This window comes from Hesperophylax consimilis, chromosome 4, assembly GCF_061612785.1.
Source record: "Hesperophylax consimilis isolate HC1 chromosome 4, BYU_Hcon_1.0, whole genome shotgun sequence".
In the NCBI taxonomy this organism is placed as follows: domain Eukaryota; kingdom Metazoa; phylum Arthropoda; class Insecta; order Trichoptera; family Limnephilidae; genus Hesperophylax; species Hesperophylax consimilis.
Window position 1 is genome coordinate 15,281,293 of NC_142839.1, and position 144,179 is coordinate 15,425,471.

The following is a 144,179-nucleotide window of genomic DNA, read 5'->3' on the forward strand; positions in this document are numbered from 1 at the left end:
TACTATCTCCACCCATCTTTTTTTCATAAGCCCCAAATATCAGTCGGTTCTCAACCACGCTATGAGAGATAATTTACATTTGTCAAGTTGCTCCCTGGTAGAGGAGCCTTGGCAATTGAGTGTACAAAAAATACTGATTCAAATACTAAACATTGGGCCATGACGCTGTAATATTAAATGTTAGATAGCTGTTTCTATGTTTTTACGTCGGCAACATTAGTCCCGCGCAAATTTTTTGTGGTTTCATAATCTGTAGTCGTGGTGTTTTTGGATTTACCATCATGTAATATGTTTGTTCTACATCGATGTCCATTATTAAATGACAAAATTGTTTAAAAATTCTATACATAATTATTTTGATTGCTTGACCTGAAAAACCATTTTGCATTTTCAATGCATTTTGAAAATAGGTATTTTGCATTTTGGATTTGAAATGCTTTTCTAAAAACCATTTTGCATTTTCAAATGGAAAAGTTTTGACCCATTTCCATTTTGAATTTCAAATGGTTTTGGGTACCCATATTCACATCTCTGGTTGTAGGTATACATTTTTCCTGGATATTGTGTTTAGGAATCGTCTTATTGATATTAATCGACATTTTAAAAGACATGTTAAAATTACATTTGATTGTGTTTTGGGAAAAGTCAGCAAATTCATTCAAATTCATCTTCAATTTATATGAATAATTTCATTGACAGTTTTAATGTGCTTTAATAACAACCACTATAAGGTGAGTTGGGGTAAGAGCACTGTATAAAATGAATAGATGAAGTTTAAAGTAATCCCATACGTCACAGCATTATCCCATCGCATTCAAATTTTTACACAAGGAATAGTAACTATTCCTTAATCAAATTGTTTTATCGCAAGAAGTTAATCTGCTGTTTTTATTAGATTTTTAAGTATTCAAAACAAAAAGGTCTTGATAGATCCACTTACCCCGCCTCCGGGGTAAGTGGATCTAACCTCAATATTTTGATTTTTGGCTAAATGAATAAAAATGTTTAATTGCAAATCCAATCAAACGCACTAAACACACAATTTCGCCATTTAAAAATATTGAATATAGTGGAATATACATCATAAATCAAACATTATTTGGCAGATTGGGGTAAGTGCAACATTTTATGACTAGTGATGGGGCAACGAAAATAAACTTTTTTTTTATGTATTAGTATTATTTTTCACAATATTTACTAACAATGTTATTATAATAATATATATTTACTACTAATAACTGAACTTAATATGTTTTTATAGGAACTAATATTTTGGTTACTAGATTTTAAAAAATTACACAATATATGGAAATAATAACGCCTTTGCGGAACCTGTTGTTTCCGACATTAAAATGATAAAAAATAAAAAAAGAACATTTCTTTTACAGGTAAGAATTTATCTCATACAAAATCCCTTATTGAATATTAAAACCATTAAAAGACATTTTTAAAACGAATTCTCCTCTTCTCCCAGTTAAGGGGTTTGGCAAACAGATATAATATCTGCGTTATAAATATCGGATACGTCATCAACTTTCGGGAATGAAAAAACGTTACGATTTTCTCTGGTAAATGTGAAACCCTTCGTACATATTTGACTGTCTTCTTATATTCATCATGTTTTATAATATTTCCTATGTAATGTTTGGGGCTCTTCTTCGCTATAAATTTTGTAAGTATCAATCACCAACTTTTGTCTCAACGTTTAAATTTTGTTGTACATCCAGTTCTTGCAAAATGCCATTAATTTCAATAGACAGAACATCATCTAAAGGTACGTTATTTGTATTGTCTTCCACGTCTTCCATTAATAGATTTTGGAAATAGTCGCATTCATCTTCAGAACTAGACTTCCAATCAGGTTCGATGACAGACGTTTCGGACGCCAGGCTAGGTTAGACTTCTTGCTTGAACTAATTTTCTTCTCCGAATCATTTAGTTTATTTTTTAAACGCTCTACGACATCATCGTATGTTATGACCTCCGCACCAGGTGCAACTTTCGTCTTTTTTACTTTAGCAGGTTCGTTTTTTGTATAGATCTCAGCATAAGCTCTTCAAATGATTGTTTGACTTTTACAGAACACAGAAAATCTGAATTAGCTATTTTAATTATTCGGTCTTCTAAAATTGTAATCTTCTTCAACGGGTTAAGGGAGTGATTTTTGATAGTATAAGTAGAAGACTCGGATTACTGAATTGGGTCATTTCCAACATGTGATACAAATCGTTCTATAAAAGGTTTGACTTCTTTAGATGTGGAAGGTATGGCATAAAAATTTTCAATATTTTCTATTGATGATAGTGGATTTTCAGGTAATGTTTTTGTTGGTTGCGCATTCCAAATGTGACTTGGTTTATCTATTTTTATGTTTTCCTCATCAATACACATTTCAAAATCAGTAATAGTAATTATTTCTATGTCTGATACTATGTTTCGTTTTTTTAAAGTAGTATGCACATCACTAGTAACATTTGCGTCCATACAAAAATATCAGGGGGAAGTGGATCTACAGTTTAGTAGCACTTACCCCAGCATGATAATTTATGGGGGAAGTGAATCTAGTCTCATAAATCACAATTCTTTAAGATATTCATAATGCAAATATATACACATCGAACCTCAATTCAATTATAGAGTACTCACCAATTTGTAACTTCCTAGCACAAGTTTTTGTCAAGTTATAGATAAATGAAGGCAGCGCTCACAACTCGCACGCAGACTAAAACCAACTGCCAAAATTTGAAGCTCTCTAACAACTCTCTGTGTTTATGAAGCAGCTCCATCTATATGCCAGAATGAGGATTTGGCTAATTATATTACATTCTCATAGATAGCAGCGCTTGAATATTGTATTCAAAGAAGGTAGAAGGACTGGATGAACTTCCCCCAAAAATTCACTTACCCCAACTCACCTTACAAAAGGTTGTTGTAAATAAAAAGTGAATTAAGTTCAGATTAATTAATAAAACGTGCTAAATAGAGTGCTTTGATAAAAAAATTAGTTAGATAGCAATAAAGATGTTTTTTTATAAGCTTTAGACTTCAGATAATATATTTAGTAGCGGCTCTCAATCCGTGGGCTATATTCGTATATAGGCCATGAATGTATCCTGATAAACTTTAAGTAAAATACCAATTTTTTACCACAACGTCTGAACACGTGTTCATAAAAAACCTAACATTTTTGCATTTCGTCATGATATATTATGAAGACAAACGCAGGTGCATGAACGCGTGTTCCGATATTATCATGAATTTACCAACAATTTATCAGGAAGCGGTTTGCAATCCCGTTTTTGACAGGCTTACTAATAAATTGAAGATATTTTTTAATAAATTAGCATTGTACTGGATGGATTAAATGGTGATTTTATTAATAATAATTTGTTTTTTTTTGTTAGGAAGCTGAAGAATGAAACAAAAAAGAACTTTGTAAGAACGGATGTTCCTTGTGTTTCGGGTGTTCCAAACTACATAGTTGGTAAAACTTTTTTTAAACTTTCCATACTATCAGTGTACATTCAAACCGGTCATTTTTAATATTTCCCTGATGTACGCTTGTACGCACAACTTTCTTAACAGTGCGACTCATATTCAATATTGAATAATTTCTAGGAAATAACGGTTGAGAACCGCTGGCAAGGTTACAAACAAACTCATAATATTATAATATCTAATCAACGAGCCAAAAAGTGTACTTGACAACTGAGCGAAATTCGAAGCAGATGGCATTCATAATATACTCGTCATTCATTTCGAAGCCAATGGAGAAGGGGAAGGGAAAGCATGCGGAGGGGAAAGTGTATGATCCGATGTTTAGGGATGCTCTGTGCATAATCCTAAAAAATACTTAACCACACCAAAAAAAGATTAGACCGGTCAAAGGGTTGACACTGGACAGACAGATGGGAAAAAAAAATAATTACCTTGTGCATACAATCATACGAGTGTACTTTTTAAAATTAATTATGCAAATAATTTATAAATAAAAATCCAGAAAAGCGAACTATATTAATATATATTAATAATAATTATATTAATTTTATATTAATTATATTAATTAATTAATTAATAATAATTATATTAATATTAATTAATTAATAAATATTAATATATATATAAAAAATATAAAAATATTAATATTATATTAATATATATAATAATTAATATTAATAATTAATATTAATAATATATAAATTGATAATATATATATATTAATATATAAATAATATAATAATATATTATATTAATATATTAATAATAATTACATTAATTAATATTAATTAATATATTAATTATTATTAATATTAATATAAATTTTATTTACAGGAGAATTATTATTTTTATTCTCTAATTTAAAAAATAATTAAAAAAGTTGAATCAATTTCTACTTTCGTTCTATGAAATAGACTATATAATAGCTAAGGTGTGGAGCTTAGTATTTCTTTTTCAGGCCATTGTTCAGAGTGGAATTAATGAAATAAATAATTGAAAAATGATTATAAAATTTGTTTATCTGGGGGGAGGGGGGAGATATTATGACAGCGAAATTCACAAATCTAAAATGAAAAATGCAAACACATGTAATAATATTGTGTAATCCAATGTCAAGTTAAGATATTAGTTCAAATAATTGAAGTGATTTTTCACGAAAACGGCCCTATATAAATCAGCCAAAATTGAATACGTATTTAAAACACATTGTGTAGTCTTCAATCCTTAATACAATTAATTTTATTATGTTAATTTTATTATCTAAATATTATTGTTTATCAACACGTTCTTTCAAAATTTTTAGAATCAATTTTATGACTTGTAATAATAATAAATACATGAAATGTAATTTGTAATAATTATAATATAAGAAACAGTACATGAGAGATTAGGTTTCCAGAAAAGCTATAAATGATAACATGATAATTGACTGAGCGAAGTCGTGTTTTAACTCGACCACTTTGTAGTTTTTATTTCTTAGTTGGTATGGTAACCGTGTTGGATAGTACCTTTTAATTCCGCCCGAGAGCCATGAGCGTTGAGGCCGTTGTGAGTTGTCAAATCGAAATCAACATTACGCGATGTCTACTGTTTACAGAACTACTAGTATTATTAATTACTATATTCTGTAAAAAAATTATTTTATTCAACGTTCTTAAAAATTCGTATATATGATGGTATTTTTCTATTTGTCAAAAGTTTTACGAACACAGTTACGCGTTATGTCAGCCCTGAGTGGGCGCGTGAGATTCATAATAAAAATATATAAATACACCCTGCTGAAGTAGAATCACGATTCATGTCCAGTTTCAGAACGCTCCGCTGGGAGTCGCACGTGTTGGTTCCGCGCAAATGTCAAATAAAACACTTTGACACATTTAGTAATAATATCGTTGTGATTTTGTCTATTTACTTCGCGATTCAGTTTTCTTTTGATAAGTTTCAAAGATGGCGGTACCAGAAGTAACACTGAATGGCGGGAAACTGCGGGGAACAACGTTTAAAACTCCCACCGGATTTTCATACAATGCGTTCTCGGGAATTCGCTACGCCCAGCCTCCTTTGGGCAATCTGAGATTTAAGGTTTGATTATTGATAATAATTTCTTACTTTTAACTCAACATAAAAATTTATTGTATGGACGTTACGTATAATTATATACCACTACAGTTAAAATTTGATAATCAATCTGGTTTTATTCAAGCTTCCCGACCGTGTGAGCCAGACATAGCAACGAAGTCATAACATTCAACAGTATGGTCACCGTTCTACAAAGTCCATTCGCCTTAGAAAAGATAGAAAATAAATTTCTTCGGTACATCAATTTTTAAATCAATATTTCCATCGAATTTATAAATTATAATAACTTACGTACCGAAACCAGACTTCTCAAACTATCAGAGAGAAGAGCTCTAACTGATATATTATTTTTATTCAAAATTGTCAAATCTCTCATTGACAGCCCTGAATTATTGGAATTAATTTATATGAATGTACCTGCCAGACAAACTCGAAGCAAAGACACTTTTAAATGTAACAATAACCTCAATACTAACTACTCTATGTATTCACCAATTCCAAAAATTCATTACCTTGCAAACAAATACTGTGAACTTATTGATATATTTGGTGTTAATAACTTTGTGATTTTCTAAAGGCAACTAATTTCATTAATTTTCTCCTATTCCGCTTCACTCTTAATACGCAATATTTCACTTTCAAATAAATGGATTTAGCTTTATTAATTCAAAACATGATTTATTATGTCGGGGGAGACGGTAATGTACGCACTTTTAATTTTAATTTCGTTTATTAAGTCACTTACGCGATATGTCAATTAGTATGCGGCGCCGCCGAAAGCGACTATGTTCATATCAAGAGTTGGATTATATTCATAATATCGTAATTCATTCCTACAAAATATTTCATAGATATTGCTGCCAACCAAAAAAATTAGTATTGCCATATTAAATAAATAATATCATCGTGTATAATTAATCCATATTAATATGTAAGTCAATGTATTATTTATAACAAATAATCAACAGATAATTAAATAAAATAACCCGAATAACAAACAAATAGAATAAAATGTGATTAAACGTATTCCGTTTAGGTTAGGTTAGGTTAGAACATGGAAAATAGGTATTAGAATTAAATCACAAACCAGTCTATACAAACCTAGCGTAGCCCACATACTATTTGAAAACTGGGATGTAACTCTAAAGGGGACGCGAGCAGGCGTTATTAAAGGGGCATTTTTGCTATAGAAAATCACAGTTAGATTAGGTTAGGTTATATATATATATATTAATTTAATATTTTCAAGATTTTATTTTCTTTAACTGAATTAGTTAGTAGGTAGGTACTGTACCTAACCCGCGCACTGGCTAGGTAAATAACTAGTTGTGGTATTTCCGGCAAATGTCACATTATTTTGTTTCTTTGAAATCTCGTGTGACATATCGCGTAAGTGACTTAATAAACGAAATTAAAATTAAAAGTGCTTATTTTTCCGTCTCCCCCGACATAATAAATCATGTTTTGAATTAATAAAGCTAAATCCATTTATTTGAAAGTGAAATATTGCGTATTAAGAGTGAAGCGGAATTCGTAACCTTTACCCTAATTTCAGACCTATTTGCTAGTTATTAACTTGTATTATTTATTAGCTTTAAAAAAAGTCTTGTCTCTATACCTTCCAACGTTTAACTCACATACTCCTTAGTTTATTTGTTATTTATTTTTTTGGACGCATATTAATGGTATGCATGTACGGTCATACTTGATATGTATATTATACTTTGATTTACTTTACCATTTCAAGTACTATTATTTAAATTCAATATTAATTACGGCGTTGGTATTTTGCCATTACTTATTAGTTTTTCCTCTATAGATACAACAGACATTATTCTTCTTTTTTTTAAACATTTGTTTTATAATACATATCAGTATATTACATAAATTTATTTTCTAATTACCTTATGAGTAAATTATATTTAGCTATTTTATCCATGTATTATGTTACACTTACATACATATACTGTCAATTTACTATGTTAAATTCCGATAGGGCGTTACGTTAATAAATAATAAAATAAAATTTAAAAAATAAATATTTACTTCCATTTCGAGTTTACTCGGTGCCACAGCCAAACCGTGTAACGGGGGATATTTATCATTTTTTCAGGAAGAGTATAAAGTATAGCAAAAATAAAAAATAAAAACTAACTGTTATCTTTACTGATAATACGAAGTTGTTATTTTTTAACAGAAATAGTAAAAATGACATCATCGTAGGTAGAAACTAGGAACAAAACACCAAAGATAAATTATTATTGCTATTACATAATTTTTCCTATCATTGACGCCATATCCCAAAAATTAAATATATCGCGTTTTACCATGTTTTGAAGGATAAAAAACATATGCCTTTTATTGAGAACCTTTTTTCTACATTAGTTCCACACAGGAGGCCCCGAGGAAAATAATTCCACTCGGGGCCTATTTTATCTTTGTGGATGCTGTGTGGAGCGTCTTTTTAGGAAAGGAAGGGGAAGAAGTTTTGTGAAGGAAAAAGGTATGAGGGGTGAGTAGGAATCTGAGGATCAGTATGTCCAAGATTGATGAACATTTGAATCCATCCCTCACTGCAAGGCGACGTTTTGAGAGAGTCCTGCTGGACAGGTCAAAGGATCTCCTTCAACCAGTCGCTCCCGATCCGGCCTGCCACGCAGTTGGTGGGCAGCAGTGTTGCCAATTTAGCATATTATATGCTAAATTTGGCATAATTACTCCATGTTTAGCATAACTTTTATGCTTTTAGCATATAGCATATTTATTTGGCTTATTTTTACAGAAACATGAAAATAAAAAAACCAATTTTTTAACTAACAAAAATGATATCGATTGAAAAACTAGTGTCTCAATGGAGAAACATAGTTCACATTAAATGGGAATCCTTGACTTCCACTGTAGAGTGTTGGAATGAAGTCATGCAATATAAAGATGCAGCTAATAATAACCCCTTCGGTGATTTATGTCAGTTTGCAATGTCTATTTTAACATTGCCGCATTCAAATGCGGACATTGAACGTGTATTTAGCCAAATGAGTCTGGTCAAAACAAAACTCCGAAATCTTTTGGCGGTGAGAACCTTGAATGCCATTTTGTACGTGAGATTTGGCCTAAAGAGAGCAGGAAAGTGCTGTTATTCTTACACTCTTCCTGACAAAGTACTACGCTGCATTGGGACCAAAGAAAGTTACGACTCCGTCTCTCAGCCTTCCACATCAGCTGCTGTTGATGATGAAGAAGAAGATGAAGATATAGATATTTTATTTCACTGATTTTATTTCTAAGTTAAATTTATGTTAGCTTTTTTTGGCATTTTTTAAAGTAATTTATCATTTTTCTGGCATATTTTTCCCATCACTATATTTCTCAATAAATACTAAGTAAAATTTATGTTGGCTTTTTTTTTTGGCATTTTTTAAAGAAATTTAGCATATTTCTGGCATATTTTTCCCATCACTCTAGCATATTTTGTAGTAGTTGAGTTGGCAACACTGGTGGGCAGACGAATCTGTCGTCAAGACCCGGATAAACCTCTCCCATGAACCCGGCCACCCCTTATATATACCCCTTAAGTCATTAAACGTAACGAGCCACTTGGGTTGACCATGGCAGAGGGGTTGGTTATCCAATAAATGATTCCCGGGGCGGCAGTACCAATAACCGCCTCCCAAATTAATGGACCCCTCATAAAATACGCAGACCGGCGCGTTGCTGTGATTCAGTCCGTCTGATAGACAAGATAGACTGCAGATAGTGCAGGTAGACAAACAAAAACGCGTGTTGCTTTTAAGTTTTCACAAAAGGCATTATTTTACCTGTCACAGATGACATCTGTATAATTTGGGTATATAAAACCACGCGCGTATTCAAATGCAACTTTGTGTCAAAATTTCAAAGCAATCGGTGAAAAACTTTCGCCGATTAAGGATTTTGAACGATCGATCATTTACATTTTTATAGATAAGATAAAATTTAAGTAGGAAAACAACTGTAGCTAAGTAAATTATCAATAATGCATTATAAACAATAATTTTATAATAATATTTTTGATATTTTTTCTGATTTTTAATTTAATTTTTAGGCCTCCGTTTAAAATTAAATAATAATATTCGTATACGAGTAACATAAAAAATATATTTTTCAGATCCATGAGATAAGGGAAAAGAAATTCTCCTTGAACTCCAATAATTTAGCTTTGTACCATAGACATATGAATATTAGTAGACCTGCCCTAAGTGATTAAAAGCGTATTATCCCCACTCCCCATACCGGTTCCATTGGAGCCGGCTGTGCTCGCGTATGGCCTCAAGTGAAATTTGAAAACGTGACGTCATCATTCTTGTGCGAACTATGGTCGAGGCATCATCGGTTCATTTTACGAAATAACACGGCAAAATGTTGACTTGTACTATGAAAACTTGTAAAAATAGATTTGAAAAAGAGAATAAACCCAATTGTCGTATTACATTCCATATATAAGCATTATTTTACTTTATTTTAAGCATATTCACATCGTATAATATAGATCAGTTTTAGAAACATATACATACTATCACATCGAGAAACGTCTGGACGCGAAACACAAAGCTGGTTGGTTGCTGGGAAGTAAATTATGAACATTTATAAAAGTGTCTTAACTAAATACTTAAACGAAATATTCGACTCTGAAAATAGAACTGAATTTTTTTGCCGAATTTGGACTTCGCAAATTTGTTCATAACGTGGCGAGTAATTTGCGCTCCCATGTAAAAATGTCTATTCATTCAAAAGCAGATTTTACTTTTAAGAAGTAAATGGTGATATTATAATGCGAGATGCCTATTTACTGTTAGATTGATTTATTGACGAATCACAGTCAGCCTTACTCCCTTCGTTCTTAAACAGTTGATTTTACCCCTCGCCATTATCTTCTCGTCTATTAATTCCTATGCCTGTGTTTTGTACCTATTACAGTACTTAATGTAGGTCCCTTATTAAAGTTATGTGATATATTCATTTAAATATTTTTAAATGTATTCATATTATTTATTGACAAAGACAATAATTAGAAAAAGAGACATTGTGAACCCCGTATTGTTGAAGAAATACATTGCGAATTCAAGATTTTCCTCATGCAACACATTTTAACTATTCAACACATTGCAACTATTTTAATTGTATTTTTATATTTTTAATGCAACTACTGAGAATGACTTACTTTGCATTCTGTCAATCCATAATCCAATATGGTATAATAGGATGGGGGGCGCCTATAAAACGCACACACAACGTCTTTACATTGCGCAAAAAATAATAATTAAAATAATATTAAAGAAATCATTTTTATATTCATCTGAACTCATTTTCAAAGAATTTAAAGTCAGAAAAATAAATACTCTTTTTCTGTATCACGCAACCTTACAAGTTGTGTTGACTCGACCTCCTAATTGTCCTAACTCGCTTGGATGAGGTTTTTATACCTCTTTATCCCCAGCGTTCAGTTCGCTTTTGCAAAATGATATCGTGCTGAGCCTAGCTAACTCTGAACATCCCCCGCCCCTGCGATATTGCACACAGTAAAGTAAGGCCTTCGCTTTGGGGTTGATCTACAATAAATCCCTTAACTTCACGTTGTGTGATTTGTTAATTCGAAGCCCACCGTTATAGGGTGGTAGGTATTTAATGTCTCCTTTCCATGGTAACTCCCGGTTCTTTTTAGCCAAAGTGTGGGGAAAACGTCCATCGACCCTCAGCGAGTACTACAAGAAACGAGTACGTGTCTCACCTAACTTTCGAATACTGGACCCTATTGCTAATTGACCTAGTAGTTTCTATCATATCTCTACAATTTCCTTGTATCCCCGCCCTTACCTAATGTCCCCATGTTTATAAATTCTAGATTGTGACATAGAACCGTACCCCCCCCCCCCTCCCTTTGTGTACGTGCTACTAAACCCTTCGTTGAGTGGGGTGTTGTTTCCGCATAAGTATTGGGACTCTCTCGTCGACCTCTGTAATGGTGTACTGAAACTAGATAGATGGATTTAGCTGTGGTTAGTAAACTTTGGGTGTTGCGAATGGAAAGTGGAAACGAGAGAGAAAAGGAGATGGGAACGGATTGAATGACGAGAAAAGGTTTTTTTTTTGCAAACTTGGTCGGCACCTCACTGCCCCAAATGAAATGGTCGCTATTCTTCCAAATGCACAACCCCAAGAACCAATACGTGTCTGGCTTTCCCCGAGGTCTGGTCTAACTTCTTCTTATAGTCGCCTTGACACCTCCGGACCGCTCACGTCAGAGGGAGAGGTAATGCACCTGTTGGAATATCCCAAATCACCCCGCCCCGCTTCCTCCGACGGACTATTTTACTGACTGTAAAAGGGGAATTTTCATTGCTTCCCTTGTCATGATGCTAAACGCGTGCATGTTTCAAATAGGTTTGTTCTGGTGAGGCTTTCAACGTCCACTAGCCGCCAGGCCTACTATCCACCTCACGAAGGTTGCTGCAAAGGATCTCGAGGGTTTTCCAGTCGAGTTGCATCAACCTCCGTGTAAACCCCGCTTTAGTATGTGTTCGTCCTCCGATTTTGAACCCTCGTTCATCACGCCGACGTCCCCTCCACGCGATTTTGAAAGACTTGGAGCCCGTTCAATTAAACGCCTTCGCAGCGAACCAAGGCCCAAACATTCCAACTTGACATTAATTTTCATACTGCCTCTCGTGTCCTCTCATCCGACCCGGCTCCGCGAAAAGGGATGACCTCCCGAACTCTTCGTGATTCTCCATACAACGTTGACGCCCCGAAATCGCGTGATGAGGAAAGTAGAAAATCTTCTGAGCTGAGGAAGTTGTGTGCTTTCCCAAGACAGCTTACGGACAACATACTCCAACGGCGAGTTCTAAGCCGAGGCCAAAGGTATTTGGGAATTTGTTAGTGAACATATAAGGTTATACAAATATTATTAATTTGATTTTTTTTATTTGTTTTGAGCATGAGTTGGTTGCAGCTAGTCGCTTCCATGTTGATTTGGGGTGCCCCTGCGCGGCTGCCAACTCGGTAGAGTGTACGACTTTAGTCGTCAGACACAGACGTCAAGTGATTTATGGGGGTCCCTTTTCTTCCTTTTGGGCCGTGCGTCGACCCTAACTGCTTACAAATAAGTAGGTCATTGGCCTCGTGCTAAACACAGCTGTTAGAAGCAAGCAAACAGTTCTAAATGTGATACTATTTTACCAGTATCGCAGCCCTGTCCGAGCTGCTGGTTGCAGCCCCATCTTCGTCGCAATTTTAATGTTCTGGAAATATATATACATGCAATTTCACTTACCCCAAAAGCGTAACATTACCAATCCAGTCGGGATATCGACGACATGTACATTAATCCGCGTCCAGGGACTGTAGGTATGAGTAGAAGCCCCTAAGCCGTTAAGGGTTCGTATTAAATTCGAAATCGATTCTCTATGTCACCCGTCTACTCGCCAGTAGAGACTATAACCATATTGGATCTAATTTTTCTAGCTAAATTTCTACTTTCATACGCCGCCCCGTAGATAGCACATAAATTACCGGATACTAGAATTCGGAATGTTTAAGCGGATCATTTCTTTCAATAGAAGATCTCTTCCTCCCTAACCGTAAGTTGATAGTTGACATGCATAGGTATTTGTTGGCCTCCACTGTACCTAGTCTAGATATCTCTCCCTATCTGTATTTCAGAGTATCTAAGTAAGTATTTGCCGAGATCTATCCTGTCTTTATTTCCCGTAAGCAACTCTCGAAGGTTATTAGCTAGCCTTTCATTACCCCTTTGAGTATGAGCGTGTAAAACACGGGAGTAGCTTCAGCCGTGTTTTATTGCGAACTATCGGTAATCTATATAGCGCCGTTCTCCTATGGAGAGTCACCGACCCCCTCCCCCTCCCTAGAACCTTTCATATATTATTTGCCACGTTCACTTCGATTTTTTCACTAAATTATTATATCGTGTAAACCGTTAAAATCCCTTCCCGTGCTCGCAAGGAGAACACTGTCTCTTCAATTTCACAATAAATTTGGAACTCTGACTTAGCCGTTTTCGTCTGGTCATTTGATAATTATTATGGTTCTCTATTTTTTCCTCCTCTAATGGCACACGCGTTATTATTAAACATTACCGCAGTCGAGTTTCATCGTTTTATATTAGTCTGAACCAAGAGACTCCAACCCGTGAATTTAGTATCGTCTAATTATGAGTTTACCCTTTTTTTTGGTTGAATCTAATTAAATTTTAAAACACTTCAATTATTTCAATTAATATTAAAACCACAACTTCACTATATTTAAAACTCTATCAGTTTAGTTTAAAGATAGCACACCAAACTGTCGCGACGTTAAGTTCTCGAAGACCGACTCCAACCAAGTTAAAACGAAAAGGCCCCGATTTTCTCCAAACAACGCTATTTAATCATGTTTTTTTCGAATAAATCGACTTAAAATTTGTGCGACTTTCGCCTTTATGAATTCGAGGTTTCACCTCCTGTTAAGTTTAGAATTGCATAATCCCGTTTCAGGGTTTTTTTGTTCCCGCCTCCCGATTTGAGATAGACACCTAACAACCTGTCGAGGCGGGTGCAGGCCCGCACTCGGTGTCCTGACCTCCGAGCGCCCCCTCGTAAATGATATACGGCGATGTAGATTATTGCGTAAAATTATTAGATTATTTTTCCTCGTACACGTGTTGTGCCCGTAATATTGGTTGATTTCCGGCCTTTAGACTAGGTGTAGCTCATTTCTATATCGTTGTTTTTGAAATCTTTCCGAGAAATTCGCTATTGATATGGATAATATAATCAATAAATTATCCCAACTAACGGAAGCTTTTCACCTATTATGTCCAGCGCTTGCGCAATACAGTATCCTTCCTTGTGTGCTGCCTTCTAGCATTTGATTGGTGTCTACACGATCCGTGGGTGATCCCAGGACACATATACCTTCCTCTCGGTGATGACATACGTAGGCATTCGTTCCGAAATTCGACTCGACACGTTTTTGTAATTTCGCCTACCTGTTTTGACTCTTTTCGTGATATCCGCCGCATATCTTCTGGTAATCTTTCGTAACCCATCGCTGTCCACTACCCGAGTCGTTGAAACCTCTTCCATCATGAGCTAAACTACTTTTCGGGTTTCTTTTCGATTTCCGGTCCTTTCTTTTCAGCGATCTACGCCCAGTACATCCCTGTTTTTACAGTTTTTTGCGTCTTGTTTTAGCCCAACCCATATACTCTTTTCTCGCTTCATCCAGGAATTTCAATATATTATCCTCGTAACTTTGTTTACGCGCAAAAAAGGTCGTAAAATTTTGATCGTTAATCAAAGACTTCGTGACCCATTAACTTTTATGTCTTTTCTTAATTACCCAACTTGCATCTCCCCCGTGTTAATATAATTAGGCAATTTCGGCCAAACGTCCTATCTTAAGTTAAAATTTGTGTTCACTGTGGCCACTTGAAAGAGCACTCAGAAGTTCAGCGAACGTAAACAATTCTCTCTACGAGGATCAACTTGTAATATGTCTTCTGGACCAAAACATTCTAAAAACCCCCTCTTCTCCCACCAAACCGTCACCCCCCTTTTTCGTTATCGATGGTTGGGTATCGCTTCGTTTCTGCCCTAGAATGCAAATTTATCGTCGAATTCCAAGTGCCTTTACACGCATCGTGAGACCGGATCCCAAGGTTAGCTCAACAGTAAATCAACCTAGAGTGTTTCGTGTCTTTAGACCGCCCTTAGTCTCCGTGATTGGCGAAAAATTATTTAATTGATTTTGGGAATGGTCTGATTCGTTGAAACCCAACGCGCCCCTTTTCAATTATTACGTGGTTAACACCTATTACCGACGTAGGTTTCTATAATAAAGCTTCTAGGATGTCCCAAAGATGTCCATAGTCTGTTCGTTTCTCCCTATTCTCTGAACGTATTTTAATTTATATAAAAAAAAATTCTTTACGTTCTTTTACCCCAAACAGGTCCATTACAAAGTTTACAAAGATGATATCCTAAACAAAACCGTACCATTCAAAAACACAGCAAATCTCAGGCAAAAATACATGTTACCAATTTCGATTTGTAAAAAAACTCGGGTCAGCAAAACTACAAATACTTAGGAACAAATTTCTTCAATAAATTGCCAGAAAATATAAGATCACTAAATGATAGTTTCAAAGAATTCAAAACACAATTAAAAAAATATACTGAAAACCTAAACTAAATAAAAAAATTAAATAAATAAAAGAAAAACAAACAAAAAAAGTTAAAAAAATAAAATAAATCTAAGAAAGTAAACAAATAATACCTACCTCATCCCATACACAAAAGCAATTGCTTATTATGGGAGAACATTGAAAAATAATAAATTTTAATCATATCATAATATCTTTTATCTTATTACTAGTGAAAATATATATATGTATATCACACATTGTAAATTTTTTTCTTGAATAAATATAATAAAAAAATAACCGCTGTGTTATTAAAAAGATTAAGAAGGTTTTGGAATTTTTCATACATTTTCCACCGGATTTAAATTTATCTTGAATAGTCCGTCCAGTGCTTATTAGGTCCATGGTACAAATCATGCATCTGGCAACATTGTATCCTATGGAACAAGAATTCTGGGACGAGACAACCCTATAATAAAATAAAATCGGTGGATAAAAATGATCGGGAACTTTATATCATTCGTTTTGTAGCTACTCTAACTAACTAACCATCATGTCGTTTCCTCGCAGGGGTAGGCAGAGAGGACGGACCGCCAAACAACTCGGTATTGGCACACACTCCTTGCCTCATTCACATTCATACATCGTAGCTACTCGCTAGTAAAAATATAATATAATCAAGCAATTCGCAAAAAGCTTATAGATATTATTTACGGTGACCGGATAAATCATCAAAATGATAATTCATCAAATCTTTAAAAAGTTATATAAAGTCATGGAAAGTGATGAAACAAAAACTTTATTAACTGGGTTAATTAGGTTAGGTTAGGTTAGGTTAAAAATTATTATTTTTTCATCGCTTTTAATGACTTTATATCACTTTTTAAAAGTATGTTGAATAGTCACTGTGTTGAGCTAGCATGGAACCATTATTTACAGATCAACCATAAATCGCACTCTCGAAACTATACTGCCGATATAAATAAAAAAAGTCAATCTGGGATAATGAAATTTAAAGTTTTATTTGTGTACGGCACAGAATACATCAATGGTGTACGGTAATAATATAAAAACGAATCAAGATTTTTTATGTGTATTTGATTGTCTGAATTATGTATGAATATTAATTTTATCATATTTTTTTAAATGTGAACTCTTCTATCCCCGATTGGTGTATATTTTGAGGCTAATGAGAGTGGAGGGGGAAAGATGAAGATTAGGAAGTACCTCATTATTCAGATCTAATCACCAAACACATCTAAATCAATTCAAGTTACATTTTGGTTCTGCATGGTGGTCTTTCAGAGCGATACTTAGTATTGTACCCACATATTCATTAAAACATTATTTTTTAAACACATGGAATGAATAAATGAATGACGGCAAATCTTGGAAGCCCATTCCCAATATCCGAGATTCGTTGTCGATGACAATGTACATTAGCTTTTGGTAGCAATCAGGTATACGTATACGTGGACATATACGCATTTCTCTGAAATCGAATGATATCACAGCAGAAATATCAGTCCTACCCGACCGGCATTTGACAAGGTTGGTATAGTTGTCGACTCCAGTTCCTGGGTAGAATGGTTCAATACTAAGTCAAACCAAACATTAACAAAAAGTGTTCTAAAATACATTTTTGAATAGATGTACAGATATACTGTACTAGGTTTTGCAGGATACTAGAATATAATGATATCAATACGTTAAAAGAATGGTTTGATAAAAACTTATTAACATTAAATATATATATATATATATATATATATATTATTTTTTTTTAAGTATATTAATTCAATAAAAAAATTTACAATGTGTGATTTACATATACATATTTCACTAGTAATAAGATAAAAGATATTATGATATGATTAATATTTATTATTTTTCAATGTTCTCCCATAATAAGCAATTGCTTGTGTGTATGGGATGAGGTATTATTTGTTTAGTTTCTTAGATTTTTATTTTATTTTTAAAATTTTTGTTTTTGATTTTCTTTTATTTATTTACGTTTTTTTTGTTTAGTTTAGGTTTTCAATATATTTTTTTAATTGTGTTTTGAATTCTTTGAAACTATCATTTAGGGATCTCATATTTTCTGGCAATTTATTGAAGAAAATTGTTCCTAAGTATTTGTAGTTTTGCTGACCCAAAGTTTTTTTACAAATCGGAAAAACATATTATATAATTTTTAGTATAAACAAAAAAAAAACCCTTTATTACTTTAAATATTAAAATACATTAAAGAAAATGCACATCAAAAAAATCTACTTGCCAAAATAATGACTGTTTATGCAAAGGAAATAAAAATTAAATTATATATTTAGGTGTAATAATAGATAGTAACCTTAAGTGGAAAACTCACATAAACAATATCATAAATAGATTAAGAAAACTCATTTACATATTTAAAAGTCTAAGAAATATACTTAACTTCAAAATTCTTAAAAATATTTACTACGCTCTAGCACATTCAATAATACAGTATGGTATCGTTGCATGGGGGGGAGCTTACAAATCATCACTTTTGCCGCTGGAAATCACTCAAAGGCTTTTAATAAAAATTGTAATAAAAAAACCATCAGACTACCCAACCTCACAACTTTGCCAAGATTTTCAAGTCCCACCACTAAAAATACATATACAAAAAATATGCTGCTTCAAATCCACAAAGATCTCTATAAGAAGTCACACCATTCCATGGTTCGTGTTGAGAGCAATAGGCAAAATACAATGGGTCGCTTATGCACTCCATTAATGCACACCAGTTTTGCCCAACACTATTTCACGTACACTGGAGTGGTGTGGTTTAATCAACTAACGACAGAGATGAGATTAGAACCGGACTATAATTAATTTAAAAATAAAATAAACTTCACTACCTTAAATGATTTAACGAATTAGAATGACGATGATATCTCACTATATTATTTTATAAATTATTGTATAAAAAAACTAAAATCTCTTCACTTTATGTGTTTATATGATTCTTTTTTTCTTCTATTTACACATGTATGTTAAGTTTTTATTTTTTCCCTTTACACACGAATTTTTATTGAAATATGTTCTTACTATGTAAATTTAAATATTTATAAAATAAATAAAAATATATTTTTTTTAAATCCATAGGGTGAATAATAAATCTATTCTCTTGTCTCATGAGATTTTAAGAGATGTTATGTGAACGTTTATGAAGTTAGTTTTAATGCTATTGGTTTTATCGAGTGCAATATGTGATAACAATTTGTAATCAGCGAAAAAAATTGTATCTGACCAAAGTAATATGCGTTGAAACTTGGTTACGTAACACAAACGTTGAGTTATAATTCAAAAATAATATAAACATTGGTATGCGATAGAATTTCGCATTGGGATAGCAATTCAAACATAATATTCTTTGATAACACGGTCTTATCACCTGTTTTGTGTATAAAAGATTGCCAACTCGTTCAAACTTTTTCAAAACATTTGATGGCAGTTACGAAATCTGTAATAAACATTCTTGTGGTGCGAAGTACAACCAGTGTGTTAGCACAAATGCTTCAATATCAAAATAGACTGACGCCTCTCATTAAATTCAGTATAATAATAACGTTGGCTGGAAATAGTGCCACTTGGACAGTCGGTCGATCGACGATGTAGCGCTGATGAGCTGGACCGATAGTCCTCGTACGCAGCGCGTGGCACTACATCTCTTAATTCATTCGCTTACATATAACCATACGCAACCGATGTACGCGTGGCTTCAGCCACGTTTTCAGCCTTATATTACTATTAATATTTTTATATTACTCTTATTGACTACTGATTTCTAGGTTATTGACAATAACTCATCGGTCTTCTAAGCTTTTTTTCTTTGACTGACACTCTTCGTAACATAACCTAACAGTTTTTCTCTTCTTTTAATAATAACCTTATTTGCCTAATCCCACGAATGTTATATCTTTGGGTTAGGTTGGGTTAAGGAATTCCACAGAATTTTTTTTGCAAAATTATGATTTCATAGTTAAAATAATTTTGTATTTTCAAAGCCAGCCAAAACGATCGAAATCTGATGGGGTACGCGTGACGTCATACGTACATCAGATTTTTCGATTACCTGTAAGGCCAATCCCACTCGGGTCGGCATGACAAACTTTTAACAAGATTTTCAAAAAACATGAATTCTATTTTAAATAATTTATAAACGACAGTGGTAACCGTGTCCGAGTTTACGCAGCGTAACTTTGCACAAAATTGTCCTCATTTTAATATTATGTCAGAACCTGCCGACCAATCACAGGCTGTGACTCTAATGTTTCTCATCGTTCTTAAATTATGACTGATTGATTCTACTTATAATTAATTATACGTAATAAAACTTGAATATTCAGAATCGGCGTTTGTTGGTCTATACTAGTGATGCAACAGAGCTCTGCTTCCGCTTCCGCATCGGCAGAAGTTCCGCAAGTTTTTCACATCCGTTTCCGTTTCTGGTTCCGCAAACTTTATAACAGAACTAAGGCCCAGGCTACACGAGCGGTTCTCCCGCCGCGGGAGAACCGCAGTGTAGCCAGTGAGCAATTATTTAGTGCAGCTGGTTTAATATATGAAGAACACCGAAACAGACTCAAAGGTAAAAAAGCAGCCAAATTAATTTTTATAAAATATAATTTACCACTGTTTAATTTCGAGTACTAAAAGTACAAAATACAAATTTAATTAAACAAATCTTAAAAAATAAAATTGTGCTTTTTCTTCATAGTATTAACACTTCCGCTTCCGCTTCCGTTTCCGCTTCCGCTTCCGCTAAGATTTACTTTTGACATCTGTTTCCGCGTTAAGACACTTCCGTTGCATCACTAGTCTATACTCTATACGAATATATGTTTTTTAAGTCATAATATTTTTCACTCAAGGTCCTTATTAATGCAAATAAAATACTATCATTGTATATTGCACATCACTTTCCAACATGAAATTTGCGTCTCTACCAAAGATATTAGAAGAACGAGATGTGCTATGAGCAGTTCATACTGTGTGGAATTGTTTTGCCCAGTGTCGCTGGTTTTGTTCACCAATACGACTGCACACCTTCGCTTACGCTAAGGTATCCGCACTAATACATAGAACAGATTTCTGTGCGTACACGTCCCGATAGTATTCAAAGTACCCTAATTAGGTAGTACTCCGCCTACGGTCCGGCGGCCAACATAGCATATCTCGTTCTTCTAATATCTTTGGTCTCTACCCTCTATAACTGGTTTTCAAGTATAGAAATTGTGTTTTTTTTTATTTTTATTTAAGACCGTGGTTGTGTTTTGTATTTTCCTGTGGCAAATGAATTAATTAAATTTTAAAAACTAAAGTACTTGTGCATATTACTAAATAAATCGACTACGTATACACAAGTATGAAATGTAGGTACGAACCCATTTATTCAATAAAACAAAAAACTTTCGCCTCAGCACGTGGATTTGTCACAGTCTTCTACATATTCATTTAAAAACTCACGTTTCTCTACAGTGAAATACCGGAACGATGAAAAGAATTAACAATTCACCAAATAAAAAGAAATCAGAATGTATATCTGCGATAACATTAAAAGAATTATAGTATTTTTCTATGATTGCGTATTTAAATAAGTTTTAGTATTTTAGAGCGAGCAAACAGCGTTTTTATCAAAATTTAAAAAACTTGTCTACATGACAAGAAAACATGAAAATAATCCTTGACTCTGTGCAGAAACGGATTGCAATCTTTGGAGCACAGGCGTCAGATGAGAATGCTGTCCTTGTTCTGCCGGTATTTCATTGGAAGATGCTTCGAGCAACTAGCGTCACACCACTGCGATAGTCGATAATTACGCCAAACGCGTGACCAATATTTGTACACGAATGAAATCACATGTCACATGAGAACAGGTTGTTTTTGATGATGATTTGCCGGCTATGATTACTTCTTCTTACAATATGGGTCTCTTCAAGACCCATTTTCACTTCTTCTTCTCCCAAAAAAGACTCTCTACAGAGTCCCCCAAAGAAGACATAGGCTCTGGGGGAAATTATCTACCCCCCTATGTGGATTTAATGTAAATTAAACAAAAATAATTAGATACGATCATACAGTGGGTTGCCATATTAATAGGGACAGTTCCAATATTTCCTGATTTTTATGTTTACGTTGTCTCTACTTCTAAATAACTTGGATATGATGGCTATTCCTTCGTTGTTTTTGTTTACGTTGTCTCTACTTCTAAATAACTTGGATATGATGGCTATTCCTTCGTTATTTTTGTTTACGTTGTCTCTACTTCTAAATAACTTGGATATGATGGCTATTCCTTCGTTATTTTTGTTGCTGGTATCACCACTGACACTTTTAAGAAGTGGCAACACTCGCAAAGTGCCACGTCCCTCGAAAATTTAAGGTTTTTTCCACGTGGCCAGCATTTTTGTGAAAATGCGTGATCGAAGTTCTGGTAAATAAATATACATAATAATTATATTTACGAGTTTTAACAGTTTAGCTGTACAAAAATGTAAGTAATTATTAATTATCTATTAATTTTGTAATTTTTTTTTCATTTCTTATTTCAGTGAATAGTTTTTTCCATATTGAGTCCAATGTTCTGTTTTTTCAGTATGGCTAGGTCTTCAGGCACGTCCCCAAGAAAATATCCGGAAGTAAAGGCACTATTGTTAAACAATCAACATTTCCAAAGGGAAATAGCAGCCAATACAGGTATTTTAAAGTGTATGATTAACAGGATAATTAAGAAAATCAATCAAAACCTGCCCCTTGAATTGGATCACAATGGAAATGTGGCAGAAAACGAATCACTACACCTCGTACTGACCGCAAAATCAAAGACGTCTGTCTCCAAAACCGCAAAAAGGGTGTGGCTCGTCTGACCTTGATGATCAACAAAGAAGATATCGAAGTCTCCCAAAGGAGAGTCCAGAGGAGATTGGTTGAGGAGAACCTCATTGGTCATCGGCCAGCTAAAAAACCTCGCCTCACAGTAGATATGAGGAAAAAACTACTGGAATGGGCCAACGCACACCAAAACATGACTATAGAGACCTGGAATATGTTAATTAACATTTTTGTGCTTTTCAAGCTTTAAAAAAATTCCATTAGTCTGATTATGGCCTTTTTTAGGTGTGCTTCTCTGACGAGTCCATATTCCAAATTTTGTTGGACAAATCATCGTTCGTCCGACGAAGCCCGGGAGAGAAATTTCATCCGGACTGCCTTATAGAGACGATCAAACACCCTACCAGTATCATGGTGTGGTCAGTCATCTCTTCCAATGGGATGGGGCGCCTCCACATCGTGCAAGGGACTATGAGGCAGGATCAGTACAGACAAATACTGGAAAATCGATTACTGCCTCAAGTCGGAGAATGGTTCCCTGGTGACCAGGAATATGTCTTTATGCACAACTCCGCACCCTGTCATAAAGCCAGGACTGTCTCTGCATTCCTGGCTGAAAAAAAATGTGCAGGTTTTACCTTGGCCGGGAAATTCCCCTCAACCTTATTGTAAACCTGTAGGAGCTCACCAAGAGGAAGATTGCCAAGGAGGTGATCACAACGAAGCAGCAGCTCATCGATACCCTCATCCGGGTGTGGCATCATTGTCCTGACCTAAATATTACAGAAAAATTGTGCATTGAGAGTATTCCACGGCGTGTACAAGCTGTTATTGCGGCCAAAGGCGAAATTACGAAATATTAACTTTTTGTTCGATAATGTTTAAAAATAATACAAAAAATAAAATAATCGCAGATTAAGGACAAAAACGGTTTTTAAATTTTCAAAGTTCAATATCCTTGTTAATAAATAATAATAACCGCACCTAAAATCATAAACATCTGTGTTTTATGAACACAAAGTGTGAAAAACACATTTTCCGTAGGTGTTCCTATTAATATGGCAACCCACTGTGTTTGCGGTGCGGTAAGAAAAACGATACTCCCACCTCCCTCTGCATTATCTCTGGCTGCACTTACCACAATAAGACGAAGTTATTTCATAGTCGCGGTGTACCATTTCAGTTGGCAACTGGATACATAAAGCATTCCCAACATCTAACGACCGATCTCATGTTCCCTTTAACTCTTTAAGTTTAAGTTCCAAAAAAAAAGATCATTTTTTAAGATAATATCTGTACATTTGTAATGCCGAAACGGTAATTATATGAAATTCGCTCGATAGAAAAAAATCACAAAATAAGCTTCGAAAATTATTAAAACACGTTTTGTTCTGTTATTTAATATGTTATAGGTGTGAGCAGATTCAAGGTGTATCTTTAAATGCAACAAAAACATTTGTCGAGAGATTTTACTCTATTTCAAACGAGTCGTGTTTTATTAAATATTTTCACCATTTTCGCTTGATTTTTATCGTGTTTTAATATTAGCGCGCTCCCTCTAACATTCGTATTTACATCTCTCCCTTTCAAACCATCTTTGAACGCTTACTGCGGGGCCTTAAGTGAGAATGTACCGTGTTTTTAAGTAAATAAGACTACAGAGATCAAATTTCAAACACTGATACCAACTTAGTCAAAATAATAATCTTGAAAAAAATTCTGGCCTCTGTGTTTCCTCACTCCTATAATATGGGTCTCTTTCCTTTCTTAAAAACTCCCACACAGCATCCCCAAATATGACATGAGCCCTGAAGTATAGAAGAAACCCGGAAGTTAAATTGAAAATGATTTATTTTTCTCTAGTGCAATCCTCAATTATGTACGGTATATTAGGATGGGGTGGCGCACTAGATACATTTATAAAACCACTACAAATAGTACAAAATCATATTATCAAGGTTATATATAATAAAAAGAGGACATTTTCGACTGATCAATTTTTTAAAATAAATTTAGCTTCCTTTTACAAAAAAAAAATTAGAGTCCTGACGTGTGCGGCTAAGAAGGTTAAACAATCAGTTTCCTCACACAGCCGTCGGGAAAGGGTGGGTCCCCTCCAATGATCAATTGTACAAGGAATCTCAACTATTCAATCTCCGTAAACTATTTTTACTTCAAAGCCTGAAATATGTCTTGAAAAACCAAAACAAATTTCAAAAATATGCACCCAAAATCAACTTTAGATGAAATCATGTATTTTATACCCCACAAACCAATACAAAACTAATGCAAACTCACAGTAGCTTTATTGGACCTCGCACTTTTAATCTACCAAAAAAAAATCAAGTAATAACTAAACTAGCGCAATACCAAAAATAATTAAAGTTGTTGCTGTACAATGCAATTGTTGAAGCATTATTCATTTAATTTTTACTTTTTTCTCTTTTTCTATTTGTTTCTGTATATTTATTATTATTTTATTTTGTGTTCTTTACTTCAAATATATTATCTTACAATCTTTATTTTTACTTTGATTTATTTTTAATATGCACCTCTTGCACAATCTTTTAAACTAACTTTAATTATAATCCTACCGTTTTTCTTTATACGCTTACTGTTATTTTTAGGTACAAAAATATAATGTATATACTTCTATTACCCACGCACAGGCTGCGCCTTAGTGGGTTCCCTTTCTTATTATTATAAAACTGTAATGTCAAATGTATAAATAAAGGAAATAAAAAAAGTAAAATAAAATAAAATAAAATAAATCCAATTTTTAAATCAAAACTAGCTTACCTGCAATGTATCACAAATTCGTTAGCTTCATGTATTTGATGATTTCTTTTTATTCTCTTCATCTCTCCTCACAATCTCTTCCTAATTAAAACCTTTTACTTCATCTCTCCACACACTTTCTTCCTATTTATATTTTTTTTTATTATTACTCATACCTACATCATTCAGAGGAAATTATCAAAAACATTTTAAGTACCTACGTAATTGTAATAAATTTAATATTTAGTACCTTATAACTTACTTACTTGTATTCAAATGTAAATGTGAATTTCCCAATAGAAAAATACTACTTGATAAAATTTTTTACATAACCTTACAATAATATATTGCTAACCATTCGTTGACGGTACTGTATACTGATTTGACACATTGATCATTTCTCTGTAAACATCCTAAACATGGTTCATATTTTAAGCGTTCCTCTGCATTACTCTGCATTCATTTTGTGTCGAATAAAATATATATTTATCTGTAATATTAATAAAATGATTAACGTAAATTTTAAATGTAAACTATTCATTTCTATCCAACTCAAAATGACGTAAATTCTAAATGTGTGCCCTTTGTACTCAGTAAACAGCACCTGAACTCAAAGATTTTTTTAGAACGAAAGGGGTGGAAAACAACATGTAGGTATATCAATTTGTAAATCTCCCCTATAACTTACCTCAGAACATGATTTATTTACCTGACTATTATATGTTGGCATTAAATATTATTACAACACAATTTTTATAACACCCTTTCGCAAAAAATATCACCTCAAGAGCGAAATATTTCAAGAAACATTGTTGACACCGTCAATCACAATCCGTAGGGTTAAAAGTAGTTCACTTTTTGTGAAAACAATTACACTTGTGTACTGTCGAAATGTATGAAACTGTTAAAATATTCTTTGAATGAATTATAGACACGTCAAACCTGGGTTTTTTTGACCTTGTATATTTAATATAGCTTTAAAATTTGACGTTTTATTTCTAGTATATACCTATTGTAAAACTACCAAAATAATATTATATTATGTAGGTACTAATATTTGGACACAACACACGAAAAGCTGCAAGACTTTTAGCTTCCCTGACATTTACGTGGTGTTCATTGAACATTTTTAAACCTTTATAATAAATATTTTTTTGTGTTGCCGATTAATTTATCTTCGGGAAACCTTAAATCGTTGCAGCTTCTCGTAGGAAAGCCATAGACTGCACTATAAACACTGAAACTTTTTTATTAATTTATTAAGTATTCTGGGCAATGAGGAATACTATGATAGTTAGTACCAGAATTTCTGCACTGAAATAAATCCCGACTTTAACATATAATCCGGTAACATTTTATTTTTAACTTATATATGAATATAGGGTATTATAGACTAAACGTTGCCACACACTTTGAAGATTGAGTTGGTGGTGCTTTGTTTTTATCCTAGTATATCTGCTACAGCACAATATAGACTTAATGCCTCTTTTCTGAATTATTTCCAATTTTTTTTTGTGTTTTATTGCTAAGAAAAATGACACTTGTGCAGTAATTTAGGTGGGATGCCACAGTAATATTGCAGACCAATTTCCTTGTTTTGATGTCTAATTTTCTCTTTATCCTGCTTAAAAAGTTAATTTTTTTTGCATTTTTTTAGTTATCATTTCAAAGTTAGTGTTAATTTTTATTTTTTTATCTATTATATTGCCATCAAAAATACTACTTTCGGCTGTGTGTCAGTCCGTGTAACTCTGGTTCAATGAACCTAAAATTGTTTTGAACTTATACGTAATTTTCAAAAATTGGAACTGATTGTAGAATTGTATTTTATAAGTAAAAATAAAATTAATTGTGTTAAGAATTCAGACAAGCGATAAAGTCTGTCTTATAGTATACTAGTGGACCCCGTAATGCTTCGCTATGGCTAATGTCTTTCTCGGGCGTCTCCGACCTGTATACCACAAAGTTACCGTTAAAAAACTACATTACATCAACTTTAATTCAACTCCTCCTCGGGCATCCCCGACTTATTCTACCATTCAAACCACCCTCTTAACACTACTGGCATTAATAAGAACAAACATTGAAATTTTCATAGATGTTGGTGGACTGCTGTTTGGGTTTTGCGAACACAAACATATACATGCTGAATTTTCATATTGTTAATTGTTGCCGACGATATGAAAATATACAAAGATATAAGAAATATTTAATGAGTGTCAAACATTATTAAGTAACTCTTTAAACTTTTTGTTTGGTGCCAGGATAACAGTTTACAATTAAATGTAAGCAAATGTCTAATTGTGAGAGTTCATAGAACATAAAAAAAGTATGATTACTCAAAATATGAAGATTTAAAATTGAAAATGATTTGTCGAGAAATCAGACTAACCCGTGATTTTCACGGGTCTACGATGGTGTTGTATATGTATGTTTACTTGTAAACACAAACACAGGCATATTAATACGTAATTTTATTGAAATCAGCCTCACAGTTGGTTTTACTGCCATTTCTATGATTATTTTATTTTATAAAGCATCGTTTAGTGATCAAATCTCACCAAGTGATCCATTCCCCACCTTCCTCTTCCACATCTTGATCCCACTCTCCTTCCTGTCACCACTACCTTCAGCCTCATAACATACACCAATTGGGGATGCCATAGTCTCGCTTTCTACAGATGGTTGGGAGCAGTTGGGATTCTATTCACATAAACAGCTTAGCAGATATAGTGATTTGTTTTTGGGGTATTATGCCGTGTTGCGCTACCTTCTTCTCTAGCCAACTTTTCGGACAACATTGCAGTTTCCATATCAGGGCAGATGTGTAATCTGGATACTGCAATGTTGTCTTAAACGCTGGCTAAAGAAGGAGGTAGCGCAACACGGCATAATACACCAAAAACAAATCACTATAATACTTTCGGCCATGAAAATCTCAAATCATACGAGTTGAGCAGTTATTTAAGTAACACGCAATTGGCTTTTAAAATTGATGACTTTACTTCATATAAATTCATCGCTACCAACGGTGTTCCACAAGGGTCGTATTTGGGACCAATTTTATTTTTTCTATTTGTGAATGATGTTCTTACTATTTTCAACGAATTCCAAGTGTTAATTGTTGCATAAGTCATAAGAAATATTAATGAGTATCAAACATTATTAAGTAACTTTTTAAACTTTTTGTTTGGTGCCAGGATAACAGTTTACAATTAAATGTAAGCAAATGTCTAATTGTGAGAATTCATAGAACAAAAAAAATATTTATGATTACTCAATCGATGATATAGTGCTAACAACTGTAACTGATGTAAATGATTTGGGTAATGATTATAAGGATGTTGTTGGCGTATTTGATATGTATGCATGAATCACTAAATCTAACAGGTCTTCGGCAAGCCGAACAACAAATCTAATGGAACAAACTGCCAAGCTCTACTTCGACTTATTTCATATATTTTTATTGTAATATTCCTAATCTACCATTTTTCCATCTTACTTTAAAAAGTATTTTTTTATGTTATTTTTATCATTTAGATAAAATTTATCTTAAAAACAAACATATAAACTCCCAGATGGGTGGAAAAACAGCTTTTAACTAAGACTTCATTTATTTTCCAAGGGAAGCTATTAGAGATTTTTTAATTGTTTGTCAGTACACAAAAATTCAAACATGATTATTATTTGACTCGTGACGAGTCGTTACTTTTGTTGTGAACGTGAACATCTTGCTTCAGTACTCCATGACCATGACCTAATTAAAGTTTTGTATTTTCAGGATCCTCAACCTCTAAGCAACTGTTTACAAGAAGACGCTACCGTTGAAGGGAATGCGTGCTCTCAATTCGAAGTTTTCTTCAAGAAGGCGTTCTTGGGAGAAGAGGACTGCCTGTTCCTGAACGTATACGTACCCGAGGATACAACTGATGCTTCAGAATTACCAGTAATGTTCTGGATCCACGGTGGCGCATTCTGTTCCGGATCGGGTACTAAAGCAATATACGGACCAGACTATTTTGTTGAAAAGAATGTGATCCTCGTCACCATCAACTACAGACTTGGTCCTCTGGGATTTCTTTGTTTAAACACCCCCGAAGTCCCTGGAAACGCTGGGCTGAAAGATCAAGTGATGGCCTTGAAATGGGTGAATGAAAATATTAAACAGTTTGGTGGGGATTCTAATAATATCACCATCTTTGGAGAAAGCGCAGGAGCAGCATCAGTGCACTACCTCCTACTGTCTCCATTAGCCAAGGGTCTATTCACAAAGGCCATTTTAGAATCCGGATCGAGTATCAACGAGTGGAGCAATCAGTCCGATCCTGTTGGGACGGCATTTAAACTAGGAGAGTTATTACAATTAAAAACTGACAATAAGGATGAATTGCATAATTTTTTCTTAGATATTGACGCAAAAACCTTGGTTATGGCTGCTGTAAATCCAGTTTTGAATGTTGGCAATGAGATCGCTTTTAGCCCAGTGGTAGAACAAGTCTTTGCTGAGGGGAACGCTTTTCTCACTGAACATCCCAAAGATGTCTTCACAGCTGGTAAATTTGAGAAAGTTCCAACTATTACGGGATTCACATCCTGTGAGGGAATTCTATTTGCAATGAAACTGGAAGGCTTGGATATGAGCACTCTATCTTTGGATAAACTGATTACAGACTTTACCGAATATATCCCGAAAGATTTGAAACCCAAACTCAATCCTGAAACAACTCAACTTGTTGTAAATAAAATAAAAGATTTTTATTTTGCGAGTGAAGAAAACTTAGTTGGAAAATTCTTCACGTTCATGACCGACTACGCTTTCCTAAAAGATGTTGATTTCTCTGTAAAGCTTCTATCGCAGTTTGTTCCATCGACTTACTACTATCGGTTTTCCTTCAATGGCTCTTTAAATATTATTAAAGTGTTATGGAAAATGCAATATGAAGGAGCGGCCCATGCTGACGACTTGGGATATTTGTTCAAAATATCTCCTGAAGAACTTGGTGTACAGAATATAACCATAGATCCTAAGGAGAGGGATTTTAAAGTGATTAAACAGATGACGGAGATGTGGACAAACTTTGCTAAAACCAGGTATGATTAAATACTTTATATCTAAGTATTTAACTTTTAATAACTTCTTAGCATACGTTAAATATTCAACTAAAAAAATTGTTCCCTAATTGCTTTTATTTTCTTCTAGTAACCCGACTCCGCGCCTCACAGAAAATATTAAATGCATTTGGGAACCAATTCAAGGAAATGTGATAAACTGCCTCAACATAGACGAAGAGTGTACCATGATTCAGGATCCATTCCAAGAGAGAATCCGATTCTGGGTTGATCTATACAATATTTAAGAATAAAAAATAAAACTATTGTATCTCCTTTGATGTGAGATCCCCCATTATGCTTTATATAAATATGATAATGCAGTGCCACACGACCAATTAAAACAATAAATATTGAATAATGTATTTTTGTATCACACACAATAAATTATCCTGAAAAATTATAATTTTAGCTTTTTTATTTCTCGAATTTCCTTAAACACCCATAGAACAAAATGTAATCAACAAGCAAGTAGCTATTTTTACAGAAGCAATCGAGAAAATGCAACGGGATAAACTGAGATAATCTAACCAACGCGGCAGAATTTAACTTTTGCCCAGCAGATTAAAGTATAGTTAATTGCTGTTCAGTGATGTCCACATATATTGTTGGCAGTGATTGCAAATCCCTTACTTTTTTTTAAATACCTCGGGATTACGGGTTAGAATTTAGAAATCCGGTGGTATTATGGATTTTTATTAAACGGTATTAAATTCGTATAATGCCAACATTTTTTTATTATTTGATATCAATTATCTTTGATTTCATTATATTACAAAAAAATACATTTAAAGGGGTAACATGGTAAGTGATAAAGGGACTTATGTATAGAAAACGTATCAGTCATCTTTGTTACTTACTAGTATAATATTACTATATTATAAAAAGATATTGAAAAGGTAACATAATCATACATTGACTACAGTATACATTGGTAACATTGTCTTAATATGAATAAGCACCAAAACATAAATGCTTTTCCTAATTTTCATGGTGGATTTATTTACTCTTTATAATTTTCCTACAAATTTCAGTTATTATTAACATTGCAGGCAGCATTCTGCTGATATTAAGTTAAACGTTCTTTCCCTCCAAATACGAATTCAATCGAGCATTAAATTAACTTTACGATGTCGGATCGATAGGTGATCACCGATATCATCTACCGATGATCTTTTACCGATCCAAATGTCTATAAACGATATTGACGAAATCCGTCATCTATGGTCAGTTAGCGATGTTCGCGAACACGGTCAAAATATGATTCCGACAGTCAGTAGAAAAAAGCCGCTGCTTTTAGCGAGGCCTCCAAGGTATCAGAGCTGTCAATATGCACGACTTTTGTATAATGTCGTCCGTTAGCAAAATAACTGGCTAATAAATGAATGGAGGTAAACTAACTAAGATCTAAGAGTTGCAAGAAATCGCATATAAATCAGTTATTGTGCGCTTTAATGATAAGTCGGTCAAGTTTAGTAAGTCCATTAAAAAGGTGTAATTAGGATCTTCAATTGGAATTCCTAATTAATAATCAATAAATCTCACAAACTTATGCTGCACTCTCTCAATTCTTAGTTGGTGAATCTTATAAAATAGAGCCCAGACTCTAGATTGCTTCTCACCAACCTAGGAAATATTAATTTAAATTAATTCATTAATTTAAAATCTTTCACCGTCCTCAAAATAAACCCGAAACATTTCATGGCCTTATTTGTTGTTTCTTTTAAATGAGGAACACAAGTTAATTTACCGTCAAAAATAATACCAATGTCCTTGATTTGAACGATTCTTTTTAAAAAAATGCTATTGATGGTATATTGATGCATAATGGGAATGATTTGATTCGGGCAAAAGTTATCGTTTGACATTTTTCAATATTTAGGAATAGTTCATTACGGGTGCACCACTCTTGTACCTCACAAGAATCAATTGTAATACATAACAGTCATTGATATTAGTAATATTTTTGTAAATTTTAAAATCATCAGCGAATAGTATCATAACTCAATCAAAAACGGTAGTTATGCCATTAATAAACAAGGAGATCAATGGTCCCTAATGAGACGCCTGTGGAACGCCGCGGAGGATTTCAAACTGGCATAACTTTCAAACCATCTCAAAATATTCATATTAATATCAATTATGTTTTAGAATTTTTTGTGAGACTTTTACAAAGCCTTACTAAAGTCGGTGTACACACTACTGTTTGAAGACGTTTGTTCATAGTGTCAAATAAATATTCCTGTTAAATTATTAAGTTTGTTAGAGTAGATCTATTTATATGATTATATGTTGTTGATGCGAAATTAAAAAAATATATAAATACACCCGGCAAAGTGAATAGTGAGTATTTTAAGATACTTCGATAAAAAATAAATTTAAAATTTGATAAAAAATAAGATCGTTAAATATACATATAAAGGTATAACTGTCACCGAAAGAAGGACTCTCTATAGTCATTTGAGATCATATAAAATACATTAAAAAAACCAAATGCGATAAGTATTTTAAGAAGACTTAAAAAATAGAGTCCTTTCACCCATACGTGAACGGACATTTGTGCACAGCGACGGAAAACGCTGTCTACTGCCACGCGAGTTGGTAGGACTGTCATCAAGAAGGTGTGTGTTAACTGAAGGTACCTTTAATACCTCCGTTCTGAAAAATGGACATCTCTTTCTTCAAAATCGATTCCAGGTCTTGAAGTTTACGAGGTTGAGATGCGGCTCCAACCAGGGCCAGTCCTGAGCCGAACGGCGCTACTAACATTTTAAGGCCCCTTGTCAAAAGCAATAGACTCCTAGGTAAGTGATCACTGTAATCAATTATACTTGGATGATTTGTATTTTGTGTAGCGCCATTTTGAGAAAAATAAACTCAAGGGCGATGTGTTAGGACCGTTAGGTGTTAGATTTTATCAACTCCTTGACAATTTGGCGCCCGGAGTGGACTGTTCCAATTGCGCGCGTCTAGAGCCAGCCCTGGATCTATCCTCCATTCCTTTCAGTTCCTCTTTCATTGTCAAAGATTGGCCACCGCTTATTTCATTCAACGTCCCGTAAATCGTAAGCACGTGCAAATCAAAACAGAATGTTGTTTGTGTAAATTTAGTATATTTTCAATTCCGCAATATCGCAAATCCGCGGGATCAAACATTGCTGAAATCCGATTTCGGGATTCCAAACCCTAATAATTGTAAAGATGGCTGCATATAATAATCACTTTGTTTACAAAATATCCACCTTTTACATACGTATTTCCTATTTTTGCATGTAAAGCCGTACATGTTAAATGCAAAGCTAGATTATCTGACTTGTGCATCAGATAAGAGAAATATCAGCTTCAAAAATGATTAAAGGCTCACACCTAACCAAAGTTCGCGTAGATAATAGGTACGTAGGTCGCCACATTTTTTATCAACCACAAAAACAGTTTTATAACATCGTGTGCGATATCCTTTTTTCATGATGTTTCACCCCAAATAAGTGTTCTAGAGTTCACCCTTAAGAGGAACGACTGCGCAGCCTTTTTCGTACAAAACTTAACCAAAATACCCAACCAAACTAAATATTTTTTTATTCAAAAGGTATAGCAAATATCTAGTACGGATATGTGCTATTTGTGTTTTAAATTATGATATGCAAGGATTGACTAATTACAACTACGTCAATGTATGCAAGCCATGTTTTGCGGACGCTATTGTGCGTTGTGTCAGCCCTGAGTGGACGCGATATATTCATAATAAAAATATAAATACACCCTACAAAAAAAGAATCGCACCCATTTTAAACGCTCCGCTTGGAGTGTCGGTTCCGCGCAAATGTCAAACGCTTAGATATCTTTCTTAATTATTATTATTACTTCGTGATAACTTTATCTATTTACTTCTTGTTTCAGTACAAAGTTATAAAGATGGCGTTACCGGAAGTGATTCTTAAAAGCGGGAATCTGCGAGGAACAACATTTAAAACTCGCACCGGATTTTCATACAATGCGTTCTCGGGAATTCGCTACGCCCAGCCTCCTTTGGGCAATCTGAGATTTAAGGTTTGTTTATTATATATAATAATATCTTACTTTTACCTCAAAATAAAAATTCATTAGACGGGCGTTACATAAAAATAAATAATAAATCATTCCAGTCTAACATTAACAACTCTATCAAAATTTTCCAACCTTGTGAGCCAGGCAGAGTGCGTGAGCAACAATGTCATAATATTTACTTCAATTACGATTTCTATATATGTAAATATACACGGTACCACGATTAAACCACGTAATAGCATTTTTGGTATTTGTTTTTGGGGTGTTATGCCGTGTTGCGCTAACTCGTTTTTAGCCAACGTTTCGTACAACGTTAGAGTGTCCATAATCAGGGCAGATATGTGATGTGGCATACATCAGGGCAGAATATTATTTTTGTTATTTGTTTTTGGGGTGTTATGCCGTGTTGCGTTAAATCCTTCTTCAACCAAAGTTTTGGACAACGTTACAGTTTACATCATCAGGGCAGATGTGGTCCGAGACAAAGACACTACCAATACCATGCTATAAAAGCATTCAACAGTTTAAAACTTGAAATTAAAATTGAGGAAAACAAAAATCATTTCACAGACAAAATTACAAAATGGATTAAAGAACAAAAAAGACAGTATTACCAAAATTTCATAGCATAAAATAAAAAAAATATTTTTTTGGTAAACTAATGTTTTAAGACAAGATTTTTTATGCATAGCACAAAGGGTAACAATTATTTTTATAAGCAATAATTATTAGCCTGAAACACTCATCCACATTGAAAAATCTCCTGATAAAAGATACATGACGCCAACGAGACTTGAACCCAAAGGACACGGGTTCAAGTCCCGTTGGCGTCATGTATCTTTTATCAGGAGATTTTTCTATGTGGATGAGTGTTTCAGGCTAATAATTATTGCTTATAAAATAATTAAATAAAAAAACCTACACGTAACACACAAAACCAATATAAAACACACATCACTCACAAACACACAAGATTATATTTTAAATGTATTATTTTCTTTTTAAATGTATTATGTAGATTATATTTTTACATTATAAAATGAAGGCCTAAGCACGGGCAAGCCACCCAGTGAGGCCAATATTACTGGACAATTTTGAAATGTAAAAAATATTGCACCAAAATAAAAATATTTTAAAAAAACGTAGTCCGAAACGTTGGCTAAAGAAGGAGTTAGCGCAACACGGCATAACACACCAAAAACAAATAACAAAAATACTTTTGGCCGTGAAAATCTTAAATCATATTTCACGTAATAGCATATACTGGGCAAGCCACCCAGTGAGGCCAACATTACTGGAAAATTTTGAAATGTAAAAAAATATTGTACCAAATAAAAAAAAATATATATTATTCGTTATTCAGGAAGAGGATAAAGTATTGCAAAAAGTTTTTAAAAAACTAACCCGTTATCTACTGTGTACACGGTGAAAGTAAAGGGTTAAAAACGAGACTTAGACAAATAGAACAACCTCCACTGTCATTTACCTCAGAACAAGTTATATTTATCTGTCGAACTATGTAACGTCAATAAGAAAATTGTACCGTAGTCTGAGGCGACTAATATAAACTAGCAGAGTGAAAATCTTAAATCTATTTATCTAATAAATTTGAACCTTAAGATATCTGAATTATATTTATTTATATGTATAACCATAGTAATTTGTTTTTAAATAAGCATAGATATTGTCCCTGTCACCACTTTTTAATTATTTTTTTTTATTTACTAAAAGATTATACATTATTTAAGAAATGTTTTGACTGCCCAACTAGGAGGATTCCCGTTTTAGGACAGTCAAATTAGGATGAGTATTAACATTTTGATAAGTTGTTTGATAAGTATAGTATTAAAATAATAATGAAAAAATAGGTATATGTACTTTTAACTGGTGCCTAAGCCTACTAACATATTTTGTATAAATATGCATAACAAAGAGAATAAATAAAATAAAATAAAATATCCAATTAAACATAAGATTAACTGCTGCTTGGGTAGCATTCTAATTTAAAAGTACTAAGTGGATACATAATATATACTAGTGATATAGATAATGATAAAGATTAGAACATAAAGGTATCTTTTACATGGTTTATTTTTTGTTGGAGTTTTTGTTGTTGTTTTTGGTTTGTGTTTGATTTCATTTTTTGTGTAGTAAAAGTTCACTCTCCTTTCTATCTAATTGATAAAACCAATTAGTGGTCAATTTATGAAGAATAGCTGTGTTTTCCTTTTTCCTAGCATCAGGTATGAAGTTGTATAGTTTTGGACCTAAGAATGAGAAGTTTCTTTGAGCGAGAGATGTAAAGAACATTTTCAACGGATGAGTTATACAAAGAATCTAAACTATTCTGTCTCCGTAAACTATTTATTTTGCAAACTATGAAATACGTCTTTAAAAACAAAAATAAATTCGAAATAAATGAAAACAGAACCAACATTAGAAATAATAATGTATTCTATACCCCCCAAACGAACACAAAACAAATGCAAACACACTGCAGATTCATTGGACCTCGTACTTTCAATCTTTTACCGAAAAATATTTAAGTGATAACTAAACTTCCTCAATATTTAAAAGAATTAACATTATGGCTTTTCGATACAGCAGTTGAAACTTTTTTTATTTAACTTGTATCAATTTATGTTTCTCATAAAATCTTCACCATATATTACACTAAACACTTATAACTTCACTATACACTATTATAAACACTTTTTATACAAAACGCTTAGACAAAATGTAATCTTATTTTATTTTATATGCCCACAATTTGTTTATTTCTAGGTACAATAAAACAATAACTTAAATATATTACCCACGCACAGGCTGAGCCTTAGGGGGTTCCCATTATTCGTATTGATTTATATACTATTGTATGTAATTAATGTAAAAATTGGGAAAAATAAAGGAAATAAAAAAAAATATTAAAAAAATAAAAAATAAATAGAGACATCTTTTTAAAGTAAAACACTGAAAGTTTCATCGTAAAATATCAAATAGATCATAAGATATGAATATTTTGCGGAAAGTCTAATTTTGGCGCTAAAATTTAAAAAAACACCCGCGCTTCGCCCCCAATTTTGCAAAATGCCCGATTATATAGTGTTAAGAATCTAGTAATATCAATGTTTTACAATAAAAATAATATATACATGAATCGAGTTATATCCTGACCCTTACTGCAGTCTCACGTCAACTTTTGTAATTCGGGTATAGATTTTAAGATAACTTTTATAAAAAAATATTAATTTTCTTTTTAACTTATGTCTTTTAACTATGTATATTTTTAAATGTAAAGCCATAGATAGTAAATGCAAAGCAAGATTATTTGACTTGTGCAACAGATAAGAGAAACATCAGCTTCAAAAATGATTAAAGGCTAGTACCTAAGCAAATTTCGCGTAAGTAGTGGGTATGTAGGTAGGTACATTTTCACTAACGGCAAAAACAATTTATAACATTGTTCGCACCGCAGTACTACTATATAGTAAAGACGTTTAAACGTGGGCGATATTCCTTTGTATGATAATTCACTCCAAACAAATGTTCTAGCCAGTGTAACGAGGTTCTAGGAATATTCACCACCGACCACAATTCACCGCGGGAGAGTTTTTCAAACCTAACCCAACTGTTATTTTTGTCATTTATAATATTTTTCGCACCGCAGTATTACTATACAGTAAAGAGGTTTACACGTGGGCGATATTCCTTTGTATGATATTTCACTCCAAACAAATAAATAAACAGGCTTAGTAGAACTTATGGTGCTGCCACACGCAAAGCTCACATCAACAGATAATATAAAGCACAATAGCGCTCGCCATACAGATATCCCATACAGACCCGACACACGTAAAAAGATAACGCGCTATAAGTGTGGTTCTGAACTTCGCTAACCGAATTTATTTTACATAACCGCTCCCGACGCGATATTTGAAAAGTTATGCGTCCCCCTCTCCGCCGTAAAAAGGAGAGGGGGTCATTTTAATTGCGGAGCTACCGACTAAGTTCCGTGTTCCCTTTGACAGCCATGACATAAGCAGCCTAATAATGCATTTCTTATTTATTATGTTAGCTCATATCGTCATGTGTGCTAGTAAATTTAGAAACATAAAAAAAAAACTTTATTTGCCAAACATACTTAACATATATTTAAAATATAAATATAATCAATATTTGAATTTGAACTTTCAAAATTAATCATATTTTTAACTCAGTATGTTTATATGGTAATATCATTCGGTTTTTTGATAAAGTTGGACGGCCTGATACCTACATAGAGAAGCTTCTAGTTTGTTCGTTTGTTGATTGCTCTCGTCAGCTCTCGTGCTCTCTTCTCGTTCCCTGCCCTGGTGTTGGTCCTTGCCGCCTTTGCCTTCGACATTTTTGGAAATCGACTTGAGCTTATTTTATAATAATTTATTATATGTCGCTTTCGTCGATCGGCGTGCGAACTGCGAATTTCCTGATTCGACGGAGAGGTTATGTCAGGTTATGTGAAAATGCGCTATTTACGCGCAGATTGTTTAAAATCTAAAAAGTTTATAAATAGCATTTATAATTATATAGTTGGCGGCATCATCATCTGAGGATGAGCTGTCCAACAGATCCAGCAATAGGCGACAAGTATCATCCATTTCGAAAACGTGCTCAAGCTGTCAGTAAGTAAAGTTGTCACTTTGACAGATGAAATTATGTTCCTCGGCCGCTCTCGAATTCAACTGACCCCCTCTCCTACCATAGGAAGAAATATTTGATAGCGTCGTGTGTCGGTAGAAAAGATGATGCGCTGTACATTAACTTTTGATGTGAGCTTTGCGTGTGGCAGCAGCCTTATATCGGAAAGCAGAACTAAAATCTAATTAAATAAAGTGTTCGGCTCTGCTTCGACTTATTTCATCTGTTTATTGTACTGAGTATTCCCAATCCACTATTTTCCCATCTTGTATGGTGGAGTATTTTGCATTTGTGATCTTATGCTAATTTAGATGTTCTTTGTGTTAAAAAAATAATAAACATGTAAAAGCACAGCTGGTCGTGAATTCTATATAAATAAAAATGTAAATTCAGGAAAATTCCGTTTCATGTATGCTTTAGATTTATTAGTATTATTAATAATTAGAATAATTATTCTTCTATAAAAATGTTAATGTTAGTTTGTTCAAAAATCTTAAAATCTCTGAAAAGTTCTTCATCGATTGCTTTTATTATTTATTCCTTATTTTCACACAACGCAACGTTGCATTCGAATACGCGTATGTTTTATATACCTTTATTATAGTATAGATGTCGTCTGTGACAGGTAAAAATATGTTCCTTTTTTAAAAAATACAGCGCCACCTGTTGGACGTAAAAGCGACAAACTGAGCCACAACGCGCGGCGGATTGCAACCAGAGATGTGCAAAATGGGTACCCAAAACCATTTGAAATGCAAAATGGAAATGGGTCAAAACTTTTCCATTTGAAAATGCAAAATGGTTTTTAGAAAAGCATTTCAAATGCAAAATACCTATTTTCCAAATGCATTGAAAATGCAAAATGGTTTCTCAGGTCAAACAATTAAAATAATTATAGAATTTTTAAACAATTTTGTCATTTAATAATGGACATCAATGTAGAACAAACATATTACATGATGGTAAATCCTTAAACAAAACGATTACAGATTATGAAACCACAAAAAATTTGCGCGGGACTAATGTTGCCAACGTAAAAACATAGAAACTATATCTAACATTTAATTTTATTGCGTCATGGCCCCATGTTCAGTATTTTTTGTAATGGTTTCACTCAATTGCCAGGGCTCCTACCAGGGAGCAACTTGACAAATGGAAATTATCTCTCATAGCGAGGTTGAGGACCGACTGATATTTGGGGATTATGAAAAAAAGATGAGTAGAGATAGTAGGAAGAATGTTGCAAAAAGCATTTAAAATGGAAAATGCATTGAGAAAAGCATTTAAAATGCAAAATGGTTTTTAGAAAAGCATTTAAAATGCAAAATGGAAAATACCCATTTTGCATTTTGCATTTCCATTTTAAATGGATTTATTTGAAATAAAGCACATCTCTGATTGCAACTAGTCGAAATAAATAAATAAACACAGTTTATGCATTTATTTTTTACAGATTTACTTACGTACCTACGTGTTCCCAACTGCCATATTGCCACTAATATTATTTGAATCAGCACACATAGTTTGACTGAAAGCATTTTTTATTGATTCATTGCAAGTGTTTTTTCTATTCCCCTCCACACCCCACCATGGGTGCGCTACTGCTGAGAGATGTTCGCAAAACAGAAGAATATTATGTAGTTATAGTAAGTATGCTGCAGCAATACAAATAAAGAAAAATGTATTTTTCTCTTCCCGAGTTTATCAAGTATTTCAACATACCGAGTATTTACCTTGACTACGAGATAAGAAAACAAGTTTATAATTATGACATGTTTATCCTTAGTAAGTTGTAACATTTGACGTAAAATAAAGATGATTATTGGAACAATGACAGTAAATAAGCCTACTTATCATTTTTACTGCGCGGTTTGATATATTATATTCTCTATGGCCTCAATACGAATCGTAAAAAATAACCTGAAACATCTGCTATGCATATCTGATCTACAACAAATAAAACAAGCCAATATATTACATATTATCTGATCTCCAACAAATAAAACAAGCCAATATATTAGATATTATCTGATCTGCAACAAATAAAACAAGCCAATATATTACATATTATCTGATCTGCAACAAATAAAACAAGCCAATATATTACATATTATCTGATCTCCAACAAATAAAACAAGCCAATATATTAGATATTATCTGATCTGCAACAAATAAAACAAGCCAATATATTATATATTATCTGATTTCCAACAAATAAAACAAGCCAATATATTACATATTATCTGATCTCCAACAAATAAAACAAGCCAATATATTAGATATTATCTGATCTGCAACAAATAAAACAAGCCAATATATTACATATTATCTGATCTGCAACAAATAAAACAAGCCAATATATTATATATTATCTGATTTCCAACAAATAAAACAAGCCAATATATTACATATTATCTGATCTCCAACAAATAAAACAAGCCAATATATTAGATATTATCTGATCTGCAACAAATAAAACAAGCCAATATATTACATATTATCTGATCTGCAACAAATAAAACAAGCCAATATATTACATATTATCTGATTTCCAACAAATAAAACAAGCCAATATATTACATATTATCTGATCTCCAACAAATAAAACAAGCCAATATATTAGATATTATCTGATCTGCAACAAATAAAACAAGCCAATATATTACATATTATCTGATCTGCAACAAATAAAACAAGCCAATAAATTACATATTATCTGATCTCCAACAAATAAAAATGCACACATCTCATTTTGTTGGACGATGTTTTTTTTCAATTTAAAACGAGGGTTAAAATCCTCAAGTATATGTTATTACACTCTCCGTATATATATAATATAATTATGTTCATATCAGAGTGTGCGGGCGGGCGGCCTGGCTTTGTTTTATGTACAAATATACAATTTTACTCCGAGATAGATAAAATTTTGAAACAATTCAAAACAAGAGGAAGATCAGGGTCAACGTGACATTTTTAAAAACCACCCCATCCCCTTTTCCCACCCCTTGAAGCAGAAGTTTGATGCTGCTTGATGAAAGTTTGTACACTTCACATTCAAAATAAGAGGATAGTTAATGTTTAAATCTACGTAAGCCCTGGACAACAATGGCGATTTCATGAATAAATTATTGATACTGGTTAGTTTTTAACCTTAAATGTAATCCCTGGAGGGTATGTCACAGCTGTGATGGCCGATAAAAGGTCATTTCTTGCAGTAAAAAGTTTACGTACGTATTACGTTCCTTTGGGAGGAACATACAGATGTAACCTGTTTCCTCAGTGAACCATCAAGGGGCTTTTAATTAGAGATGTTCCGACTAGTCGGCGACTAGTCGGTAAAGCCGACTATCCGGCCACTATTGTAGACGTCGATTAGTCGGCGACTAATCGGCAAAGAGCGCCGACTATCCGGCTTCTTACGTTGTATGTATTTCTCAATAATATGAATGCGGGGGAACTACATGAAATAAAAACCTTGATTATATATATATATATTTTTTTTATAATCAGTCTTATACATTAAAAAATGTAAAGCAATCTTTCCTTTGGTAATCAGTTTTTAAAATTACTTGCTTGTAAAGAAAACATAATTATGACATTTATTGAACAAAATTAGTACCTATCCTAATTAACATAAAAAACAACATAATATCTTCTTATCTTCAATGAACATTTATAAGTATTTCTTATTATTAAAATAAAAAGTAGATTTTTAAAATTAACAAACTCAGTTATATGTATTAAAGCAAGATTGTATGTACAAGATGCACAGTAATATATGTATATATATATCCAAAAATTCTAAACATGAACCGTTTGATAAAAACAAAAAAAAATGAAAAAAACATATTTCTTATAACCATACCTACATAATCTAATCAAATCAAAGTCACAATTGTGACAGCCAAAAATATCATAATCTCCTTATATTTTTTATAACTTACTTATATTTTTTAATTAAGGGTAAATTATGATGTAAGAAGACTAAAGCTTCTGCCCTTTCTGGTAGCAATCGATTTCTTTTTGTTTCATATATGTTTCCGGCCTCTGAGAACAGCTTCTAACTGTAAACAGAACTTGCGGGACAGCAGAGGTACACACACTTGGCCATGCGCGACATTTCAGGGTACCTAGAACTATCCCCGAAACCGTAATCGGCTTAGCCGACTAGTCGGCCGACTAGTCGGTCTTATTACAACCGACTAATCGGCTAGTCGGCTAGTCGGCGAAAGTCATAATCGGCACATCTCTACTTTTAATGTTTATTACACTGTCTTGCTGTTGATGTATTTTTATTGATATAAATACGTGTCATACTTGCAAATTGATTGTACCCAATTAAATAAATACTAATTGTGTTCACCGTTAAAATTGGGTATTTATTTAATAACTCCGAAAAAAAATATTTGTTGACACCTGTGAAACAAAATTTTTCGCTATCCACATAACCGTAGCGCAACAAATAAACCAAATATTATTATAATTCCAATTTTGAAAAAGCATAGAAAAATAATTTGTATTCAAATATTATATTAATAGGTATGTATCTAATTTATCCCCGGTCTGAACTCTTCACAGAACTGATAAGCAAATTTGAGTTAATTTCATTTGCTCTATAATATACACGAAATTAATGGATAAGTTATTTTTATTTCGAGGGGTTATTAAATATATTTTTGAATTTCTCCGCGCAATTCGATATTCCTTTGAAAAGTGACATCTATCGAAAAGGTGTAAAAGCAAAGTTTTGCTAGTGCTGCCATCTAGTCATTCAAATAAAAAAACAACTAATCCATTACTAAATAAACGCTTATCTACGTGTATTCTGTAGTATGGTGTATAGGTACATATTATAAATAAATATTATAATCATTACATTGCTGTAAAAAAAGATAAACAATACCGAGTTACACAACATTATCAAGATTATTATCAGTGTCGGTGAGTTCGTTACTACGCTATCCTGTTAAATCGCCACCAGCTTATTATAATAATTGATCATTTCTGGTACGTAATTTCTACTATGTTTAAATTTTTTTATTCTAATATTAAGTACACTTACGTCACCATTTTTCATCAATAATCATCCACGCTCATTGTCTCGTAAAAATCCTCAGTAAGTCCATAATGTCAATCATGTCAATTAACAATATTACTATTTCTAAGTAGATTGTTTTGATTCCATGATTTGACAGTTGACAGTTTCGCGAGATCGCGAGTGTTGCCAGCTTTCATTTTATAATGGTTAGTAATTAGTGGGTACCTACTTGAAATGATAAAACTAGCTTATTCTCATTTGTTACTAGAATAATATCAACACATCGATAATATTATTTTAAGTTCTGTTTTATCCACACGAAATACATTAGTCGATCTCCAGACACTAACTTTCAAATAATTATTGTCAGAATGGCCGCTTTTTGTGAGTTCCATAAATAAATAATACATGTATAATCATTGAAGAAAAAAATAATAAGGTCGGGATCGCTGGCCACGGCAATTTTTTTTTTAAATAAAACCTTAATTCACATACCATAAAAGGAAACTGATTGCATTTGGGAAATTTTAATTTTAGCATTTTAATTTTTAATTACGTAAAATGAAAATTCGCATTTGTTTATGGGATGACAGCCATTTAAAATAAATTCTGATTCTATACAAGTGGCTAAAAAACGAACGGCTCTCTCCATTGAATAATGTAAAATAAAAATATATATATTTTGCAATTTAATATTCCGGCAAAATAGTGCCTACCTAAAAACTATAAATTATTTATTTAGGTACTATTATTATAATTTTATTTAACCTAACCTATCCTAACCTATTCTTACCTAACCTAACCTCTTCTTACCTAACCTAACCTAAGATATCCTAACCTATCCTAACCTATTCTTACCTAACCTAACCTAACCTAACCTAATCTAACATATCCCATCCTAACCTAACATATCCTATCCTATCCTATCCTAACCTAATCTAACATATCCTAACCTAATCTAACCTAACCTATAATATCCTAACCTATCCTAACCTATTCTTACCTAACCTAACCAAACCTAACCTAACCTAACCTAATCTAACATAACCCCATCCTAAGCTAACATATCCTATCCTATCCTAACCTAATCTAACATAACATATCCTTACCTAATCTAACCTAACCTATAATAATATATTTTTTGAATATTTATTTATTAACATGGTAATGTTTTATAAATAAATAAATATTACATAGTACCATGGCTCAATCGGGCGGTTATTCTTATTCTCATAGATTGACAGACCTCAAAATAAATCATTTTCAGGTGTTGTAAGTCGAGCAAGTTGTAAATAGTCTAAAGTGTCAGCTACACTACTCGCTTCGACGCTTCGACAAAGTCCTCGACGAAGTTAGCCGAAGTTCGAAGTGCGTGCCCACACACTCGTGCAACTTCGCGAGTAACTCAGTCCAACCAGTCAGTGATTGGTTTATTTATGCCGTGACGCTTCGAGTCCTTTGACTCGGGCACATTTACCGACAACAATCGGAAGTCGGACGAAGTTGCCCGAAGCGAAGCGAAGTTCGTGCCCACACTATCGTATTCGGTCAACTTCGATCAACTTCGCGAGTAGTGTAGCTGGGCTATAATAGTAGTTTTTGTTTGAAATTATTTGAATGTGAAGATTCTGTTTAAATTAAGGATCAGTGGTAATACCAAGGTACTTCATCTGAGAACTGCGCTGACAACGTATTCTAATAGAGGCATCGTCATGTGGTTGGCTTGTAATGTTTATGCTTGTTATTGTTATTACATATATAGTTTCCTCGGTGTTCAGTATGAGCGTATTTGTATCCAATTAATCACCTTTTGTCCGTTGCAGCATTTTTGTACACAGCTAGCCAAGTGTCAGCTTCAAACAGGAAGATTTCATCATCGGCAAAGTTAATGATTGTCCCACTAATATTAATGTTGAATAAGTCGTTAATATACAACAGGAACATTAACCGGTCCTAATATGCTTCCTTGTGGTATACTGTAGTTAGCTGAGCGCTGGTTGCTAAGTATGTTATTTATTTTTGCTTGTTGTTTGCGTCTATAAGTTAGCTTTTAAAAAAGTTAGGTTCGTTGCCAGCAATAGATACCGATTTTTTAAAGGTTTTTTATCATTAATTTACTGTATCAAAGTATTTAGAAAGGTCTAAGATATACATTTTTTGCAATCAGTGACAGAAACCTCCAAATAATAAAACAAACCAAGTTCCTTTTTTGGCCTTCTGCAAAGTCAGTCACCTCCCAATCAGTTATTATTTTAATATGCGTTCGAAAGTGTTAATTTTTATCTTGTTTTAATTAGTTTTATTGTAATCATTGTTTTTGTATCATTCTGTCTGTTTAGTAATGTCGGAACCAAGGGTAAAGCTGCCACAGGGGGACCTGGAAGGAAAGACGGATACGACAAGGGTTGGTTTTCGATACAACAGGTTCCATGGAATCCCTTACGGCCAACCTCCGGTAGGAGATTTGCGGTTCAAAGTAAGTGTCAACGTTCATGTTTGAGTAGATACTAATAATTCATTTTAAATCAGACAAGTGCGGAGGACTCCCGAAGCTCCTTGCCATGGCGGGTTTGTGCGAAACAGTTCCAACTGTCATGCCAGGAGACAGTTAAACCAAAGCTTTCCTCATTTGGGGTATGTTGTCATGTGTTGGTTGATAAAATGATTTGTATCTCGTAAAACTGCTGGGGAAACATTTAGTTAAAAACCCGTTGTTGCGGAAATGAGATGACACAGAGCTTGTGAAACAAAAATTCAAAACATAAATATATTAATACGACGAATTTCAACACCATATAACTATGAGCCCAAATATTTTACTACCAAGCCACGGTCTTTATTTATCAAGAATATTGATACTTGTACAGATTTATTGTAGATAGATGACTTTACTTATATAGGTACTTAACGTATGTTTTGAAATTACACAATATAATTGAACATTGTCATTCCCATAACAATCTGTATTTAAATATTTACATGGGTATATATGTATATTGTATACCTATATACAGGGACGTCGCCAACTTCCAAGCTAGGGGGGGCAGCTTAAAGTTTTTATGGAGTTTACAGGGAAGTAACAAGGAAGTAGTCGGCCGGCATAGTCCAGTGGTAACGCATTGGACTGCCATTCCGAAGGTCGCGGGTTCGAACCCGGCGTGCCCAAATAAATTTTATTTGATTAATTTGTGTTATTTCACAATTAATTAATTAAAATAATATATAGTATATTTGCGGCACGTTCCAGAGTGGAAGATACTACCAGTATCGCCCTGGTGTAAGACCACCATTCAGAATTGAAACGTTGCTCCAAATGGCTTTAGCCGTGTTTAGTGACTAGATCTGAATAGCCAGGTACTTCCTCACCTTCCTCTTTCCCTTCCCCACTTACCTTCAGCCTCACAACATCCCCCAATTGGGGATGCCATAGTCTCACTGGCTCCAGACGGGAGCAGTTGGGACTCTTGTGAGGTATTCACTATAAAAAATAAAAAAAAGTCAGAATAAGTAAATATTTACATACAAGCTGGCGTGTACCAAAAAGGGTGTGAAGGGTCCAAAATGGTGCCATGACACCTAATCGTAATTTGGAAATAATATATATATATATATATATATAGGTCCCACAACATTTATTGCGTCCGTGCGTAAATCCGTCTTTGGGCGTCCAGCACTTCTAGTTCTTTTTTTTAGATTGTTTTTGTGAATATTGCACTATGTTTTACTCACGATAATCGCTAGTATCATATTTTTTTAATATTCATAATAATGCAGGTTTTGATGTTTATTACACTTTCATACATTTCTAGCGTCACGTACATACTCACGTCCGTGTGTATATTTTTTGTATATTGAAGGTTCCTTTTAATATAGGTTTCACGTCCGTTCACTCTAATTCAATTGTTACGTCTTCCGTATATTGCTGACTATTCTGATACAGGTTTCACGTCCATACTGTATAATTTATTCTTGCGTCCGAGTGTATATTATTTGTTTGTTACATGGCATTTGAAGGTCGATTTCATTTTTACGTCTTGCGTATATAAGGCCCTTAAGACTCTTGGATTTGTTTTGAGAGTTTCAAAAGGTATACTTAGGCCGTTGTTATGCCCCTTATATTATAAAACCCCTTAGGATTACATGACTTATTCTGATATGAGGGATATATTTCATCTTAAAAATAATCAATATAAATATCGTTTATTTTAATTATTTTATATATCGAGACAAATAAACATCTATAATTTTTGCAATCTCTTGTTTATTTTGAATATCTACTTATGTGAGACTTCTTATCATTTTTACCAATGTATCTTATTTTATTATACGCTTTTGTTGTAACATTTTATTTTTTTTCATTGTACTTTGTTTTCTCTATTGTTTTAATTTTGAAGAATTTATAATAACTGCGATACTCAACTATTAAACTAGAATGTAAACGTCTATTAGGTGTAATAAATAAATTAACAAATAAATAAACAACACAAAATATTTCTTACTTTTCTAGTGAAGTTTTCACGTTCATAGTGAATTAATTAATTAATTACAGCATCTGTGGTTGAGAGGTAATACTCTCGACTCGCAATAAGCCCGAAGCCTCGAAGCTTCGAAGCCCGTAATCTGACAGTCAAACCCGGCGTGCGTAAATAAATTTTTATTTGTTTGTGTTATTTCACAATTAATACATTAAACATAATATAAAGTGTTTTTGCATCACGTTCCAGAGTGAAATATACTCTCAGTATCGCCCTGGTGTGAGACCACCATTCCGAATGGAAACGTTATTTCTAAGCGTTTGCCGTGTTTTGTGACCAGATATATAAATAGCCAGGTACTTTTCTACATTTATCTTTCCCATCTTCTTCCCCTCCCCAATACCTTTACCCTTGTACTCAGATTGGGGATGCCACAGTCTCGCTGTTCCAGACGGGAGCGGTTGAGACTCTTCTGCGGTATATAAAAAATATATGTACATATATATGTTTTATTTTTTTGACATCCAGAAACACACCAGACCTGACAACAAACTGTCTATTGATAGTGAGAAGTTTGAATGAATATCTTATTGCATCTTGTATACAAACTTACCTACTGGGCGCAGGCGTGCGACAATTTTTTTTACCTATATATCCTTAGTAAAAATGTATAATTTCATAACGCGCCAGTTCGCTCCGTTGCAGAGGGCGGTCGGACATTTTTAGGACGGGATATCAATTTACCGTCCACTGTAAACCATCTTACAAAAATGTCCACCCGCGCAAGGCGCTTTTTAGTTCTTAGTGCTAAGTGGCAACGTTGTAAATGAACTGAATGTTGCCAAATCTGGCGTTTTGCTTCACCAAGGACTCAAACAATACATAAAAATGTACAAATTCGCCAACGGCCATGGGGACGCAATACTATCGACGAAATGCGTGGACGCAGCACGGCCGTCGTTATGTATACAAAATAATATCTACTCGTGATTGGTCACGAGGATACAATACCATCGACGCAGCACTTCTGTCGTTACGTATTCAATATAATAATATCTGTTTTTATATTTAACTTAATTAGTTCAACCTCAAATTGCAATATTTTAATTAATGAGTTAAACTTATTAATACCATTAAGTTAAAAATAAAAATATTTTTTTTTCTTAACATCTTTAGTGTTACAATATTTACAACATAATATTAAATAATATTCCAATCACTTTTCTGATAAATAAGATGCTTGTGCTTAGGAGAGGACAAAAATATATTTTTACATATTTATATTGCAAATATTATTACAAAAACTATTAATAACCTTACAAGAAAATACAATAAAAGTAATAAAAACAGGTTAGTTATAAATAATACCAAGGAATGATAAGCAGAAACATAATATGTGGAGTTTATTAAGCAGAATTGATTTGAAAGTACCTACACGGCACACACGCTCATGTATAATCTAGTTAAATAAAAATGCTTGTCTTAGAAGAATATGTTCAACATATGTATAATAACATTCTCTCTGATTCTATCTTCAATGCACTCAAAATAAATATAAAAACTATATTAAAAATGTATTAAACGTGTTCCAAACTGCATAAAATGTAATTATATTATGTAATGACATATATTATGTAGTATTACGTTATAATAATCTTCTGTTTTAATAATCTCCTGTTATAATAATCTCCAGTTAAAATAATCTCATGTTATAATAATCTCCCTCTTGAATAACGTTATAATTTTTACAAAATGAAACATTACTATGTTTTAAACCACTTTATATTTATTTTATACAATATTTGGGTTCAATCCAAACCGGTCGACGAAATATAAATTAAAATAAAGTGGTTTAAAACAAAGTATTTGTTTCATTTTGTATAATGTCAAGCCACTAAGTGTTTGCTTTCTTCGATAAATTTAATATTTTTTAGTTCTTGTAAGTATAGTTTTTAAATTTTTACACACATAATAGAATAGAATATTGCGGAAATCTGTAATTGGTTTCTCAGTTAGGTAAATTACACGTGTATAAATGAACCACATTGTAAACTGTTGATTTCCCTGAAATAAAATAAATAAATAAATAATTTCAAACAATAAGAAAATTTATGAGGTGGTATTAGAGAATTTTAAATTGTTTTTTTTTGTAACTGTCATCATTTTTCTCAGATATATCCAGGAGTAATTTATTGAAAAATTTTATACCGTTAAATAAATAATGATGTTTTGCTGTTGTAGTTCGAACTAGTGGTACGGTTAGTCCTCCAATATGAATAATTATTTGGCTTAAAATTAATTGTGGAATATTATTTTTATCAAAGAAATCTTTATGTAATTGAAGTACTTAATGTACGAGTATTTTTGTCATAAATTTTTGTGAGAAGGGGAACCGGGAAACCTTGGAAAACATTTATTTTTGGATAGTTATATGGCTTTTTAAAGATGATTTTTATTAATATTTTTTGAATCGTCACAAGTGGACGTAGGTATGATTTATACGCACCCCCCCCCCCCTCCCCCCCGCGCAAGTATTTTTAATGATACTGTATTTCTAAGTCTAAAAATATAAAGATGAGTTTTCTCATTCTGTCTACTGTGGAGTTTATTTGACTTTTCCATTTGATGTTATTATCGATAATTATTCCAAGATGTTCACACCCTAAGCATCCTGATCAAGTTTCTGAAGGAATCGCTTAGGTACCCACTCTACACCTCCTTCCTTGACTGGACTATATGGGTATATTCGAGCTATGTATTCGATTATATTAAATGGCTTATTATTTAGATTCATTAATTGACAAACAGTTTGCGTTACATATTGGTATTTCGTTAAAATTGATATCAGTAAATTTTTCTTTAGCATAGTCTACAATTCCACTACTTTTATTTTTTTATTTTTGTGATATATTTGTGACATATTGTTTGTAGTTTGGAAAACTTTATGTTTTGCATGTGAGTGTGCCTCGGATAGTATTAAAAAATCTGGTTGTGGTTATGTTAAATACAAAGGTATACCAGAAGTTCGTCCATGTTTCAAATTATACTCCTTATGTTTAAGTGCAAGATTGTTAGTAGATTTATTATATTGTTCTAGATTTTAGTGCATTTGCTGTATGTTTCACATACGTATTCTTCTATATTTAGATTTTTTGTTGATTTCATTTAAGTTAAAGTTTTCATTGCATTTATGAAGGTGATAATTCTATAAATATATTTATAATAATCCTCACAATTTGTGTTACGATATTCTTGCTCGATTTCAATTCATATCTAGAGGTTTTTATTTTATTCTATAAGATTTATTTTATATTCAGATAATATTCGGGAACTTATCAATTGTTTGTTTAATTGACAGCAATATTTAATTTAAAATAAAACAATAACTTAGTAAACACCACTTTTATTTTTTATACTTTGTGCCGACCGGGTTTGGATTACCAAAAAAAACCGCTTTTTCTTTAAAAAAAAACAACAACGGACGCAATACTACCAACGTTATACGTAAACGCATCACGATCGTCGTTATGCATTAAAAACTACGCAGGATGCTTCTTAGTTCTTAGTGTCAAGCGGCATCGTTGTAAATTAACCCAACGTTGCCAAATCTGATGATTTACTCAACCAAACGCTCAAATAATTTATAAAAATGTACTCGTGAATAGCCACGGGGACGCAGTACTATCGAAGTAATGCGTGGACGCAGCAAAATCGTCAATATGCATTAAAAACCATGCAGGACGCTTCTTAGTTCTGAGTGTCAAGCGGCATCGTTGTAAATTAACCAAATGCTGCCAAATCTGATGATTTACTCAACCAAACGCTCAAATAATATATAACAATGTACTCCGAATGGCCACGGGGACGCAGTACTATCGACGTGATGCGTAGACGCAGCAAGACCGTCGTTATGTATTCATAATAAAATTACAGCGTGATCGGCCAGGGGGACGCAATACTATCAAAGTAATGCGTAGATGCAGCATGACCGTCGTTGTATATTCAAAATAATATCTACTCGTGATCGTTCACTAGGACGCAATACTATCGACGTGATGTATGGAAGCACCATGATTGTCATTATGAGTTAAAAATAGTATATTTTCATGAGCGGCTACGGGGACGCAGTACTATCGACGTAATGCATGGACGCAGCACGACCGTCGTTATGTATATAAAACAATATCTACTCGTAATCGGTCTCGAGGACGCAATACTATCGACGTAATGCGTAGACGCAGCACGATCGTCGTTATGTATCGAAAATTATATTACTTCGTGGACGCGGCAAGATCGTAGAAATGAATAAAAACATACACTGCTCGATATATACATCGTGTAGCGAACCTGTCGGCAAAATGTCAAACGTTCAATATTCGTTTCCAGACATTCTGAGAGATTTTTTGCTTCCACAAAAATTTTTGCCATACGATTCTACATGGGGTAAGCATCGTTCTGGCAAATTTTGACGTCAAAATATTGTAGCGTCCGTATATCGGACGCTGTAAGTCGGTGGACGCTACAATGCTATGGAGTTTTTAGGGGTCGGACGCAACAAATGTAGCGGGATATATATATATATATATATATATATATATATATATATATGAGCATTTAAAAGTTTTAAATAATTGGAAAATTCTTAATACCGCTATTTTTCATTTTGGGAGGCGGGTATGGGTACCGCCGCACCATTTATTGGATAACCAATATCTCTGCCACAGGTCACCCCAAGTGGTTCGCTACGTTTGGTGACCTACTTTGGGTGAAGTGTTCAGGTATTGGCGGCGGATGCTCCTGCCCAACTGTTACGTGGCCGGCAGGTTTAGGGAGACCCTTTCACCCCTCCAGCTGGTCTCTCTCGACCCATCGCCTTGCACCTCAGCTAGGGGGATGGATTCGTTCGTCCGTCACTCCTGAACACACTGACCCCTAGATTCCTACCCATACACCTTTCCTTCCCATAATTTCATCTGCTTCCTTTTCTTAAAAAGACCCACCATCCAGCATCCCCAATTATGACATAGGAACTAATTTTTTTGCAGGACCTCCTATGTGGGGTTAATGTAAAAATTAAAAAATAATTATGTATTACACAATTTGTGCATGAAAATATTCCTTTGCATTTAGAAAAGTCACATAAAGATGAATATTATATTTTTAAACGTGTTCTTTGTAGAAATAATAAGTCCCAATTTTTCAATAACCTCGAAACAGGTGGAACCACACAATCCCTAACTAAAGTAAGTGACGAGGGCAAAGGGAGCGGAAAATTAGTTATAATTCTGACAGAGGTACTGAAAACCGCCGCAGGCGAATTTTTTTCTATGGTTTCGCCAATTGGGGTAGATGCCTATGCGGTGTGGGTGAAGGGAGTGAAATGTGAATTATTACCTTCACAATCATATGGTAAAAGCTCAGGAAGCGATAAAATTTTATAGGTCGAAGAACAAACCAATAAATTCTTTCGATTGTTATTTTTCGGTGAGTCAGTAGGTAATACAACAATATTTAGAACAAAATCCTTTAGTATTTTCTTAAACGGAAATATTTGTGTATTTTTTAATACGGAAACCTTTAAAATATATAGGTTTGACCGGCTAGTAGCCGAGTGGACAAATGTGTCGGATTCTCACTCAGGGGACGTGAGTTAAAGTTTATTTAGCTAAGTACTCCAGCAATGCACAATGGTTTAAATAAAATGTGATTTTTTTCCGACTCCTGTGTCCTCAATGTGTATCATTTTGGAACCTAGCCGGGGCCCCTCTGACGTTTAAGTCCTGTGGAAAATCTGATATATTATTAATTAATTTGATATGGTATGTCGGCAATGTGTACCATTTTAAAGCATCCTCAAAGATGACATGTTATGCCATTAAGGACTTATTTCCTATCGGGGCCTCCTGTAAGCCGGGGCCTCTCGGGCCTAGGCGGAAGTCCGGCCCTGACAGACGACGCGTTACGTCTGCATTTGGCACTAGGTATAAAATAACTGATTTTTAATTTTGACGTCAGTTATATAAGTTTTTTTATTCACCATTTTTTCTAGGGAAGGGGCAGCTGCCTCCCCTCCCCCTGCTTATGCCCATGACTCAATATGTTCGTGTATTTATGTAAATACTTATATGTTATCGGTAATCTGCAGTGCATTTTTATATCTAAAATACATTTGAAATTTTGGTAGAAGATTTTTTGCGTAAAATATTAATAGTTTTGTCCAACAAAAATAACTTTTGAGGGGTTGAAGAACATCCGTCAAAAGTCCTACATCTACTATCTACCCCTCGAGTTTATCTACAAGTAATTATTTTTATTTTAGGATCCACAACCTGCAGACAAGTGGACCGGTGTGAGGGATGGAACTAAAGAAGGAAACGTCTGTCCACAAATCGACCCCTTCCAAGGAGGAGCGATGGCAGGAGCAGAAGACTGTCTTTACTTAAATGTTTACTCTCCCGAGCAAGTAAACCCGAGCAGCCTTTTACCAGTCATGGTCTGGGTTCATGGAGGAGGCTTTTACAAAGGCTGTGGAAATTATGCCCACTACGGACCCGATTTTATCATTGAAAAAAATGTCGTGTTCGTGAGCATAAACTACAGATTTGGAGTTCTTGGATTTCTGTGCGCCAATACACCGGGAGTTCCTGGCAACGCCGGGATGAAAGATCAAGTATTGGCATTGAGATGGATTCAAAACAACATCAAGTACTTTGGAGGTGATCCCAATAACGTGACCATCTTTGGCGAAAGCGCGGGAGCTGTGTCCATTCATTATCTGTCATTGTCACCAATTGCCCGAGGACTGTTTCACAAAGCTATTATCCAATCAGGATCATCATTGTGTTCGTGGGCAATCCAGTCAGACCCTTTATCTTACGTCTTCAAGCTCGCTTCGAGTCTTGGTTGTGACGATACAAATATAAACAACGTTGTAACATTTTTACGAAGTGCGCCACTTCACGACTTACTAAAAGCAGCTTCGACTGTGATCAGCGAGGACGACTCTAAAAAATATTTACCTTGTGCATTTTTACCAGTTGTGGAAGATAAGTTTGAAGCTATTGAATCCATAATAAATGATAAACCAGAAAATATTATTGAATCTGGAAAATTGAAGAGCATCCCACTGATGGCGGGGTATTCGTCTAACGAATCAGTGTTTATATTTGAAAAAATTGCATGTGACCCGAAACGAGTCTTTGAATTCATAAGCGATTTTAAATATTTTGTACCTTCCAAGCTAAATGTTACCGAAGGATCTAAAGAGGCTCTAGCAGTAGCAAAGTCGATTGAAGACTTTTATTTCAAAGGCAAAGAAATAGGCTGTGAAACAGTGCACAATGTTATCGATATGATATCAGACTTCTTGTTTCGTTATGCGATGGACTTGACAGTTAAACTTACGGCTAAACAATCCAATGACCCCGTTTACTATTATCAGTTTTCGTACTTGGGTAATTTGAACAGATACAAGAAGAACTTAAAGAAGCTGGGCGTCAAGGGGGCAGCGCATTCAGAGGAGAATGATTATATATTTCGCAAACAAAGTCTGGATGAAATTGAGATGGAACCAGCCGACACCATGGTTCGCCAAAGACTTGTACAAATGTGGACGAATTTCGCCAAATTTGGGTCAGTATGAACTCACTTTCCTACTGCACTAGGGTTATAAAAATACAAACATGAATTAATTAACTTATCTTTGCAGGTACAGTCAATGGAGAAACTAACAATTTTTTCGCTGCATCCATATTATCCACTATGTACTTATATTTATCTACTTCCCGGCTTTAAAATTGTTTTTTTTATTGAAGAATTGAAAAATATTGAGCATTAAGGCCTCTTGTTTGAATTTTTTACCGTTGTAGTAAAATGAATATTTTCAAACACTACTGTTTGTGATAAAAATTACGATGCGGATGTAAATAGTTGAGTTGGTCTGAAAAATGTGTAGGTACAAATATCATGACGCGAAAACTCCCAGGGCGTTTTTGGTGCTTATCACGTAAACAGATTTTCTGCAACTCGTACATTGTTAAGATAATAAGTTCAATTTTTCCTTAATTTATTTATTTATTTACACTCACAGATATTTTAAAGAAAATATAAATAAAAATTAAATTAAAAAGGTAAGATTAAAATACATCAAGGCAAAAGTATCCGAATTATTTGACGTAAAAAATATACTCGGGTTAATCTTGCAAATATATCTCGAAGAGTCACATTTGAATTTAAGGATACGAAAAAAAATTTAAATGACGGATTAATTTTCTTTTAAACAGTGTAAGTGTTCGTCGCCTTTCAATTATCCAATGTTGAACTCGGATAGTAAAAAGGGATATATAATTATTTGATTTTATATCGGTGCTCGGTACTGTATATTTTAGGAGCGATTAACCAGAATTGTCGTTCGGCGACAATTCTGGTTCTAGTGTTATGGAGCACGCATCTCAGGTTTGATGAAAAGCGGGTGTGTGCTCGATGTTTTGGAGACACCAGCAGGTTATTTTTCCGTATGTGACATAAGCTTGTCTTAGTAAATAACTGGCGAATATCTTAGATTAATGGATGATTGGTTTGGAGAAATTACCGGAAGCATTGTGTTTATGTATGGAAAATGTTTAGCGTGAGAAGATGTGTGTCTAGCCAATGCTTTACTTTTATTAGGCCTTTATTAGTTTTATGAGATACTGATTGCCATGATTCATCTTCAAATCTTAAGACTATCATCTGCATATGATAATATCTTACCTCCATAATTCTTAGTGAATAGTGTGTTGGTGTATACAATAAATAAATGTGGGTCTAGGACATGGATAATTTTTTGCTTTTATTAATTTCATCAGTGTGGATAAGAGTTCCTGCGTTCGGCTCGTTAGATAGTTTTCAAACCATGTACCTATAGGCTACCCTTGTTATTCCAACTAAATAATAATATTAATATTCCAAATTCCTGTAATATTCGAAAGATACGTCGAAACTGCATCCTTCACTTTTTCATCACTTGAAAACTTTTTCCCACAAAGTTCATTTTTCAAGTTTGGAAAAAGGTAATAATCACTGGGACCCAGGTCAGGACTGTAGGGTGGATGTGGCAATATTTCGAAGCCCATCTTCTGCAGGGCAGCTATCGCAACACGGCTCTTGTGAACAGGCGCGTTGTCGTGCAGAAGGAGGACACCTTTGGTCAATTTTCCCCTTCGTTTCTCCTTGATGGTTTCCTTTAATTACTCTAGAATTGAAGCGTAGTAAACTCCGGTTATGGAAACACCTTTATCTTTGTAATCGATCAACAGGATTCCCAAAAGACTGTCGCCATGATTTTCCTAGCCGATTGTGACATCTTAAACTTCTTGGGTGGTGGTGTGCCTTTCTTGTGCCACTTCATAGAGTCCTGTTTAGACTCGGGTTCATAATTATGAACCCAAGTTTCATCACCAGTAACAATTTGAGCCAACACTTCATCTTTGTATTCCCTACAGAGGTCCAAAAATGCACGAGAACACACCACGCGCTGTTGTTTTTGAGGCGGCGTGAGCATTCTCGGCACCCATCTTGCACTGACTTTAGTCATGCCAAGATTGTCGTAAAGAATTTTGAAAATGGTTGTATCTGATATTCCAACAATTTCTGCGAGCTGTTTCTTCTTTATTCGGGCATCTTCTATTATTAATATTTCGACTTTTTGAATAATTTCCGGAGTGGTCACCTCGATAAGCCTTCCTGGCCGTGGGTCGTCTTCAAGCGACTCCCTGCCTTGTTTAAAGAGGGTATGCCACTTATAAACCATAGTTTTATTAGGTCCCCGTAAACGGATGACATCTCTTTCAGTATAATCTGAACTGATTTTCCTTGGTTGGTAAGGGATTTTATAACAGCGCGGAACTCGATTTTCTCCAAATTCTCAATTCTCCCCTTGATTTACTTGTTTGTTCGACGATAGCTCAAAGACTAATGACCTAATTACGATAAAACCCGGTATTTATACTAATATTGAGATTCTCAATTAGTACCTAATTCAGAGAAACCCCCACTAATCACCTACCTACCCATTCCGCGAACTTAATTACGCTCACGTATAAAAATATTACAATTTGATATTTCGGCTACTGGCATTATACCTAGCTCTCTCATTCAAAATCTAGGCGTATTAGATCTGGCAAAGAATATGCAAAAATCAGTCATTTTAAATACATGTAGGATTACGAAAGATTTTTTCAAATATTTATATTGAGGGATCAGTAGGATTTATAGGTCCAGTTAGGAGTTCTACCGAGCCGAACCCTCTGATATGAAAATATCTGGAGTCGGTGAATTATTTTCCCATTTGATCTCTGGTGAGTTAACGTGTTGTTCTTGTGTTGTTTTGTATTTATTATGCTTATATAATGCACTTGCATAATGTGGATTGACTAGATGATCATTTGTGGAAAACTGTGTGGAAGGTTTTAGTTTTTCCTGTTGGGAAGATTTAACCCGGACAAAGTCGGAAAAGTAATATGGAGCCTCTTTATTCCTAAAGGTTTTCTTTCGATCTTCGCTTTGATCGTCAGTCATAATAGCGTAGGTTGTTACTTTAAAACCTAAGTTTAATACTTATTTTGAACTTAGTTTTTAACATTACCTACTTTTATTGTTTCAGCAATCCAACTCCAGAGAAAAACGATTATATTGATGCTATTTGGAAACCGATTGCTTCTGATAGCATAAATTATATGGAAATCGATGAAAATCTCACCCCAGGAAATAATCCCAATTCAGAAAATGTTAACTTTTGGATTAATCTGCGGGAAGGAAAGCTGTGAAAAACTATTATAACCACTTCCAATTAAATTCCATATCATAATTACTACTTTATATGTATTATTTCTATCTTGTGAATATTGGAAGAAATTAAGTATTATCCAAAATAACGTAATGTCACTTATTAATAATAACACATTCTGAGGATGCGTGATGTGGTTTCCTAATAATAGTAGATATTAAAGTATTTTTCTAATATTTGTATTGTTTTATATAAATGTGGTGTATGGTGTTTTGAATACGTATATAATTTATTTTGTACAATGCAATAGGCATAGTTATGGCAAGAGATTATTAATAGGGTGCATTGCAAACACATACCTACACTTGGCATTTGGCTAATTAAATAAATAAAATATAACTATCGTCTTCTTTTTTTCAATCAATGTTGATGAAGTGTTGGTACATAACAAGAAAATCTCATAAAGAAATACACAATATTGATGTGTTTTATAATGCATGGGTTTAGTTAATCGATGGCAGTTATCGTAATAATACAAACAAAATATTGCAAAAAATTGCAAGAGCGATATAAAAAAAACACCTATACAAAGACACAACTCTCGTATTCGATTATCACCCATATATTGTTTGTATGATTTTTTTAATAATTGAACTAAAATTCCCTCACCAAACACAAGAGCCTTGGCTCTTTATGTTGAGGAATTGCTATTTTTTGTTTTACATTATAATACTGTATGACATGCAAATATTGTATATTTATTGTAAAAAATACAAGTAATAATACAACTTGGCTGCATAGGAAAGTTATTTGAGTCAATAATATATGACTGTGTATTAGCTCACGTAGATAAATATATTATTATTCTACTCGGCGCTCTCCCAATTCATCCGCGATAACATTGAAAAGCGTTTACAAGTGGATGCCATCTACACGAATTTTTGCAAATCACTCACTACTCACCAAGAAGCTGGAAAAGTTTATGTGAAATGGTTTGAGACTTACTGAAAGAAAACGGCAAGTAGTTAAAGGAGGGTACTCCGCGGATCTTTTGACTGTTACGTCGAGAATTCCGCAGGGCTCGCACCTTGGACTCCTGTATTTTTTAATCTTTATTAACGACATAGTATTAAGAATAAAAAAAACAAAATATTTGCTGTTTGTTGAATGTTGTACAAAAATATTAAATCATTAGAAGATTTGCAAAAAGGACTTCATAAATGGTGCAAACTAAATCATTTATATTTCAATGAAAACAAATGTGCTGTAATTTCCTTCACAAAGAAAATAAATAATTTTTCCAACACATATCACATTAAAAATGTCAAATTAATATTAAACACAACTTCAAATAAAGACTCGGGCGTGACATTTGACTCGTCACTTAGCTAATAAACACTTAGACACAATTTCAAAAAGTGCATCACAAATATTATGATTAACACTAAGAATAACAAGTTTTAAAAGTACAGAATTAACATTAACACTATTTGGTCTCCCAATTATGAGATTCATAATTATGGCATCGAATCCACACAAAGAAAATTAACCCGCTTATCCTGAAGGTTTATTTTTTTAAATTTTTTTTTATAGTGAATACCTCACAAGAGTCCCAACTGCTCCCGTCTGGAGCCAGTGAGACTATGGCATCCCCAATTGGGGGATGTTGTGAAACTGAAGGTAAGTGGGGAAGGGAAAGAGGAAGGTGGGGAAGTACCTGGCTATTCAGATCTAGTCACTAAACACGGCTAAAGCCATTTGGAGCAACTTTTCAATTCTGAATGGTGGTCTTACACCAGGGCGATACTGGTAGTATCTTCCACTCTGGAACGTGCCGCAAATATACTATATATTATTTTAATTAATTAATTGTGAAATAACACAAATCAATCAAATAAAATTTATTTGCGCACGCCGGGTTCGAACCCGCGACCTTCGGAATGGCAGTCCAATGCGTTACCACTGGACTATGCCGGCCGTCAAGTCATATTTATTTGATCAATTTGGAACGTATAATGACCTAATTTTGTACTATAGACTACACTCTCTGACATCTAGACTAAACTTTCTGATTTACTCTTCTACATAAAATTATACACGCATCAGTCGATACACCGAACTTTTTATCCCAAATCATCAAGAAAAAGAAGGAGGATGAAGGACATTTGTATATACGATAATTCTACCCTTTACAGCGAACATTAAGAAATTATTATACACTATTTTAAAAATGAAATAGACTAATTAAAACACATTTAAAAAGTTTTAGCATTAATCATATCAAGCTGATATTGTAATGAAGCATTTTATATAAAGGCAATATTGTACTTACCAAATCAGGGGCTCATCAGTAGGTACAGGTGACAATAATAAATTGTTTATGGACATATGTATTTGTATTCTACCTTTAACCAGTGGCGGTGAGTGGTTTATTTATGCAGTGTCGGCTAGCTATAAGGAACGTCGGAGCAACGCACCCTCAAAATTTCAGTCAATCTAAAAATAATAATTAAGTATCAACCTTTTAGAGAATTTCTGAGACAGGTAACTCGACTGGGGACAGAAAGTAATAAATACTCAGTCCCAGTATAAAATACTTGTGATTACTTTTTAACCCCTGTGATATTTACAAATACTTGGGAACCAGGTATTTTGGAGATTTGTAACAAGTACCTAAATACGGGGTACGATAAATACGCCTCTCCTCTATCACGCATGTTTCATGTACTAAAATATATGGATTTATGACGTGCAACAGATCAACTGAAAGAAGGTTATGATGGTAAATTCATTCGCAATTCTAAGCATTGCCTTTGTAAAATTGGAACAGATATTAAACATCGAAGACAGATTTTTATCAAATTCAGCCTAAAAACTTCCAACTTCTTGATTTACTTACTCGATAACTCAAATTAAAAAACAATATCTCACAAGATGTATTAAAAATTAATTTCTGAACACATATTGTATAGAATAGAAAACTCTTTTCCGCGATTTTTTTCATTTTACCGTCGAAACAAACTGTAGATGCGACGTAGCAATTTCAGATTACGCATCGCCTTGAACAAACACGGTAAACGCATCATTGTTATTTATTTACATAACTTCCAAACGTTAGCAGGATAATTACTCAAAGTTTTTAAACAATTTTTTTTATTATTGTAGAAAGCAATCACTTTGTGGTTTGACATATTTAATAAAATAAAATACTTTTTGTTTTAAAACCACGAGTTTTTAATATTTTTTAGAACCGACCGGTTCCGCTTTACTCAAGCATCTTCAGGGTACAAATTATTACTAAACAAGAAGTACAAAGTGTGAGCTTATACATAACAAAATGTTTAGAGGGAGACAACATTATATAAATATAGCAAACAAAGAGAAAGCCTACAATATATTTACACAAGTACAAAAGACATGGGAGAAACCGAAAGATAATTATGTATAGATATAATAATAGAATAATATAATAATTATAATATAAAAACGGATTATAAAAATAATAATCTCACACTTTGTACTTCTTGTTTAGTAAAAATTTGTACCCTGAAGATGGTTCTAAAAAGTATTAAAAACTCGTGGTTTTAAAACAAAAAGTATTTTTTTATTATTATTATTATTTATACGTAGATAACGCTACTACGATTAACAAACGTATTGAGAGCTATAAATAGTATTAATTTATATTACTTTTAGTCCGAGGTGCAAATGCGACGCACGGTACCATTCGTCTGTTTCGGAGCTCATTTGCTAGCCGTTTTCTTTGACCTATCCGCCTTGTGGACCGACTGTAGCCATGACTTCGCGTTGGAGTGTAGAACTACTCCATTCAATCCAGACAGTAGATAGACTTCTGTAGAGTAAAATATAGTATTCCCGCCAGCCACGTGGAAAGCGTCGGACGTAATTTAAAAAAAAACTGCAGTCAGTGGTCTCAATCGGGAAATACTTCTCTATCTATTAGTTTTGAGTGTGATCTTACGATCTTGAAGTGTTTATCAATCAGCGCCAGCATGAGTGGTGCACCCAGCACCTTATCATTGCGCTCGAAGTTATTGACAGTGACAGTAAACAGACGAGACTGACTTAATCCGCACACTAAATATGGTGATTAAATTGATGAAAGATGATATTTTCATCGTGTTGTGTTGTGTTGTTCTGGGCGTGTTTTCCTCGGCGGCCGCCGACGATATGAGCAATTTGACCGGTGGCGATCCCAAAATAGTCCATGGCATAGATTTGCCACCTGATAAGTTTTTCTTGGATAAAATATTTAACAAGTATGGGGACGAAGGATTCATCTCGTTTGAGGTAAGTGGATAAACGTACCTGTACATTGGAAGATTATATTGTATTATAAATCATTAAAGATAATATTAGCGATTCTCAAACGAAAATTTAAAAGATAAAAATCGGAGATAACTAGGATTCGTAGTGGTTAATATTGTCTTCAATAATTAAAATATTACAATTTGAGGTTCTACTCATTAGGTTATTCGTAATACAAATATTTTTTAAATTATATTAGTTTTGGAAAAGCAGGTAAAAGATTAAATAAGAGTAAAAGGTTAAATAAGCATGTAATAATGTCAGAAACAATGCAACAATAATAATAATCAGATTAATTATACCTATTATACAACATATTATAAACGGTGATCGAATAAATCATCACAATGATAATTCATCACATCTTCAAAAAGTTATAAAAAGTCATGGAAAGTGATGAAACAAAAACTTTATTAACTGGGTTAAGTAGGTTAGGTTGGGTTTTTTTTTCAACGTTTCTAATCACTTTTTAAAAGTGTGTTGAATTGTCACTGTGTTGAGTTATCATGGAACATAACTAATTACATTTATTAAATGTTAAATAACCTATGACTATTATATAAATATAACATCTTGTACATAATATTTTCACACAGTTCTTGGAATTGGAGATAATTATTGTTTTTCACAATGTAAAGTATTTCAGTCTTCAAAATACCGACGCAATAATAAATTCACTATGAAATTTAATTGAATTAAAATTGTGAAACAGTTTTTTTCCACAGATTAATAAAATCATTAAAACGGATTTACTTACCTACTTACTTATTCATACTTATTGTTACCCCCATTGATCGATGGTTGCCTCTTTCTGACAGCTAACCTCGTCAATCGGCAATTTAATTAAAAAGTTCAGTGTTTTTTTGTTCTATGGAAGAAATAGATTTACTTGAGCTTTCAAAGCTTTTTAAAATATTGATAAACTTGTCGAATTCCGCTGCACTCTTAATACGCAAAAATATATAAATAGTAATTGGTTTCAACTAAGGACGGGTTGTTTCGGAGAATTTGAACAATTCATCAAATTTCAACGTTCATTTTCGGGTTCTGTGAAAGTCCTATTCAAGTTCTGTTTTTATATCATTATAGGCTAGTTGCTTGACAGAACTGAAATAAAAACAGAACTTGAAAAAATCTTTCACAGAACTTTAAAATGAACGTTGAAATTTGATGAATTGTTCAAATTCTCCGAAACAACCCGTCCTTAATTACCACAAGAAATAAATATTTATGTGGTGGGTGACGGTAAAAGATGCATTTGCAAGTTCAATTTATTCGTTGGAAGGTTAGGAAATACTTATAAATTATTAAAATAACCCAAACTAAACCCTTAAAACAACCCCGACTCAAATAGTTGTCTCCATTAGATATTTAAATTAAAATCAACTGTTGTTTTTGTAAGAATCTTTGAACGCGGCGGAATTCGACAAGTTTACTAAAATATTATCTAACTTTCATTTGGTTTTAAAAGCAAAATAATTGTTGACACAATTTTAATGCACAAGGAAATACAATATAGCATAAGATCTACGTATTATAACAAATGAGAGTGCGTTAAAAAGAATTTTTTTACGCAGTTCAATAAAGAGTTATACAATAATGAAGTAAAACAGTGAGTAGGTACTTACAATTCTCTTTATCAATCGGTTCAATAACTATTTGTAAAGGTGATTACAACCTTCTGTTAATCATTCGACTTTATTGACAGCAGAAGTTAACCAACTTAATTCAATATATTTACTTTATTGATAACATTAATTGTATTTCCTGATTATTTTAATTATTATTATTTACCAGACAGTCAATAATACAACAGTACACATTAATGATAATATAATAACAAATTAATTCGGTTTGTCGTTCATAGAAATCTTAAGGTACTAAAGATATTTCTGTGTGTACAGTTATAATGGGATTAACTTTTTATAATATATATATTTACTGCAAAATAATACAAGATTTTAAATTATAACAGTATTCAATACTTATATTTTTTCCTAATTATTCTACTACTACTACTAAATTCGTCTCGCATGTTTCATGCAGTTATATAATCGAAATAGACACGATTCAACGCGATCATAAATTCGATGTTTGTAAACAATTCCTCGAAATTCGGAGAATGAAATAAATTTATATATCTATATTGGAAAAAGTAGAATATGGGAATATTTGTTATTTCAATGCTATTTGCAGAATAGTAATCTACGAAATACATAAATTTGCGTTATCTACAAAGCACTTTAAATTGAAATCTAAAATGAGTCTCAAATGATTTAGAAATGCATTTTCGAATGGTTTAGAAAATAATATCACGTGATAAGATTTTTCTACTGACAATACAGAAATGCAACTAAAATTAACGTAAATATTTAAATATAATAATTTAAAAAATACGTGTTTTCAGCCTATTTACGAAATGTTATGAAAGAGGTATTTTAGCTCGTAAACGAAATGATGTATAACACTATTTTTAACTCATATACGAAATGATGTATTTTAATTGATGATTTTAGCTAGCGCACATTGTTTAGAAATTGTTATAAAATGAATGTAACAAGAAATAATCATAAAAAATTATCAAAACTTAGTATTAACCATTTTTATTATTTAAACACAACCGATAAGTTTCCTAAAATACAAAAAAAAATGCAAGATGGAGAAAGGAAAACAGGAAAAAACTTTTACGTTGTGGATAAATATAAATAACATTAAAAATGCTCTTAACAGATAAATGGAAATAATATTAAAAATGCTCTCAATAGATAAATGGAAAAAAATTTAAAAATGCTTTTAATCATAGACATATGAATATTAGTAGACCTGCCCTAAGTGATTAAAAGCGTATTATTCCCCACTCCCCATACCGGTTCCATTGGAGCCGGCTGGGCTCGCGTATGGCTTCCCGTGAATCTTGAGAATGTGACGTCATCATTCTTGTTCGAACTAGCGTCGAACTATGGTCTAGGCATTTTATGAAATAACACGGCAAAATAGTGGCTTGTGTTATGAAAACTTGTAAAAATAGTTGTGAAAAAGGGAATAAACCCAATTGTCGTATTACATTCCATATGTAAGCATCATTTTAAGCTTATTCACGTCGTATAATATGAATCAGCTGTAGAAACATATACTATCACATCGAGATACATCTGGACGCAAAATACAAAGCCGTTTGCATAAGAATCAGGGATGTGCCTTCGCCTTTTGCGCTTTAGGTACCACGTGTTAGGTACGCGCTTGTTTCGTATGTACGGTACTGCTGGAACGAGAAGGAGTGCATATCACGTAATGCGCTAGGTTATACCGAGTGGCGATGTATGATAGAAAATCATGTTTTTTGTTTTTAATTGAAAAAGTGTCATCGGAAGGCAAAATGATGTCCAAATTTTTACTCCAAATACTCTTAGGAATCGCTGGTAAAAACTGTGTGTATATAATTTCATTTGTTTTTTTAGTTGTTTTACTTTTCTATTATCTTTTTAAAAGTGAAATGTTATATATTTTCTTAAAGATTTCAATATTTTATTATTAATAGGAACAGAACGGTTGTGACAACCCTCCAACATTGGTCGAATGTAGCGATTCTCAAGTGTGCGCATCGTTGTTACTGGGAAGTAAATTATGAACACTTATAAAAGTGTCTTAACTAAATACGTAAACAAAATATTCGACTCTAAAAATAGAAATTTTTTTTTGCCGAATTTGGACTTCGCAAATTTGTTCATAACGTGGCGAGTAATTTGCACTCCCATGTAAAAATGTCTATTCATTCAAAAGCAGATTTTACTTTTAAGAACTAAATGGTGATATATAATGCGAGATGCCTATATACTGTCAGATTGATTTATTGACGAATCACAGTCAGCTTTACCCCATTCGTTCTTCAACAGTTGATTTTACCCCTCACCTTTAATTTCTAGTCTATATATTCATATGTCTGTGCTTTTAATAGACAAATGGAAATAAAATTAAAAATGCTCTTAATAGACGAATTGAAATAATATTTTTTTATTATTCTTTATTTTGGCTTTCACCCGCTAGGGGTAATCTTGGCCATACACAATTAAGAATTTTTCTCATTAACAAATACAAAAAATATAATTGATTAAACATCATCGTTACTTGAGCAGAGATTTTTGTAGAACTACGAAATTGGCAATCTTATAAACAAATACAGCAAATGGGAGTAAATAAATGTGATTATAAAACATAAAGATAAACATAACACAAACATAAAGATAAACATTACATAAACATATCATAAAATAAACATAACATATCACTGAAATAATATTAAAAATGCTCTTAAGGCGTATTAACCAGCGACCGAGAATTCGAATTTCGTCAAAAGACAGTCTCGCGATCGGACGTTTTTTAGAACGAGACAGAAATACCATATTCATTCCACTGCCAGCCGTACACTCCGCACGGCGGTCGAAACCTACAGCATGGTTCCGATGAAATAACAATTATTGTGTTCGAATTTTCGGTTGTAGCTTTCTTCCTGATAAGTAGTTACATACATATTTGTAAATTATACGTCGGAGGGTGTAAACATAAATAAATACAAATGCAGTGCGTTGACATAGTAGGTACAAAATAGGTAGGTATTTGAATAAACATTTTTTTTAAATTTTTTTATTCACTTGTTTTTTTTTAAATTTTATTTTACATAGGTTTTACAAAAGTGATTAACATTAAGTTTGATTGTAAAAATCTCTCGTCTTACATATTTATCCGTTTGTAAGATAGGTATTACCAGTAAGTTTTATTTCTAATACTGAAAGTAAGTATATCAAAATAACCTCGTTTTTTTCTTCTAAAACAAGAAGCTCAATTCACAATATGACATTATGAAACTGACAAAAAGTAACACTAAAAATACTAAATATGTTGAATTATACCAATGTAATAGGGAATTGGACAATAAAATAGAAATTATTAACAAAAACATGATTTGAATCGCACATCACGAATCAAAACCGTTATTTTGACGGGAATCATATACGCATAGACTAAAATGCGGCATTTCCTGCTCTTTTGTAGCCAGTTAAATATATTTATATGAGGAAGATTTCGAAACAGAAATTGTACAGCTTAATGTGTAACTAAGAAAATTTTATTACAAATAAGTTTACATGGAAATGGAATTAATCTCCTTCGAAGTACTGTGCTTGACTAGAGATATACTTATCCCAACGTTGAATCCATGACTGGAAACATTTTACCATGAGTTACCCGACACCGTGTGTACAAGGTACCTACTGTTGCATACGTGTTGCTCGCGCAACGCCGGGTAGTAAATTATGGTTTATGATTATCGCGGTAATTACAGTTGAATCGGTCACCGTAATATACCATGCATTTCCCGACACCATAATAATAATAATAATAATAATTGGATGACTTGTATAGCGCCGTTTTTGTGCAAAATCACCTCAAGGGCGCTGAAATCACCTCAAGGGCGCTGGTATACAAGGGTATGGTTTTGTGCGTGTAACTCGCTCCGCTCGCCGCCCTGTCGCAGCGGGGAATGATAAAATTTCGGCTTGCGCCGAGGTAATCAGAAACAACGAAGAAACAATAAACGCGAATCGAAATTAATTACTATTATATACTTTAAGAATATATTTCTTGGTCATAAATTATTTTTAATGTTTCAATAATATCATAGTAAATTATTTTTGTAAAAAAATCTCAACTATACCAATTTGTAAGGTCATAAATAAATAGTCAAATTGAGGGATTTTCGTCACAAAACGCGTCCTCGGATTTATTTATTAGTAATTTTATTTGAAATAAAAACAAAATTCTTATACATACATATGATAGATAATTTATTGATTGTTTATACTGAATTATTATATGATTTGAAATATTTGTTGTATAATACAACTTCGCCTTTGAAAATGCAACAAATCTGCGCATCGTCCAACGGTAACACTTTATTATGGTATGAAAATAATATTATTTTTCAAAATTTAACATCTTACTTTAATAGATAAAATAACGATCTTTCGAAATCAATTTGTGTTTTTCTCTAGAAAAGTGTTCATACGTCTAAAACTGGCCTCAAAAATGCCAAATTTCAGGTCAAGTCTACCTATTTCACCTTAATAGATAAATGGAAATAATTTTTAAAATGCTCTTAATAGATAAACGGAAATAATTTTAAAAATACTAATAATATTAATCTTTTAAATTACTATTAATATTAATCTTTTACATGTAGGATAACGAAAGACTTTTTAAAAATTTATGTTGAGGGATCAGTAGGATTTATAGGCCCTGTTAGGAGTTCTACCGAGCCGAACCCTCTGATATGAAAATATCTGGAGTCGGTGAATTATTTTCCCATTTGATCTCTGGTGAGTTGACGTGTTGTTCTTGTATTGTTTTGTATTTATTTTGCTTATATATTGCACTTGCATAATGTTGATTGACTAGATCAGAGGTTCCCAAACTTTTTTGCCCCGTAGACCACTTACCAAATATATTTTTTTCCATAGACCCCCTGCCGAATATTGAATTTTCCTAAAACTATTAACGTCCCATGTGATAATCATTTCTCTTTTTCGTAAGAAGATTTCCTTCCCTTACCTGTCCAACAACCGGGTGACGGTATAGTTCCTCCGTCTTTACATTGTGCAGACAGGGGCACCCTTGTGAGGTATTACACCAAATTAAAATGGAGCAGGATAAGCAACGGGAATTTCTTTCTGTAGCTGGCCCTACTGAACTGCCCATCAAGTACCGTTTTAGCGCTTATTCCAATCAGTTCTTCTTGTTATATGATATCCGATTCTTCAACATTCCATTTCCACAGTCAAAATGTCCTCAAACTTAGTTTTGAAGTATGTATGAAGTACATTTAAATGTTGAACTTCATTATTACCCTGGACATTTTTCAAAAAGAAGTTGGGAATCTAGGAAAATTCGCGGCTTCCAATGTGCAATGTTTTGCTTAAATATATGAATACTGACGAGAAAAGGAACGTATAATTTTATTTATATACCTCAATAAACAACTTAACGAAATATAAAAATACAAAAATCAAATAAGTAATTTCTCAGTCTATTAATAGTATTAAGTAAACTGTGTTATTTGTGTTAGGTGTATTGTGTCATTTACGGAACTCTTAAATGTTGAGGTAGGTAAATGGGGGTCCGCTCGTATGTACCCCCATTTGAATCTCGTGGAACCCCAAATTTTTTCTCGCTGATATAGACCCCCAGCAAGCCGATATCGACCCTGGGGGTCTATATAGACCACTTTGGGAACCTCTGGACTAGATGAACATTTGTGGAAAAGTGTGTGGAAGGGTTTAGTTTTTCCTATGGGGAAGATTTAACCCGGACATAAAATCGGAAATAGAAATTAAAATATCATTTAGATATTTTAGGTAGAATTATATTGAATATATCGATATTTGAGGTGAATTTGTTTCCTAGCGAATGAAGGCGAGAAATGGGTGCATGTATATTATTGTATATGGTTAGCGCCAGAATGATTTAAAAAATATATTATGGAACTTATAAAAATATTATAACTTATAAATTGGCAAATATTATTTTTCAGGGTTTCGAGCATTTGATGCACAACCTGGGTCTCGGTGGGGAAGTGTTCCAAGCGCCCCATGATTTGGCCCTCCACAGGGTCAACAATGGCTCCTTCATCCAAATCCACGATCCCGACCACAGGCACAAACGGCACGCCAGTGAAGGTAGGTCCAAGTATTATAAAATATGATTCAAGTATCTGATTTACTTGATCGTGCCATGTCTTCATCGAACGTCCCGACTTCTTCTATCGTTCACATTTGCGTTATATATTCTCCTTTCATTCCGTACTCTGTTAATTCGTTCCACATGCCCAAACCATCTAAGTACGCTAGCATCAGCCGTGCATTCTTTGCGGATCTCCACATTTCTCACACGATCATACATACGAGTAGTTACGTAATACACATTATATGGTAGCTCTTCCCAACCTTCTTCTCCCCATCACCCTTCCCCACTCCCTTCAGCCTCATAACATACTCACAACATACTCACACCATGCTCACAACACACTCACAACATACGCACAACATACGCACAACATACTCACACCATGCACACAACACACTTACAACATACGCACAACATACTCACAACATACTCACACCATGCTCACAACACACTCACAACATACGCACAACATACTCACACCATGCTCACAACACACTCACAACATACGCACAACATACTCACAACTTCACCCCGCAGGGGAATACGATGGTCCCAAAGTCGCTAATATTATTATGCGGTTTTCGTATTTGGTTTAAAAAAAATGAAGACGTAATTTGGGTAACCGAAAAATGAAAGATTTCCGAAAACCGTGTTTGCCTATTCGTTCTAGTTCGTCATCTTATTATTCTGTTTCTATCTTTTACTTATTGATGTTTTGTTTTTGTTGCAAGAACTGATTTTCTTTTCTGATAAAAATAACAAAATTGTTTTACGCTTAATCTCATCAACAGGATTTATTTTATATCTAATCTTAAATCAGTCATCAAGTGATGTTTTTTCAGTAGAAGTGAGTACTTCAAAGTACCTGTATAATTTTATGTAGGTCGGTAATATGGGCTTACTCGTATGTCGTACTAACGAGGGTAAATGAACACTTCCTGCTTCGACACGAAAGGGAACGAATTGAAAATAATGACGAGGTTGTATCTACAGATTCAACTACCAAAGTCACAAACGTGATTGTTGTCTTAGTTCGTAGTAATCTCTAATCAAATAGGTACCCAGGGACTAATATTTTTTTTTATTGTTTTCGAAACAATAATTATTATAGGTCAAGTGTTGATTGGTTTGTATTGTTCATTTGAAGACATGATTAGAGATGATGTTTGTCAAGTGTATTTTTGCAACTTTTTTTTACATTAACCCCACACAAGAGTGAGGTTGATGTGAAAAAAAGAGGTGATGAATCTTTTGGGATGCTGTGTGGAGGGTTAAGGAGAGGAAGTTCTAGGAAGGTAAAGGGTATTAGGGTTGGGTAAGAATCTAGCGATCAGTATGTCCGTATCAGTATATCAGTATGTGTGACGGACATAAGAATAAATCCCTCATAAAACCAGCCTCTCCCGATCTGGCACGCCAAGCACTCGACGAACCCGGGCAACCCTACTAAATCACCAAACGCAGCAAACCACTTGGGGTGACCTATGGCAGAGGTGCTGGTTATCCAATATATGGTTTCCAGGGCGGCGGTACCCATACCGGCCTCCCAAATTACACATTTATCATTTTTTTTAAGATTGACAGAAGGAGTTTGAACTGACTCAATTACACTATCGACGCATTTATTCCACATTATATTAACGTACGTTATAATCCACGCTATTCATAGATGCAGTAAATTTGTAAATTTATGCTTGACTTATTTGAATTACGAATCATTTGTTTGCCCTCGTAGATACGCAATATAAATATAAATAAATAGTTTCGTCCGTAAATAAATCTTTTTTTTCGGAAAAAGTTTTTTTTTACAATATTCTATTCTATAAATTATTTTATAAATAGAATATCGTATCGATGATTCAATCCAATATTGTATTTGTATGCCTTTCTTGAAAGAATTGAGTTTGAATACGGACAAAACTATTTATTTATTTATTTAACGCCCAGAGGGCTTTTACATGGTTGGTAGTATAATTTTAATTTGACAGATACTTTGAAACATAAAAAATAAGAATAAAATTACATTTGATAAAAGTTATGCAACAAGTCATACAAACACAAGAACCAAAAAAACAGAAAATTACAGCTATTTGTAGGTTTACATGATGTGTTTAGGAGTATTATTGAAATAAATGTTTTAAATGATCCACAAAACTTGTTAAGTTGGCATTGAATATGTCAACATCACCCAAGTAATGATTTCCCATGGTGTGAAGTCGTTGTATCGGAGAGTGGGCAATGTAGTTACGCTTATGTGTGCTGCTGTAGAATATTGTATTTTTTCGTGTTGTTACTGTTTGTGTATGTATGTTTATAAGTTGCAGGAGGATTCATATTCAGATTTCGTACGTACGGGTGCCCACAAAAAATTATTCTATTTTGAAGTATAACTTGCAAAAAATAATTAAATTAAATTGACGCAATCTATGAACGCGTAGATTATAACGTACGTTACGTTTGCCCTTAACATCATTAAACATAATTTGTCAAAGTATTATTTTTTCAATTATATATGTACATCCAAGTAATAGTTTTTCAAAGTGATTTACCAGACTATCATAACATAATAAAAATAATCAATAATATAACTTGATTGGTAGCATATTATTATTATGAATCGCATAGAAGCATTGTTGTAATGCAAAGGCAATCTCTATGTGCATATGAGCTATTGTATATAATATATAATCTTATAGGAGCATTGCTGTAATGCATAGGCAATCTCTAAGTGCATAGGCGCTATTGTATATAATATATAACCACAAAGGAGTATTGCTGTAATGCATAGACAATCTCTGTGTGCATAGGAGCTATTGTATATAATATATAATCTCATAGGAGCATTGCTGTAATGCATAGGCAATCTCTAAGTGCATAGGCGCTATTGTATATAATATATAACCGCAAAGGAGTATTGTTGTAATGCATAGGCAATCTCTATGTGCATAGGCGCTATTGTGTATATATAATCGCATATGAGCATTTTTGTAACGCATAGGCAATCTCTATGTACATAGGCGCTATTGTATATTGTTTATAATCACATAGGAGCATTGTTTTAATTCATAGGTAATCTCTGTATGCATATGCGCTATTGTATATAATATATAATCGCATAGGAGCATTGTTGTAATGCATAGGTAATGTGCATAGGAGTTATTGTATTGTATTGAACTGTAAGTGTTTTAAAAAAAGCATTATTTTAAAACTGGAGCATTCACATTTATACGAATAGATTATTTGAAATATTCACGTTGAACCGGTTTACTTACTAATTAATGAACTGATAAAATCTTTTTTTTAGATTGCCAACATTTCGTCGCTGTGAAATCAAACCGGCATATCTGCAAAATGCTTGTTTTTCACCAGAGCGCTTTAAAGATTTCGCATATGATATTTTCCTTTTAACGTCCGTTTGGTTCACCTCAATGCCACCTTATGAATGAATAAAATTTAGACGAATACTGCTTATTGAAGTAGTAGTTGCAAATAAATCGAAAATTGCTTAAATTAAGAGTAAAATGCAGATATGCCAGTATGGCTTTAAAAGCAGTGTAATATTTGCATTTGTGTCACAGTGGCTTCTTCTTTTGGAACCTGTTTAAGGTATAAAAAAAAATAATGTTGTCAATGAAAAAAGAATTTATTGCTTCACAATTTTTTTTATAAACAATTAACATAATACTGCTCTTTCCTTTGCTGGTAACTTCAAAGTTTCCCAATCGTTTATGGAAATCTGAATAAATTGACGGTATTATCCCGGCGGTAACTAACTTTAGGATACCATTTTTCTTCTTCTCATCAATGGTCTCTTGGAATAAGCGTGCATCAGAACAGGATTCACGCTCCCATCGCCCCGTTTATTCCTTTTCTTTGCCTCCTCCCAGGCATGTGATCCGTAGGAGGTTTTGAAGTAAAAGTTGCCGTCGTAAATGAGACAAACATCACACTGATCTTTCTTCGGTGTGAAAGTTTGTATGACTTGAAAAAACCTCTGTACTGGTAGTAGCTGATTCCTGCAAGGTTTGACTCCTTTCTTTCTTTTAGATAATCTCTGTGATCGGCGATGGATTTTCCACCATCGATATACTCCCGAGAACTTTGAAATCTGTAGTAATGACTAGGAACACTTGAGTTTACAGTTGTGGCAAGGAGGCTTCATGCTTCGTTGGATCACTCTTCCACGGGTTTTAGACTCGTATTCCTCACCGCAGTTTCGCATCTTTCAGTTTGCTAAAGTTTTTTTATTAAATTTGCCTATTTTAATTTATTTTTTTAACCGGGAGAAATTTTACCCGGGTCAGACATTTTGGCATATATGCCGGTTTGTTTTAGTTGAGGCTGCTATAAACGCTTTTGTTAAGTGCAAACCGGATTATCTGCCAATAAGTCATACAATATCTGGGTAGTAATAAAAATGTACTATTGTGAGATAATCCAGTTTTACTTACATGATGGACGCATTTCCCCCTTGAAAGTTTTGAAGCAACTGGCGTATTGCGGAATAGGTCTGTCTTCTGCTAAAAAAAATGGCGATTCACGCGTAAATGCATACCGGCCCAACGCCATCTGACAGATTTTTATTCAACTATACGACATGCCGGTTCGACATAAAAATAGAAGGGAAAAAAAGAAATTTTTTGACACCAATAACTCAAAATCTCCATTTTTGCATATATGCCGGTTTGATTTAACAGCGACGATTTTAAGAAATTGGACACTGTCGCTTTAGTTTTTAGAAACCTCATATTCTTTCTATTTATCGACAACCTAAAACCTTTTCCTATTTTTTTCTTTTTATGTTTCGTGCGCTTTGCTGTGTAGGTATTATTCACTTGTGTAATAATTATGATAACTATGAACAATTTACATTGTATTCTTATTTTATACTAGCGCCGACCCTCAACAAAAAATACGGGATATTATAATTCCAATTTTTAAAAATACAATAAAAATAATTTACTTTTAAAATGATATAATTTAGACTTGTACCTACTTTATGGCTTGTCTGAATTTGTTCAACAAACTGTTTCAATTTTGAAAATGATTCTTAAATTCAAAGCAAATCTGATTATTATCTAGAATTCATTGAACCAGAGTTACAAACATACTGTAGATTCCTAGTTATGTTTTTATGCTATCTGCAACTTAAAAAATAGTTACTGTTTTTTTTCTCTGTTTACCTTATATATTATTATACTACGTACTAATTTGCACCTTTTTACCATTATGTCATTTTTTTATTAAATCTTTTTTTTAGTTTTATCTCCTCTATCTATCATGCACTAAATCACGTAAACTATAAAAATCATGTAAATAAATAATTTATTCATTATTTCAGACAGCCCCAAAGCAAAATCATGGGAGTGCATGTCCCCTAACGAGATCCTGGAGGTTTACGGACTGGAGAAGCACCTTGGAGTCATCATGATCGAACCCAACACCTTCATGAACCTTTGCCCCGCGCTCGTCTACCAGCTCGACCAGAAATCCTGCTACCAGGACATACACGTGGACGTTGAGAAGACAGACAAATACTTCGGTTAGTCTCAAACTTCAATAGTTTCAAAGTTTTTTTGTGGTTTCATTTTCGCAGATATTCGAAAGACAATTTTTATAAACCATTCGATATTTTGTTGCCCTTTTGTACAAAGTACATCGATAGCAGTAGGTAGAGTATTATTATTTACTTAACGGCACAGAAGGAATCGTAAAACTTGTTCTATCTATGGCTGAGTTGACATCGCGTTTGGTTCCCACCCAAACGTCGTGAGTTCAATTCCTCGACCGGTTAAATCCTCCATCACGACACAATCAACATTTTCCGCTTATTGTGATGGTAGAAGGATATTTTCAAATATTTTGACTTGTTTGACTTTCTTTAAAAAATAACTCAATGCAAATTACGGAATGTTAAAAAGAGTCAACACCATACTTTGTATTTGAATTTTTAAAAATTGCCAGAGACAATTCCAAATAATTGTAATATACTTTTAAAAAATCGTCATTGCTTGCCTGTAGCGAAAGATTTGTTACAGTTCGTGATTTTCTTACAAATTATTTTTATATGAAACGAAGCAATTCGAAGTACAAATAAACTTTATAATACGTTTGTGTAATGAAATATGTTGTTTCATTTAAAATTGCATTTTTACGTTTCACAAGAAAAAAACAATCGGTAACCGACAAAACAAACATAGAAAATGTTTTCTATTTATGAAATCAAAATTTTAATATTTTTAATTACATATTTTTGTGTGCTGAGTATCAAAATCTTAAAGAGTCTCTCATCTGCTTTCAAAATCAAATTTAATTTTGAGATAAGTTCAAAAACAACGAATCTGTTTGAAAATTATTGTCAACCGGGAATATTTCTCATAAAAGTTACTTAACAACAAAATCTCTAAATACCCCAGGAATTTGCCTGTTCTACGCTCCCGGTGAGAGTTTACCAATGCAGCCGAGGGGACCCGGGTGCAACTCTCTTTACTCTCGTAACGCGCAATTTGCCCCTTGTTTAATCTTGCCGTGTGTGAAGGACGAATAAGATATATTTTGTATTTACTAACGTCATTTTAAAATCAAATTCTTTAATTATCGGTATCGCACAACTAAAAGCGAAATATTAATAATAATAATTATCTATAATAATTCCCTAAAATCTAACGCATGATAATCTAAAATGCACAACAGTACAAAGACTTGCCACGCGTCTACCTACAAGACAACATAATAAATGACCGGTCAGTGGTTGAGTGGGCATAGCGCTTGGGTCTCACCCGAGCGTCGCGTGTTCGATTCCTCGGCTGGCTAAGTCCTCCATCACAACACAAGCAACATTTTCGGCTTTCTGTGGTGGTAGTAGGAGATTTTCAAACATTGTTGGGTTATTCGTGACCCGGGAATGTTTGTCTTTCTTTATTAAAAAAAAAAAAAAAAAATGGTACACTAATACAGTAAATACTGAAAGTAGTAAGAGAAGCATAGGCCACGAGGGTATCATTAATGGTTCCGCTTTAATGGTTCGGTAAAGATTCTGTTTTCAAATGTGAAGTCGACGTGTTTATTTGGCCTTTCATATACACATTTATTTCAATATTATGGTATTTACATGCCTAAAGAAGAAATGAAAAAGAATTGTCATTGAGATATCGAAGTTTTATAGGACAAATTGTACTATTCCTTATTTGATTTTTTTAATGTACATAATACTATGTATATGGTTTATAATTAACTAGGAAGGTATTTAAGTAACCACCTATTTACAAATCTTATGGTTTCAGAGGAAAATTTGGTTCCGATCTATTAAATGAGATAAATTAAGAAACATAATTTTTCAGACAAGACGTCTGCTATTTATTTACGGTCTCTTGGATTAGTGACCCGATTTTATAAATGGAGTGTTAAATTAAACGTTTCGTTTTACAGCTTGGCTTTATGCGGGTCTTACAGTGCTCCTCATCAGCGCTACAGGCCTTCTCGGTGTTGCCATCATGCCAATGATACACTCGGTTATATTCAATCAAATCCTCCACTTCTTGGTGTCCCTGGCTATTGGTACATTGTGTGGAGATGCCCTTCTCCACCTGCTACCCCACGCTCTCATACACGACGGAATGGCCCACGAAGATCACACCATACCCATCTTCAAATGTGGCCTGACCCTTATGACAATTTTATTATTTTATTCAGTGGAAACAATAATGAGAATAGCCACTGGTAAATCGGCCCATGGACATAGTCACTCGAGGAGAAGTGTCGATGTTAGGCATGATATGGATGAGCTAGAATTGCACGTGATGATGCCAAAGCCAAAGAAGCCCAAACCTCCCATGACTCCCGTGGCTCTCATGGTAATCATAGGTGACGGACTTCATAATTTGACTGACGGTCTGGCGATAGGAGCAGCATTCAGCACTGACCCAGTGACTGGTTTTGCTACAGCTCTTGCAGTATTCTGCCACGAACTTCCGCACGAGTTGGGAGACTTTGCGGTTCTGATTAAATCAGGCATGACTATCAGAAAGGCTTTGTGCTACAACGTCCTGTCATCAATCCTGAGCTTTATTGGAGTTGTTATCGGACTTTGGCTTGCGGAAGATCACACATCAGCTTCCCAATGGATCTATGCAGCTACCGCTGGTAGCTTCCTCTACATTGCATTGGCTGATTTAACTCCAGAAATCAGCGGACATGGTAGTGGCAATATCCTGGAGTTCTGTTTAGCTTTCTTGGGTATTATTTTGGGTGGAATTTTAATGTTAAGTATTGCTTTATATGAACACAAATTAGTATATTTATTCGAATCATGAATGTGATAGTAATTTTAGAAATGTATATTTTGATGGTAATGGATAATGGCCATGGCATAAATGTAAATAGGGCAGTAAGGAAGTGAAATGTGTTTTTTTTATTTTTTTTTATTTATATAAAAATTACATACAATGTTATTTATAGCCGCTAAGCTACTTCAAGTAGCTTGTCAGCAGGAGATTAGTTGCACATATAATAATAGTATAATACATAAATGAAATAATCATCAACGCTTTAGCGTAGTAATACATACATATCTACTAAAACCAAAAAAAAAATTGTGTATTACTTTAAAGTTGAAAATACAGAAACAGTGTTATGTGGAAAAACAGTGTATCACAGTCTTAATACATGAGGTTACTCCTTAGTAGCCATGATTTTAATATTAAAGAGAATTTACTAATGGAGCAATTTTCTTTTAATTCATATGGCAATTTGTTAAAAATTAAAGGTATTATGTATTCAAGAGTTCTTTGACCATATTTGTTTTGGAACACAGGTACTTTCATTCCTTTATTTTGTATGAAACGTGTATTGTGTACATGATCCACCATTGTTTTATACAGACTGTCAGATATATGCTGTAATACAATTTTTTTCCACATAAGGGCACGAATCGGTAATAAATTTATTGATTTATACATGACACTAATGTCTCGCCTCTGGTTAAAAACGGTTTTGCTTACTAACAACTTTACCATGGCGTTTTGAATCATTTGTACATGTTTTATGTTGGTTTTGCACGATTGACCCCATGAAATTATCCCATATCTTACGGTAGATTCTGCAAAAGACAAATAAATCAATTTCATAGTTTTTAAAGGCACATAATATTTTATTTTATACAGTCTACCTACGACCGAAGGCGCTTACACAGTTTTGAAATGTGTACATCCCATTTCATGTTACAATCTACTGTAACTCCTAGATACACATAGAGGTTAACCAGTTCGATATTTGTACACGCACAGGGCTGTGTGATATTGTTGTGAATGCAGTCAAAAGAGTGAGATATGATTACAGGTGCCTCGCTATACTTGGCATGTGGTGATCTTATATGCATCAGTTTTTTTTTTTTAGAATTAATTAGTAAACCATAATCATGTGACCACATTAATAAAGAAATAAAGTCTTGCTGCAACAATTTCATTGCAATAGATAAATTTTCATGGGATATGACAAGTGCAGTATCATCAGCGTATACATAATATTTAACAAACGAAAAAAATTTTGTCATAAGAGATACAAAGATAATATAAAATGTTGGTCCCAAAATTGACCCCTGTGGAACTCCAGTTTTAACTAAATTTATCTGATATTTTTACATTGATTTGGCGATTGGTTAAAAGTTTTTGAATAGTTTGAATATATTTCCTCTTACCCCTATTGCCTCCAAAATATTTAACAATTACGTCGTATCTATAGTATCAAATGCCTTAGAATTATCTATGAACAGTACCACAACATGTCTTTTGTTATTCAATTCATTTTTTATATAGTTAGAAAAATCCTGTAGTAACATTTCGGTACTTTTTTTTGGAAACCATATTGATTGGGATCTAAAAGAAAAGCAGTCCAAGTATTTAGTTAGTTTTAAAGATAAGTATTTCTCGAGAATCTTTTCTATAGCTGGTAGTATACTAATCGGTCTATAGTTTCCTATATCAGTATGTTTTCCACTTTTGTAAATAGGTCTGACAATACTACACTTCAGTTCATCCGGTATTACAGCCTGAGTTAAAATTGTGTTAGTCAGATGTGTTAAGATAGGGCCTAGGATATCTATGTGTCTTTTTATGTCAAACATTCGTATGTTGTCTATGCCAGGAGACTTTGAATTTTTGAGAAGCTTCACTATGCTCATTATGCGAGTGACGCTCGTGGTATATATAAGCTATGTTGCAATTCTAGCGGGACGATATTTGACGCTCTAAAATCACATTTATGAAGAAATGCTGTCTGAAAAATAGTTTACAAATTGGTTAGTCACAATTTCCACGGATTGATCTTTTAGCGATCTAGATATTACATCATCACAGTTACTCTTTGTGCTACGTCCTAGAATTTTATTTATTTCATTCCAGGTTTTTTTGCTGTCTGTAAAATGATGCTTAAATCTATCATTATAAAATGCAGTTTTATTTTTGATTATTAATTTGGTGACATAATTACGAAATGATTTATATTGTTTTTCATAAATTGTATTTGTGGGTGAATTTTTCCGTCTTTTAAATAAAAAATCTTTTTTTTTAATATGTGATACAATATCTTCGGTCATCCATTATTTTATTATCCAAGGTCGATCTTTAGGTTTGACATCTATAATTAATCTACTATTCATATAATTCGTTAAATTTGGATTTTATTTGGTTATATAAATTAGTGCAATCGTTTGTATGTAGTAAAGCACTCCAGTTATAATTTCTAATAGAGCAATCTATACGTTTTTGGGTTAAAATTGAGACCTTCCGTACTTCATTTACAATACGTTTATTCATTTTATAATATGGAATGCTCACACCTGTTGTAAAGTGATCAGCAATGATAAAGTCACATACACAAGCACGTAGCATGTCCGTGTCTTTGTATACCTAACAAATATATGATCCAGGCACGTACGTGTCACTTTACCTTTAGCTATGGCTTCCCTCGCAACGTCACTGATACATTTTGTAAAATAATTATTTGAAAGGGTGTTTTCATAGTTGATCGTTATAGCGTCAATATAATATAGCAAATCAATATTTATATCACCAAATATTAACATATTTTCATTACGGTTCGAATGTTTGGTTATTAATGAAGAAAGCTGTATAATTGATGATAATGATTAATAATAATGACTTAGAGATTTGTATTATATTAAATTTATTATTTATTTGAGTAGAAAATATGTTTTCAGATACATGATGAATAACTTACTATTTAATATTAGTTTTAAATTATTTTGTAATCTATTGAATTTTTTTTTTAATATTTTGTAATTAATGTTAATTTACATACATGTAGGTATACGCCTAAGTAAATAAATTTCAGTAAGACTATGTGTTTTTCTTTCAGTGTTGAAAAATTTTCCTCTGTTGAAAGGTATAATCAAGTCGTTGGTAAGGTAAGCAAAATACTTCACAGGTAAGTAAATATTTAAATAATTTATGTTGTAGATTCAGTCACGAATGAAGTCAGAATTCATTCGTGACTGATTTGTATTTGCATTCAACGTTTTTTGTAAATGCCTGTTAGTTATTCTGCAGGCATGATTTTTTCTTGTAAGAAGAAACAATAAAATTAGGTAATTTACATATCGTCCCCGAGTCTAGTTCCAACTCAAGCATGGAGAGTATCTTGGACGATAAAAAAATGTCTCAGCTGTGTGAAATAAATTACAAGTTCAAACTTAAAGAAATTAAAGTAGAATTTGAATGGGATTCCAATTTTTTTAAGAAACCATGCAAAAAACTTATAAACAAAAATAACATACTTTTAAGACTCAATGATTATTATAAAGTTTTCGAGGAACGCGTTAGTTAATTCACCCACCTTATCATATGACATTTTGTTATAAACTGAATGATGGTTAAATGCTGATACCGGCTCGTCAGAGTTAGACCTATATCAATACACTACCTATCGCCTTGATCGATATCCTGATTGGAGCAAAAATTCAAACGGAGTATATTTGATGTTGCGCGAATAATTCCTGTTGATTATAATCTGCCGAACTGGACCAGCTATGATGATATCGTGCAGTGCGCATCCAGTAAAATTCGTGATGTGTCCATATTCTTGGGACTAACTCAATAAAACAATGTGTTAACAATCGAATGTTAGGATGGGTTGTTTCACAGAATTTGAACAATTAATCATATTTCAACGTTAATTTTCGGGTCTGTGAAGGTCCTATTCAAGTTCTGTTATGATGTCATAATAGACTAGTTGCTTGACAGAACTTGAACTTGAAGAATTGGTAAAATTAAAATTTCATTATCTAGTTCTGTAAAGATGCTGAAATTTCATGAATTGATCAAATTCTGTGAAACAACACATTCTTAGTAATTTTTTTTTTTCGAAGAAAACTTCTTCTAACTGCTTTTCACTTTGTGATGGCATTATTTATTTTTTATTAAAACACAAATAACTTTGTTGTTTTTTAGAGTTTTCAAGTGTTTCAAAAATAGTAGTTGAGAAATCTGATGAATTATTATTACCTCTCGGTAAGCACCATCCACCATTAGATATTATCATAGCAAATATGTCTGGAAGATCTCCAAACCTAACTACCACAACTACATCGTATAACTTTTCCAAAGCTGAATACCATAATATTATAGAGTACCTTACCTTGGTAGATTGGTCATTTTTAGACGAGGAAAATAATTTAAGTAATCAATTATAACGATTTTACTCAATTGTAAATACCTCGATAGAACGCTTTGTTTCCAGGGTCAACTTCACACCATCTAACTATCCCAAATGGTTTAAGGGAATTAAAAATAAAAATCAATCACAATAAATATATCCACAGAATACATAAATATACCAGAAATCTTAACGATTACATAACTTTTATTAAATTACGAAAACAGTGTAAATAATTGTCAATTTTTTTTTTTTTTTTTTTTTTTTTTATTTAATATCAAAATAATATACAAAAATCAAAAAGTCCCAATAAACTACTTTAAAGTAGTTTGTCATTGGGTGCTTTTAACTTAAACAGATTATATCAAATGTATACATTCATATCATGAGAGGTGTAATACAATAAAAATAAAAACAAAAAACAATTAAAGCGTATGCAGTTAGAAATAGTTTGTATTAGAGTCTAGTACAAACTATTTCTTTCAGCTAGCCAATTTTTCAACAAAAAAATTCTTTTTATATTTGTACATTTTTTGATTTCTGCAGGTAACATATTTAAACAATTTGGTATCATGTAGTCTAGCGTTCTTTTTCCATATTTGTTTACATGCTTTGGTACGATTAGTCCTTCATTTAATGTAAATCGAGTATTGTAAGTGTGTTCCAGTCTATTTATGTACATAGGGCTATTTATGTGCTGAAAAATTATTTTATACCACATAATTGCTCTTACCGAGAGGATTTTCAGATTTTGATAAAGGTGTGGAACATTATGCCTTTGTTCATATAAACTTTTATGAGCTAATAATTTAACAAGAGAATTTTGAACTGCTTGAACATGATTTATATTTGTTTTAGAGGAAAATCCCCAAGCTGTAATTCCATACCTTATGATAGATTCAGCTAGTGATAAATAAATTATTCGAAGTGTGCATATTGGAACATAAAATTTTAATTTATATAATCTACTAATAATAGATCTCAGTCGTTCACAGACTTTATTTATCTGTAAATCCCATTTGAAAAAACAATCAATAATAACACCTAAATAAACATATTTTTTAACCAGTTCAATATTTTCACATGTACACAACGCAGGGATACCAACATGTAGGCAATCTGAATTGTGTGTTTTAATTTCGGGTATAATAGTATTAACCTTGGCATTGGGTGATCTAATGTGTATCAATTTAGTTTTTTTTTGCATTTATGATTAGGCCAGAGTCGTGAGACCATTTTAAAAGTTCAATGTAATCTTTTTGTAAAAGTTCAATACATAATTGCAAATCACTGCAAGAAAACACCAATGCAGTATCATCCGCGTACACAAAGTGTTTTACATGTTTAAAAATAAATTTAATAAAAGATACATAAATTATATATAAAATAGGACCTAATATGGAACCTTGAGGAACACCTGCTAAGATAGTGATTATGTTATCCTAATAGAAAAATAGGTACACCAAAATGTTAAAAGATTATGTGTTTCTCTAAATCTCAACAAAAACACGATTGTGGATTTCCCAATAACACGTACTTAAAAGAAAAATGTGTCGATAGTATCGAAGGTATAGCTGATTCGTTTATGTGTTTACGACACAAATATTCCTGCCAATACCGATATTTCAGTGGAAGAGTCATTAAATTTAAGCCAATGTTTCATCAAAATAGAAGCCATTGAAAAGAGCATAAAGGCATTAGAAAGCAATAAATCTGCTGGACTGGATTGTATTGCTGGACTGATACATCCTTTATACAGGGTGTATCGGCATTAACCCGACAAACTTTAACCAGCTATTCCTTAGCACATTTGGAGTAAAAAATGTTATATGCACTTTGCTGTCCGGTAACGCTTTTTTTTAATAAAAAATTAATTAAACATATTTTCACCGCATGTCACCACTGTTTTATCGTTTGTCAAAGTTTGAAAGCAACGTCGCAACTCAGCTCGCGTGTCCCGTATTACACAATCCAGTACCAGAAAATAAATATTTTATTTAACAATAATGATTATTCACATTTTTCGTATGCGAATCACTGATTGTCTTCTTGTATTGTACACATCAGTTTTATTTTTGTATCGAAATTGTTTCACCTCTGGAATGCTCTGGTTTCACCTCTTACGCGTTTCACGTATTAAATAGTCTAATTTTGAAACTAAGAAACTAATTAGTAGGTTTCCTGAATTTATAATCGAAGACCATCGAAGTCCAATAATTCTGAGCACTTTAAAAAACAATTTTCCTCACTTAGGTACTTATCAATAATAATAATTGGATTATTTGAACAGTGCCGTTGTTTTTTAAATCACCGTAAGTGCTCTGTCAAAATGTTACTTGCTAGGCTATCCTACAACGTATATTTTTTAATAAATTTAGTTATTTACAACTTCGCGGACTGTGATTTATGAATATTATTTCTTATGTTAAAAGCCTTCTAGAATTACCGGAACATAACGAGCAGCTTGACACACTTAAGTTTATTTCCACTAATTTGAAGGTACAAAGAATGTATAGTTTTAAAAACAATCCTGATGAATCAAAAAACGGTTCATATAATACCGCTCAACAGCGAACAGAAAGCACTCACACAAAGGAAAACACGTCAAGACTACATGTGATTGACCATCTGGCAAATGAATGCTGCCAGATTGCTAAGTTATTTACATAATAATTAATAAATTTTATTTAAAACATCGCAAATTTTTTAAAAACTCGACAATAAATTACAACTATAATTTAAAAACATATTCGTAACCCCACGCTTTTTTGTAATTGATTAATTAATTCAGAATTTAAACGTTGCTTGAAATGACTAGCCGTATTTGGTGACCAGATCTGATTATCCAGGTTTCGAATTTAAACGTTGCTTGAAATGACTAGCCGTATTTGGTGACCAGATCTGAATATCCAGGTTCAGAATTTAAACGTTGCTTGAAATGACTAGCCGTATTTGGTGACCAGATCTGAATATTCAGGTACTTCCTCACCTTCCACTCCTTCCCTTAGCCATAAAACTTACCCCAATTCAACATAAAAATTGTGTAGATTATCGGATGTAATAAAATGCATAATAATTAGACCCCAAAATACTTAATTATTCAGGGAAATAAACCCCTGATTCATCAGTTGGAAATACCAACGACATTAAGTGAAATTTTAAACAATGCAATAATAGGGATTAACAAATAATAATTTACGACAATTTACTCGGAAATCAATAAAGCCAGGATAATAAAAATAGAAAGTTATCACTTACGTCGTCTGTAAGTGGCTTTACCAAAGTTTGATAATGCCGTCAGAAGGTGAAACAGCTGTACGCGTAATAATAATTACAACTAGCAGAACTTGTTTATAAACACACTGTTTTTATAAATTGTTTAATAATACTGTAAAAATAAAAATAAAATCCCTAAATTGAAATGGAGTTCTACAAACTAAACTTAAAATCAAATAAATTTATTGCGAAGGTTCAAAGTACTGTACTGTGATATTATATTTAATAATACTTGGAAATATTTTAATAAATGTTTACGTGTTTATTTATTGTTTGAAGTCAGATTAAAGCGATTAAAAAACCCACCTGGCAATTCTTATTCGAGTTTCGTTGTATACTTACGTATTGGCGCGCTTTTACAATCACAATGGTATGGCATCATTCGTCTCATTTTTAACTATTATTATTTAGTGTGTAGGAAAGAGCGAAGATGGTTTTCGACACACTTGCTTATAACAGCCCACACGGGACTTGAGACAGAATACGTGTGAAAGAGATGACAGTAGCGCGGCGTTGCCAAGTACTTTACCCCTATACTGGGGGCAGTAACGGAGTGTGGAAATTTTATTTATTTTTTGTTTTTAAAAGAAAAAAAATGTTACCGGACAGCAAAGTGTCTATAACATTTTTTACTGCATATGTGCTAAGGAATAGCTGGTTAAAGTTTGTCGGGTACGTGCCGATACACCCTGTATAAACTCTTTAACAAGTCTTTATCTTCTGTGTTTTTTTCCGGCTCAGTGAAAAAATAGTCATTTAACACCTATTCATAAAGAAGGCCATGAAAGCGATATATCAAACTAAAGACCAATTTGTATAATGTCTACTATACCGAAATTTTGAGAAATTAGTGCTAGATAACAACAACACCTACTAAAGTTTAACAGTTGATAAGCATTAGTCTCTGTAATTACTGTGATTATCAATAAAAATAAGTATCTGAATCTAAGACTCCGGTACTAAATCAAAACAGTTTATCTCAATCTACAAAGTGATAATATTTATCTGATCTACAAACGCTCATAAACATCAGTAACCAAATAAATTTCCAAAAAATTCTTGCTAACATTCTGTGCTAAATAATAACATTGAAGTAAGAAAATAGTGTCGTCACCGCGGAGATCTCTCATTGGTCATCAAAATAGTGCCTTCACTGCGGAGATCCCTCATTGGTTATTAAATCTCCACCCGTTCTGTTATTAGCTAAGTGTTCGAAATTAAACTAATCACGTTGATAATTATTATTTCTCAATTTAACAAGTGATATTCCAATTTAAACAACAAAATGAAAAATAATACGAGGGCAAACAAACAAAGTACTGACGATAATCCTATAAATTTTAATGAAATCCTTAACCAGTTCTCAAAAACCCTCGATGACAGGCTTAAGGGATGGAAAAAAACATAGTTTGTAAACTAGACGCAAGATTCAAGGCCTTTACAGATCAATTGAAACCTATTACAAAATGAGTGGAATTTTTATCTTCACAAATTGAAACTTTAAACATCAAAATGTTAGCTTTGAGTAATAAAACCGCAAAAATTGATTCTCTGAAATGCAAAGTTATTCATTTAAAGGAAGTTGTAAAGGACATAAATATGAAAACTAAACAACGAGAACAATGCGATAGACTATCTAATGTGGAAATTTACGGAGTTCCGATGTCAAGAAGTGAAAACCTTCAGGATTTTATAATGAATACATCCCAGAAAGTTGGGTACCAACTACAAAAAAGGGACATTGACTTCATTCATAGAGTGCGACCATGGCCAACGGCAGCTTCTAAAATGACATCCACACCCACATCTACATCAAATATAATCGTACGTCTTCTTCGTCGAGATTGCAAGGACGCTTTGTTAGGAGCTGATCGTCGCCACCGGACCTTGACTTCAGCAGATATCGGCCTTCCAGGAGTAGCAAGCCGTATTTTCCTCAATGATCACCTCACGCCTTCTAACAAATTACTTATGAAGAAAGCCAGGGAACTTAAAACTGACAAAAATTGCATATACCTGTGGACAAAAAAATGTTACATATTGATGAGAAAAAATGACGGTTCTCCTGTTTTACGAATTTCCTCTGAGGAGAGGATAAACAAAATAGCATTACTCCTTTCAAATACTCCAATGATTTCACTTGCACTATTTAATCATAATCTTTTTTCTTCTCATTTATTTTCGCATTTAGTATTTTTAAGTAGCATATACAATTTAAATTTATTTTTATTTATGTATTTATTTATTTAGTACAGGTGATGATACAATGACACATGTAGATAAAAAATACTTTGACTGCCCAACTAGGAGGAATTCCCGTTTTAGGACAGTCAAATGTACTCATTGATCTTATAACTTCCATTAAACAAATTACTTTTAATCAAGTTATGGCAAATCATACGTCTCGTAAGAGGTTAAATTTACATCGCACACTTTTTGTCTTCACAAATCAAACTCGCATTACTACTTTACTTTACCATTATTTTTATTATTATTATGAAAATGGAATTTTTGTGATATCTTATTTATGTTTTACAATATGGCTTCTTTAACTGTATATTATCAAAACATACGTGGATTGCGTACAAAAACGCATGACTTTCTTAGGGCTGTTCTAAATAATGACTTTGATGTTATCTGTATTTCAGAAACTTGGCTTCTCGACAATATTCGTGATCGCGAGATATTTGATGACAGATATAATGTTTTTAGACGTGATAGAATCTCACAGGTCAAACATTGGGAGTGGGTGTTCTTATTGCCGTCTAGTCCAAATATAATAATTATTATTATTTATTGTATGATTTATATAGCGCCGCTTTTGTGAGATATCACCTCAGAGACGCTTTACAGTTAATGCAGATATGACAAAAAAATATAAATATTACAAATTGAAATTAAGTTAAATAAAATGAAGTACAGAAACAGGCGACACGAAGATGGAGAATCTGCTGCAAGAATCCTAGGTGGTGAGGAAACTGGACCAGCTGCTGCAGCGAGAGCGTGCACTACGTCCACCAACAGTGCCAGCACGAGGTTCGTCATCCATCCAGGTATGTGTCTGCTGCTAATAGAGCGCTGACACAATGTCCTCTCATGGATTCCAGACCTTGGCAGCACCGCTGTGACATTCGACGAAGATAGAGGATGGAGACTCTGCAGCAAAAATCCTAGGTGGTGAGGAAACTGGACCAGCTGCTGCAGCGAAAGAGTGCACCGCGCCCACCAACTGTGCCAGCACGAGGTTCGTCATCCGTCCAGGTATGTGTCTGCTGCTAATTAAGCGCTGTCACAGTATCCTCACATAGATAACAAACCTTAGCAGCACACTTGTTCCTTGTAAACTTGTTCCTGGTGATAATGTAAGTGGTGCATTGTCCAAGACCTAAATCGTCTTTTTGCATACTGTAAATTAAACAAATTAATCATAAACATTTCTAAGTGCAACAAATTATCTTTTACGCGTAAAAAAATAAAATTTATTTTAATTATAACTTTCATGATACACATATCAATGAAATATAATCAATCCGTGACCTTGGGGTAGTACTAGATGTAAAACTAAATTTTATCAAACACATTAACGAAGTAATCAACAAAGCCAATAAAATGTTGGGATTTATAATTCTCATATCTAAACCTTTTCGCAATATTAAAACCATGTATTCCATTTACACCACGTATATCCGCCCCCACTTAGAATACTGCACACTAATTTGGGCACCGTTCTAACAATGCCATATTGACAGAATTGAAAGTGTGCAAAACAAATTTTTTAAACACATAAATTATAAATTCATATTACTCTTTGCAAATAACAACGAATCCTTAAAATTTCACAACTTTACTCCACTTCAAACACGTAGATTAATATCTGATCAAATATTTTTATGCAAAATTCTGAATAACGGCCTGGACTCTCCTGAACTCGTAAATTATTTAAGAATTCACATACCTACAAGGCCAACCAGACAAAACCATTTTTTTCATTTGCCCGCGTGCAGAACCAACCTTAGAAAAAAATCTCCAATCCCCCGTATGCGCGCAATATAACATCCAATTTAACAATATCGATATTCTTGATAATACTCTTGTGAAATACCGAAACGAAGTCAAGCGTACGACCACAAATGTTAATTAAATTAATGCACAGTTATAGAAAAGGTACAACATGAGCATCTCCTGTCCCCATCCCATCTTCCTCTGCCTCTTGCCCTTTCCTATTCCTTCTTCCTTCTAATATATTTTATGATTTTTTTTTCTTTCTCTTTTGTTAATTTCATTTTCAGTTATAACCAATTTTAATTTAGTATTATATCATATTAACCAACATTAGCATAAGAAACTATTTTGGCTTACCTCATATTTAACCTCTTGTATAACTTATCCTGTATAAAATTGCTGTTTGTTTCTTACAATAAATAAATAAATTTTATAATTTGAAAATATAATCTACATAATACATAAAGAGAAAATAATACATTTAAAATATAATATTGTATGTTTGTGAGTGATGTGTCTTTTATATTGGTTTTGTGTGTTACGTGTAGGTTTTTTTTTTATTTTATGCTATGAAATTTTGGTAATATTGTCTGTTTGTTTGTTAATCCATTTCGTAATTTTATTAGATAAATTATTTTTGTAAAAAAATCTGAACTATACCAATTTGTAAGACCATGAATAAATAGTCAAATTGAGGGATTTTCGTCACAAAACGAGTGTTCGGATTTATTTATTAGTAATTTTATTTGAAATAAAAACAAAATTCTTATACATACTTTTGGTAGATAATTTATTGATTGTTTATACTGTATTATTATATGATTTGAACATAAGGAGCTAAATACATTAGAACATAAGGATCATATCTAAACCTGACGATTTCCTAAATTTTCTCTGTCAATTTATTACCTCAATCTATGTTATAATTTTATCTGAATGCTGGATAATAATAGATTTTAATTTTAATAATATGTTATTGGTACACTGTTCGCTATTACACATATATCTAACCTTTAATTATGAATCCAAAACTTAAAATGTGAAAATAAAAATCATTTTGGTGACGGCTTTGTATTCAAATTACAACAACAACTCGGTAACAAAATGAACGCTGTTCCTTGGTTTCGCTTACGAGTTTGAACGCTTGTACAATTAGTTTAAACAGAGTTGGGTTGTTAAGTTCATCTCCATATTTGTGACGTACGCTATGTGGTGTCATTTTTAAAATGGATTTAACTAGACAGGGCTAATCTAGTATAATAAATCAATGAGTGGAATGAATTCGGTATTTCTGTATCGTTCTAAAAAAAGTCCGCTCGCGAGACCGTCTTTTAACGAAATTTGAATTCTCGTCCGCTGGTTAAGACGCCTTATGTTCTTATGTATAATTCTCAGAGTGTAAGAGCCCCAATTATAGTTTTTATTTTATTTTATTCAGATCATTAATAATATTCATGTTACAGAAAATACCTGAATGGTTACCAATATCACAGGGTAACTCAAACATAATTAAAGGTTAGATATATGTGTAATAGCGAACAGTGTACCAATAACATATTATAAAAATTAAAATCTATTATTTTCCAGCATTCAGATTAAATTATGACATAGATTGAGATTGAGGTAATAAATTGATAGAGAAAATTTAGGAAATCGTCAGGTTTAGATATGCTCCTTATGTTCTGATGTATCATTCTTAGACTGTAAGAGCCCCAAATATAGTTTTTTTTTAAATTCTATACCGATCATCAATGGTATTTATCATACAGAAAATACAAGAATGGTTACCAATATCACAAGTTAACTGAAATATAATTAAATGTTAGATTAATGTGGAATAGCTAACAGTGTACCAATAACCTATTATTAAAATTAAAAACTATTCCGAAAGTAGTTGCATAGATATGTGTATGTAAATAAATTGACAGTGATTTGATAATATATTGCTGACTGTTTAAAGTCGTTGAAACATCGTAATAACAATTTATTATATGTAAATGGTAACAAAATACTAAATATAAATGAGCGATACGGGGAGTGCTCGTACCTACTTTGTGTAGTGAAATATTTAATTAACGCTAATCGTTTTAAAACTTGATTAATAATATAAAGGAGACTGATTAATTCGATGCCTTACCAAGTTATTGATTTATTGCATATACCCGGAAACGAGCGAGACGGAACATACCTCGGTAGTGTTATTATGTCAATAATAGTATCACAAAGCTGCAAACTTGTCTTCATAAGATATCCAGATTGCATTAGTACCCGTATTTCGTCTAATGTACACCAGACCGGCCTTCGACCACGTGAATCGAAAACCTTTGGTTTTCGCTGCTTGCCTCGTTTTCAAAAATAATTGTTTGCCACGAAATGTTAGTTGCTCGTCCAGCAATTCCAATGTTTGCGGTATTTAGTTTGTCTTCTATATTCGGGTTGTTTTGATTTCACATCCTCTATCAGCTGTTCTTTAGCTATATTCGATTTGGGTTTGACTATAATTTCTCTCTGATGAATATTATTTTGTTTCCTGCACGATGAATAGTGTCTATGTCTTTGATTTGGATATTAGACTTGGCAATTGTTAAAAATTTCGTCTTGAAGTATTTCTCCTTTGTTTTCCGGGTGCCTCTGATTTCTAAGTTGTTGGCCTTTAGAGCCCGCTCCTGGATTTCAAGACAGTTCTCCAGCACATTAATCCCGGCTTCCAAATCGATGTTCTTTTTTGTAAGAACCTCATTCCTTGCTTTAATTTCACGGATCTTGCCTAAGAAGTCCTCGTATTGCGCACTCATGAATTTAATGCTTTCTAGGATTTTCTTGTTTTGTTACAAAATGTCATTTTGTTTACATTCGAGATTAGACGTCTTATCCAAGACTAGCCCTTGCAGATCTTCTGGAATTTGGAACTTATAATGACTTAATTTTGTACTATAGACTACACTCTCTGACATCTAGACGTAAATTATACACGCATCAGTTGATACACCAAACTTTTTATCACAAATTAACATCAACACATCATCAAGAAAAACAAAGAGGGTGGAGGACTTTTTTATATACGATATTTCTACCCTTTACAGCGAACATTAAGAAATTATAACACCAAGAAATTAACTAACATTAAGAAAGTATACACGTATATAAGTATGACATTGACTAATTAAAACACTTTATCATATGAAGCTGATATTGTAATGAAGCCCTTTATTTAAAGACAGGCAATATTGTACCAAATCAGTGGCTCATCAGTACAGGTGACAATAATAAATTGTTTATGGACATATGTATTTGTAGGTTTCATGATAACTCAACACAGTGACAAATCAACACACTTTTAAAAAGTGATATAAAGTCATTAGAAACGATGAAAAAAAATGTAATCTAACCTACTTAACACAGTTAATAAAGTTTTTGTTTCATCACTTTCCATGACTTTATATAACTTTTTAAAGATATGATAAATTATCATTGTGATGATTTATCCGGTCACCGTATTTGTATTCTACCTTTAATCAGTGGCGGTGAGTGGTTTATGTATGCAGTGGCGGCTAGCTCTAAGGAACGTCGGAGCAACGCAACCTCAAAATTTCAGTCAATCTAAAATTAATAATTATCAACCTTTTAGAGAATTTCTGAGACAAGTAATTCCCCACAAAATTTTAAATCCATTGGGGGAATAGCTAGAAAAGTCCCTGTCAAAAAATTCCCCACATTTTTTTCGTGTTCTCTGGTGCATTTGCTTTAATAATTTTGGTAATCCGTATTTGGGTTGGAGGAACACTCTTCTCAGTGACTTGCGACTGCCGAGTATTGCATATTAGAGGTGAGTTCTGTGGATACTTTTCGTTACTAGGTACAGTGAGCACAGGTACAAAAAATACCTGTTAAAAATACCACAAGTACTTTATACCTACCTGGAGATTATAGTATCTGGGGACTGGGGACAGAAAGTAATAAATACTCAGTCCCAGTATAAAATACTAGTGATTTTTTAACCCCTTTGATATTTACAAATACTTGGGAACCAGGTTACGTAAGTGACGTAAGTTACGTAAGTGCAATCATAACAATTTTACGGTGACAGGTGTTGAAGAATGACGAGTTTTAAGAATAATTAGTAAGATTGTTTAGCCCAAGAGATAGTGTAAATGTAATGTTAGTGAGCCCGAGGCCGGAATTTTTACCAGATGTGGACATCTCATCGGCGCACAGTGGGCTGAAAATCGCCTTTCATAGACATAGAGACTTGAATTTTCAAGGGTATTTTTTTTGGCTAGAAATGGATTCTGCTGATTATTACTATGCTATAAAATTTCGTACGAAGCAATTGCGTGTACAAATGAAGGAGTTATCATTTTTTCAAGAAAAATTTGTATGGCACTGACATTAAAAATGAGGCTATCTCTGGAATCATAAGGTTGGCCATTCTATCCTTACACACAGATATACTACTATTTATTTGTATTTTTTTGACATACTTCTTGTGATTTTTTTTTCTTACTTCGTATTGTGGCGCAACTTGCGATTTTTTTGATGATTCATTTTAATGCTTAAATGCTTTTAGGCTTGCAGTGTAAATAAAATATTGTAAACTAGACAAAGCATACTCATATGTAAAGCATTTAAACATTAAAATGAATCATCAACATTCAAAGGTGTTTTTTTCAACTTTGAGGATTTAAAAAAAAAATTTAGGATTAAAGAAAAAAAAGATTAAAGCACTGGTCTCAGAGAAGAAAAAAGCATGGTTATATCTGATTGCGGCTGGCAGTGCCTCCAGCAAAGAGAAGGATCGAGCGAAAGAAGTATATAAGGAATGTAAGAAAAAAGTAAGAGTTGGAGTGAAAGATCGAAAGAAGCGCCTGGAAGAGGAAGAAGGAATGAAAATGACAAACCATTTCCAAGAAAACATTAAGTTGTTTTGGAAGGAAGTCAAAAGGTCCCGGTGTGGCCCAGAAACCGGAAGCATGAAAGTGATAAAATCGAAAGATGGAAAAATGTTGACGAATGAGGAAAAAATAAAAGAGAGATGGATGAAGTATTTCGAGGAAGTCTTTGAAAGCAAAGTGAGTGACAGTGATTCTAGCGGCGAATCAGATATGAACGAAGATGGACTGAATGTTACCGAAATTAGCAAGGATGAGATAGAAAAATCAATTAAGTGTATGAAGAATGGTAAGGCTGTCGGTTTCGACAATATTGCTGCTGAATATTTTAAAGGAGGTAGCCGTATAATTCTCACATGGTTGTGCAATATTTTTAACCAATGTTTAAAGGAAGGTTACACGCCTTTAGATTGGAGAAGGGCAGTGATCATACCATTATACAAAGGTAAAGGGTCACGTATGGAATGTGGGAATCATAGGGCTATTAGCCTGCTAAGTTCAGTTGGCAAGCTGCATGGTAGAATTTTGATTGAAAGGGTAAGAAAGGAAACAAAGGATAAAATATGGGATGTGCAAGGTGCTTTTATGAGTGGAAGGGGGTGCATGGACCAGATCTTCTCATTGCGTATGCTCACCGAGAAGTTTCTGGCAAGAAACCAGAAACTTTTCTGTGCCTTTGTAGATCTACAAAAGGCATACGACCGAGTCGACAGGAAAAAGCTATGGAAGGTGTTGTCCAAGTATGGAGTGAATACGAATCTGACTCAGGCAATTGCATCTCTATACGAGGGAAGCGTTGCATGTGTTAGGGTGAACTTTGGTTTTACGGGGTGGTTCGATATCACAAAAGGTGTTAAACAAGGCTGCGTAATGTCACCGTGGTTATTCAATCTATACATGGATAATTGTATGCAAGAATTGAAAGATGTGGGATTGAGCGCGAATTTGAGTAATCTGAAAGTATGTTGCCCGTTGTATGCTGATGATGCGGTGCTGATTGCTAATAGTATGGATGATCTGCAGTCTCTCGTGTCTAGGATGGACGAAGTATGCATGAAGAATGAGTTAATGATGAATGTAAGTAAGTCTAAAGTAATGGTGTTTGAAAGAGAGAGTATGAAAACAGTGGGCAATATAGCTGTGAATGAGGAATACTTGGAGCAGGTGGATGAGTTTGTGTATTTAAGAAGCATGTTTACGAGAGATGGGAAGGCTGACAGAGATATTGAAAGAAAGGTGAATGCAGGTAACTCCATTAATGAAGGACGCAGTTGGCGCAAACAAAAAAATGTCCAAAGAAGCGAAGTTAGCAGTCCACAATGGAGTGCTTGTATCTACCCTGATGTATGGAAGTGAGGCATAGAACTGGCAAAGAAAGGATGAAAGTAGATTGAATGCTGTTGAAATGAGATCCCTGAGGCGAATGTGTGGTAAAACCATGTATGATCGTGTGAGGAATGTGGAGATCCGCAAAGAGTGCAAGGCTGATGTAAGCGTAATGAGTAAGATCAAGAAAAGGACGCTTAGATAACGCTACTACCGAGTCTGAGTCCGAGTCCGAGGTGCAAATACGACGCACGGTACGATTAGTCGGTTTCGGTGCTCATTTGCTAGCCGTTTTCTTTAACCTATTCGCCTTTTTATTCAAAATATCTTTATCTATTAGTTTCTATTTCTATCTATTATCTTACGATCTTAAGAAGTGTTTATCAATCAGCGCCAGCATGAGTGGTGTACCCAGCACCTTATCATTTCACTCGGAGTTATTGACAGTGACAGTAAACAAATGAGACTGACTTAATTCGCACACTAAATATGGTGATTACATTGATGAAAGATGATATTTTCATCGTGTTGTGTTGTGTGGTTCTGGGCGTGTTTACCTCGGCGGCCGCCGACGATATGAGCAATTTGACCGGTGGCGATCCCAAAATAATCCATGGCATAGATTTGCCACCTAATAAGTTTTACTTGGATAAAATATTTAACAAGTATGGGGACGAAGGATTCATCTCGTTTGAGGTAAGTGGATAAACGTACCTGTACATTGGAATATTATATTATATTTTAAATCATTAAAGATAATATTAGCGATTCCCAAACGAAAATTTGAAACAGAAAAATAAAATAAAAATCGAAGGTAACTAGGAATCATAGTGGCTAATATTGTCTTCACTGCATTACAATTTGAGGTTCTACTCATTAGGTTATTCCTAATACATATTTAAATTATATTAGTTAAGTTAATTATATTATATTAGGAAAATCAGGTAAAAAAAATAAGGGTAAAAGGTTAAATAAGCATGTAATAATGTCAGAAACAATGCAACAATAATACTACATAATCAGATTAATTATACCTACTTTACAACATATTATAAACATAACTAATTACATTTTTTTTTAATATTAACTAACCTATTATTCCTATATAAATATAACATTATAATTTGATTCTTTATATAAATTTATGCTTTTCTTATCTTTTCCCTTGAGGAGAATTCAAATAAAAAAATTATTTACTCAATATGAAATATAAATATAATTTATTTATTTATTTATTTATACTGGGTTTTACAGATGATCACACTTACGTGAGAACAATCCACTTATAAAAACTCAGTTATTGTACAATTACAAAAATCTACAATTAAATAAAGATACAATAAATTAAATACAGATACATACAATTAAATACAGATACATGCAATTAGAAAACAAAAACATCAAAAAATAAAAATAAAATACATAATCATATACAAGCTCGCTCAAGTAACACATTACATTATACATTATTACAAGTGGTAAGAGGCATAAGAAATACGAGAGGTATGCATAGAGAGAAAATTGACACAATGAATTAGCTAATATTTTTTAATAGCGCCAGAACTTTTTTTCTGAATCCGTACAAATTATCGACGAAAATATCTATTTCAGCACACTCTATCTTGTTATATAGTCGACACATCTGGGTCAGAGGGCTAAAGTAGGCGATATTATTTATAAATGTATTCAGGTGAAAAATATTATGGCGCCTTAAACAATGCGAATTGGGGACATTTATTTTAATATTGCTAAGACATAATGTAGTATCAAGTTGACCGTGAATAATTTTATGTAAACATATGAGATCAGTCAATTGCCTTCTAGTTTTAAGTGTATCAATCTTGAAGTAATCACGACGTAGGTACGTCATATGATCTTAGATGGTCATGTAATCCACATTTGAAGGATAACATTCTTAGCATTTTTTTTTGAATGGATTCTACAATATTTTCATATTTGCAGTAATGTGGATTCCAAATAGAGCTTCCATATTCAAGTTTACTTCTAATTAAGGCATTGTAAAGAGTTAGAATTGATTGAGGATCTTGGAAAGGTTTACATATTCTATGAATAAATCCCATCATTTTTAATGATTTGCACTTAATGTCGTTAATGTGTACATCAAATATGAATTTAGAATCAAGAGTGATTCCTAGATCTCTTATTGAAGATACTTTTTTGAGAATAATATTATTAATAACATAGGAAAAATCCTTTATAATTCTATTTCTAGTGAAGTTTAAAATGTAACATTTTTCAACATTTAAGTGCATATCATTGACAGTACACCAGTTATTAAGTGTGTGGAGGTCGTTTTGAAGCAGTCGATGATCGGAAACAGACTTGATTTTACGAAAAATTTTAAGATCATCGGCGAAAAAAGCATAATCACAATTTAATTTCGAGCCAAGGTCATTTATGAATATAAGAAAAAGCAGGGGGCCAAGATTTGAACCCTGTGGTACACCGGAAGTTACAATTATAGGGGATGATTTGTATCCATTAATAAGAACTAATTGAGTTCTGTTATACAAATATGATTTCACCCAGCGAAGTAGATCTCCATGTATTCCTATTTGTTCAAGTTTTTTTAATAAGATGGAGTGATTAACTTTATCAAAAGCTTTTTGGAAATCAGTATAAATTGCATCTACTTGTAATCTTTCATTAAAAGAATTACATACATAATTACAAAATTCCAAAAGATTTGAGTTAATAGATCTTTGAGGAACAAACTCATGTTGCCTAGTGCAGAGAAGGGGCTTAAAATGCGAAAAAATATTTTTATATATCAAAGATTCAAAAACCTTAGCAAAACAGGATAATATACTGATTGGTCTATAATTTTTTACTAAAGATTGGTCTCCCGATTTTAATACTGGTACCACATGTGCTTTTTTCCACAGATCAGGAAAAGTTCCCGTGGTTAGGGATGTATTAAAAATTATAAAAAGCGGTAAACATAAAGAGTCTGCAAAGCAACTGACAAAGAAAGGAGGAATATTATCTGGGCCTGGACCCTTGTTGGAATCTATTTTACTCAAAAAACATTTTATTTCATCTGCACCAATATGTATTTTACCCAAATTGCTTTGATTGTGTTCAGTTATGTTTGGCATTGAACCATTAGTGGATGATTCCGAATTGGTATAAACAGATGAAAAATATTTAGAAAATATGTTTGCTATGTGTTCACCGTCATTTGCGGAAATATCGTCAAGATGCATTACTTTAGGAATACAATTGGTTTTTCGTAATGATTTTGAGTATGACCAGAACCTTTATGTTACCTTGCAGACCACTTTCGACAGAGTTGATGTATAATTTATAACATTCGCTTTGTATTTTTTTTTGTAACTTTCCTTAAATAAGAAAATTCTCTATAATCTGACTCGTTACCATGTGTTTTTACCTTAAGTCTAATGCTGTTTTTTTTCTTAAGAAGAGCAATCAAATGCTGATTAAACCAGACAGGATATTGATTTTTTGTTTTAGTAATATATTTTTTAAAGTGTTTGTCAATTATTTCCCATAATTTTTCATAAAACAAGATCACCATACTATTCACATTTTCATTTTTAAAAAGAGTTATCCAATTAACAGATAATAGATCCTGTCGACATTCATGAAAGTTTCCCTTCCTGAAGTTATATTTTGAGTCACTTCTATTGATTTCTAAAAATTGATCTTTATTCTGTTTCACCATTATTTCAAATGAAGGGTGATATTGATCCAATTTGGTTAAGCTACTAAAAATGTATTTATTCAATAAAAATGTATGAATGCATAAATGAATCAACTTTTAAAAAATAACATTGTGGTTAAGATTATCTGTGACAGTTTGCTTTGATTAATTTTTTGCGTACTTATAATTTTTTTTACAAAATAAATAAAAACCACTTTTGCCAATGAAATCGAGCGTTTCTTGACTCCATTTGCCAAGCGATTTTAAGCGATGCCTATTACCTGTGTATTCATCACAAAATAAGGCAAACCAAGAATATACATATTTTTGGCTTGTAGCTTCCTCTTAAGACGCGGCATTTTGCATTTCGAATTGTAAATGGGTGACGCCTACCATTTTTACTTGACATAGAGTTCGTATAGGGTTACCAATCCATTATGTTTTTTCCTATAGAAAAATATTTTTCCATTGAAAAATATTCATTTATTCTTTAGTTTATTAACTTATTTACCTGAAATCGACCTTAAAGCGTTGTAATTTCGAAAAATTAACATTTTATTATTTACTTGTATAATCACGCAGAATTACCTGCATCCTGTGTGGAGTTAACGTAAAAAAATCATCATCATCATTTAATGGCCAATACAAAACAAACTTACTCGGTTTTTCCAGTTATCAATACATTAAATATGTCTTTAAGTGGACGCATTCTAAAAAATAATATAAAGTATAAAATTATAAAAACAACTTGAAAAAGTAGAATATGTTTTGTAATACAGAGTTGTCCCTTGAGGATAATTTCTAATACTCGATTTTTTGTTTTACTTTACTTTTTCTAAATTTAAACAAAAATTGAATTTCATAAAGATATTTGTAAATTTTATAAAAGTATACGTGATAGATACATTTGAATTAAATTTACTATTCAAAATATTTTTATTTTTTGTTTTAACCACTTAATTTTACTATATACGTCGACCGGTTTCGGTTGATCTCAACCTACTACTATTTTTAATGCTTCTAAATTATTAAGGCGTATTCTTATTTTATTTTTATGCATAATTTTGACTCCTGTATTTTTATCAAAGTATGGTTAGTATTAATTAAATGTTCGGCAAAGTCTGAATAACCAGTATTTGTTAAACACCTGACGTGTTTTACTCTAATATTTATGTTTCGCGCAGTTTTCCCAATATATATTGCCGGGCAATCGTAGCAATTAAGTTTGTAAGATACCAGAGTGGCAAAAAAGGACTGCGAAATTCATTCAAGAAATAATCTCACAGTTTTAAAACAATCAGCTTCCATTGCCTTGTAGCAAACGATTTTTTGGCGAATCGTAAAAAACGGTATACTTTTGTACACAAGCCGCGGCCTTTGTAGATTTCATTTATGTTTGTTATTTATTTCTCATTTTTGAAAAATAATATTATTTAACCGATTAATTCAATATGCACGTTAAATAAGATATTCAAATATTTGAAAATAAATATTATTTATTAAAATAAATTACGTAATTTTGCCAAAAATACTGACCCTCGTCCACTATGCCTGCCGTCTGCGCGGGGACCATAGCGGGGACTGACGAATGTTTGAAATGGTCTTATGTAAATCCGAATGTTATAGAGAGCGCGCTAATATTTAAAGCGATTGAAATGAACAGACGTAAGCGACTGCTGTGAAAATATTTAATAAAACACGACTCATTTAAAATAGAGCAAAAATCTCTCATCAAAGGTTTAGTTGCATTTAAACATAAACTCTGAATTTTTTTCATTCCTTTAACATATTAAATAACAAAACAAAACGTGTTTTTAATAATTTTCGGAGCCAACTTTGCGATTTTTTTCTATCGAGGGAATTTCATATAGTTAACTTTTCGGCAAAACCAATGTATAGATATAATCTTAAAAAATAACATTTATTTTTTTGGAATTTCAAGACTTAAGGAGTTAGCGAGAACCTAGTTATAAATCGGTAGAAATTGAGATATAGACATTTCATTTCATAAAAATTTTCAAGAAGCCATGAATACGTCGAAGATTCATAGTTTCATTTTCCACATCAATTTGCTTTAATTTTTTAACCAAAATTCTTCTCGCGTGTTTCATGCAGTTAGATAATCGAAATAGATACGATTCAACGCGATCATAAATTCGCTGTTTGTAAACAATTCCTTGATATTCGAATAATGAACTAAATATAATTCTATATTGGAAAAAGTAGAATCTGGGCGAATATTTTTTTTATTTCAATGCTATTTGCAGAATAGTAATCTACGAAATACATAAATTTACGTTATATAAAAAGCACTTTAAATTTAAATCTAAAATGAGTCTCAAATTATTTAGAAACGCATTTTCAATTGGCTTAGAAAATAATATCATGTGAAAATATTTTTCTACTGATAATTCGGAAATGCAACTAAAATTAACATTAATATACAGGGTGTCCGGGGTGAAAGTGCAGTAACTTCGGGAGGTGATTCTACATGATGGTAGAAGTAAAAAAGACAAATAACGTTTTTGAAATTTCAACTTTTAGATGTACTTTTCAGCTACAAACGAAAAAATTTGCCGGCGTGTGTGTACTGCATTATTATTGCTTTTGGATCATTTGAAATCGACCGGCCGATCCTAGAACTTACACCCGCTACCCCCCTTCCCGCGCTTTACAGCTTGTAACAGAACAGCTGTGATTTGTTTACTGTGTTTAATAAGTTATTAATATTTTTTATCGTTAAAAGTGTTAATTCGTATTATTATTTTAGTGCTTTGTTCTTCGAATTTGGTTAAAACATCATTAAACAGACGATTTTGAAGCGCATTGTTATAAGTTCGAACTCTCGATTTACGCGTCACTGGCAAATAATAAACAACGTCACCAGTCCGCGCTCGACAAGCACACAGCGAATTTATCGGGTAAGTCTGTACCTCCACTAAGGATTTTTAGTAGGAATATCTTTTTGTATTGCAGAAAAAGTTATTTTTCTTTTTTTGCTCCTACCATAACGTAGAATCACCTCCCGAAGTTACTGCACTTTGACCCCGGACATCCTGTATAAATATCATAATTTAAAGAATACGTGTTTTTAGCTCATATACTAAATGATGTATAAGATGTATTTTTAGCTCATATACGAAATGATGTATAAGATTTATGTTTAGCTCATATACGAAATGATGTATAAGACTATTTTTAGCTCGTATACGAAATGACGTATAAGATGAATTTTTATCTCATATACGAAATAATGTATAAGATTTATGTTTAGCTCATATACGAAATGATGTATAAGACTATTTTTAGCTCGTATACGAAATGATGTATAAGATGTATTTTTGGCTCATATACGAAATGATGTATAGGATGTTTGAGAATCTGGTTAGGAGACACAATGAAAGAGGTTGTGAAGGTCACAGTGTGTAATTGTTGAGTCAGAATGCAGCATGAGAGATGACTTCAGGACCGATCATGAAGACTCCGGATGCAGGCGGTGAAGTGTTGATCAAATCGCGGGTCTTAGAGTCGACGCCGCTGCTGGTGACCGGACTAGTGGAGGTGTCCGGTTCTGGTGAAGACCATGGGTCTTCCGGATGCTCCAGTGCTGAACAGGGAAGCCGAAGGTGCGGTGGACCTGGTCGGCGGTTGTGCGGGAGATGCATAGACCGGCGAGGATGCCGCGGCGTTTAGGTGCGTGGATGTAGCGCTGGTCATATGTGTTGGAACCAGGGCGCTGTGATGATCCGGTGTAGCGCTGGCCAGGAATGCTGGGGGCAGGGCGCTGTGATGATCTCGTTGGAGTCCATGGATGAACCGTGCAAAGCCGGGTGTATCGTCCTGCGCGGGGCGCGAGGGGCGCCAGTTGTCACTCGCGAGACTGGTAGATTGTTGGCTGACTAATGACTGACTGACTGCTCGCCGCGTCGGGCCTATTTATATAGTCCAGCCGACGGCGGTAGTAACTACGCGATACCGCAGATAAACTGGAGGTTGTTCATTCAATCTCGATCCTTCGATCGTGCTGGTCATGATCTTTTAGCTCATATAAGAAATTATGTATTTTAATTGATGATTTTAGGTAGCGAACATTGTTTCGAAAGTGTTATAAAATGAAAATGAAACAAGAATTAATAAAAAAAAAACTATTAGGATTAACCATTTTTATTATTTAAATACAACCGATAAGTTTCAAAAAATACAAAAAAATGCAAGATGGAGAAAGGAAAAGAGTTACGTTGTGGATAAATGGAAATAATATTACAAATGCTCTTAATAGATAAATGGAAATACTTTTTAAAATGCTCTTAATAGATAAACGGAAATAATAATACTTTTAATAATAATGTGAGGTATGAAATATCATTCAGATATTTTAAGTAGAATTATATTGAATATATCGATATTTGAGGTGAATTTGTTTCCTAGCGAATGGAGGCGAGAAATGGGTGCATGTATATGGTTAGGCACCAGAATGATTTAAAAAATATATATTATGGAACTTGATTCGCAATTGATGGGTTCTGATGATCATTGCTAACTGCAAATATTATTTTTCAGGGTTTCGAGCATTTGATTGACAACCTGGGTCTCGGTGGGGGAGTGTTCCAAGCGCCCCATGATTTGGCTCTCCACAGGGTCAACAATGGCTCCTTCATCCAAATCCACGATCCCGACCACAGGCACAAACGGCACGCCAGTAAAGGTAGGTCTCACTAACTAACTAACCATCACTTCTAACCTCATTCACATTCAAACGCCGTCTCGTACATACTCATCTATTATATGACTCTTGACACGTATCAAGTATTATAAAATATGATTCAGGTATCTGATTTACTTGATCGTGCTATGTCTTCCACGAGCGTCCCCGACTTCTTCTATCATTCACATTTGCGTCATATATTCTCCTTTCATTCCGTACTTTGTTAATTCGTTCCACATTCCCAAACCATCTAAGTACGCTAACATCAGCCGTGCATTCTTTGCGGATCTCCACATTTATCACACGATCATACATAGTTTTACGTAATACACATTATATGGTAGCTCTTCCCAACCTTCTTCTCCCCATCTCCCTTCCCCACTCCCTTCAGCCTCACAACATACTCACAACATACTCACAACATACTCACACCATGCTCACAACACACTCACAACATACGCACAACATACTCTCAACTTCACCCCGCAGGGGAATACGATGGTCCCAAAGTCGCTAATATTCTTATGCGGTTTTCGTATTTAGTTTTAAAAAAATGAAGACGTTTAAATATGGGTAACGGAAAAATGAAAGATTTCCGAAAACCGGGTTTCCCTATTCGTTCTAGTTCGTCATCTTATTATTCTGTTTTTATCTTTTACTTTTTGATGTTTTGTTTTTGTGATAAAAATAACAAAAATGTTTTACACTTACTCTCAAAAAAAGAATTTATTTTATATGTAATCTTAAATCAGTCATCAAGCGATTTTTTTCACTTTTTTGTACTTCAAAGTACCTTTATTATTTAATGTAGGTTGGTAATAGGGGATTACTCGTATGTCGTACTAACGAGGGTAAATGAACACTTCCTGTTTCGATACGAAAGGGAACGAATTGAAAATAATGACGAGGTTGTATCTACATATTCAACTACCAAAGTCACAAACGTGATTGTTGTCTTAGTTCGTAGTAATCTCTAATCAAATAGGTACCCAGGGACTAATATAATTTTTTTATTGTTTTCGAAACCATAATTATTATAGTTCAAGTGGTTTGATTGCTTTGTATTGTTCATTTGAAGACATGATGTTTGTCAAGTGTATTTTTGCATTTTTTTTACATTAACCCCTCACAGGTGTCTATCTGAGTGAGGTTGATGTAAAAAAAGAGATGAGGAATCTTTTGGGATGGTGGTCTTTTTAAGGAGAGGAAGTTCTGGGAAGGTAAAAGGCATTAAGGTTGGGTAGGAATCTAGGGATCTAAAACATTTCCTATTTTTTTTTTTATGTTTCGTACGCTTTGTTGTGTAGGTATTATTCACTTGTGTAATAATTATGTATACTTAATGAACTTATATTGTATTATTATTTTATACTAGCTCCGACCCTCCAAAAAATATGGGATATTATAATTCCAATTTTGAAAAATACAATAAAAATAATTTAGTTTTAAATGTTATAATATAGGCAGGTACCTACTTTATGGCTTGTCTGAATTTGTTCAACAAACTGTTCCAATTTTTAAAATGACACTTAAATTCAAAGCAAATCTGATTATTATCTAGAATTCATTAAACAAGAGTTGCAAACATACTGCAGAAATTAGCATTCGTAATTATTTTTTATGCTATCTTCAAATTAAAAAATAATTACTGTTTTTTCTCTGTTTATCTGATAGTATTATTATACTAAGCACTGATTTGCACCTTTATACAATTATGTTATTTTTTTATTAAATCTTTTTTTTAATGTTCACTCCATCTATCATGCACTAAATCGCGTAAACTAAAAAAATCATGTAAATAAATAAATTATTCATTATTTCAGACAGCCCCAAAGCAAAATCTCGGGAGTGTATGTCCCCCAACGAGATCCTGGAGGTTTACGGACTGGAGAAACACCTTGGAGTCATCATGATAGAACCCAACACCTTCATGAACCTTTGCCCCGCGCTCGTCTACCAGCTCGACCAGAAATCCTGCTACCAGGACATACATGTGGACGTTGAGAAGACAGACAAATACTTCGGTTTGTCTCAAACTTCAATAGTTTCATAGTTTTTTTGTGGTTTCATTTTCGCAGAGATTCGAAAGACAATTTTTATAAACCCTTCGATATTTTGTTGCCCTTTTGTACAAAGTACATCGATAGCAGTAGTTAGAGTATTATTATTTACTTAACGGCACAGAAGGAATCATAAATACGTTCTATCCGGTCAGTGGCTGAGTTGGCATCGCGTTTGGTTCAAACGCCAGCGTCGTGAGTTTAATTCCTCGACTGGCTAAATCCTCCATCACGACACAATCAACATTTTCCACTTATTGTGATGGTAGAAGGATATTTTTTAATATTTTGACTTGTTTGACTTTCTTTTAAAAATAACTCATTTTGTATTACTGTAAGATATAAGATTTACGCAATGTTAAAAAGAATCAACACTACACTTTGTATTTGCATTTATAAAAATTACAAGAGGCAATTCCAAATAATTGTAACATACTTTTAAAAATCGTCATTGCTTGCATGTCAGCGAAAGATTTGTTACAGTTCGTGATTTTCTTGCTAATTATTTTTCTATGAAACGAAGCAATTCGAAATACAAATAAACTTTATTATTTTTTTTTATATCATAGAAACAAACAGTACATGATTTACAGAAATGAAACATTATACAGGAATAAGATACTTCATGTTGTGTACCTATGATATGTTTCCTTGTAATGTCTGCTACGTGGTATGTTTATTCCTTAATTACCAGGTGACTTGTGTAGTTTATAGGTGTGTGTGTGACGTGTGTAATATATGTGTGAGTGTTTGTGTGTGTGTGTCTGTATGTATGCGCATTGAATTCTTTAAATTATTGACATGATGCCACGTTTGAATTTAGGCAGTGAATCCGAAAAAATGTCAATGTTAGAGTTAAGACAAATATTATTTAGAGTGTGAAGAGCTCGGTTAATTGTTGAATTAGATGCTGCATTTGTTTTATAATTTACTGTATGTCGTGTACGTCTCAAAGGTATGTTAAAGTTAATAAGGGACAGAAGTTCAGTACAGTCAATCTCATTGTTTAAAATTCTGTGTATAAATATTGAGTCAGCTACTGCTCGTCTTCGGTGCAAAGTTTCAAATGTACACTCAAAATTATTGTTGAATCTGTAGGTAATATATTTTATAAATTTGTTTTGGATTCGTTCTATACTATCTATGTAACGTTTATATTGTGGATTCCAAATAGGCGATGCATATTCCAGTGTACTTCTGACTAATGTGAAATATAACATTACAATTGTACGCGGATTACTGAATATTTTCCTTACACGTAGCACGAAACCAAGCATTTTATACGACCTATTAATGATTGAGTCAATGTGCTTATTAAATATAAGTTTGCTATCAAGGTAAACGCCGAGGTCTTTACATTCCGTTTTAGAGATGACAGGTTCATTGTTGAGTGAATATGAGTACTTAATTACGTTTATTTCTGGTGAATGTCATAGTGTGACATTTAGAAACGTTTATATCTAGACAGTTAACTTTACAATACTTGCAAAGCCTATCTAGGTCACTCTGTAACGCTTCGCAGTCAGAAAGAGAACGAATAACTTCGAATATTTTCATGTCATCGGCATAAAGTTCATATTTGGAATTTTGAAGACATGATCCAATGTCATTTATATAAATGTTCAACATTAGCGGACCTAGGTGGGACCCTTGGGGGACACCAGATTTTACCTCAATAGATTTTGAGAAGACACCGTTGATTAAGATTACTTGATTACGGTTACTAATGTAAGATTTGATCCATCTAAATAGGTCACCGTGTATACCAAATAAGACAAGCTTTTTCAAAAGAATTGATTGTATTACTCGATCGAAAGCCTTAGAGAAGTCTGTATACATATTATCAACCTGCTCTTTGTCATCCATCTTGCTACGCAAGAAGTTAATGAAAAGGGCCAGGTTGGATGTCGTAGACCGACCTCTCATGAATCCGTGCTGATTCGGTGTAATTATTGTAGAAATAGCAGAGTATAATTGATCAAAGACAATTTTTTCTAGAACTTTGCTTAAAATAGGAAGTTGGGAAATTGGACGGTAGTTTTTATCGTCATGCTTATCACCGGTTTTATAGATGGGTGTGATAACGGCTGATTTCCACTTGAGGGGAAATGTTCCTTCTGACAATGATTTTTTATAGATGGCGCAAACCGGAAGACAGATATACTTACTACAGTTGCGTATAAAAACTCCGGGTAGCCTATCAATTCCTGGTCCTTTTTTAATATCTATGTTTGAAAGGTATTTCAAGGTGATTTCTTCATTTATTTTAATTGAGGATATTAATGTGTTGTTCAGAGGATCTTCCTTATTATTAACATTGAGTGTTGGAAATTCATTTCTAAAGACCGTTGAGAAGTAATCAGCGAACAAGTCTGTAACTTCGTTGCTATCGTGTGCCGTTGTCGAATGATAGGTCATATGTTCTGGTATAGTGGGAGATTTTCTTTGCGTCTTAACATAATTCCATATTTTTTTAACATTATTTTGTATATCTGATTCCAATCGAGCAATGTAGGCGTGATGAGTATGACTAGAAATTTTCTTTTGTCTTTTGCGAAGTATTGAGAAAGATAGGTAATCTAGAGGATTCTTGTACCGTTTCCAGCCACGAAAAAACTTTAATTTTTCTTTAGTTATGTTAATTAAAGCCGCCGAATACCATGTTGGGAATTTGGTTGATTTGGTTACTTTCTTTGGAACCAGATCATCTATCAGGGCATCAATAATACCATAAAAATAATGTACTGCAGCATCTACGTCCTGTGCATTAACGACAGAGGAACAATCACTGTTTCTGAGAGCATCATTAACTACATCGTAGTTAACTTTATTGAACATTTTGACTATCTGGGGTTTTAGGGTGGTAGCAGGGAGAGGAATATTTAGTTCAACTATAATAGATTTATGATGTGCATCTTCGATTACTAGTGGTGAGTCAGCCGCGGAGACAATGACTGCAGTGTTACAAAGCACGAGATCTAAAATTCATCCGTGAGTATTATAAATTTCGTTATACTGTGTTAAATTGGAAAACGAAAGGCAGCTAAGGAGGGTAGAGGCACAGAGGTCAATACTACGTGGCTGATACGTAAAGTTCCAGCTCACATTTGCATATTATAATCGCCTATTACTAGAAAAATGTCATTTGGAAATTCAGTAGTTAAGTCAGATATGGTAGTTGTATGACTATTGATAATAGAGAAACGCTGTGCATTAGACAACTTAGGACTAACTCCTGGTAAGTAAGAGCAACAAATATGAATATTTGAAATGCAATGTTTTGAATGTCTTAGTAATAGTGAGATCCATATATCCTCGGCTTCTGATGTCCATGACTTTTGAGATCGAACTTTAAAGTCTTTTTTTATACCTATAACAACGCCACCCCCTTTAGTTTTACCCGTTCGATTAGTATCTCTGTCATTTCTATATACGTTATACCGGCAATCAAACAGCTCATCATCGGATATGCTGTCAACTAACCACGTCTCGCTAATTAATATTATGTCGAATTCGTTGATCAGGACGTTTTGATAGAATTCTTTCGTCTTGGATCGGAGGCCACGTGCGTTTTGATAAAACATTATAATATTGTTATGCATCATGTAAAAGAGAAACAACTATCCAATTTTGATTCCAACTAAATAGAATAATATGTAAAAAAAAAAATACATATTATTATGTTCACTCAGCAGCCAAAAGTCCACTGGGGTGAGCATGGTTTTCGATTTGCGCAGATGTGTGTGTATTATGTTGTAGTGTTTTGAGTAAGTTGAGTAGTGTGTATATAGAATTAGAGTTGAGTACAAAAGTGGTATAAGTTGAAAGCAAAAATTAAATAAAATCAAATTAAAATTAAGTTTAGAAGAAATCATTGAGTTAAGTTGTTCAATACGGTTTGACCAGAGACGAGGATAGCAGTCGTTCACATATGAATATCCGTTCGCATATTCATATGTGAACGGAATGTAGAGTGATTGTTAAGATGAGATGTTATATTATTTTAAAAATAATTATGTTTCGGCAACACACCACATAAAAATTTGTTTTGTTTTGCATTTCGTGTATTTGTAAATACGTTCAGTTGCCGTTCCAAGATTGCTTAGCCGCTTTAATGGTTCGGTAAAGATTCTGTTTTTTTTTCTCTTTTTTTTCTGTTTGTGAAATTGACGTGTTTATTTTGCCTTTCATGTACGCATTTTTAAATATTATGGTATTTACCTGCCTAAAGAAGGAATGAAAAAGAATTGTCATTGAGATATCGAAGTTTTATAGGACAAATTGTATTATTCCTTATTTGATTTTTTGAATGTACATAATATGATATGATTATACTATGGATATGGATTATAATGAATTAGGAAGGTATTTAAGTAACCACCTATTTACAAATCTTATGATTTCAGAGGAAATTTTGGTTTCAATCTATTAAATGAGATAAATTAAGAAACATATTTTTCAGACCTTTGTCTGATATTTATTTACGGTCTCTTGGATTAGGGACCCACAATTAGAGATTTTATAAATGGATTGTTAAATTAAACGTTTCGTTTTACAGCTTGGCTTTATGCGGGTCTTACAGTGCTCCTCATCAGCGCTACAGGTCTTCTCGGTGTTGCCATCATGCCAATGATACACTCGGTTATATTCAATCAAATCCTCCACTTTTTGGTGTCCCTGGCTATTGGCACATTGTGTGGAGATGCCCTTCTCCACCTACTGCCCCACGCTCTCATACACGATGGAATGGCCCACGAAAATCACACCATACCCATCTTCAAATGTGGCCTGACCTTTATGACAATTTTATTATTTTATTCAGTGGAAACAATAATGAGAATAGCCACTGGTAAATCGGCCCATGGACATAGTCACTCGAGGAGAAGTGTCGATGTTAGGCATGATATGGATGAGCTAGAATTGCACGTGATGATGCCAAAGCCAAAGAAGCCCAAACCTCCCATGACTCCCGTGGCTCTCATGGTAATCATAGGTGACGGACTTCATAATTTGACTGACGGTCTGGCGATAGGAGCAGCATTCAGCACTGACCCAGTGACTGGTTTTGCTACAGCTCTTGCAGTTTTCTGCCATGAACTTCCGCACGAGTTGGGAGATTTTGCAGTTCTGATTAAATCAGGCATGACTATCAGAAAGGCTTTGTGCTACAACGTCCTGTCATCAATCCTGAGCTTTATTGGAGTTGTTATCGGACTTTGGCTTGCGGAAGATCACACATCAGCTTCCCAATGGATCTATTCAGCTACCGCCGGTAGCTTCCTCTACATTGCATTGGCTGATTTAATTCCTGAAATCAGCGGATATGGTAGTGGCAATATCTTGGACTTCTGTTTAGCTTTCTTGGGTATTATTTTGGGTGGAATTTTAATGTTATGTATTGCTTTATATGAACACAAATTAGTATATTTATTCGAACCATGAATGTGATTGTAATTTTAGAAAATGTATATTTTGATTGTAATGGCTAATGGCCATGACATAGAAGTAAATAGGGCAATAAGGAATGTGTATCTTTGATGATAATGATTAATAATGACTTAGTGATTTGTATTATAAGAAATTTATTATTTATTTGAGTAGAAAATATGTTTTCAAATACATGATGAATAACTTACTATTTAATTTTAGTTTTAAATTATTTTGTAATCTATTGAAAATGTTTTTTAAATATTTTGTAATACATGTTAATTTACATACATGTAGGTATACGCCTAAGTAAATAAATTTCCAGTAAGACTATATGTTTTTCTTTCAGTGTTAAATTTTTTTCTTTGTTGGAAGGTATAATTAAGTCGTTGGTAAGGTAACCAAAATACTTCACAGGTAAGTAAATATTTAAATAATTTATGTTGTAGATTCGGAGTCAGAATTCATCCGTGTCTGATCTGTATTTGCATTCAACGTTTTTTGCAAATGTCTGTTAGTAGATTCTGCCGGCATGTTTTTTTTTCTGGAAAGAAGAAACAATAAAATTAGGTAATTTACATAACGTCCCCTAGACTACTTCTAACTCAAGCAGGGAGAGTATCTTGGAGGATAAAAAAATGTCTCAGCTGTGTGAAATAAATAGCGAGTTCAAACCTGAAGAAATTAAAATTAAAGAAAATCAGGCCCATTAAAGTAGAATTTGAATACCCTAAGCTGATAAAACCAACAAAAATATTTTGCCTAGTGGAATAATAATGGAACTGGTTAGGACCCTCCAACAAATATAACATTTAACTTGCCTCTCAAAGGAAATGGAGGAGGAAAAATGCATTAATTTTGATTTGCGGATCAAACAATTAAATGGGATTCCAAAATTTTTAAGAAACCATGCAAAAAACTTATAAACTAACATAACATACTATTAAGACTCAATAATTATTATAAAATTTTCGAGGAATGCGTTAGTTAATTCTCCCACCTTATCATATCAAAATTTGTTATAAACTGAAACATGGTTAAATGCTGATACCGGCTCGTCAGAATTAGACCTAAATCACTACACTACCTATGGCCTTGATCGATGTCCTGATTCGAGCAAAAATTCAAACGGAGTATGTGTGATGTTGCGCGTGTCTAAAACATCTCTTTCTGTAAACTACCGATCAAGCACACGAGCGATGAACACATTTTTGCAATGCTCAACATACCTAATGGCAAAATTATTACCGTCTATGTCTGCATCCCACCTGCATCGGATTTTAAAATATATAAAAAAAAAAACACAATGAGTACACAGAAATACTGAAATTTAATATCTGAAAGCTAAATTCATAATTGCTGTTGATTATAATCCGCCGAACTGGACCAGCTATGATGATATCGGATCTGCCACAAACGAAGCCGAAATACAGTGCGCTAAATCCAGTAAAATTCGTGATGTGTTCATATTCCTGGGACTATTATTCTCTATTATGTTCCCCAACTGTAAAATCAACAGTTGGGGAACGCAGAGGGGAAAGCTGACTGTGATTCGTCAATAAATCAATCTGTCAGTATATAGGCATCTCGCATTATAATATCACCGTTTAGTTCTTAAAAGTAAAATCTGCTTTTGAATGTATAGACATTTTTACATGGGAGTGAAAATTACTCGCCACGTTATGAACAAATTTGCGAAGTCGAAAGTAAATTTCTTCTATTTTCAGAGTCGAATATTTTGTTTACGTATTTAGTTAAGACACTTTAATAAATGTTCATAATTTACTTCCCAGTAAACAACGATGAGCACACTTGAGAATCGCTACATTCGACCAATGTTGGAGGCTTATCACAACCGCTCTGTTCCTATTAATAATAAAATAATAAAATCTTTAAGAAAATTTATAACATTTCACTTCTAAGAAGATAATAGAAAAGTAAAACAACTAAAAAACAAATAAAATTATATACACACAGCTTTTACCAGCGATTCCTAAGAGTATTTGGAGTAAAAATTTGGACATCATTTTGCCGTCCGATGACACTTTTTCAATTAAAAACAAAAAACATGATTTTCTATCATACATCGCCACTCGGTATAACCTAGCGCATTACGTGATATGCACTCCTTTCAAGTTCTGTTTTTATTTCAGTTTTGTCAAGCAACTAGCCTACAATGATATAAAAACAGAACTTGAATAAGTCTTTCACAGAACCCGAAAATGAACGTTGAAATTTGATGAATTGTTCAAATTCTCCGAAACAACCCGTCCTTAGTGTTGTTTATGAGTTGTGTAAAATTCAAAATTCGTTTTGTAATAACGCCATTAAAGTGGAATAAATTAAAAAATGATTGGTTTATTATCCTTTATTAATACGACGGAATTCCAGCAAGATATAACAGATGAAAAAATAGAAGTTCCAAATCATACGATTATGTATTTTATCAAAGCGCAAAAAGCGAAGGCGCATCCCTGATTCTTATGCAAACGGCTTTGTATTTTGCGTCCAGATGTATCTCGATGTGATAGTATATGTTTCTACAACTGATCCATATTATACGATGTGAATAAGCTTAAAATAAAGTAAAATAATGCTTACATATGGAATGTAATACGACAATTGGGTTTATTCTCTTTTTCACATCTATTTTTACAAGTTTTCATAGCACAAGCCACCATTTTGCCGTGTTATTTCGTAAAATGAACCGATGATGCCTCGACCATAGCTCGACGCTAGTTCGCACAAGAATGATGACGTCACATTTTCTAGATTCACGGGAGGCCAACGCGAGCCCAGCCGGCTCCAATGGAACCGGTATGGGGAGTGGGGAATAATACGCTTTTAATCACTTAGGGCAGGTCTACTAATATTCATATGTCTATTGACTAACTCAATAAAACAACGTGTTAGCAATCGAATGTTAGGATGTGTTGTTTCACAGAATTTGAACAATTAATCATATTTCCACGTTAATTTTCGGGCATGTGAAGGTCCTATTCAAGTTCTGTTATGATGTCATAATAGACTAGTTGCTTGACAGAACTTGAACTTGAAGAATTGTTAAAATTAAAAGTTCATTATCAAGTTCTGTAAAGATGCTATTCAAGTTCGTGAAATAACTGGCTAGTAGTGATATAATAAACGAGCTCAAAAAGAACCTCCAGAGAACTTGAAAATCAACTTTTAAATTTCATGAATTGATCAAATTCTGTGAAACAACACATTCTTAGTGTTTTCAAGTGTTTAAAAAATAGTAGTTGAGAAATCTGATGAGTTATTATTACCTCTCGGTAAACACCATCCACCATTAGATATTATAATAGTAAATATGTCTGGAAGATCTCCAAACCTAACTACCACAAATACATCGAATAACTTCTCCAAAGCTGAATACCATAATATTATAGAGTACTTTACCTTGGTAGATTGGTCATTTTTAGACGAGGAAAATAATTTAAGTAATCAATTATAACGATTTTACTCAATTGTAAATACCTCGATAGAACGCTTTGTTTCCAGGGTCAAAATCTTAACGATTAGGTACATAACTTTTATTATTACGAAAACAGTGTAAATAATTGTCAATAAAATGCTATATCTAGTGATTATGTTATCCTAATAGAAAAAGAGGTACACCAAAATGTTAAAAGATTATGTGTTTCTCTAAATCTTAACAAAAACACGATTGTGGATTTCCCAATAACACGCACTTAAAATAAAAATGTGTCGATAGTATCGAAGTTATAACTGATTCATTTATGTGTTTACGACACAGATGTTCCTGCCAATACTATTACCGATATTTCAGTGGAAGAGTCATTAAATTTAATCCAATGTTTCATCAAAATAGAAGCCATTGAAAAGAGCATAAAGGCATTAGAAAGCAATATATCTGCTGGACTTGATGGTATTGCTGGACTGATACATCCTTCATATAAACTCTTTAACAAGTCTTTATCTTCTGTGTTTTTCCGGCTCAGTGGAAAAAGAGTAATTTAACACCTATTCATACAGAAGGCCATGAAAGCGATATATCAAACTACAGACCAATTTGTACAATGTCCACTATACCGAAATTTTGAGAAATTAGTGCTAGATAACAACAACACCTTGTTACGTAATATAATCCCCCTACAGTTAAAAAGGTTGGTTACCCTACAACTATGGTCACCGCATCATAACACGGCGTATCCATTGCACGTGTTACCCCTTCCACCAAGTAAGTGGTCAAAGCGAACGCCGCCAGCGGCCCCGCTCCCCGCTCGCCGCACCACGAGCCTCAGTCCAACTTTGACCCCGGCAGCGATAACAGTGTTCCTGACGAGCAAACTGCTACGCTGGCCGACATGGCGCGCAATTACGCGATCCTAGACGCGATCTTATTCCGGCTTGTAATCAAGACACGCGCTCTTACAGTTGGCAACTGTTAATTCACCCGAACCTCACGTAGTTCTCGCGTGTTTAAACCAACTCAATTATTGTAACCAATAGTTTGCCGTATCATTCGCGACCATGTTTCTACATCCGAAGATTAACCTTAGTTCGCGGGACCTCGCTCATGCCGAAGCATCTTGTGTACCTACTTCACCTCGACGGTACCGCCGGGCCCTCTTATGGCACGAGAAGAACCAGTACGGCCTGATGCACCATACCTCACCTCAAGGCGAATCGTAAGCTTTCAACCTATCCCTTTCTTGTGTTCAATTCTTGTAACTTCATGTAGAATCCACGCTTCATCCGGTCGTCACAGAGAGAGAAGAGAGTAGAGATCTATGTCAACCCTGTAATTTCTCGAGTTAATCAATATACCTTGTGCCAATCTACCCATGTGTAATTATTGTGTGTTAACCTTTCCGACCTCCTATCCGATGGATGAGCTGATGATTAAAGGAACTGCCTACCCCTGATAGTACACGAGTCTCATCTGCCTACCTTTTATCTGAGCTTAGCCAATCATAACCAGGTTCGATTCCTGGTGGGTAATCCCATATGTTAGCACTGGCGCAACGTGGGTTTTCTTTGGTTATTAATCGTCCATCGGGAGGTCAAATTGGAAATAATCTTGTACTCTTTCACTGTGTTTTCATGCCTTGTTTTGTATTAACCATTGAATAACTATGTTTTCTTCCAATAAATCTTAGCTGTTCTACAAACCATCGCGTCAAATCTAAAACAACCGTGTCACATTAAAACTATTCTGTGTTAAATTACAACTTTTACGAATCGTCACTCGGCAAAATTTAATTACCGGTATTCTATCACAAGGTGCGCAATCGACGTTTACTTCTTTTCGGACATCTCAAACATCACATAGTGATCCAAAACCACAATGGTTTACTTTCCAAGCACAACTATTAGAGAGAATGAGCTACAATAAACTACAATTCAACAATTTCAAATCTTGTACATGATACAAAATAATTCCTTGTTCGTGGAACTTATCAGTCAGCTCGTTCTGCACAGAACACAACCAAGGAAACTAAAGCCCTTCCGTCATTTGATAATTCCGTTTTATATGTAATGAAGGTGGATAGAGTATCCTTTTGAAAAAAAGTCTAGAAAGCCGATCCACTCTTTACATATAATTGAGATTCGCGTTGACGTGAATGCCCCATCTGTCACACATTGCTAATAGGCGCAACTTTGACGGGATGTAAGGAACTAGCGTGTAAATAACCAAACACTGGTTCTGCTTAAATTCAGACAATTGGTCACGAATCACAAACAACCCTCCAATAATTGTTGAAAAAAACAAACAATACTCTCTCGAAATCTGTACTTTGAAATTTTTTCGGAAAAAAAATTTTCGAAATTTTTTTTTCTCACAAATCAAGGACTTTGAAAATTTTTTCGGAAATTTTTTTCAAAACACACAATCTCAGGGACTTTTTCACTAAAATCCCAGGATAATCCCTGGCCATTTTTTTCACAAACCAAGGACTTGGAAATTTTTTCGGAAATTTTTCAAAAACACACATCTCCGGGACTTTTCCATTAAAAACACAAGGAAACCGCTGGCCATTTTTTTTTCCATATTGGGACTTTGAAAAAATTTCACAAAATTCTTCACCCACCATCACAAGCAAACCCCTGTTGTTTTTATTGAAAAATAACCAGCCACACACTCTGACAATTCCTTTTTCCTCTCACAAAGTCTAACTCGACTTCCACAAAATGAATCCTCAAAACAACACCTTAGGCATAATAGCCAACATCTGCTCTCAAAGTACGCAAAGTTTAGAAAAGGAATTAAAGGACAGGAATATATCTCCTTTCAACAAAACCAAAAACGTCCTGATTAAGTACGCAACATTTTACAACAGGAAATATATTAGGAGACTGCAATTTCAACCCGGCAGCATAACAATCTCTGACACAAGTATACCCCCTTGCACAGAAATTAAACCACCAGTTATACCCATCAAGGAAACCACAAAACCCTTCGACCTAACTGGATGGAAAATTAAGTACAACGGCAATACTAACGTTGAAGATTTCATCGACCGAATTGAAGAAACAGCCGCGATACGCAACATTCCTACTGAGATACTACACCGTAACTTCATAGATCTCATCTCGCACGAGCTACTCTCCTGGCATAGAATCCACAAGAAAAAAGTAAACTCCTGGCCCGAACTCAAAGCTGCTCTCCTGAAAAGTTTCGCACCAAAAGAAACACAGCATAGGATTAAGTCTACTCTGTTTTCCATCAAACAATTCTCCAACGAAACTGTAGCACAATACGCCCAGAGAGCAGATCTCCTAAACATCAAACTGACAACTCCAGTCCCTGAAACAGAGCTAGTCCCTATCTTGACTGATGGCCTCCTAGCAAGATATGAGAACATAATAACCTCTCAAAAAATATCTTCAGTAGAACAACTCAAAGATGTCTGTCTACTATTGGAAAACTACCAAGATAAAAGAAGAAACACCAAGCCTTCTGACGAACCCCTTCTACCAAGCCTCGCCTCTCGGTCAACCAATCAAATCAAACCAGAGTTTAACGAGAAGAAGTTTTGCACCTTTTGCAAAAGAATCGGACACTCACAATCATCTTGCTACAAAAAAGCAAAACTTTCGTATACCCAAGACAACAGAGGCCACCAAAAGCGCCCCCGTGACCATTCTCCTCAACATGACAACTTGAGAGAAATCTTCAAGAAATCAAGAAATAATCTTGAAAGAATACATCCTTCTAACAACTTAATTGCAAAACCACCTACAGATTTCTCCAAACCTCCGCCGAATTGGTCCAAGAGAACTCCAAAAAACTAAGATCCAACCCCTCGCAAATTCATTCAATATCCAGGCCTACTGAATGGACCGAGTGGTTGAAACACATTGCATATTTCAAAGAGGCCTTGCAACTTTCTATGGTGAGCTGCACCCAAGCTAAAGATGGTCGCCCATACGCGCATTTTTCTGTTAATGACGTCGTCTTCTCTGGACTACTGGATAGTGGAGCTTCAGTTAGCTGCCTCGGCGGTAACGCCCACATTCCCTTTGTCAACAACGGATTCACAATCAACAAACACCCCGCTTTCGTCACCACTGCAGACAACAACACTCAAAAAGTCACAGGAGCAATTGTCCTACCTGTCAAGTGTGGAAGCAAATCATTTCCAATAAATTTTCTAATCGTACCAACCATCACCCAGAAATTTATTCTTGGAGTTGATTTTTGGAAAGCCTTCAACATTGCACCTCAGGTTTTCAACCCATGCAACAACACCACACCCACCACCTCAATCAACGAAATCCGTACAATAATTCCGTACGAGAACCTTCACCCACCACAGGCCGAACAACTGGAAGACATGATCAAGAAATTTGAATCAATCTCGTTCGAAAAGTGTGGACTTGGTTTGACACATTTAGTCAAACACCACATCAAGACAAATGGACCACCTATCAAACAAAGATACTACAATTTGGCTCCCCAGAAACTAAAACTGTTGGAGAAGGAACTGGATGATATGGTAAATATGGGCATCGTGGTTCCCAGCAGAAGCGCCTGGACCAACCCCACACTTCTGGTATCCAAAAAAGACGGTTCCGCCCGATTCTGCCTCGACAGTAGAAGACTTAATGCCTGCACTGAGGCGGACGCGTACCCACTTCCCCTTGTACACGCAATCCTGGACAAACTACGCAACGCAAAATTCATCTCTTCAATAGATCTGTCCAAAGCATTCTGGCAGATACCTCTGAATGATGTTTCATGTGAAAAAACAGCATTTGTAGTGCCCGGCAGAGGAATGTTCCACTTTAAGAGACTCCCTTTCGGTTTAAAAAACAGCCCTGCTGAGCTACAAAGACTAATAGACAGACTGTTCGGCCCTGAATCCGACAATAATTTGTTCTGCTACCTGGACGACCTAATAATCATCAGCGACACATTTGAAAAACACATCACCACCCTAGAAAAAGTATTCCAACAACTCAAGTTTGCCGGATTAACAATCAACCTTAAGAAATCCGAATTTTGCAAATCACGCCTACGCTACCTCGGCTTTGTAATAGACGAAAAAGGTCTAAGGACCGACCCTGCCAAAGTCGAGGCTATGACAAACTTTCCCAGGCCAAAGAACGCTAAAGAAGTTAATGGTTTCCTTGGTCTCGCCGGATACTACAGAAGATTCATAAGGGATTTCTCCACAATAGCTGCCCCTCTTAATAAAATTACCGGTACCCGAAAAGGTGTCAGTAACTTCGCTTGGTCTACTGAAACTGAAAAGGCTTTCACCTCTCTAAAAACAGCACTGCAATCTGCACCAGTACTAAACTGTCCAGATTTCAATCTGCCTTTCACCCTGCATACAGACGCCTCCAATGTTGGAATCGGCGGAGTCCTAACACAAGAATTCCCCGACGGCGAACACCCAGTGGCATACTTCTCTCGTAGTCTAAATAAACACGAAAAAAACTATGGGATAACGGAAAAAGAACTACTCGCAGTCATGGACTCTATCCACCATTTCCGCGGCTATATCGAAGGCAGTAAGTTCTCAGTCATCACCGATCACAGCAGCCTAAAATGGTTGATTTCATTAAACAACCCTTCTGGCAGACTGGCCCGCTGGTCGTCTCGCCTATCCCAATACACCTTTGATGTCATCCATCGTAAAGGCGCAGACAATATCGTCCCAGACGCCCTCTCAAGAATAGAACTCGCCACTCTGACCTCCGAAGAAGCAACACCAACTCTTACCACCAAAGACACTTGGTATTTAAAAACCTACGAGGAATGCAGGAACAACCCGCAAAAATTTCCCAACTTTATTATAAAGGAAGGTCGGTTATATCGTAACTGCAAACCACCACTGTCTATACTCGAGGACTATGCTTGGAAGCTAGTCATTCCCTCAGAGGACACACAAAAAATTATCATCGACAATCACAGCGGCCCCGGATCCATACACCCAGGAACTTTCAAAACTTATAAGAAAATAGCCTTAAGGTATTACTGGCCAGGCCTGTTTAAACAAGTTCGCAACTACATCTCTAAGTGCGACATTTGCAAAGCATACAAACATAGTACTGCACCCCCATCTGGTCTCATGAATAACCCCAAACGAGCGGACAGGCCACTACAATCACTCTCTATGGATCTCATCGGCCCCTTCCCCAGAAGCTACGCCGGAAACATGCATATACTTAGCATAGTGGATATATTCACAAAGTTCTGTTGGATCTTCCCATTAAAAAGAGCCACAGCATCTGCAATCATAAACTTGTTAGAAAAAAACATTTTTATCCCCTACGGCACTCCGCGCACCATCATTTGCGACAGCGGAAAACAATTCATAGCTCTGGAATTAAAGAATTTCTGGCCAAATACGGCATAAAAGATATTTTCTATAATACACTTTACACGCCTCAAAATAATACAGTAGAGCGTTACAACCAGACCATCAACACGGCTCTGGCAATCGTGGTTGACAAAGATCAACGAACATGGTGCAAAAATCTGGAAAAAATTCAAGCTGCACTAAACAATACGGTGAACCTCACTACTGGATACACCCCTTTCTTCCTGAAACATGGTATGGAACAAATTGTACATGGATCCTTGCATTGGGACGCAAGCCCACCATCATCTTCTCCTTCTACTGATAACCCGTCAGAGAACTACGGTCACCGTCTTGAAGAACTTTCCGCTATTTACAGCGAAGTCACAGATGCGTTAATACTAGCTCACAAAAAGAGTGCAAACAGATACAATTTACGCAGGAAACATGTTACCTTTAAGGAAAACGACACAGTTTGGAGACGCAACAACACACTCTCACAAGGTGCTCTGTACTTCTCTGCAAAACTAGCTCCTCGCTTTATTAAAGCAAAAGTGCTGAGAAAAATCTCAGATGTAGTATATACCCTATCGGACGCCTCTGGCAAACACATCGGTAACTACCACGTGAAAGATATTGTCAAACTAGGAAGTGTGGACACAGTAGACACCACCTTCACTAGGTCACTACACTCATAACTAACAAACTTTTGGCTCTACCTTTGTCCCACGAGATTTGGCCCTCGTGCAGACAAACAGCATGTCTTACCACGTAAGTTTCATATAAAAACTCGCATTTCGACCTCTGCAAGGTAACCTTCTCATTTTTCTAAAAACACAGAAGTGTCAACTGTGGTTTTTAAATCATTTCTCGCCCATACATGTACAACTATGCTCTTTTGTATAAACCTTTTGTTATTTTTGTTTCTTTGTCACACCTCACCGTGTAATGTATATAAATTGTACTCATATTTTGTACGTATCTTCTCTGGAACTGATCATTCCAGTCAAGAGACTTTTCTGCTCTCCAAACAGTTAATGCTCCCGGAGTCGCGTCCCTGGACATTAATTGTTAGTCGTCACCATTCTGACACTTACGACACTAAATACATAACTATTTTTTGTCATAACTACCACAAAAGTCACGTACAACATTGTATGTAAATATTTTTTTAATTCTCTCATGTTCTTTGTTCTTCACATTGTTTTTTCACATTGTTCTTTCACATTTGTTCGTCACATTTGTTCCGATGGGTTACATCGTACATAAAACAATGACCCTTTGCAACATACACCCAATTGAGGTGAATATTCTGACCCTGTAACTTGCAATCATAATGCGTGTGTAAATTCCAGTTTGGTATCGTCATTTGATTCAAGTTTACATAGGTAATATAATATAATATAATAATATAATATAATAATAATAATAATAATATCTTTATTTAGGAAAGTTTACACATTACAACTATACATACATATTAAGGTGTACATTAATTTGTAACTTTTATATTTAAGGTTATAAATTTAACAAAAATTAAGAACTATTTATACAAACATAATATTTTGAAGGTAAATAGAAAATAAAAGCACAGTTGTGGTTTCTCAAATACCGCCTCACTAGGCTAGCCTGTGTTGAGGCAGAATTATTTGTGTTAGTTCCTAATACCATTGAACATACCTATACTTGTATTAAGAAGTATTCGCTCAATAATGTGGTGGTAATGTGGTGACTTCAATAACTGCAAATTTGGGTGAATGCACCGGTAAAGGCCCTATTCTTATTTTTAATCCAAATTTTTACATTATCTTTGAAATTTTTTTGTGAATCACACTGTTTTATGCTGTCTGGAAGAATGTTGTAGAGTCTTGTCGCAAAGTATTTAAAATTTCGTTGACCAAACGTAGTATGTGTTTTCGGAATTTGTAATAAGATTTTGTTATTGCTTCGAGTACATCGTGTATTTGAACTTTTTATGTAGTAATTATTTATATTTGAGTATAGATGAGTTAAGATAGTTTTTGCATATAGCTGCCGAACATCGAATACATTCATAATATTAAAAATTAGATTTGAGTCTGTAATTATAGGTAGCCTTAGAATTATTTTTAAAATTGTTTTCTGAGCCTTTATGATTGGGTCTAGTGCAGATGAAGTGCCGCCTCCCCATGCTATGATACCATACTCAATAATAGATTGGCAGACTGCAAAATAAATCATTTTCAGGTCTTGAAAGCCGAGAAAGTTTCGTATGATTCTAAAAAAGTGTATGGTTTTTCTAATTTTGTTTGCAATTATTTGGGTATGAAGGTTCCATTTGAGATATGGATCAATGGTGAGGCCGAGGTACTTCATCTGAGTAGAGCGCTCAATGTAGGGGCACTGACAACATTCATCGGAATTCAAACACGAGTGTATTCTGATGGAGGCATCATCAGGAGGTTGACCAGTAATATTAATACTAGGTGTGACATATTTAGTTTTCTCTGTGTTCAGTGTGAGCGTGTTTATATCCAACCATTTTTTTACCATGCTTATGTCCGTTTCAGATTTTTTGTAGACAGCTAGCCAAGTGTCAGCTTCAAACAGTAAGACGGTGTCATCGGCAAAACTAACGATTTTCCCCTGAATATTAATGTTGCATAAGTCGTTAATATACAACAGGAACAAAGACGGACCTAATATACTACCTTGAGGTATACCGTAGTTAGATGAACAAGTGTTGCTAAGTATGTTATTTATTTTAACTTGTTGCTTGCGCTCATTAAGGTAACTTTTAAAAAAGTTAAGTTCGTTTCCCGTAATACCGATTTGTTCAAGTTTGTTTATTAATTTACTGTGTGATATTGTATCAAAGGCTTTGGAAAGATCTAAAAAGATTGAAATACATTTTTTTCCTTTTATCAAGGTGTTTTACAATGAAATCTGTGACAGCGGCAATAGCGTCCGAGGTGCTCTTGTTTTCTTGAAACCCGTATTGATTTTCTGAGATCAGTTTATGGCTCACGAGGAATCTTACCAGCTGTGAGTTGATGACTTTTTCAAATACTTTTGATAGGCTTGTTAGTAGGGTTATTGGTCGGTAATTATTTATATCAGTCTTGTTTCCTGTTTTATGTATAGGAATAACGATACCTTGTTTAAGATTTGAGGGGAAGTGGCCCTGAGTGATACTAAGGTTTATTAAATGTTCTAGGGGCAATGCAATTTCCGTAGACAGCGTTTTCAAGATCTTGGTTGTTATGCCATCAACCCCGGCTGAAGAAGTGATTTTTAGGGAATTGATAATTTTTAGAATCTCTTCTTCTGACACCGTTTGGAAATTGAGTCTTCTGTTGGAGTATTGAAGTCCTCTTTCAGTAGGTTGAACATTCCCATAATTTGGTAGACGAGAAGCAAGATTTGAACCAATATTAATAAAGAAATTATTGATGTAATCCGCAACGACCTTAGGATTTTTTGATGTGTCAATAATTTTTCCATCAATGCAGAGTTTTTGTATGTCCTGTTTGTCTTTGGCATATTGAGTATTTGTGGCTTCTCTTAGAATTTGCCATATTTTTTTGGGATCGTTATTGCTTCCTTTGATTTTGTCTCCATAGTAGATTTCTTTTGCCTTTCTAATGACTTCCCCGCACGTATTTCTGTATCTTTTATAGATGTTTAATGAGATTACGTCGTAAGGATTGTCTTTCACTTTTTTGTGTAGTGCATTTCTTCTGCGAATGCAGTTGATGATTGAATGACTTATCCATGATTTCAAGGGTTTAATTTTGTTTGGAATTTTTTTTGACAAAGTTGTGGTATTATTACTTAATTCATTTTTCAAAAAGTCAACAAAATATCTCCATGCATCATCTGAGTTTTTTATTTGGAAAAGCTCTTGCCAAGATTTATTTTTAATTGAGGTATTTAAATTTTCAAAGTTAATATTATTGTATATAAGAGACTGATCTCGTCTATTTTGTGTGGTGTTGGATTGCAAAGTGAAGATTGTTGTGTAATGATCTGTAATTGTTGATTTGTAAACGATGCTTTTGTTTTGTTTATTAGTTTTGACCATTATGTGATCAATACATGAACTTGATTCATTGACTATTCTTGTTGGTGTATTGATGGTACTAATTAATCCATGGAATTCTAACATGTTCAGGTAGTCGTGACATTGGTGATGTGGATTATTTGGGAGTATGTTGATATTTAAATCTCCCATAATTATCAAATTTTTAGTATGGGAAAGATTGGATAATATGCTATTAAGACTGTTTAGAAATGGTGTGATATTACGATTCGAAGGAGAGCGGTAAATTGCTAGAATGCAAGTGTCATTATTGTATGTTATTTGCAAACAGTTCGCGCCAATAATGTCTATTTCCGTTACAATGGGGTTAAGATCATTTTTTGTGTATACGACGACTCCATCGTTCTGGCTATCATGTTTTGTCGAATTGAAGGAAGAGTAGTGATTTATTAATTTTGGAGTATAAATATTTGACAACCAACATTCCGTGAGAATAATTATATCGAAGTCTATATTAAGGTGGTTAAGCTGTATCTGGAGTTCATTAAAGTTTTTATTAATTGACCTAATATTTTGGTGTATAATTGTAGTGTTTTTTACCTCTGCTATAAGGTATTTGCAAATTTTGGCATCTGAAGTAGTAAAAGGGTTGATTTGATCACCATGTTCTGCATGTACGCGATTAAAGTTAATAGCCATTATAAAATTTATAATAAACAAAAAAAAGAATTGTTTAGTTCCCTTGAATGAGAGCTCCACTAATCCGTGGCCATCACTGGGGGTTTCAACCTTTTATTGCTAGTGCAGGAGTTCATTATTGTTACAGTGCGAAAATAAGCATAAAAGATATGACTCACCAATATTGGGGGAAACGACCCAGTGAATGACCAGTAAAAGTTGGACTCTCAATCAAAGAAATTAATCAATTCTTTTAAGATCATCCGAATGTTTGATGTAGTGTATTTGCCTGTCGCCGTCATTTTTCCTAATCATTATTTTACAGTCTTTGTACCAGACATATTTGAAGCCCATTTCTTTTGCCTTTGTTTTAGACCTCCACAGAAGATCTTTGAAATAAGGACCAAGGATTTCACCAACAAAAATCTTCTGGAATCCGTTTCCTTGTGTTGTAATTGTATTAAGTTGCCTTTTGTTCAGTAGAATTTGTCGTCTTTTTTGGGGGTTAGTAAATCTGACGTGGAGTTTTGGGGGAACTCCAGGTCGTCGGTCCGGAATTTTCTTGATGTCGAGGATGTCATCGCTTTTTAATTCGATTCCTGAGACTGCGGCCACCCGTTTAATAATTTCTGCAGGCTGCTCACCCTCTTTTACTTCGATCCCAGTAAATTCAAGGGTGTCTTCATGAGTTACTTGCTCCACTACTGCCAGTCTGACTTCCAGGCTCTTTATTATTCTGTCTTTTTCCGTTAGCTCCTTTCTCATTAAATCAACTTCCGAAACCAGTTTGATAATGGTCTCCATCTTAAGATGAATGTCATCGTACTGACGGCTGATGAAGTCCCTTGTGTTTCTGGTTTCTTGATTTTCGTCATCTATTTTCTTTATTATTGCTTGTTTAAATACTTCCAATTTTTTTTCCATTTTCATCTCCATTTTCTCCAGGAGATTATCGAAGTTTAAAACGTAGGGCTCAGATGAAAGGTTAGCAGCTGTCGATTGTCCTTTGCTTCTCAGATTTTTTTCTGAATTTGCCATTTTGGTTGACTCTGTGGGTCGAACACTGCCTCTATTACCCTTTTGGTTGACTTGCGATGTACTGATAATTTTTCGATTTTAAACTATTGATAATTATTTATTCACTGGTCAATCACTGACAAATCAAACACTGAATTAGTAAAACTAACAATTCTCATCGGATTTGACACATTCACGGGGAAATTTACTCGCTGTACCAGATTGTTAACTATTTATTTCGGGAGCAGATCAAAACACAGCTGTCACTCGATTATAGGTATTGTTGTATTGATGAGGTGTAACAAATAAAAGTTACAATTACCTTTGTTTAAAGTTTTTTCAGTTTTGTCTAAAAAATTGAATGGCGCTCAACATTCCCATTTGCTCTAATTTGTTGTTTTTTTTCAGAATTTGATATTGACACGTCAATTCTGAAAAAGGTTGTTGTAAAGGAGAACAAACACCGATTTGTCCTCCTCATCAATAACAATGTATCATACATAACACCTTTCGGTCACATTGAGTATGTAAAATCTTAAGATCTCAACTTCCTGACCCCAATTTGTTATATTATGTACTATATTTTGACTTAAATAGCATTAATTTGCCTTGTCAAATACACCGAGCCAGGTCACTTATATTAAGTCATCCTGTGTCTCTAGGTGCCTTTTGTATCAATTTGTATCATAAAGTTCACAACATTCGTGTTCGTGGCAATTCTGGCAACACCAAATGTGTTTCCCGTTTTTTTTCTGTTTGGTCATTTTAAGTAAGTAAAACCCTAAAAGGTCTTAAATAAACCACTACAATCCTTTTGTAAGCAAAGAGTTTGTAAAACCAAATAGGTCTCTTCTGCTATACTGTGTGTCTTGTAAGACATCTTTAGGCATATGTCTTGTATTATTGCCAACTTAACGCATAAACCCAACCAAAAGTTATGCCATCGTTTTTTTGATAATACCAATAGCCACTACTTAATTGTTTTTGACATTGTGTATGTATCTTTTTTCCAGTATTGAAATGATACTTTTTTTATTATTGAACGTTGATATGTTATTTTCATGATACATGAGAATGTTACAATATCCACCATGAGACGAGGGATCATTATAAAATCTAACACTATACATGAGAATGTTATAATATCTACCATGATACGAGAAGTTCGTTATAATTACTTTTTTTACTGGCTTACATACACTGTGGCCAAAGAGATAATTTGTTCCATAAATGGTTATAAATATCTATGTTGTACCGTCCTTTCAATACTAGGGTTCTTTCGTAATTCGTTCAATTTCTACATGAGACGTGGAGACGTTATAATACTTACCATGATTCGTGCGAACGATACAATATCTTGTTGTTGTTTTCTTTAAATAAGTTGACACTATGTACTTGTTCTACCAGACGTAGACCATTCTTCCCTGACTTGTCGCCCTTAATTGGGACCCTTTTGTATAACTCATAACACTGAGGGAAATGTCCTTCACTGTAGTGAGAATTTTTTTGTTCTATTCAAACAAACATGAAGCTGTGCATTCAGCAATTTTTTTTCGCTAACTGATACCTGTGGACTTCTTATCAAGCGGACCCAAGAACCATCCACTATCCATTGACCATGGACTAGCCATCAGCTTCACTGTTGGTTATGAGGTATCGTGTCATGGGAGTTAATCGAGACAGTGACACAAAACCACCTAAATCGTTGTCTGGGAGACGAATAAGAAAAACTCCCAGGTTTGTGAAGCTTGAGCAAGGGTCTGTCATGTTCTCACAAACTGTAGAAGATTAAAAACGACCCCTTATCTTTCACCAAATACACGTGAAAGATTAGATTGTTATTACTGTGTATTCTCCTTCACCTGTTCATCAAATTCATGTATATTTGTAAAGAGTTAGGAAATTTGCTAGTTGATATATTTCGTCCTCACATAGAGATCGAATTGAGAATTAGCTCAGTCACTATCAATTTTCGCTACTCAACCCTCCATCCTTCACCCCTCCATCAAACTCATGTACATTTGTAAGAAGCTAGGAAACCTGCTGGTTGACCACATTTCGTTCTCTGAAGGAGATCGAACGGAGAATCAGCTCCATCACCAGCAGACCTTCTCGCTCAACGCCATTTTTTTCTCATCCCTCATTATCTTTGAGGTTGATTTCATGAATCTGGAAGGTGTACCCTACGCACATAGCGTATCGTCTGTCTATAAGACAATCTTTATCCATGAAATTTGCTTCAAAAATCTCCTTTTTCACCCCATTCCTAGGTAATCAACACATTTCTTGTAATTTTGAAAGTCGTAAGTTGTTATCGCTCAAGCGCTAACACCGGCCATGGAAGGCCAACTTCTTTCAGAAACTTGGTGTTACTACGGTACAACCACCTACCTATACCTTGTATATCAAATAGGTAACCTCACGCCAGTCGTGATAGTTTTTGTCTCCCCAATCTCGGGATACTCATGGTATAGTCAGCACATTAGATCTCTCTACTCTCTCTCCTCTCTAACCAACAACGTTTTTTTGTCTTTTTGTCTTTTCTCTTGAACACAATTTGTTTCTCTCCAAACGTTTTTTTTCATCATTGGTCTACCAGACAGGTAAACTTCAAGAATTTTGGCTCTAATAATAACCAATCCCCGGATTAAAAAGAAGACCAGCAGCCCTCCTCATCACCTGCAAGCTGAGCTTCACTCCTTTGCCGCCTTCACTTCCATCACTCACTTCTCTCCAATCTCTGCGTACCAAAAACACCCGACCGCACCCAAATTAGGTGTGAGTCGTGCGTGCAGTAGCAAATCAAGTTGTCTCATCATTCAAACCACATTCAAAAACCAACCTCAGAGCATGCCAGCTCAAGGTTAGTTATGTTCCTGCAAATCAACCACTTGCCATTGTGCAATCAACTACCTACCGTTTGTACAAATCAACCACTTGCCATTGTGCAATCAACTACCTGCCGTTTGTACAAATCAACCACTTGCCGTTGTGCAATCAACCACTTGCCGTTGTGCAATCAAACACTTGCCATTTGTGCAATCAACCACTTGCCATTTGTACAAATCAACCACTTGCCGTCGTGCAACCAACCACTTGCCGATGCGCAAACTCAACATAATAGCCATCACACGCATCAATCATCAATCAACTTACTGGTATTACTCCATGCTTTTACCAACTTCATTTCACCGTGACAACCACTGCCCCACCACATCAGCATAATGGAATTCACGCTGGTACAACATCAGAACCCGGATACTTCTGGCCCTCAGAATCACCATCTCTCAACCACAACCAAGAAGCACAGTTCAATTTCTATGGCCCTAGTGATACTTGAGTGCAATCTCAAATGGGTCAAGTTACAATGAAAGTGTAACTTTAATAACTTCAGTGAAATTACATCTACTTGGTACTCTACGAAACTACGCTCTTCAAACTTAGCTTACAGACCAATGAAATTTTAGAGTCATGTTGTCTTTTCATCACTGCATAAACTTGTATGTTGTCTTTTCATCACTGCATAAACTTGTATGTTGTCTTTTCATCACTGCATAAACTTGTATGTTTGTCTTTTCATTACTGCATAACCTTGTATGTTTGTCTTTTCATTACTGCATAACCTTGTATGTTGTCTTTTCATCACTGCATAAACTTGTATGTTTGTCTTTTCATCATTGCATAACCATGCATTTTTTTTTTCTTCTGTGTTTTTTTGTAAACCAACACCTTTTTTCTCTCTCTACTCCCCTCACGACAAGGTGAAGAGGATTTTTAGCGCCTAAAGCTTCATTACCACGTCGCCTTTTACTGGCGGAGGGGGAATGTGTTACGTAATATAATCCCCCTACAGTTAAAATGGTTGGTTACCCTACAACTATGGTCACCGCATCATAACACGGCGTATCCATTGCACGTGTTACCCCTTCCACCAAGTAAGTGGTCAAAGCGAACGCCGCCAGCGGCCCCGCTCCCCGCTCGCCGCACCACGAGCCTCAGTCCAACTTTGACCCCGGCAGCGATAACAGTGTTCCTGACGAGCAAACTGCTACGCTGGCCGACATGGCGCGCAATTACGCGATCCTAGACGCGATCTTATTCCGGCTTGTAATCAAGACACGCGCTCTTACAGTTGGCAATTGTTAATTCACCCGAACCTCACGTAGTTCTCGCGTGTTTAAACCAACTCAATTATTGTAACCAATAGTTTGCCGTATCATTCGCGACCATGTTTCTACATCCGAAGATTAACCTTAGTTCGCGGGACCTCGCTCATGCCGAAGCATCTTGTGTACCTACTTCACCTCGACGGTACCGCCGGGCCCTCTTAGGGCACGAGAAGAACCAGTACGGCCTGATGCACCATACCTCACCTCAAGGCGAATCGTAAGCTTTCAACCTATCCCTTTCTTGTGTTCAATTCTTGTAACTTCATGTAGAATCCACGCTTCATCCGGTCGTCACAGAGAGAGAAGAGAGTAGAGATCTATGTCAACCCTGTAATTTCTCGAGTTAATCAATATACCTTGTGCCAATCTACCCATGTGTAATTATTGTGTGTTAACCTTTCCGACCTCCTATCCGATGGATGAGCTGATGATTAAAGGAACTGCCTACCCCTGATAGTACACGAGTCTCATCTGCCTACCTTTTATCTGAGCTTAGCCAATCATAACCAGGTTCGATTCCTGGTGGGTAATCCCAATGTTAGCAACCTACTAAAGTTTAACAGTTGATAAGCATTGGTCTCTGTAATTACTGTGATTATCAATAAAAATTAGTATCCGAATCTAAGACTCCGGTACTAAATCAATACAGTTTTTATCAATCTACAAAGTGATATTATTTATCTGATCTACAAACGCTGATAAACATTAATAACCAAATAAATCTCCAAAAAATTCTTGCTAACATTCTATGCTAAATAATAACATTGAAGTGAGAAAATAGTGTCGTCACTGCGGAGATCCCTCATTGGCTATTAAATCTCCACCAGTTCTGTTATGGGCGAAATTAATCGAAATTAAACTAATCACGTCGATAATTATTTTTTCTCAATTTAACAAGTGATATTCCAATAAGGCGATGCACTACGTAGTAATGCAAAATCATGTGTTTTGGTTTGAAAATTTGGTCACCTAGAAATGTTTCAGATGCTTTAATTAAATACTGCGAGTAGAATACATCCTGGCCTCTGAAATAATCGAGTATTTTTTAGATAAGTCTTTTTATAAGCCCAGAAAAAATAATGTATAAGGCCTATGAAAACAGCTTTAAAGTTCAAAATCTCCTACTTACGAACCCATTTTCGGTTAAGGTTTTATTGTATAATGTGGCAAATCAAGTTATTTATAAAATGATCGAAAAACATTTAAATATTTGTGCCTGAATATCCACAAAATAAAATAAATGCCACTTTTTGGCAGGTGGATGGTGTTGAGCAGGAATTTAAGCCTTATCGCCATCTACGCAAGGTGTGTTATTGATAGCGGCTCGATTCAAAATATTACACGACGATATATACGAGGGCAAACAAACAAAGTACTGACGATAATCCTATAAATTTAAATGAAATCCTTAACCAGTTCTCAAAAACCCTCGGTGACAGACTTAAGGAGATGGAAAAAAACATTGTTTATAAACTAGACGCAAGATTCAAGGACTTTAAAGATCAATTGGAACCTATTATAAATTCAATGGAATTTTTATCTTCACAAATTGAAACTTTAAACACCAAAATGTTAGCTTTGAGTAATAAAACCGCTAAAATTGATTCTCTGGAATGCGAAGTTATTCATTTGAAGGAAGTTGTAAAGGACATAAATATGAAAATTAATCAACGAGAACAATACGATAGACTATCTAATGTTGAAATTTACGGAGTTTCGATGTCAAGAAGTGAAAAACTTCAGGATATTATAATGAATATATCCCAGAAAGTTGGGTACCAACCAGAGGCGGATTTGCAGTCTTGGCCGCCCTAGGCCCTAAGGCCCCAGACCATGTAGCCGCCCCTTTCTCAGTACCCATCATATTGACCAGGAGTATCCAAACTTTTCAGTAAGTTCCTAGGGTCAAAACCGTTTTAATTTTCCTGCCATTAGCATTCATGGATGGTTCATGGGGTGAGATTTGTCCAGGTCTTGGCGGCGGATACGTCTGCCCACCTGTTGCGTGGCGGGCTGGATCGAGAGAGACTGGGTGAGGGAGGCCTTTTGACCTTTCCAGCCGCACTATTTTGACCCATCGCCTTGCACCGCAGTTGGAGGGATGTATTCATACGTATGTCACTCCTGGACGCACTAATCCCCAGATTCCTACCCACCCCTCATACATGTTCTTTTTCAGAACTTCCTATCCTTCCCTTCCTTAAAAAGACCCTCCAAACAGCATCACTTAAGATGACATAGGTCGTGAGGGAAAATATTTTCCTCAAAGCCTCCTGTGTGGAATTAATGTAAAAAAATACGCTTGCTAAATTCGCTAGTTCAATTACTGTATAATTGTCGATTGCCGTGCGCTGTGTGCTGTGTGTGAACACGCTCTTGCATATCGCTATTTCGTACGTAGAATATTTAGGAACTTAGGAAGTAATGTCTTGTTATTATCTTTGACTTTTTTGTCACGATTGGCCGCCCCTAATATCTGGCCGCCCTAGGCTCGGGCCTACATAGGCCTAAGGGCAAATCCGCCTCTGGTACCAACTACAAAAAGGGGACATTGACTCCATTCATAGAGTGCGACCATGGCCAGCGGCAGCTTCTAAAATGACGTCCACACCCACATCTACATCAAATATAATCGTACGTCTTCTTCGTCAAGATTGCAATGACGCTTTGTTAGCAGCTGATCGTCGCCACCGGACCTTGACTTCAGCAGATATCGGGCTTCCAGGAGTAGCAAGCCGTATTTTCCTCAATGATCACCTTACGCCTTCTAACAAATTACTTATGAAGAAAGCCAGGGAACTTAAAACTGACAAAAATTATGAATACCTGTGGGGCCGTTCAAGTATTACGTAAGCAGATTTATTACAATTATTTACCCCCTCCTCCCCCTTGTCACCAAAAGTAAGCAAAGCTCTTACCCCCCCCTCCCGTGATTACGTAAAAATTGGTACCTATATGCATTTTTCTGTTTTTTTATTGATTCATAAGCAGCACTTATAAAATAGGATAGAGGACTTTAATGCACATAATATTCATTTAAACAAACTTTATTGACACAGTATTCAACATAGAGTAAGGTAAAAATATTATAATCTTATTAAGTACATTACGAACAAAACAAACTTCTTTCGAACTTTTGGTATACATATTAATTCCAATTAACAGTCTTCAGTCCATGACACCCGAATCCATGATTCTAAGTTTTCGATTACATTGGATGTTTGCTGCTTAATGTTGTGTATCTGCTCACTTTCATCCGATTTTGGAAGGTCTACATTGTTCTCATCAAACCATTCAACATCTTGGTGCTCTAAATTTTGAATAATGCACATCAGTTCATTAGCACGACGAGCAGCCACTCTTATAGGCCTAACTTTTAAATCGGTGTGCGTGTTTACTTTTTTATGGATTTTCTCGATGTGACGATTGAGTGACTTGACTGAAGCATGATAAAGACCACACGTTTTGCATGTTCGACTTGTTAGCTTCAATTTTACCGTCGGACAAAAATAATCGTAGGGCATTTGTAGGAAATCTTTGAGTGAAGAATTTAAGCGTAGAACTAAATTGACTGGAAGATTGAGAAATTGCCCTCCATCATCCAAAACCAAGTCATCAACTGTTTGTTTTACTTTTACTGGTGGTGGAAGAAACCTGTTGTCTAGTAATCTAAATAGGCCACTTCTTGGACGACAGCATTCAGAGTTTCTACATTTTACAATTTGAAGTAAGTATTGGCTTTCACGCACATGTTCTGAATACCATTTAATGTCTGGAAAATCATGAAGATCTTGTTCGCCCGGCCCAACATATTTTGCAGTAACATGATAGCAATCAATTTCCATTGAACTACATATCTCAGCTAACACATTTCCTGCAAACTCGAAATTGGATCTTTCCAAATGCTCATTAATTGTAACGCCACGTTCATCCAAATGAGACCCAAAATGGTCATGAGGTAATATCAAACCAGCCAGTTCCCGACTTAGAGGAGCCATTCTGCGCTCTACTCTGTTATATGCACTTCTGCCAGGAGCATTGGTAGCTAAAAATAATGCATCGAGATTATATCGCTTAAAGTGTTGTATAGCAAACCCTTTAACTTTTTGATAGCGCGGATTTTCATCTGGCCCTCCATCAACCGTCATGACTACCACTGGTTTTACCAATCCATGGTCAGTTTTAGCTAATGCTTGAAACTCTTCAAGTTCGAGAAGCGTCTCGAAATCCTGAGTATGAGTATTAGCAGTAGATGAACTATGCTTTCCACTTCGAATCGCGATGTATGTTGGTCCAGAATATCCAACGGCTTGCGGTTGTCCTAGCATACTGGAATTGATTTTGATACCAGCATAAACTGATGGTATTAATTTATGCCGCTCAGCGATTACCCAGTCGTGATCAGGCAATTTGATTCTATATTCCATGTGCATTAGAAGAGGTGCTTGCTTATTTGCCACAGTTACACCAATAGGGACGCGAGCTTTATCATCGTGAGATATGAAAAATACTTGATCTGGTCCAAGTATGGATGCTATGTTCTCCAAATAATGGATTGATGCTTCAGCGAAATTGCTATCTAAGTGGAGTTTGTGGTGATCAGTCTGAGCCCGAGTGAGCTTAACAGGGACTGTCGATACATGTCTTCGTCCCTCTGCAGAATTAGATTTTCTGGGAATCAAACGAAGATATGTCCCACTTCGACTAATGTCAAATCCTATTTTACGTAATTCTTGTGTGAGTTCATCAAGAGTTTTTACACTGCGAATAGATTCCGTTCGTCTTCTATCATCTGCTGCACTCCCAAATAAAGCAATATCCGCAATTGTTTTCAATAGTAATGGTTGATCGTTTTCTAGGCTAGGACGTCCCACTGAATCCCTCAGGGATAGTTTTTTTTTATTTCTGGATTTTCATGACAAATATCTTCTAACTTTCTTTTCATACCATCTCTGTGTTTCTTCTGGGCAACTGCGTTTTGAATCTTCATGTTTAAAGACTGTTTCGCTGTTTTTAATTCTTCACGCAACTTAATGATCTGTTTATCAACTTCACGGCTTAGCATAGTATCTCTGGCAGAATACAAAACATTCAGATTTTTGTCGAGTAGAGAAATCTTATCTTTCATAATTTCCTGAGATGGTTTTGCTCTCGGCTGTTTATCTATATTTTCTGTGCTTTCGCATTGTTGTTGTGATTCCACTCCGGATTTTAAATCGTCTTCTTTCTGTTCTTTAGAATTTGAACCTGGCTGTATAGTTTGTGTTTTTTCTGCAGGCTTACAGGTTGCCTAAAAATTAAAACATACTATAGGTACCTACTGATAATGGTTCTCTTATGAACCTTCGTATACCCGTGTCAAATAATGTAACACGTATACCCGCGCACGGTCTGTGAAACCAAGATTCCTAGGTCCATTTTAGAATGGTTTAAGTAACATATTATCACCAAATTAAGTTTACTTGTGGTTGAGAATGTGTTAAAACATATCAAACAGAGTTTTATAGAAAATATTTGTTTTTATTCGCAAATAACATTCTTTTATTTCATCTCTATAGTTGGAATCAAAGTCATCCACTTCCGAAAACCTTCTCATACGTTTCTCGTTCATTTTGAAGATATACAATGTTCTCTAAAACTAATTGTAAATTTAATATACATTGAATAATAATACTAAAAAATAAGAACTACCTATAGATTGTACATACAAATTACTTAGCGAAAGCTGTGACACCTGTACTCGTATCGGTCTAACAGACCGATCGGTGTCGTGTACGACTACATGTGTTGTATGCACGAACGCTAGCTCCGCACCGAAATGAAATTAGTCATGAATTATGAAACTAGCCCGTAGCACTGACGTCTTTTCTTAAAAAATAATAAGCCAAACGTAATTTAATGCGCGGGTATGGGAAGGTTAAGCTACAAAAATATAAAGGTGTGACCAAAAAGGGTCGTTACATACACACTTTAGTGAGTACATTTAATATGTTTAATTTAATTTATCACTCACCTTTGAAAAAAAACCTAGTAGTATGGATTTATTCTTAGTCGCTGCTTGCAATTCTTCTTCAATTCTCTTAGAGACAATAATATCAAGTTCCTTGTCGGACTTTGCTTGTAACTTATAATTACGCCACACTTCGTTAACTAACTTCTGTACATTTTGTATTTGTATGAGATTTTTTTAGACTTTCGAACAATTTTTGGTATAACTTGGATTTATCTATTTGAAACGACATCATAAACAATTCAACTTTGGCGAAAGAGGATCAATGGTAACACAAATATTTTTACTTGCTTTGATTTGCTTACAACACGTCAAATCGTCAATCGTACTGAAACGAAACAACAGATTGATGGAAGAAATTATGACAAGTGAGTAGCGCGCGGTAATTCCCCCATTCGCTTCTAAGCGAGTACCTAAACGTATTAATTATTTGTGGGAATCCCCGAATATGTATTCGATTTTCAAACATAGACAATGTGTGGGTTGCCAATGTGTAAAAAAAAATAACTACTGCTGAGCAGTGCTGACGTAATCACTATCTCGACCCCCCCACCCCCCATGTCATCAAAAATAAGCAAAGCAAAGACCCCCCTGCACCCCTATAGTGCTTACATAATACTTGAACGGCCCCTGTGGACAAAAAACTGTTACATATTTATGAGAAAAAATGACGGTTCTCCTGTTTTCCGAATTTCCTCTGAGGCAGATATAAACAAAATAGCATGACTCCTTTCAAATACTCCAATGATTTCACTTACACTATTTAATCATAATTTTTTTTTCTTCTAATTTATTTTCGCATTTAGTATTTTTAAGTAGCATATACAAATTTTCACATTTAAATGTACTCATTGATTTTATAACTTCTAGTAAACAAATTACTTTTAATCAAGTTATGGCATATCACACGTCTCGTAAGAGGTAAAATTTACATGGCACACTTTTTGTCTTCATAAATCAAACTCGCATTACTACTTTACTTTACCATTATTTGTATTATTATTATGAACATGGAATTTTTGTGATATCTTATTTATGTTTTACAATATGACTTCTTTAACCGTATATTATCAAAACATAAGTGGATTGCGTACAAAAACGCATGACTCTCTTAGGGCTGTTCTAAATAATGACTTCGATGTTATCTGTATTTTAGAAACTTGTCTTCTCGACAATATTCGTGTCATACACAGGTCAAAAATTGGGTGGGGTGTTTTTATTGCCGTCCAGTCCAAACACAATGTTACTCACACAGACATAGGAATTAATAGACGAGAAGATAATGGCGAGGGGTAAAATCAACTGTTGAAGAACGAAGGGGGTGAAGCTGACTGTGATTCGTCAATAAATCAATCTGACAGTAAATAGGCATCTCGCATTATAATATCACCATTTACTTCTTTAAAGTAAAATCTGCTTTTGAATGAATAGACATTTTAACATGGGAGCGCAAATTACTCGCCACGTTATGAACTAATTTGCGAAGTCCAAATTCGGCAAAGTAAATTTCTTCTGTTTGCAGAGTCGTAGTTAGTTTCAGAGTATTTAGTTAAGACACTTTTACAAATGTTTCATAATTTACTTACCCCAGTAAACAACGATGAGCACACTTGAGAATCGCTACATTGTGATGTGATAGTATATGTTTCTAAAACTGATCCATATAATACGGTGTGAATTAGCTTAAAATAGAGTAAAATAATGCTTACTTATGGAATGTAATACGACAATTGGGTTTATTCTCTTTTTCACATCTATTTTTACAAGTTTTCATATCACAAGTCAACATTTTGCCGTGTTATTTCGTAAAATGAACCGATGATTCCTCGACCATAGTTCGCACAAGAATGATGACGTCACGTTTTCAAATTTCACTTGAGGCCATACGCGAGCCCAGCCGGCTCCAATGGAACCGGTATGGGGAGTGGGGATAATACGCTTTTAATCACTTACAGGTCTACTAATATTCATATGTCTATGGTTACTCATCAATCTAGCTGGTCCACATTAGAGGCTGAATATATATGGGTAACTATTACTTCAACTACCCATAGTAAAAAAATAATATTTGCTGTTCTTACCATCCCCATGGCACAAATCATATTAAAAACCTTAAATATCACTTTGAATCACTTTGAATCCGCTAGTCAGCTCCGATTGAACTAACCTGACGATGACTTTCTTCTGATAGGTAATTATAATTTTTCTACATTTAACTGGGATCTAAATTCAGAAAAACATATGATTCCACAAGCTGCTACTGACGAAGCTAGCTCTATTGTGATTGACTTTTCATCTCTTTGTAACTTTTATCAATATAATAACATTTTAAACGTAAATCAATGTGTTCTGGATCTAGCTATAAGCAAAATGAACTGCTCGTTACAACCTTGCTTTTCTCCTCTTTTAACTGAAGACTTGCACCACAAATCCTTCAAAATTGAAATAAGATTTAAAGAAGAACCGTACTTAAAACATCAACCACAACAAGTTTTCAAATTCAGCTAACTATATCAAGATTAACGAGTTTTTAGAGCAATTTGACTGGTCAAATATTTTTAATACAGTGGGTATCCTATGTCTCAGTAGATTTTTGTAATTGTATGTACCTATTTGTGTAATAACTGATTTTCTATAACTGGATTATTCTCACGTAAGTGAGATCCTCCGTAAAAACCTAGTTTAAACAAATAAATCAGTTTTACAAATTTTAGTACCTGCCTAATTTAATAAGTAGTAATATGTATTAATAGCGTAATTTTTTTCTTTGTACTTTGAGATTTTGATTTAGTTCACGAATAAACTTTTCATAATTTTTTTTTTCACCCTCGAATTATAAATTATTAGATAACTGTCGGGACAGCTTGACACAAACTTTGCAAACGACCAAAAGAGGAACTAATGAATAGTGGGTCTCTTTCTAATCAATTTGACATTTACAAAATATTTGCAGCGGCGTCGCCCACGACTGCAAAATTAAGATGTTGATGTGCAATGCGCATATATGTAGTTTTTCTTAATTTTCCGAAATGTAATTTTTAATAAACCAAATCCTTTAAACCATTTCCTTGATTAAGTGTTTTTCATGTATTTATTATTTTAGTTGATTTAGACTTACAGTATTTATCCTCTCTTTGCGCTCCTCCCTATCTTGAATTTTAAAAATAAAATTTTATTCAATGCCTCCAATGTTCCGATAACATACTTATTGCATGTAAATAAAATCTTAAAATTTCTCCACCGGTTTAAATCCATGTTTAACCAAATATCCACCACATTCGGTAGGAAATCTTAGGTTTTCTAGAAAAAAATATTTCTCCATTATTCAATAAAGAGAAACTGCTATGATAATTATGTTTTTTTTCTATCGATGGTTATAATTAATAAAAAAAAAAATATTTACTCGGGCAACCATAAAACATTATTTCATGAGTGGTTTATTTATGTTTCATATGGTAACACCAAACGCTGTCAAACCACGAATTTTAGAGGAAAAATACTTTGTCTATGTTCTGTATTCTATGCTGTTCTGATCGGAGAGCGTCTTGTGTGAAAATTGGATTATTTTTGTTGATCGCCTTTTCTAACCAATTTTATCCAATATGAGTGTTGAAGAAGAAGTCATGAGGATACAAAAAAAATTGAACAAGATGTCCTCTGGAGATGGCTCGGTAAGAAGTTATTTTTGGGGTTCCGTTAGAGTAACCTAACACATTTTTGTATATTATCGGCTTATAAGTCTAAACTTAATGTTGTTTAGGGTCAAGAACAGGCATTGGATCTTCTCAAAACCTTACAAACGTTAGCAATCAATTTGGACGTACTCACCAAGACCCGTATTGGAATGACAGTGAATGCTTTGCGGAAATCTAGCAAAGATGAAGAAGTCATTAGTTTATCGAAAACCTTGATTAAAAACTGGAAAAAGTTCCTTTCCACACCTAATACTCCTTCTAAAGATTCCGCCAGTAGCTCTAAATCATCATCTAAGTCAAAAGACAAAGTAGATAAAAAGGAAGAAAAGGAGAAGAAAATGCACTCCTTTCCAGTCCATTCAAACACCACGGACGCTGTCAGGTTAAAGTGTCGAGAGTTGCTGACGCAAGCCTTGAAGGTAGATGGAGAGGTAGAGGGCTGTGGGACTCCCGAGGAACTGGCCGAAGAGCTGGAGGAGTGTATTTTCCTCGAATTCAGAAACACCGACATGAGATACAAGAATAGGATAAGGTCTCGAGTGGCCAATCTAAAAGATGCTAAAAATCCAATACTAAGGACAAACTTTATGAATGGTGTCATCGCCGCAGCCAAGTTAGCCAAGATGACCCCGGAGGAGATGGCCAGTGACGAAGTGAAGCAACTGCGAGAGAGGTTTGTAAAGGAAGCCATCAATGATGCCCAGCTGGCCACCGTGCAAGGCACCAAAACTAGTCTGCTCAAGTGCGGCAAGTGCAAGCAGCGCAACTGCACCTACAGCCAGATTCAGACCAGGAGTGCTGACGAACCTATGACTACGTTTGTCCTGTGTAATGAATGCGGTAACAGGTGGAAGTTTTGCTGAAATTATTGTTTTTATATTTGGTTAATAAAAACTAATGAATCATTGTTTTTGGGCATTTCAGATATGAATATAATAATTCTCTTGCATGAGTTTTTGTCTTAGCACATTAAGAGATTTGTGTGACACTTCACCATAGTAAATGTGACTAAAAATAATAACTTGTGATGATGTAAAATAAAGGAAAATACAATAAAATATATATTTTTTATTTCACTTAGGTTAACCTTTCCTATCTAAATTATTTTCCAGAGTGATGTATTGGTATACTCAGTATCGCCCATTCATAGGATTAAAACGTTACTTGTAATGGCTTTAGCGGTATT

At 34.2% G+C, this 144,179-nt stretch overlaps 5 protein-coding genes and 1 pseudogene across 5 annotated transcripts; 5 read left to right on the forward strand and 1 right to left on the reverse strand.

Moving 5' to 3' along the window:
- The first annotated feature begins 5,314 nt into the window (after positions 1 to 5,314).
- Positions 5,315 to 30,911, forward strand: LOC149424269 (juvenile hormone esterase-like). Its single transcript, XM_089651411.1, has 3 exons — positions 5,315 to 5,580; positions 29,178 to 30,487; positions 30,597 to 30,911. Exons 1-3 carry the CDS (start codon positions 5,446 to 5,448, stop codon positions 30,751 to 30,753), a joined length of 1,602 nt encoding a protein of 533 aa, XP_089507537.1. The 5' UTR covers positions 5,315 to 5,445; the 3' UTR covers positions 30,754 to 30,911.
- A 13,190-nt stretch (positions 30,912 to 44,101) lies between these two features.
- LOC149424270 (esterase FE4-like) lies at positions 44,102 to 59,858 on the forward strand. Its single transcript, XM_089631251.1, has 4 exons — positions 44,102 to 44,233; positions 46,604 to 46,740; positions 55,059 to 56,371; positions 59,382 to 59,858. The coding sequence occupies exons 2-4, from the start codon at positions 46,606 to 46,608 to the stop codon at positions 59,542 to 59,544; spliced, it is 1,611 nt and encodes a 536-aa protein (XP_089487377.1). The 5' UTR covers positions 44,102 to 44,233; positions 46,604 to 46,605; the 3' UTR covers positions 59,545 to 59,858.
- A 3,449-nt stretch (positions 59,859 to 63,307) lies between these two features.
- LOC149424271 (zinc transporter ZIP5-like) lies at positions 63,308 to 82,756 on the forward strand. The gene is made up of 4 exons (XM_089631252.1): positions 63,308 to 63,815; positions 71,416 to 71,560; positions 76,909 to 77,109; positions 78,996 to 82,756. The coding sequence occupies exons 1-4, from the start codon at positions 63,609 to 63,611 to the stop codon at positions 79,877 to 79,879; spliced, it is 1,437 nt and encodes a 478-aa protein (XP_089487378.1). The 5' UTR covers positions 63,308 to 63,608; the 3' UTR covers positions 79,880 to 82,756.
- A 15,462-nt stretch (positions 82,757 to 98,218) lies between these two features.
- Positions 98,219 to 113,621, forward strand: LOC149424272 (zinc transporter ZIP5-like). The gene is made up of 4 exons (XM_089631056.1): positions 98,219 to 98,425; positions 105,975 to 106,119; positions 107,943 to 108,143; positions 112,738 to 113,621. The coding sequence occupies exons 1-4, from the start codon at positions 98,219 to 98,221 to the stop codon at positions 113,619 to 113,621; spliced, it is 1,437 nt and encodes a 478-aa protein (XP_089487182.1).
- Positions 113,622 to 137,150: 23,529 nt separating this feature from the next.
- LOC149424273 (uncharacterized) lies at positions 137,151 to 139,530 on the reverse strand (annotated as a pseudogene).
- Positions 139,531 to 142,775: 3,245 nt separating this feature from the next.
- On the forward strand, positions 142,776 to 144,051 carry TfIIS (RNA polymerase II elongation factor). Its single transcript, XM_089631254.1, has 2 exons — positions 142,776 to 142,969; positions 143,059 to 144,051. Exons 1-2 carry the CDS (start codon positions 142,901 to 142,903, stop codon positions 143,854 to 143,856), a joined length of 867 nt encoding a protein of 288 aa, XP_089487380.1. The 5' UTR covers positions 142,776 to 142,900; the 3' UTR covers positions 143,857 to 144,051.
- The last annotated feature ends 128 nt before the right edge of the window (positions 144,052 to 144,179 follow it).

Excerpts from the sequence above, each read along its gene's own strand:
- LOC149424269 (XM_089651411.1), top strand. The coding sequence starts at position 5,446 with ATGGCGGTACCAGAAGTAACACTGAATGGCGGGAAACTGCGGGGAACA. Across the intron at positions 5,581-29,177 it reads TGGGCAATCTGAGATTTAAG|GATCCTCAACCTCTAAGCAA; the intron begins GTTTGATTATTG and ends TTGTATTTTCAG. Across the intron at positions 30,488-30,596 it reads ACAAACTTTGCTAAAACCAG|TAACCCGACTCCGCGCCTCA; the intron begins GTATGATTAAAT and ends ATTTTCTTCTAG.
- LOC149424270 (XM_089631251.1), top strand. The coding sequence starts at position 46,606 with ATGTCGGAACCAAGGGTAAAGCTGCCACAGGGGGACCTGGAAGGAAAG. Across the intron at positions 46,741-55,058 it reads TAGGAGATTTGCGGTTCAAA|GATCCACAACCTGCAGACAA; the intron begins GTAAGTGTCAAC and ends TTTTTATTTTAG. Across the intron at positions 56,372-59,381 it reads ACGAATTTCGCCAAATTTGG|CAATCCAACTCCAGAGAAAA; the intron begins GTCAGTATGAAC and ends TTATTGTTTCAG.
- LOC149424271 (XM_089631252.1), top strand. The coding sequence starts at position 63,609 with ATGGTGATTAAATTGATGAAAGATGATATTTTCATCGTGTTGTGTTGT. Across the intron at positions 71,561-76,908 it reads CAAACGGCACGCCAGTGAAG|ACAGCCCCAAAGCAAAATCA; the intron begins GTAGGTCCAAGT and ends TCATTATTTCAG. Across the intron at positions 77,110-78,995 it reads GAAGACAGACAAATACTTCG|CTTGGCTTTATGCGGGTCTT; the intron begins GTTAGTCTCAAA and ends TTCGTTTTACAG.
- LOC149424272 (XM_089631056.1), top strand. The coding sequence starts at position 98,219 with ATGGTGATTACATTGATGAAAGATGATATTTTCATCGTGTTGTGTTGT. Across the intron at positions 106,120-107,942 it reads CAAACGGCACGCCAGTAAAG|ACAGCCCCAAAGCAAAATCT; the intron begins GTAGGTCTCACT and ends TCATTATTTCAG. Across the intron at positions 108,144-112,737 it reads GAAGACAGACAAATACTTCG|CTTGGCTTTATGCGGGTCTT; the intron begins GTTTGTCTCAAA and ends TTCGTTTTACAG.
- TfIIS (XM_089631254.1), top strand. The coding sequence starts at position 142,901 with ATGAGTGTTGAAGAAGAAGTCATGAGGATACAAAAAAAATTGAACAAG. Across the intron at positions 142,970-143,058 it reads TGTCCTCTGGAGATGGCTCG|GGTCAAGAACAGGCATTGGA; the intron begins GTAAGAAGTTAT and ends AATGTTGTTTAG.